The sequence below is a fragment of the Pseudonaja textilis genome, chromosome 2 (assembly GCF_049901715.1).
Source record: "Pseudonaja textilis isolate UNSWEBS1 chromosome 2, rPseTex1.2, whole genome shotgun sequence".
Lineage (NCBI taxonomy): Eukaryota > Metazoa > Chordata > Lepidosauria > Squamata > Elapidae > Pseudonaja > Pseudonaja textilis.
The window spans coordinates 186,722,002-186,866,180 of record NC_141991.1 but is presented as its reverse complement, the minus strand read 5'-3'; the positions used below and the strand labels follow the sequence as shown (position 1 = coordinate 186,866,180).

The 144,179-nt window shown below is 38.3% G+C and overlaps 2 long non-coding RNA genes across 2 annotated transcripts; both read left to right on the top strand.

The window, feature by feature from the left end:
* Positions 1 to 66,166: 66,166 nt before the first annotated feature.
* Positions 66,167 to 93,856, top strand: LOC148127284 (uncharacterized). Its single transcript, XR_015741487.1, has 4 exons — positions 66,167 to 66,256; positions 72,837 to 72,998; positions 76,602 to 76,750; positions 93,695 to 93,856. It is a non-coding gene; the product is annotated as an uncharacterized LOC148127284 (long non-coding RNA).
* An 8,030-nt stretch (positions 93,857 to 101,886) lies between these two features.
* Positions 101,887 to 130,057, top strand: LOC148127283 (uncharacterized). Its single transcript, XR_015741485.1, has 5 exons — positions 101,887 to 101,937; positions 119,447 to 119,542; positions 125,695 to 125,816; positions 127,026 to 127,137; positions 129,868 to 130,057. It is a non-coding gene; the product is annotated as an uncharacterized LOC148127283 (long non-coding RNA).
* Positions 130,058 to 144,179: the final 14,122 nt, after the last annotated feature.

Sequence of the window (144,179 nt, the reverse complement as noted above, 5' to 3'; positions counted from 1 at the left end):
TGTGCCACAGCCTGGGGATTGGGGACCCCTGCGATAGGAGATAGGGCCCCCTGCTCATTGGGAAGAGAGTTTGGGTTTCTTACATGGATCCTCCTCTTAAGACTTCCGTGTTCTTAACCAAGGTTCATGGATGTGGGATTCTTTGCAATCCTTAGATACGTAAGGTGAACTTATGGTATGCATGCTAGAGGTGGCATATAGCAGCGGTTGCCAACCGGTGGGCCGTGAGAAAATTTTGGTGGGCCGCAGAGAAATCTCATTTCCAGAGCACCCCCCCACCCAAAGCAATTAATCTAGGCTGCACAGAAACACAAGGCTGTGCTGTCCACATGGCCCGTGGGAATCCTCCCTGCCCACTCACTCCTTACCCGGTAAACTTGCCTGCTAAATTGCTATTTTTTCCTTTTACTGACCATCATCTGTTCTGCTGTGCTGGGAGATTTAGATTAGCTAGGAAGCAGGAAATGGTTGGATTTCTTGCTTTCTAGCTAGTCTTTAGATCTTCGGCTCAGCACAGCCGAACCTCCCTTAGGACTGAAGGTTTGCTTGCAAGCAAACTCACAGCAGACTCACAGCAAGCAAATTTGAGAGACTGAGCTAGCCAATGGCAGATAGATAGATCACTGAATGATTCTGTGAGCAACTCAATCTGCCTGCTTTGCCTGATTTTGGGTAAAAGTTGCTCTTTTTTTTATAAAAAATTCAATATTTAGATGCATGGTGTGTTGTGAGTTAATTTTGTGAGTTTGCTTGCAAGCAAATTTTATGTGACAGGCTGAGCTAACCAATGGCAGATAGATAGATCTCTGAATAAATCTGTGATTGTGTGAGCAACTCAATCTGCCTGCTTTGCCTGATTTGGGGTAAAAGTTGCTCTTTTTTAAATAAAATATTCAATATTTATAATATTTACATACAAGTCATGCCCAGCCAGTCACATGACCACCAAGCCACACCCACAAATGAGGCCACGCCCACAGAACCGATTAGTGGTCCCTGGGATCTAAAATTATGAGTTTCCTGGTCCCTGAGGCCCAAAAGGTTGGCAACCCCTGGCATATAGAGCCCTCTCTGTGGGCATGTGAGCCATCGCCCCAGCTCAGCTCTACCATGCATGTACACATGAGCCTCCTGCTGGCCAGCTGGTCTTTGGGTCTCTGCCGTGCATGTGCGGGGAGCAGGGGGGCATGTGCGGGGATGCAGGGCGCATGCATGGGGGTGGGATGCATGCATGGGGAATGCACGTGTATTGCATTTTGGGGATGCATGCATGCATGCACTTTGGGCACTTGGTGCTGAAAAGGTTAGCCATCAGTGTCTTAGATCTTTGGTAGTTGCTGGTCAGGGTTGGATTGATCTGTCATAAGTCCTCTCTTATAAGAGAGTGTTACTGGAATCTGGCAGGCACAATATTCATCTCTCATCTGAGTTTGTTTTAGTTTCAATCAAAGCCCTGAGTCTGGGGCATCTGTCTCTCTGAGTAGTAATAGTAGTAGTAGTTGCAGTAGTAGAAAGTGCTATTCAGACTGCTCTTACGGTACTCAGAGGACCGTGACTCATAACCATTGTGAGACATTTTATGAAGCTGGCCATTAAGGAAAATGTGGTGGTGTTGCTCCTGTGTTGTTGCAGCCTCCCTATTGTGCAGTGGTGTCCCTCCCTGAACTATCCTTGCAGGAGTAGTGATAGATGGCTCTGTGAGATTTAAACCTTTTCCTGGTGAGGGTTGGTTGCAGCTCAGGAATTAATGATACCCATGGACTTGTCCAAGGTTGTTGAAGACCCCACACATATGGTTGGAGCAGACAAACAGTAATCTGTAAGGGACAGGGGAGATTTTAATGTCTGTTGTTTGTCATGGTTGGATCATTCTCGATGTATTAATTCTATTGTGTAAGCCACCTAGAGTCACTTTATGATTGAGATGGTATACAAACTGATAGACCAACCAATAAATTTTCAGAAGCTACCCAAGGCCATCAAACAACTTGCCAAGTATTCGTTAACTTGGAAAAGCAGGAAGAAGTCTAATGTTTAAGCTCTGGAGCATAGATATATAAGGCCTCTCACTTTTTTTTTTTTTTACAAAGCAGTGGATAATCACTTGTTGTGATGTGAAGCTTCATTCTTGTCTTCCGTGAAGTTTCTAATCTAGCTGAGTTGTGTCTGGAGTCTTCTACCAAACTCCCCTGAGAGCTGAATTGATGTTTATGTGAGTGGAGACTTGTGATTTACTGCCAGGCCTGGGTGTGAAGCCTGACAGGAGGATATATTTCAAAGTTCAAGCAGATAGGTTGGGAATTTTTTCTCTCCTTTCAACATGGTTTCATAGAATCATAGAATGTATGAGTTGGAAGGTACCTATAAGACATCTGGTACAACCATCTGTTCTGTGAAGAAACCCACTAAGCTATTCCTTGCAGGTGGTCAAGTCAGCTCCAGTCTGATAATCTCCAACAAGATGATATGCAGCATAGACTCTTCCACTGCTTAAACAGATTTCACCCTCACGAAAGTCAGCCCGAATTTCCTTTTAATTGCAGCTTTTTGTTCTTTGTCCTGCTTTCAAGGGTTAATTAAAACATGTCCATCCCTTAAAATGTGACCACTTTTTAGGTATGGGAAGACCACTCTTATAACTCTCTTGGTCTTCTTGTCTGCAAGCCAAATATCTAGTTTATTTAATTCAGGGATGTCCAGCCTTGGCAACTATAAGACTTGTGGACTTTGAAACCCAGAATTCCTCAGGCAGCATGGCTGGCTGGGGAATTCTGGGAATTGAAGTCCACAGGTATTAAAGTTAGCAAGGTTGGACACTCCTGCTTTAACTATCCCTTCTAGTATTTGTAGTCTTCCAGTTCCCTTATTGTCCTAGAGTATTACAATATTTATACATACTCTTGCCCCCCCCTCCCGCCTTCCCCTCTATTTCTTCTGTTCTTTACTAGTCATAGAAAAACTGCTAAGGAGGGAGAGATGGATTAGCTGTACAATTGGGTTGGTTGCACTACAATCCATCTCAAATTATGCTGGAACTGTGACTTTTGAAACATTATTTTATTTGGAGTGGGATGATAGGTATGATTCTTCCTGCAATACTTTTAACATGTTTTAGCTCTATGTAGGTAGTAAATTGCATATGAAGATATGGTTTTTGTTTCTTCAATTTTTTCATAAATATTTGCATCTGGGCCAGAATGTGGTCTTAATTTTGCTGGCGAAGAAGCGCTTAAGGTTGCTTATTTATTTATTTCTGTATTTACAAGAAATTGCAGAGTCTTAATAGGGCTGCTGAGATAAGCAGTCTTTAGAAGCTCACTAGACTCTGTTGTAATTAAAATATAGTACAATCAAGTAAGCATTTTTACTTCTATGGCCATTAGAAAGTGAATAACTGGTCTCTTAACCATGTTAAAAAAAACTCCTGAGGGCAATTCACATGGCCAAACACTATTACCTTCAAATAAGTAGTGCTTTCCAGAAATTCTTGAAGAGAACAGTTCACAAATGCCTGGGAAATGGGCTTTTTAACGTGCCAATTGTTAATTTGCCACTAAACCTCATTATTATAAATTATGCCCCTAATATTCTATTATTCTTGAAGGCTGCAGGTAAGCATTTCAGCTGGTCAAAACCCACTTATCATTTTCTCCTAACTGCTACCTAACCATTGTACACCAAGCAAAATATCAGCTTGTACTAAGCATTTGATTTGAGTAGCATGCTGTTGCTTTCTATAAGAGCTGGCATGAAATTCCAGCTTTATGGGCTTAAGCTGGTTTGGTAGCCAGTTCAGAATGGCTGTTCATAATGTGACTTGGTGCTGAATCGTGTGAAGGAAAATTAACACTGTATGGTGAGATCAGTTTGCACCATAGCTGCTGGACGTTATCAGTCATCAGATCGCTCTGCTGTAGGCCACATTTGTGATGCACTCAGCCAAATGCCTCACATTTCAGCTTGCTGTCTGCTTATTAAGTCTGTGATTTCTTTTTTTTCCTCTTAAACAGGGAATAAGAGTAGGCTACGCTTGTGGATTATGGCTGGTAAGAGTCAAGGGTTTAAGCATATTTAACTTTGCCATTGCTCACAGCTACACTGCTATCTTACCATCAGAACTGCCAAATGTGAAAGAAGATAGTCAGATGGAAATGTGAAAAAGAAAAACCATTGTCTCCTGGAAAATCCATGAGATTCAATATGGAGGAACATTTTATTCCAGAAACTGGGGAAATGAGAGATGGGAACACATTGTATCCTCTCTTTTTGGCAAATTTAGGTAATCTGTAGCCATATGTTCCTAGGCTGGGACTGATGTTGCAGTACCCATCAGACTCATCCATTCAGCCTTTCAGATAGTTTTCTTACCCTAATTATCCTGATCCCATCTATAGAATTGAGAAGAAACTTAGACAATTAAAAAAATGTGGACTCCGAAGGGTTCATACAACATTTCCTCAGATAGCAGATACGTTTCAGCTGGATATGGGCAAAATTGTGTAAATGATGGAAGATGTGCCTAGTTTGGGGTGTGGGTAGATATGAACACCATTGCAATGGTATACCATCAATGCAGGTAATCCTAAATTTACCATTGGTCAATTACCAACTTTTAAAGGTCGCAATGGGCTCTACCTAAAGGTCAACAGCCTCCAGTCACAGGGCTGCATTATGGGCTTTTGACAACCAGTCCACATTTACACCTGTTTTCAGCATCTCATACTCTGAATAGAGCTGTAAGGGACCTTGGAGGTCTTCTAGTCCAACCCCCTGCTCAAGAAGGAGACCCAATTCCATTTCAGACAAGATGCTGTCCAGTCTCTTCTTAAAATCCTCCAGTGATGAAGCACCCACAACTTCTGAAGGCCAGCTGTTCCACTGGTTAATTGTCCTCACTGTTTGGAAGTTTTTTTTAGTTCTGGGTTGCTTCTCTCCTAGATTAGTTTCCATTCATTGTTTCTTGTCCTGCCCTGTGGTGCTTTGGAAAATAAGTTGACTCCCACTTCTCTTTGTGGCAAACTCTCAAATACTGGAATGACCACTGCAAAGAAAAGATCTAAAATCAGTCATATGATTCCTCTCTTTATGACCATGACAACTGTTATGGGCAGGCTCCATTATGGTCATAAGTCAAGGACTTATGTAGTTCTTTTCCACCAGTTAAAATGACCAATAAATGAGATTTTCTCCATGGTGCTACAGTTTCTTTGATAGTTCCGTAATTGTTTCCTATTATTGTGGATATCAAAATGAAAGCAATGCAACAACAATCTTCACAACATTTTTATACCACACTGAAAGCTTTGCTTCCTTTTTCTTTCTTTGATAAAACCATAGTTACCAAGATTGAAAGAGATAGAGATTATTTATACAGCTGTACCACAATGCTTCCTTCCCCTTTATTCATCATTTTATATTAGCTCACATTGGAAAAACACGAAGATTTGCCTGCTGAGTATCTAATGCAGGAATGGGGAATTATGACTTGTGGACTTCAACTCCCAGAATTCCTGAGCCAGCCATATTCCTGCTGGCTCAAGAATTCTGAGAGTTGAAGTCCACAAGTCATAAAGAAACCCCACCACCAATCTAATACCAACGGACAATCTTTTCTTTCCAGAGTAGGCACTGTCTTCAAATATGTCCGATTCATTACTTACCTGCTAGCCAGAGCAGCTACATTCTGGATATTCAGTTACTGGATAAAGAGAGTAGGAAAGGATTGCTTTCTTTACAACCTATTTTTGACTCTTCATAAATAGACAACTTTGTTGGTCACTGTGGAAAGAGGTAGCTTAGCTCCCTGATTATGGAAACCTTCAGCTTCCAGGGGGAAATTAGACAAAATATCTTTGTTCTGTGTGTGTAAGTGTTTGGGTATTCTTACTAATAAAAGGCTCCATAAGGAAGCTTATTATCTTAAAATCTTCAGCACTAAATATCAGAATTAATATTAACCAATGTGATGGCTTAAATCAGCTGGGATCAGGATCACCTACAAGTGTAAACTTCCAAATATTCAGCGACAAAGCACAAATAAAGGTGTTTGATTACTCGCATCTTGCTGTTGTTTGTCTGATAATGAGTTCCATAGATGTGTTAAATGTCCAGTAAACTTATACAGTTTTAAATATGGTTATATAAACATAAGCCTTCCTCTACAAAACAATAAACACTTGGGAGAAAAAAAGGAGGAGACCTTCTCCATCCTATAATATAAAAGTATCATTACCACACTTGCTTCTAATATAGTAATTTTTAAAAGTGTAACCTAGGAGGAGATTCTGCAGCGATGAGGTACTTTAAAAAAAAAGAAGAGTGTGAATTACAGGTATTTTTGACTTACAACCCTTCGTTTAATGAATGGTTCAAACTTCACAATGGTATAAGTGACATACAACAGATCCTCAGAGTTACAACGATAATGCCCAAGGTGGACTGCTGGGGTTCACAGGGGTTCGGGAGATCCCCTAGCTAAGATTCTGTGCATTTCGGAGAACCCCTAAATCCCATTCCTGGCTGGCCCTGCCCACCCTGCCTCTTCCAGGAGTCCCCACATGACCCATTTGAATGTAGGTAAGTACAGGGCATGCACGGGGGCTTGGGGAGGGCAAAAAACAGACCACCCAGAAGTTTGGGAAGGCCAGAAATGAGCCCATTTTTGGCTTCCAAAGAGCCCAGGGAGGAAATTTTTGCCCCTCCAGAGGGTTGAGGGAAGGCTTTGGAGCTCACAGCCCTCCTAAGCTGTTTTCACAGGCAGAAGCATCACAGTCCAGCCTGTTGTGGGCCAGATCTAAGCATCTCACAGACTGGGGCCCAATCCCTGGGCCTTGAGTTTGACACCTGTGCTAGTCTTCCTTAGTTACATGTACGTTTATTTTTGAGAAATGAAAAAAAGAACATAGGAAATTATTTTTGGCTAAGTAAGATTTGTTGCCTCCTTCGTGGTGTTTCTTAATTTATGGAACTACTGTATGTAAAGATACAGTTAATATTCTTGGATGTTTAAATGAAATAGGAAACATGTATTAACTTCAGTTCAGAGGTGGTATTCAGCAGGTTTGGACCAGTTCTGGAGAACCTGTAGTGGAAATTTTGAGTAGTTCAGAGAACCAGCAAATACCGCCTCTGACTGGAGAGTTTACACTATCCTTTCCCTGCTACGCCCACCAAGCCATGCCCACAGAACCGTTAATAAAAAAATTTGAATCCCACTACTGCTTCAGTTGTGTATGTTTTAATATATGCTTCTTAAGTATTTTAGGCAAGATGATAAGCTTCTTTCTTAGCACATATTCTCATCATTTATGCATTTTCATTTGTGGGGTAAATTCATTTTGTGCATATAGACATCCTCCCAAGCTTTTGAATGACCTATTTTCATTTGCAGTTTCTTATTGTAGCTGTAGGCTTGTGATTATTTGTATGTGTGTATGTATGTGTGTGTGTGTGTGTGTGTGTGTGTGTGTGTGTGTGTGTGTGTATTACATAACCACGCAATACACAGCTGTTATTCACACAGAGACAGACTCATATGTAATGTTTAAACATTGCAATTTGCCCAGAGCTAATAGGTTAAGTTTGACTCACAGTGTGAACTATTGAATTGAAGTGACCTCTCTCATATGCACAAAACCCCACAAGACAATATCTATTTCAGTACAACTCATTGTAAGATAATCAGACAAAGCAGAGATTTTCTTATTAATTTCAGGATTTATTCATTTAAATCCCATTGTCAAATGCTTACCAGAGCACTTTCTTTATGGCAATGTTAACAGGCACTTCTTGAGTCCTTGATTCAAGAGGAAACTAGGCCGACAAAAATGATCAGCTTTATTTTGCCTCAGGAACAAGCCTGGCCACCGATACTCTTCTTTCTGGTTTAATTTGGGAGAATTAAAGGACAGTGATTAGTGCATCCCCCTAGCTGCACTTCTCTTCACACACAGCATGAAATGGTGATGGGAAAATTACTAAATCATGGTCATTAAGATGTGGTAGGGCCTTCCTGGGCATCTGGGATGGAAGTGTTACAGGCTGTGCTTGATTTTGTTTAATGACTGTTCAAAGTTACAACAGTACTGAAAAAAACTGACTATTTTTTCCACATTCAGGACCATTGTAGCATCCCCATGGTCACCTGATTAAAGTACTTGGCAACTGGCATGTATTTATGGCAGTTGCGTGTCCTGGGGACATGTGATCAACTTTTGCAACCTTCTGACAAGCAAAGTCATTGGGGAAATCAGGTTCACTTAACAGCCATGTTACTAACTTGACAACTACAGTGATTCACTTAACAACTGTGGCAAGAAAGGTCGTAAAAATGGTGCAAAACTCACTTAATACCTGTCTTGCTTTGTGCTAGAAGGCCATGAATTAAGATTGGGATGGCATGGCTATTTATGGTATGATAAGGTTAAAGTAAATGTTGGTTTTAATAATCACTTTGTTAGACTTGCTATCTTAAGTTTAGTTTGGAATGAATACAAAACAAGGTTGTCTGTGAAGATGCTTTTTGGGTGTCTCACCAGAAAACTTTTTTTTAGAAAAGAAATTGTGATGAGATCAGACTGGTGGACTTATGGTGAAATAATATCTTTAAATTACAGTGACCCTATCCTCAAATCTAAAGAGGAGTTGATATCAGAAGGATGCGTTTGCCATTGGTCCAAAAATTTACAGTTCAAAGAAAGATTTAAACTAGACAAAAAGAATTATGGACTTGATTTTGTAAAAAATGAATTGGAAATCTTACTATATGATAGTGATGAACATATTATTGCTAAGATTTATAAATTGTTATTGACATTGAATTTGGAGAATGACTATGTAAAGCATTGTATGATTCAGTGGGCAAAAAACTTCGGATACAATGTAATGTTTGAACAATGGAAAAATATTTGGACAAAGAGTCCAAAATACAGGTTAAATTATAATTTAAAAGAAAACTTTTATAAGATGATACATGGTTGGTATCTAACACTGGATAAGTTGTCAAGAATGTATAAAGCTATCTCAAATGGACACAGGAAATATAAATGTAAAGAGGGAACTTTTTATGGTGAACATGTGACAAAGCAAAGAAATATTGGAGTAGGATTCACATTTTAATATAGATTATTTAAGTGAATATACAGATAAAACCAGAGACTTTTCTTTCAGGCATAATGGATAAAGAATTTGAAAAAAAAAAATTGGAACTTTGATGTTATATATGTTGACAGCAGCAAGATTATTTTATGCACAAAAATGGAAGGACACTTTGATTCCTACAATGGACGAATGGCTGCAAAATTTCAGGGAGTTAGTAGAGGTGGCTAAACTGACTGCTTTGATCAAAGAAAAGAACATAATTAATTTTGTTTCTACTTGGAAATCACTTTTGGACATTGTACTTGATGTGGAAAGCAAATGAAACTGCTAGTGTATACTATTCTATAAAAGTAAAAAATTGAGGTTTCACGTTACTGCCTTATTCTACTGCCCCAAAAGGAGTCAGAAGTTAATGATTTTCTTTCTCTTTTCCCCCTCTATCTTACAGAGCTGAAGAAGCTTCTTGGATGAAAAGTGAAATGTCTTCAAATAAAAACAAAGAAAGTCTAGTTGCATCTTGAAAAAGCACCTTTCGGACAACCATGACCTGGATGACTGAGAATCTCCACAGACCTCTATCCTATACTTGTTCTCTTCCCCCTTTCCTCCCTTATTTTCCCCTTATTTTTATTTTTTCCTTGTACTGCTGCATTTTATATTTCGATAAACTAATAATATAGTAAGATGAAAGAAAAGAAAACCCCAACTGTCTTGCTTAGCAATGAAAATTTTGAGTTGTCGTTGTAAGCCGAGGACTACCTGTATTATTTTTTATTTATTCATTTATTTGTTTACCATGGCTGCCCATTTCAACAAGAGACATCTTTACACATCTGTCCAATTATCTTGAGTGACAGATTGCTGATGTGAGCAACCTTTGTGCCACTGATCTATCCCTTGGATGACTCAAGGTGAGCCTAGCGCTCTTCTGGAAAAATGTTAAAATTCTTGCTTAAAAAGATTGACTGACCGGTCACATAAAAGGGAACTGGTTGAAACAAGAGAGGGTTCTTTTTTTTTGGTAAAGTTTTTTTAAAAAAAACATACATCAACATCACTTTATGGACAGTGTGGCGTCTGAGTGTCATTCATGTTGATACAAAAGTAATATTGTTACAATGAGAATTGCTACATTAATCAGACTTCCCTGGTCTAATGTTGTTATACACATCTGTATCAGCATATAATCCTTCATTTTTTCAATTATTCAGTATTTGCTACATCCTTCTAATAGTATACCTGTTGAAACAAGAGAGAGTTCTTCTGGGAGCTGTCTCTCTCTTCATCCTCTGCATGCAAGATGTCAGCTAGGCTATTTTTTAGGTGTAGATTTAGCCCTCTTCCAGGACCGCACTAGATGCGTAATTAGAAATAGTTTGACTCTCAGAGGGTAAGAGGGTAAGCAAGAAACTTTAGGAAAGTCCGCTTTGCTTCAGCTGGCATTCCCCCAATGTGTCTGTAGTCTGCCAGTCAGTTGAGAGGTGATGAGGGAGGGAAGATCCATACATCCTACAAGGAAATTATTAGCAATGAGTGGCTATAGCTGGAAATACTCGACATGCAAAATAGCACTGAGGTAGGAAAAATGAAGCTGCCTCTCTCCCCTTCTGTGTAATGAAACTGGCAGAAAGTTTGAACGCGAAAATCTTCTTGACAGAAAGAGCAGCAAACTTGTAAAGCAGACATTTGAGACAAAATCAGGCAGTTTTCCCATCCACCCTTTCCCTCTTCTTATCCAGATGCAGAGCTACCTCATTTGGGGGGAATCTTCTCTCTCTCCTGTGTGGAATTTGCTCCCTCCCAGATTTATCTTATCTGTAACATATAGATAAAGTTGTTGAAAAGCCTTCCGGTATTTGAGGGGTTGCGACAAAGTGGAGAGGGTCAACTTATTTCCCAAAGCACAGAAGGCAAGACGAAAAAAAATGGATGGAAATTAATCAAGGAAAGAAGGAATCTGGAATTAAGAAGAAATTTCCTAACAGTGAGGGCAATTAACTGGTGGAATGACTTTTCCTTTCAGAAGTTGTTGGTCTCCTGCTTGAGCAGAGGGCTGGACTAGAAGACCTCCAAGGTTCCTGCCCACTCTATGATTGAGGTCCAGGACATTCCAATGGTCATGTTTTGTAATGAAACAAAATAAAGTATACTTGACATTGATGGGATGAGTGGAGTTTAGGACTTTGTTAACTCTAGAATATAAAGAATTGAGCTGTGAGGCAAGATTTCACCTTTGGCACCAAAATGCAGTCTGTGAAATTACTATAGTTCCAGGAAGTGGTCTGGGCCTTGAGAGTTTCCCTTATAACTATTTTGTTACAAGGATTGTTAAATGTAAGATGGATTTCAAAGTTTGAATAATACCTGTTCTTGTTGATAGAATATCTTTCTAATTAGCCTTGACCTTACTAAAACCTACTTAAAACCCTTGTTGCCTAGCAGTTTAGTGCTGAATAAAGATAGTGGAAACAGAAGATATTTTAAGAAGAGAAGCGTGCCATTTATCCATTCTAAGTTGATAATAACTGTTTTAGCTAAAACAAGTGATTTGCTTTTCTTTTTTCAAAAGCCAGAAATCTATTTCTGGGAGCAAGGCAGGATTTGTTTACTCAGAATTACTGACAACGTTTTGGGCACTGCTAATTTTTCCATGCAAGTTTCCAAATCTTGTCTTAGAAAGTAACTGCACATAGACTGTATGGACAAAAATATAGTAGCATCTTGTAAAATGCATACTGTAAGTATAATGAACATACTTCAGCCACTAAGCAGCAATAATTCTGTTGCCTAAGATATAGCATAGATTCATCATATACATATTTCTGAATGCATTAAGATTTGCTTCAACATTGGATTGTAAAATCAATTTTTCATACAGGTTAATTAAGGTGCAATTTCTTTTGCAAAAGCTTAGTGCCAATCCTACTTCCCTGCTTCCTCCTCTCCTCTTCCTTCCCATCCCCACCCTCCTCCCTCCTCTTTCATACAAATTACCTGGGAGCTGGAACTAAAATATTTAGTATTGGTAAAGGGATATATGGAAACTTTTACGGTGCATGTTGGAAGGAAGCTATGTTTGTGCTTGGGTGTATTTGCATTTACATTCTTTAATCTGAGTAGACCGGTTCCTAGGAATTTCTCCAGATAAGGAGAGAATGGGAGATTGTCTAAATGCACTAGGTACAGCTGTTGGTCTCAAGGAGACCCCCGGACCATGGGTTGAATACTGGGAGACAAAGGTATTACTGTAGCATCTTGTTTGCCACTATGGTGTAAACACAAAGTTTACAAACCTTACTTTCTAATTATTTTTGGAAATGGTCTATTAACCATTTTAAAGCTTTGGAAACCTTTGAAAAGACAGGCTTGAAAAGTGTTTGAGTATGATTTATCTTCAACTCTGAGCCAAAGGAAAAAGATAATTTAATTCATTAATTCATTCATTAAAATTCATTTTAAGCTTAAGGGTTTAAATAATTTGAAATAAACAGTAAAAACCTAAGTATGATTTTGATTTAAGAAAGTTATAAATGGTTTAGTCTGGAAACCATTTAGTCAGATAAATGTGCAAACATTGACTTTTACAATAAAATGTAGTGTGCAAAATAAAAATTAAATAATTTCTGATGGGAAACAGACTTATTTTGACTATCCTGGCTATTGTAACCCAGATTAAGATAATTTACTTTATGACTTTACAACTGGACGCTTAGACGGTACTAGACTGATTTCTGGCAATCTACATGCATTGTTTTTAAATACTATGTATAATGCATTTGCCTTGCTCTCTTCTCACATTATACAGTATTAAGAAGAAATAGAGATCATTGTATTTTTGTATCAATTATAGTGAATTACAGACACTGTGCTCAGAATTGAGAGTACTAATAAATTCCTCCGTGCCATGTCCCTTTTGATTCCTATGTGGATAATGTTCAGCATTGTTTAAAATGACAGCTTTCTTAATATGAGTAATTGTTAATATTTTAATTTATGGAGTAGTTTCTTAAAATGTGAAGCACTCAGTTCTCTTCAGTAGTTTCTGAGTTATTCGTTTATTTATCTCCCACCTTTATTATTTTTTTATAAATAACTCATGGCAGTGAACCTATCCAATCCACGTTCCTCCTCCTATTTTTCCCACAACAGCAACCCTGTGAGGTGAGGTGGACTAAGACAGTGACCGCCAGGTGGATTTCATGCCAGGTGAAAGTCAGCCAGGTGGCTTTCAGGTCTCAAACAGTACTCGAACTCTGTCTCTTGCCTTTACTACCCCCTGTAGTAAAAAAACCTTCATCAACTTCCTCAGACTCTCTTTTTTTCAAGCACAGATAATCCACGAATTAAGGCCACAATGGGTGGGACCCAAATGTCTTTTGCTAAACAAATGCAATCATTAAGTGAGTGGTGACAAATTTTACGATCGTTTATTTTGCAGATCACATGGTCATTAAATAAATTTAGCTTCCCCAATTGACTTCATTGTCAAAAGCTCCCTGGGAAAGTCACAAATGACAATCATGTGATACTGGGACACTGCAACCATCATAAATATATGGCAGGTGCCAGGTGACTTAATTTTGATCACATAATTGTGGTGATTCTGCAACAGTCACAAGTGTGAGGACCAGTCATAAGTCACTTTTTTTTAGCACCATCATAACTTTGAATGGTTGTTAAATGAATGGCTATAAATCAAGGATTATCTGAATGATAGCAATATCCCTATTGTTCCCATGCATCCTTCCTGATATAGTTTTGTGCCATTGTTATATTTATTTATCATTTGACAAGCACAACAAAAACTGTTCATCCTGAGTCAACGCAGAAAGCTCAGATTGCCCAAGGATCTGCTGATATAGTTCTACAGAGAAATTATTGAGTCTCGCATTTGTACTTCAATAACTGTCTGGTTTGGCACAGCAACCAAACAGGGCAAGTACAGATTTCAATGGATAGTTAGAACTGCAGCACAATCGCAACCAGTCTGCCTTCCATTGAGGATTTGTATGCTGCACGAACCAGAAAGAGGGTTGCTGAGAAAATATCTAGGGATTCCACACACCCTGGACACAAACTGTTTCAACTTCTCCCCTGAGGACACTACTATAGGGCATTGAATGTCAAAACAACTAGACATAGATTTTCCTCCATGCCATCACTCTGTTGAACACTTAATTTCATAGCATTGTCTCATTTCTCATCTTTTCTCATATTCTCATCTTTCTTACTATCTTCTATTGGTTTCTTATGATTTATCAATTGTTTGTAACATATGATTAATGATTGTAACTAAAATGTATGACATTACCTACAGTTAATATGTACACTGTAAGCTTATACACGGGAAAGAAGTTCCTTCTGTGTCCAATCACACTTGGTCAGTAAATTATTGTATTGCATTGCATTGCATTGCATTGCATTGCATTGCATTGCATCTTTTCTATTCTATTCTTTTTTAAAATTTATTTATTCAACATTTCAACATTTAAAAAACAATTTCCACTTTTTACAACAATTCCATAACAGTGTTCACACTAGTTAATAAAGTCTATAACTATATGAATTATTTCATTCTATTCACTTATACTGTTATTTCTCAATCTAATTTATAACACTATTATATATATTATATATATATATTCTTAAATTTTCGCGGGTACTTATATGTATGGCATTCAGCTTTGTTCGGGTATTTTCCCACATCATTGTAGTTGTGCTTTTAAAGTTGTAGCAACGTTTCGGCAGAATCTCATCTGCCATCATCAGGCTACAGAAGCCTGATGATGGCAGATGAGATTCTGCCAAAACGTTGCTACAGCTTTAAAAGCACAACTACAATGACGTGGGAAAATACCCGAACAAAGCTGAATTATACACACACACACACACACACACACACACACACACAAACATTATTCTATTCTGTGACCATTTAGATTCAGATGAAATAAACACAAATAAAGCTGAATTAGTTTTATCGGGGTGGGCTTCAAAATTGTTAGCAATGGGTTGTCTGGGTGGGCATGGACATGGTGGGCCAACGGTTGCTGGGTGGGTATGGCCATGGTGGGTGTGGCCTAGTTGGCTCCTGTACCATGGCACTGGGTGTATGTTTTTGCCCTCCCTGTGCTCTGGAGGCTTTCCTCGAGTGTCTGGGAGGGCAAAAATAGCCTCCCCAGGCTCCGGAGGCTCTCTGTAAGCCAGAAATGGGCCCCTTTCCAGCCTTCTTGAACTTCTGGGAGACCTGTTTTTCTCCCTCCCTGTTCTTCCATGTGCGCCCTGCACTTACCTGCATCCCAAACGTGCTTGGGGTCTCCTGGGAGGGGAGAGGTGGGTGGGGTCAGCCAGGAGTGGGATTTGGGTTCTCCAAACTGTACAGGGGCTCTCCCCAACCCCTGCAAACCCCCAGTAGCCCACTTTGAGTGATATTCCAAGTAGAAGAACATTCCTGCAAGATTACTTAGGATTGTTATTTCTGCAGCAATGACTCATGTGAAGTTATGTTATGTCTCTTAACTGGTCACAGGTCTGTCTGTCTGTCTGTCTGTCTATCTGTCTATCTATCTATCTATCTATCTATCTATCTATCTATCTATCTATCTATCTATCATTTCTTGGTCTGTGAAGAAAGAGTTTAAAAACCTACAGCCACACAAAGAATTCAATCTAACCCTAGTGAATGGCTCCAGTCGAGAATCTGTCTGCAGCATTTATCTGCCTAGTTTAATAACACTAAGTGGTTTTTCTCCTTTCTTCTAGGTTTTGTCATTGGTAAGTTAACATATTTGCCCTTGAGATTTGTAAGTTTTAGTTCCCACTGATTGCCACACCCCAAATGCTGTTTTACATACAAAGCAAAATAAAAGAAAGAAATGGCCATTACTCCCACTCACTTCCAAATACAAAATACATTATAGGAAAACATGTTGATGTTCTCCCCACAACAATTCCAAATTTGTTTTCTCCACCTCCCTTTTGGCTTCCCTTCCCCCCGAGTTCAGTGTCTACACTCATTCTGCAATCATGTCATTTAATACCGAACTGCATTTTAAAAGATTTGCCTTGGGCAAATTAGCACTCAAGTGAAGACAGCAATGATCTGTACCATGTTTCACGTAGCATAGAGCTGACAAGAGATAAATCTGCGTGTGGCATTGAAATGATTTGCATTATGATGCGTAAAAACGGTGCCACTGCATCCTTTCCTTCCCTTTTTGCAATAGCTCTGATTTAAAAGCAAAAATAGAGCAGACTACCTTTTTACCGGGAAGTGGTCCTGGGGCTACATGAAAAAGAAAAGGTGGAAAGCACTACCGTGTTTACAAGCCGACAAAGATAATTTGCTCCAGAGTTTATGAGCTGAATAAACTGGTTTGTTGTACGCCCCAGGGCTGCAGTATGTGAATTCTATTTTTACCTGGCCTTGCTGTAGATCAGGGATGACAAACTTGACAACTTTAAGACTTGTGGACTTCAATTCCCAGAATTCCCTAGCCAGCATGGGAGTTGAAGTCCACCCATCATAAAGTTGCCAGGATTTGACACCCCTGCTATTGAAGCACCAAATGTCAATCAGACAAGGACAGATGTTTAAGAAATTGTAAGAAAAAAAGCATTGGATGTTTAAGAATGGAAGGGGTTTTTAAATAAGAAATCTTTGAAAATTTAGACCTGATTAAACTGAGAGATAAATAGATTTACTTTCCACCTTATCTCAGTGCCACTAATCATGGCAGGATCAGAAGGACCAACGCCAAGCCACGTGGCTTTGTTTCTGTGAAGATTGACAGCTCCCTCTGCTGTTTCTTGTTGTATTGTGCTAGGGAGAGATACACCCTGTGTCTAATTTGCTGCACACCATGGTGGACTTTTGCAGCCCCTCAATTAACAGCCATCAAACCGTCTGCCTGCAAATGCTGGCTATTATTTAGACGCTTGATGGCACCTTCAGGATGTCTGTATCAGAGACACAGACACTTCAAAACCGAATGTGACACTGTTACTAAAGTGAGGCATAAGGACTCACACTCTTTCTATTTTTGCTCTTTTCCATCCAGGCTGCTTACAACAGAGGCAAGCTTATGAAAGTGCCGCTGAACTTACAGCTTCAGCAAATAATTTCACAGAACTACTCAAGCATGAGAGGACTGAAAGAATTCTGCCAGTTGTTTATACATAAGACCTAGAGGAAGATGTGCAAAGGACGTGGTTTTCTCCTGCCTCGGTATATTATACTCCCAAAGTAAGGCAGAAACAAGGAATATCATTATGGAGCCTTTTATTCTATTGTTTTCTCTTCAAGGTCACGCTAACTTGCTGGTTGGCACTGAAACCTGAGCAGAACACCATTTTTTACCAAACGATAGGCTAGAATTAAGAAGGAGCGGAAGCACGAATTACTGTAGATTTATATACAGGTGGTCCTCGACTTACAGCAGTTCATTTGGTGACTGTTCAAAGTTACAACGGCACTGAAAAAAAAAGTGACTTACGGCTGCTTTATACACGTGCGACCACTGCAGCAAGCCAATGGTCACGTGATCTAAATTCAGACCCTTGGCAATCTTTATGACATTTGCAAGTGTCCCGGGGCTTATGCAATCACATTCTTGAAACCTTCTGACAAGCAAAGTCTCAGGGGAAGCCCGATTCACTTAATAAATGTGTTACTGACTTAACAACTGCAGCGATCCACTTAACATCTGTGGCAAGAAAGGAGGTACAAATCAGGCAAAATTCATTTAACAACTGTCTCATTTAGCAACAGAAATTTTGGGCCCAATTGTGGTCGTAAGTCGAGGACTACCTGTACTGAATTGCGTGATGGGAGACAGCTTGAAGGAATTACAAAATTAAAAAAAAAAATGATAGGAGCTATTTAGGTTAGTTCTCTTTCGAACTCCCTGCTCAGTGCAGAAATTGAAATTAAAATTATCCTAAACAGGAGGCTGTCTAGCCCTTGCTCGAACACTTCCTGTGAGACAAAGAGCTCTCTACCTATCTCTGTCATCACCCCGCTGTTATACTGGTCTCTCTGCTAGCAAACCTTGAACAGCAATCTGTTTCCTACAACTGAAATCATTGGTCTTCTGTGTCTTGTATTTTGGAATGACAGAGCACAGGTTGTGACTGTTGTAGAGCGATGGTAAGGAAGAGGCATGAGACCAGAGCGTACAACTAACAGGCTTTATTGCAAGGAATAAAGGGTTGTCGCGTCTGCTTGCTAACTTGCAGACCAGCGGGCGACAACGGCTGGCTCTGCTCGACAGCCGGCTTATATAGCCGACTGTCAAACGGAGCCAACCAATGGGAGCTGCTGGTGCTCCCGCTCAAACAGCGGACCTGGTTGGGGACCCCAACCAGTTCCACAGACATAACAGTGACTTTCTTGGGTGAGTCTTTACAGAATGCTTTTTTTCCCCTCCCCTCTCAGCTAAATGTACCCAGGTTCATCCCTCTTTCTTCAAGAGGACTTCATTTCTACTTTATTGGTTTTTTTTTATTTTGTTGGCTTGCTTCTTTGAACCAATGTCAGGAATTATCTGCATTGCCCAGTTGCCCCTATGCCACAGCGGGCAGGAAAAGTTTCTGGAAGGCAGAAACAGATTATGTTGCTCTCTATGGAATTCCCTTTCTCTTTCAAAGTTGCAACCTGCAACTTTGCTCTGCCCCCAGAGTACATGTCTCTCCTAATCTGTCTAGAGTGCTCCTGTCTATTTGGGTTAGAGTTCTCCATTTGAAACCAAAACAAAATGAAGAATATATTTATTTATTAAACTAATTTTTATAACCACCCAGAGTCACTTGTTTGTGAGATAGGCAGTGATATAAATTGGTTTAATAAATAAATATTTTCTTTGTTTTAGGGGTTTTTTTTAAAAAAATTTTTTTAATGTATTTATTAACTCTTTCTAGGTGTGCTATAGGCCACCTGGAGTTGTTTTTTTTATCAGATGGCAGCTAGATAAATTGGTTTCATAAATCATAAAAAGTAAATAAATTTGGTTTTAGACTGTCTTCAGATGTTCACTTGTTCTTTCTTTCTTTCTTTATTTGTAAAATGTGTCATTATCCCACCCACCACCTGCTTACAATATCAAAATATAAAACGATATAAACTTCAATGATTACAATATGATAAAAACCTTGCTAAAAATATGGGAAGGGAGGGAGGGAGTATGATGAGAAGAGGAAGGAAGGTGGGATCTGCTGTTAATCTATCAACCGCCTCCAATGTGAAACCCTTCCATTGGAGCCCCAAGCCAACTGGCAGAACCAGGTCTTTAAGCTCTTATAGAAAGTAAGGAGGATTTATCCTGATCTCACTCTGGGAAATGGTGGGGGGTGAAGCAAGGTGTTCCAAAGTATGGGTGCAACCGCAGGGAAGACTGTTCTCCTGACCCTGCCAGCCAAAATACCCTGACTGATGTTGCCCACAAGAATGGGTTGGGCCAATCCCAGTAGAATGAGATGGTCCTTCAAGTAGCCAGGAGTCATGCCATGAAGGGCTTTAAAGGTGATTACCAACATGCTGAATTGTACCCAGAAGCAAACCAGCAGCCAGTGCAATTCATGGAGCAATCATGTTAAATGGACCACCTTCCCCCGCTCCCGCAATGCCATGCTGATGAATTCTGTTGTGTTGTTCACTGCATGTTTACAGCAGAGAACCGCCCTTCAGCTGAGTCAGTGTTTATCGGGTTCTCCACCTTCTTCTATCAGCATTGCAGGCATGACTTAGCAGGTAAGAAGGTAATTCCCTTAACAGAAGGTCAAATTCTAAGTGGCTTTTGTGAGATCATAATTCTGTCGATTTCCCCGTATGCTTTTCAGATAAATGTTTGTGTTTTATGGTATGGTAATGGAGAAAATTAATAAAGTGGATACAGTAATTTTATTAATTAAAATTAATTAATAATGTGGATAAAGTAATATAGTAAATAAACTTTTTCTGGGATATTCAGGTATTTAAATTTAGGTGTTTAATGCTCAGTTGTCTTTTTTTATGCCCAGTGCACTGGATGGTTCTTTGATTTGGAAACTACTTTTATTGATGCAGATTAAAATGCATTTTTCCTTCCACATCTCGTTGCTTACTCATATTCAGTTTTTAGTCATTTTATGATTATAAATTATTTATTTGCAATTACTAAGATATATATTTGAGTATCCTTGGCTTTATTATTCCTTAAAATTAAAATCCCAGGAAAAGATGGCCATATTTTCATACTACTTAGACTATAGCCATGAACTAGAGTTAGAGCTTCCCTAATGGTTAATAAATCAAGGATGATTGATTTGATTATTTATGACAAAAGATTGAACAGATTGATGAAGACAGTGAATTTGGGAATAAAAAAATAGTTATAAAGAAAAAAGATATCAGGCATTCTTTTGGGTTGTGGGGAAGTGAAAATATCTGACATGTCAATGAGAAATCATTTATTGTGTAGAAGTTAAACACATTTCAGAAAAACAACAATAGCAATAGCACTTAGAATTATATAGCACCCTGTATTACAGCCCTCTCTAAGTGGTTTTACAGAGTCAGCATATTGCCCCCAACAATCTGGGTCCTCATTTTACTGACCTCGAAAGGATGGAAGGCTGAATCAACCTTGAGTCCATCAAGATCTAACTCCTGGCTGTGGGCAGAATCAGCCCTGCAATACTACAATCTAACCACTCTGCCACCATCAGGGCTCCTTTATTAAGGCCACTATGAAATCATACAAATAATTTGCATCATTTTGTACATGTAAAAACACCTGTATTTGAAATGAGAAATGGTAATATTCAGCATAAGACATTATTTGAGTCATTGAGCTCATGCAATGCACCATATTGTTTGAAATGTTTTAACACAGGTAATATAAATGTTATTTTGTTGTAGTATGAGACTATAAAATATATAAAAAACCCTAAAAGTAATATAGGAAGATGAGGCAATAAGATATCTTTAAGAAATAGATTTAGGTCAGTTGTCCCCTTCCTAAAAGCAGACATATTTCATTTTGCAAAAGTTGCTTTTTTCATAGATCCAAGTTATTATTTGATATGCTTATTTTTCCCATTTTAAAGTATGTTAGCGTTGTAGTTTTAAACACTATACTCTATTGAATTTGGTTTTTTTCTCACTTCATATATGATATTTTTTAATAGAGATGCAATTATATCAGTTGTTTATATCGGTTTTTTGTAATGCCTTTGATAGACAATTGGTCCCAAATGCATTGAGTTTCTATTCACAAATTGTCAGTGACATCAAATATACTCTCTCCCTTGCCTTATATGCTTTTACAAAAGAAAACAAAAGGAATGGAATTATTGGAGAAAGACAAATTATGAGTTTTGTATTAAAATGTAATAGCAGATAGACTGACCTCCCAGGAAAATGAACAGAAAGTGAACAGATGATGTGAAGGCAGCCAGAAACAGAATAAAAAGAATTTTGTAAACAGTGCAATAGAACTCTGAAATTATGTTAATGGGAGGCGTGAAAAGGGTTTTTTCATGGAATTGATGAAGTGAAAGAAGCTATGGATGAGAAAAACATGACTATAAGAAGGATGGCTGCAGAAAACAAGGACAGTAGAGACACATATTTCTAGAGAGAAAAGTTACAAATAATAGTCTATGATAATGATTCTCAAACTTCTTTTCACCACAAGCCCCCTTTAAATATTTTTGTGGTCATAGACCACGGTCACGGGCCACCAATAATTAACTCAAGATTTAAATCATAGCATTTCTTTGAGCCTTCATCAACTTCCTGTAATGGCACTGTGTCCCCCCTCCAGGAGGGGTTTATGAGAGTTAGGAATTAATAATAATAATTAATAAAAGAGGCAGAAAAACAATAGTGATCTTTTGAAATGAATGTTATCAGTGTTAGTGTAGTGTCATACATATACATATGTGCATGTGTGTGTGAGAGAGAGAGATAAAAGCTGTGAGACAATTGAAAAATGGTAAGGGTCTAAGTCAGTGGTGGTATTCTACCGGTTTGGCCCGGTTCAACTGAGCTGGTAGCAGTAATGAGCAGTGGAGACTGATCCGGTTCTCTCCACTTTTTTTTTTTTTTTTTTTTTTTTTTTTTTTTTTTTTTTTTTTTTTTTTTTTTTTTTTTTTTTTTTTTTTTTTTTTTTTTTTTTTTTTTTTTTTTTTTTTTTTTTTTTTTTTTTTTTTTTTTTTTTTTTTTTTTTTTTTTTTTTTTTTTTTTTTTTTTTTTTTTTTTTTTTTTTTTGTTTTTTTTTTTTTTTTTTTTTTTTTTTTTTTTTTTTTTTTTTTTTTTTTGGGGTTTTTTTTTTTTTTTTTTTTTTTTAATTAAGAGCATGTAATTATAGACATATAAGTATGTGGAAGGCAGTGGTAATAAGATAATAAAAGAAGAAATGACAAAGCCAAGTTTCAATGAGGAATGAATGAATATGGACTGAATAAAAAAGTGAATGAAACAAACAGAGAATGTCTGTTGGAGGGATTTCTTACTTTGAGTTGATAGGTAGCTGTCCTTTTTTAGCAGCTGAAATATGGTAAGTCACTGTTCCAATACTTTTATTAATGATGCTTTTGTCCTGCACTGCCGATAATCTCAAATCAGCCTAGCCAGGAAGTTCATCATCAGCCAGCATAGGAAGAAGGCTGAGAAGAATCTGTCAGATTGTTTTGTCAAGGTGAATTGAGGTGGCCTCTCTCTGTGGCGAAGCAAATTACCTCACCTTCATGGCCCAAATCATTTGAGTGAAGCAAACCTCAGTCACTTTACACAGTCAGACTATATTGGCTCTGAAGGCACTTTCACACGGGGTTAGTGTTTTGGCCTCAGGTAAATACAGTAGCAAGGATGATTAAAATCCTTTAATCCCAAGAGAGTGAAGTAACACATGAATGGAATTGTATAAATCAAGTAGCACAGTAGACTTGAAATCAGGGGAATGGGAATGTCTTCAGATTGCTTTAAAATATAATTCCCAGAAGCCCATAACAGCATGGCCAAAGGTGAGGGTTCCACTCTCAAGATCAGGGGTGAAGAACTATGGCCCTTTCATGACTTGGGACTTCAATTCCCAGAATGCCTCAGCCAGCATGTAGAAACAAAGACCAATGTTGTAATTCATGTTACTTGCCCATCCTCAAGCCTTTTAGATCAGTGAAGCTGGCTGAGGATCTCTGGGAGTTGAAGTCCACAAGTCTTAAAGTTGCCAAGGTTGGAGACCCCTGTTTTAGATTACCTACAGTTATACGACTGAGAGAAAGAGAAAATAAAGAAAAGAAGCATGGAAATCCAAAGGAATTGCTGCAGCATGCAGCTATTCTCACCCACACCTTACAAACTTAGATGAATGTGTTAAGTCTGCACTAATTAATCACACAATATTGTAGGCCAACAGACTAGTTCAGTATAATATTTGGTACCATAAATTTCCCCATATATTGATACTTCACCATTGAAGAATTCAGTCATGTTTAAAGGGGGGGCGGTGGGGGGGGAGAAAAGAAAAGAAAAACTAAAAAGTATTAATTCTCCCTTGCTGTAAATTCTGTAATAAATCCTCATTAGAGTAATAATATTAATGTTATAGATGAAGAACTTAATATTGAATAGATTTGCACGCTAGCTCTTTATTGGTGTGCTTTGTAAAGGCCTTAGAGTAATTATTTACACAAAGTAGATTTAGAAAGACCTACAGATTTGTAGAGTTTTGTAGTTTCAAGAGCATGTATCATTCTTAAAAGGGATTAATTCCCCTTTCCCCTTTATCTCTGCACTTCACTGGGCTCCCAGGGAATATGCAGGATAAAAGCAGAGATAGAATTTAAAGTAGGATTCTATGGCTAAATGTGTGTCTTTTTCAGAACCATATGAATATTTTTACCTGTTCCTTGAAAGTATGACTTCAAAAGTATCTCCTCTTCCTACACTATACTCCAAAGACTCTTAGTGGAGCAGCTGAATTGTTGCAGATCATTGCAACCTAGATCTTCTTTAGGGGTTTCTCCCCTTTTCTTGTAATACAGCCTCCATCATGGCTCCACGTTCAAGAGCTCTATTTCAGGAAAAAGACCCCTATATAAGCAATTAAATTGTAGCGCATGACAGAAATGAATTTGCCCGTTCCAGAGAGACTTGTGATGTTGTGCTGGCTCTCCAGTTGTGTAACCCACTTGAAAGAAGCCACAGTGTAATAACTAAGTGTGCAGAATGTCAAAGATTTATCTACTAATCCTAGTGATAATTGCTATGGTAGAATATTTATGGACCAGGTCTATAGCACAGCAGTTCACAAAGCCATTTATTTATTTGTGGAGCAGCTGTTTCCCTGAGTACAATGCTCAGCTCTTCCCTGCCCTCCCCCCCAAAAAAAAGTGCTTTGGAAAAGCCAGATTAAGTCTGGCCTTCTGTCCGATTTTGCCCCACTTATCCCCTCTAAAGGCTGGAGATGGTAAATAGACAGCATAAAAACATCACCGAATAGAAATCAACCCACAACTTCTACAAATAAATCTTTTAACATTAAGTGTCTGTGCCATAGATTGCTCCACATTACAAAACCTCATCATATTCTATCTCATAACCGTAACATAACCTTTTGGGGAGAATCGCCAATGGCAGCCTGATTTAGGTAGATCAAATTCAAGGCCCACGGGCCAGATCCAACCTGTGGAGTGCTTAAATCTGGCCCATGGGACCAGCCTGGAAATAGTAAAGGACCGGCCCACAGGGCTTCTGGCATACAAAGGACTGTTTTGGCTGGCAAAGAGCTGCAGGAGTCCATCCAGGCCAAAAATGGGGCACCGGGGGCCTTGTGCACATCCCATTTTGGCCAGCAAAGGGCTGCAGGAGGCCTCCATCCTCCCCCCGCCCCAAGCCGGCCCACGGAGAACTGCAATGCTGATCTGGCCCCCAAAGAAATCCTGTCTGACACCCCTGAGTTTGGCATCCAAGATCCATCTTGCAGCAAAAAAGGGGAAGGGTTGCATTTAATTTTTCTGTGGCCCAGAAGGAATCTCAAGGTCCAGGTTGTGCAGTAATGACAGGGATTTGAATAGAGCTACATCATGAATGCCAGCTGTAGCAGTAGCACTTAGACTTACATAACACTTCATACTGATCGGCAGCACTCTCTAAGCAGTTGTACAGAATCAGCATATTGCGCCCAACAATTTGGGTCCTCATTTTATTGACTTTAGAAGGAAGGATGGAAGATTGAGTGAACCTTGAACAAAATCGAACTCCTGGCAGTCAGCAGAATTAGCCTGCAATACTGCATTCTAACCACCGCATGCCACCACAGTTTATATAGGGCTTTCCAATACTAGTGAGTTTTAGTGACATGGTCAAAAAGCTTTAGGAGCTGCAAAAAAATGAGGTGTTGATGTGAAGATTGTTGCCTACTTGTACTCATCATTCTCAAAATTATGTCATGTTTTTTTTTTTTATGCAGGGAGCAATTTCCATCCGGGTGACGGTTGCATCAAGTTGCATAAAATATCAAACATTGTACTATAGGCAGACTCCTTAGTTAATGGTCACTTGGTCAGTGAACATTTGAAGTTACAATGCTGCTGAACAAGGAAGCTTATGGCCCGACCATGAAGTTTTAGCCATTGCTGCTTGTCAACCAGCACAGATTTCTATTCAGTCTCTATGCCGCCCCCCACATTGGTGCTCAGATGAAAGGCCAAGCTAAGATCTTGGGATGACCCAATAGACTGCAGGAACTCCCTTCAGAACTTAGCCATTAACTGGACCCCGTGGTCTGAGATAATTCTTCGTGGTACTCCATGCAGGCTTCAGGAACAGCTTGGCTAACTGGTGGGGTGAGGATAGTCCGCTGAAAGGTATGAAGTGCACCTGTTTGGAGAATAAGTCTATTACAGTCCAGATCACTGTGTTCCCCCCACTTTTCAATAACTCCACTATGAACGCCATTGCGATCTCATCCCATGACCTTGGCAGCTCTGCTACTGTTTTTAGCAGTCCGTGGTGGGGTGGGGTGGGGGTTTCCTGGTCATTTTTTTTCATTGTAGTGCAGATGGTGCAACTCTTCATATAACTGTCAATGCCAGCATTGAAGATCACCAATAGTGATCACATGATCAAATCTGAGAGATGCATAGAAATATTTTATGACAGTTGGTTTACAAATTGTTTTGTGCTTCCATTTCGTAGTCTTCCATTACAATTACATTACATATAATCTCATATTGTCAATCAAAAACTAAATACCTTAGTATCATTATTAATCAATCATTTGACTATACTTTTATTCATTCATGTTTTACAAGATAACCATAACCATAATTTACTTAATTTATTGTATAACAGTTCATATTATCATCCCAAATCTATCCTAAAATCATTTTGTAGTTATAATTAAAAAGTACATCTTTATATATTTATTATTTTTTAGAAATCTACATATTTCATTACTGTACTTTGTTATCTAACCATTGATAAAAAAGATCCCAAACCAACCGGCACACTGTATGTACACCTATGGAAGACAGCTTGATGTTTTTATGTTTTGTTTGTTTATGTTTGTTTTTAAAAACCAATAAAATTTAAAAAAAGAAAAAAGAAATGTTTTATGACAGCTGGCTTCCAACAAGCAAAACCAGAAGGAGGTGTAATTGTATGTGGGAATGACCTTGGGAGACCAGGCAAACGGATGCTACCTAGGGGATGGTCAAAGAAAAGAAACACTTACTATCCACAGCTACATTATAAGTGGAACAAGAGACTCAGGGGAGAACCTCTCTAAGTTATCGGATTGTAAAGTTGATGATGGGAGAACTGTACTTTCAGATCTGCAAAATTTCTGTTAATGTAACCTTCCAATAAAATAGAATTAGTTGATCTGGCCAGATTCCTGTCTGATCTACCTGGTAAAGCTGACAAGAGATGATAAATGGCTATCACTTGATGTTGTACATAACCATTATTTGAGCTTTGCTTAATGACTGCAACTGGAAATTCTTTAAATGCTGTCATCAGTTTGTGTGGTCACATGATATTGTTCCTTACAACTGTGTTTCTTAGCAGCACAGTTCCCCAGCTACAATTACTATCATTAAACATTTAAAACAGAAGTACTCAAGGTTTACAGGTGTCCCTTTTAAGCATTCAAAGTCAGTGAGGTCTTTGCTTTATTGGGAAGACATTGTTGGTTTAAAGCATGGGAGTCAAACTTGTGTTATCACAGCATCGTCAGGTGATGTATTGCGACCCCCCCCCTTTGCTAAACTGGGCATGGGCATAGCCAATGCATGATGCATCCAGGCCACTGGCCATGAGTTTGACACCACTCATTTAAAGGCTCTGCACGGCTTCAAGCATTTGCCATTTAGCCACTCTGCCAAATCCTCCCCCAATAAATGGGTGCCTTAAAAGGGTGCCTACTGTGGGTGCCTAAAAAGGGACACCAGTGAGTTGCAAGCGCTCCTGTTTTCAAAGAGGTAAAGGTGAGTTCTCATGCATGTTACAAGCAATGACTCTTTCCCCAACTCTTTTCATTTTTGCAAACCCATTTTAAAAACTCGTGAATTTATTCTTTTTTTTCTTGTTTTTTTCTTCTTCTGGGAACTAATCTATAAGGAATAGCTTTGTAGCACCACCTTGATTTTTTTTTTTTTAATGTGTGAATCATTGTCTCCTAGCAAAGGATAGCTTTTGTGGTAGTTCTCCAATAGAAAAATTATCTGCAGACATGCACATATATACCTGATGGTACATGGTTTTTTCTTTTTGACTTCCTACAGAGATGGCCCTTATCCAGCACTGCTGGAATGCAGCCTCATCCTGTGCATTGTCTCCTAATATAAGTGACTCCCAATCCAATTAAAATAACATGCTGTATTCTTTTTTTTTCAAGGGGGACAGAAAATGATTGCAAAGCCAGTGAATAGCTTTTCCTTGGAACATTTCCTCTGCATTTGGACTGATAATGAATTGGATGAGTCCTGTGATGACAGCTTCTAGTGCAGTTGCTGTGTATTGAGGATGACTGAAACATTCTGATCTGTCTGTATGTGTTAATGTAAAAGGAAGGCACAAAAAGATATTTCTTTTCCTTCCTTCCTTCCTTCCTTCCTTCCTTCCTTCCTTCCTTCCTTCCTTCCTTCCTTCCTTCCTTCCTTCCTTCCTTCCTTCTTTCTCTGCACACCAATTTTTGCATCACATGCCCCTGTTCTGCATAGCTCTACATCAATGGTTTAATTCTCCAGAAATCACAAGTAATGTATCCTATATTTGCATTACAGTAAAGATAAGAGAAAGAAATGCAGTTGCTTAGCTATTTGCATCCCTTGCTCTGAGTAAGTCTAAAACATGGGTGTCAAACTCGCTGCGTCACGTTGCCATCAAGTGACGTTTTGCAATGTTTTTCCCATTTGTGGAGCTGGGGTGGGCTGCATGTATCTGGCCCGCAGGCTGCCAGTTTGACACCCCTGGTCTAAAACATATGCTTTTCAATTTATTATATCAATTTATACAGCCACTCAGCATCTCTGGGCAGGGAGCAGATGATTAAAACCAATAGAATAAATAACAACTATGATTCAAGGATAGCTCAATCAAATCCAAACTACATAACCATCATCGTCAGAGAAATTCACAATAATGGGTTCATTCAAACTGAAGGAACGTCAAGTGTTCAAGCCTTTTCAAAATACCAACAGAGTCAGGACCAAAAGATGCTAGTGGTAAAGTATGATGTTCCAAGGGGTTAGCATTGCCCCAGCGAAGGTCCACATCCCACTAGACAGCACTGCTTAGAATAGGATAGGATAGAATAGGATAGAATAGAATAGAATAGAATAGAACAGAACAGAACAGAACAGAACAGAACAGAACAGAACAGAATAGAATTCTTTATTGGCCAAGTGTGATTGGACACACAAGGAATTTGCCTTGGTGCAAATGCTCTCAGTATACATAAAAGAAAAGATACATTCATCAAGAATCATAAGGTACAACACTTAATGATAGTCATAGGGTACAATAAGCAGTCAAATCATGCTAGGAAACAGTCAATATAGATCGTAAGGATACAAGCAATGAAGTTACAGTCATAGAATCACAAGTGGGAGGGGATGAATGATAAGGAGTGATGAGAAGGTTAATAATAATAGCAGTGCAGACTTTGTAAATAGTTGGACAATGTTGAGGGACATGGAGAATGTCAGATTTTCTTCCTCCTCATTTTATTCTACTTAAGTGTTTCTCTCCTTGTGACTTGATTTTGCTTACTACTGCTTACTTGCCATGTCAATAAGTCCATCTGTATCATAGTTACCCCTGTCCAAAATTACAATCTGTTACTAGACATTAAGGTCTACAATACCCAGGCTGTAAAAATCCAAATGTCTTCTGGGTAACAGGAAATCCTGAAATGTTCTACATCTCTTTGGTTTCATCTAGAGGTCGTTTAGAGTTTTACAACCTAGCTATGTTAATGCCCACTCCAGAAAATCTTGTTCCCTCCATTCTTACCTCATACACATATTTCTTTATTCCTTATCACGTTGTGCAGGCAAACCTGCTCAAATGATTCATTGATGTGTGGTAAGGCAACAATGAACTCCTTTTTTTCAAGCAGATGCTTTTCAGTCCTTTTCTCTTCATAGGCAGATGATAAAGTACCTGATTGGTACCTATTGTTTTGCACATCAATGGCTAGTTTATCATTATTGTACTGTCAGTATTACACATTAATCCTTTCTTCTTTTCTATATTCTAAGTCCCACCAAGTCTTAGGGTCATGATAAGCAAGCCATTAATCATTCATTCACCAGAATCTGACAAATCCTCTTTCATTTGGATCTACTTCTGTTGCATTTTTTTCTATTTAAAAGGGGAGAACAGGTTAAGATAAAAAGCAGAAAATCAGACGTGCATACAGAAACACCAAACCCACTGTCACCTAACAAATTTAGAGCTCCTCATTTTAATAATTGATTATATTTGAAATCCTGTTGATCCCTCTGCTTAGACATCATGTAGAGAATTAATGAATAGCAATGAATAATGGGATAGAATACATGCTCACATTCCCATTTAATTTTATTTATTTTTAGGGTATGCTAATCCATATGCTTCTTGCAAGATTTACCACAGATCTATGTCTGCTTGTGTGGGACATATATACATAGAACACTGCTACAAATCACAAAAGCACTTAGATAGATTGTTCTGTCAGTGCTCTCAAAGCAGTATCAACACAGAAAAATTAGAATATAAGAAGAGCTCTAATGAATCAGACCATGGGCTCGTGTTAGACATTTTTTTTAATTTGCTCCTGGCTTTCTTTTATTACCTCCAGAGTGACACAATCCTAAACATGTTCGTATTGTGCTGAAGCTCAAGAAAATAAATTAGAATATTTTTTTTGCCCTGTTAATGAGTATTTTCACCACTTGCACACCTCTGCCATAGGGCAAGCAAGGATCCAGGGTGGAACATCAAAATAGACCAAAGAGAGGAAATAGTGCATTGATGTGTAAAGGAGATATTATGGTTATATACTCTGTTGGTATCTCTGAATTTTGGAAGGCCAGAAGAATATAAGCTTTGTTGAGCCAGGTTTTAAGTCTTTCAGACCTAGCATTATGTGACAAATAGTGGCCCACTAGATATCTTTAGGAAGCTTACGAGATTGGACTGAGAAGTGGTAACTGCTTTCTACTGTTGCTTTCCAACAGTGAGAGAAGGTTCCGAATGGATCCAAGAAAATCCCAGTTTGTAGAGATTTGGGAGACCATCCAGATTGGCTACTATTGCTATAAATTCTGGCAGAGTTACACATTTTAATTGTGCATCATATAAAAAAAATAATTTATTTCTGTTGGTTCTCCATATCCCTGGATTTTGTTTACATGAATAACATCAAGTTTGAAAATTGTGAGAGAGTTAGAAAAATGCCTTGTTCTCCATGTTATTTAATATATACCCAACTTTATATCCCTCCATCATGTCTTCCTTTATTCTCCTTTGTCGATAGCATCTCCAGCAGTTCCTCAGAGAGAACCGGTTTGATCTCCGCCAATATTTGGCACAACCAGAACTGGGCCGAACCCGTAGAATACCACCACTGCTTTAAAACCTATGGACTTCAACTCCATGGCTGACTGGAGGATTCTGGGAGTTGAAGTCCACAAGTCTTAAAATTGCTGAGATTGGACGACCCTGATCTATATCATTTGAAGAATTAGTTTGTGATGACCTACACATTCTGCTTATTGGAAAACATGGTGAATCTAAACTACAACATCAACCTTTTATTCTAATAAACAGATTAACCACAGATGTCCATTTGACAGTAACTTGGAAAGGAAGTTTTCTAAGACCAACCCTCTTTTCAGGAAGTATCTGAGAAGGAAAGGGAAATCTTGTTGAAGAAACATAAATAAGCTAAAACTAGTTTCTACAAAGAAATGTTATGAAAAATCAAGAAAATGGTTCACATTGGTCAAGAAGAAAAAGGGAAAAGAAAAAGGAAGAAAAAGAAATTATGACAGCTTCACATGCACTTTTTGTTAATTATCTAGTTGCACAAAGTACTTTTCTGTAATCATTTAAATTATTGTGACTTAGACTGGTGCAGAAAAATTTAAAAAATCATTTTCATTTCTCATTTTACTGCTTTTAAGGAGGGTTGACTTTGCCTGTCTTTCTCCTTCTCTCTCTGAATCCTAGTCTACTGATCTACCAGAATAGCTTTAAAATAAGCAGAGAAAGATTGATCCACTGTGTTTCAGTGGTAATCAATTGTTTCTTGATGTCTCTTTCTTTCTGTTATTTCTCCCATTTGGAACTTGGCCCAGGACAAGAACTTCAAGGTGTGGTTTGATAGTTCATTTCTTTTTATCTGCTGCCCCATTCCTACTATTCTCAAGGGTTTGTTTTTTTTAAACTGTCATTTTGGATTAGGGCATAAAACATTCTGGTCCCTTATTTAAGTAGCAAAGAATAGCTACATTTTAAGCAAAGATTTGAATAAAGTTTAGGCAGTGACATCAAGTTCCTGTTGGAATCATGAAAGGATCTTTCTCGTTGGTCAAGGCCTCCTGAGAGGTGATATTGGTTTGATCCAATATTTTTTTTGTGGCAGAGGGTATTTCTGCCTGGTTTTAAACGGGCCCTGTCTGTCTTCTCCCCAAGAAGATATCATTGGATCACACAGAACTGAACATTTTTTGTCAAGTCTCCAACCTTCCTTTTTTAGGAAAGATAGTTGGCTTGTGGCTCCAGAGGGCAATGGGGGAAGAAAATTATCTGGACCTTTATCAGTTGGGTTTCAGACATGGTTATAGCTGAGACAGCATTGATGTTATGCTTGTTGACAATCTATGGTGGAACTGGGATAGGGTAGTGTATCTATCTTGAAGGTACTTGATCTCTCAGTGGATTCTGATACTATTGATCATATTATCCTTCTGGACTGTTTCAAATTAGAAATAGGAGGCATGATAATATGATGGTTCTTCTTTTTTAGGGGCTGATTTCAGGGAGATATTAAGCCTGTAACCCCTCATTTACACTGGATGTCCCCCAAGCAATGATGATGTCACCAACTAATCCTTTCAACCCAGAAGTGCCTCAGTTCTTCTGACATGAATGTCAAAAAATTATGATATCAGAATAATTCTGAAGGCTTCAAAAAAGTAGAAGAAAGTCTACTTAATATTGGTAGCGAGATTTGCCTAGTTGGTTACTAGCCTGAGTAACCTTACTTTTGATTTGTTCTCTAACATATCAATTAACATTTATTAATTACCAACATTCATTAAGTAACTGTCTACCTATCACGTTAACTAGCTATTGTAATTGATTACTGTACTATTGCCATTAACCATGCCAGCCAAAAACTCCAAACCAAAACAAAAGAAAAATATCTCTACCAATGACCTCCCAGACTCCTGCACATGTTTCAGATGTCTTGAAACTATCAATGAAAGCGAAATTTATATCAAACGCCACCTATGCAATAATCTAGCCCACCTTGCCTGCTTAAACACAAACAAAAGCCTATCTGATATGGTTAAAAATTCAGATATATTCTTTTATCTATGTCCATCATGTTCTCCTAAGCTAAACAAACTGAGTACCCTACCTGACAGAGTTGAAAGCATAGAATCACTCATTCACTCAATAGAAGAATGCTTAGCAACAGTTTTTGAAACAACTATACAAGTAAGCCTAATCTCTCTTGGAAAAAAAAATACAGCACAGATAAGTGAGTATCTATCAGCTCAAAATCAAATCCCACAACAACCACAACCGCTACCTCAACTACAATCACAACTACAACCAAAAATAACCACCAAACCACAGCCACAAACAATTACTATCCCTTCAAATAATTCCACAAATAATATCTCTTTACTCATCAGAGACACCATGGAATGTGAACAGAAACGTCCAAATGCCATCTTATTTGGTCTCGAAGACACCAACGAATCAGACGACATCACCAAAGTTCGTGATATCATAAGCAATTCAAATACAACAAACATCTCTCCTGAAGATATCATTGAAATAACCAGAGATGGCCCTGAGTGCAAATACAATGACGGCTCTGTGGCCCCAAGATTTTGTAGAGTTGTATGCAAAAATGAATCCAGAAAATGCATATTCATTCATATAATAAATGTCATTGTAAAAAATCCCAGCCACAAAAAACTTCACTCAAGACCAGACTTATCCATACTGCAAAGAATCCGCTCCAGTTAACTCCACGCAGAACTCAAAAACCATCTAGACAATATAGAAAAGGACCTATACATAGACTACAGAGCTGATTGCATCAAAAGAAAGTCACACAACCCACAACTCTGCAGCCAATTCCACCCCACCCAATCCAACATCACTCAAAACTAGGCAGGCACGCCCCTAACTACCTCTATTCCAACCACAACTGGCCTTAAATGCAAGCTACTCAATGCAAGATGCCTTGTAAATAAAATACCTGAATTTCTCCTCTTACTAAATACGGCTAAATTCAACATTATATTTGTCTGTGAAACATGGCTGAATGCATCTCTCCCTGACTCCATTACCACAGTATGAGACTATCATGTTTACCGATCAGATCATGAAATCCATAGAGGAGGTGGTGTTGCTATATTCTATAAAAAGTCCCTACATCTAAAAAACATCCAATTTACCCAGGAGCTTGCTATTCCTGACACCATCATCTGTGAATTGTCCTTAAATATCACATTTCAGTTCTTACTATGTTACAGAGCCCCTGATTATGACATTGAACATGCAAACAGGCTAAATACACTACTAACATGGGCAGCATCCTGCCCACATGCTTTTATCTTTCTTGGTGACTTCAATCTACCTCATATTAACTGGACCCTTAACAAATGTACAACTGAACCCACACATGCAACTTTCTACAATGCAGTAACAAATCTGGGACTAGAACAACCAGTAACCAACAACATTGGACTTAACAACTGCCTCGATCTCATCTTCTACAATAGTTTGAATTCAATTTAGGGAATACAAATTAAGGAACCCTTTTCCAACAGTGACCACAACATTGACTTTTGTCTCAACATATGTCCACACAAAAATAATCACAATGACGGAATCCCCAATTATAACTTCAAAAAAGACAACTATGATCTTATAAACAATGATCTCTCATCCCTTGATTGGTAATTTCTATTCTCTGGATGCAATACTGTAGAAGACCATTACAACATATTTTTACTTGAAGTCAAAAGAGTCATCAAACTATATGTTCCATTAACAAATCCCAAAACCAGAAAATATAAATTACCCATAACAATAAGGAAGCTTCAATCCAAAAAGAAATCACTTTGGCAGAAAAACAAATCTGGTCATGTTGCCAACTTCAAAAGTCGATACAAAATTTATGCCACCAGATAAAAACTGAATGCATCAATTATCACATTAAACAAGAAGAAAACCTTCTATGCACCAATTCCACCCACACTTTCTACAATTTTGTAAACAACAAACTAAAAGACTCAAGATCTATCCCACCCCTGAAAGGACCTAATAGTAAAGACTTCAATGACAACACTGTTAAAGCCAACCTCTTTAACACATTCTTTGACTCAGTATTTGTAAACAGCAATGGATTGTGCCCAGTGTTTCCTAGTCGAACCACAGACAACTACAATGATCTAATACATATCGATTTTACAGAAGACAATGTTGAAAAAGCACCATGCAATCTAAAACCATCTCTATCTATTGGACCAGACGGAATATGTGCCTACTTCTTAAAAAAGCTATCCACTGCCATAGCCGAACCTCTAACCATAATCTTTGAAAAATCTTTCAGGACCAGCTCCTTGCCAAAACTATGGTCACAAGCCACGGTCATCCCCATTTTCAAAAAGGGAGACCCCAGCCTAGTTGAAAATTACTGACCAATCTCCTTATGCTGCATCACCTGTAAAGTCATGGAATCAATTATTAACCAATCCATTATCCTCCACTTAGAGACAAACAACCTACTCTCTAATAAACAACTTGGTTTCAGGAAAAAAACTATCCTGTAATCTGCAACTCTTACACTGCAAAAACATATGGACTACACAACTTGATCAGGGTAAAGCAATAGATGCAATCTACATAGACTTCTGTGAAGCCTTTGATTCAGTGGTACACAACAAACTACTCCTAAAACTACAATCTTACGGTATCTCTGGACACCTGCATAACTGGATAGAAGCATTCCTGTCAAACAGACAACAGCGTCCTATCAAATTCTGTACCTATCAACAGTGGTGTCCCCCAAGGCAGTGTTCTAGGACCAATTCTTTTCATACTCTACATAAGTCACCTCTGTGATCATATCAAGAGCCACTGCGTTCTTTTCGCTGATGATGTAAAGCTATTCAATACCACAGACAATACTGCTACCCTCCAAAAAGACCTTGACTATGTATCAGAATGGTCAAACAAATGGCAACTTCAAATCTCAACAAATAAATGCTCTGTCCTACATATTGGCAAAAAAAATATATCAGAAAATAAAATACAGGCTGAATAGTCAAGACCTTGTTGATGATCCAAACTCTGTCAAGGATTTTGGAGTACTCATCTCTAATGACCTAAGTGCTAGAGCCCACTGTAACTACATAGCCAAAAAGGCATTAAGAGTTGTTAACCTAATCTTATGTAGCTTTTTCTCTGGTAATATCACACTACTAACTAGAGCATACAAAACATTTGCTAGACCAATACTCGAATACAGCTCTTCAATCTGGAACCCACATTACATATCTGATATTAACACAGTTGAGAAAGTCCAGAAATATTTCACAAGAAGAGTTCTCCACCCCTCTACTCATTGCAGAATACCTTATGCCACCAGACTCAAAATTCTAGACCTAGAAAAACTAGAACTACATCGCCTTTGGTCCGATCTAAGTATAGTATATAAAATCATATATTGTAATGTCCTACCTGTCAATGAATACTTCAGCTTCAGCCATAACAACACAAGAGCAAACAATAGATACAAACTCAAGGTTAATAGCACCAAACTTGATTGCAGGAAATACGACTTCAGCAACAGAGTGGTCAGTATCTGGAATACCCTACCTGACTCTGTGGTTTCTTCCCCAAACCCCCAAAACTTTAACCTTAGATTGTCTACTATTGACCTCACCCCTTTCCTAAGAGGTCTGTAGGGGGCGTGCATAAGCGCAGCAACGTGCCTACCATCCCTGTCCTATTGTTTCTTTTATTTTTCTTATATGTATCCATGTACTCATAACCATGTTTTACTTATACCTATTACCTTGTAAGCAATTGACAAAAATAAATTATATATATACTTTCTTTCCTGTAACTCTTTTTTCCCTTCTTATATTCTTTGTAGGAAAATCTCCAACTAATGCCTTCTTAAATTTTCTACTGGCTTCTAAATCTTACAAGTTTTGCTTCAGGCTATAGGCTTTGGATCTTGTTGTTATGTCTCAATAAGATACTTAACTGTGTCATTTATCATTAGTCTACATCATAGTTTTCTGTTATCCTCGAGATCTAGAGCACTCTAGTTTGTTATTTTGTGAGTGAGCAAAATATTTTTATTCAAAGTATTAATTTTGACTACCATTTTAAGAATAGAATTGTAGAATATTATTGTCTATTACCATGTTCCAAACAAATATTTCCAAACTGCAAACATTTTCAGGAAGGAATTTGTTGTCCTATTTAACCTACTGATTTTTTTTTTTAATTTCAGGGAACCACAATTGGGATCATATTGAGGAAAGTCAGATGAGACACCTATATTAAACTCTTCCTGCTTTTTTCTTGCAATCTAAAACACAAAATATGTTATTGCTGCCTACACTTCTATTAAATCATCCATGTTATCTATTAGTTATTTTTAAGAATTTACCTAAAGGATGCCTGGATCCATAAAAACCAACCAGGTTAATCAGTATACTTTACAGAAGTAGACTTTACTTTGTGAGAGAAGAACAAAGGAATGACTTGGATTGGTGGGATTCATATTTTTTTACTACCAGTTCTGTGGGCGTGGCTTGTGGGTGTGGCATGGCATGGCATGGTGGGGATGGCTTGGTAGGCGTGGCAGGAGAAGGATACTGTAAAATCTCTATTTTCACCCCACTCTTGGGGGAAGGTTACCACCAGTTCTCCTAATTACTCAAAATTTCTGCTACTGGTTCTTCGGAACAGGTCAGAACCTGCTGAATACCACCTCTGCTTTGATTCCTGTTGGTTGGTTGGCTGGCTGGCTGGGTGTGTGCTGATGGTTGATGGGGCTCTCTTCCTCATTGGAATGATGAGTAGGAGTATAGTTTTCCTCATGGTCCATAGTTCCTTCCCCACCCCATCCAAAACAAAGTAATGGGTAGTTCCGCAGGTCAGTCAAGGAGGAGGAAGAAGAGGAAGAGGCAGTGGCTGTTACCTCAGAGTTCTGGAAAGTTGTGAAGGGAGGGCAAAGTGTGCAAGCTTAAAACATATGTGGAAAGATGAAGGACATGTGAATAAATGGGATGCTTCTTGAAGAGGTAGGACTGACTGGAGGTCGCTGACGATGGGTGAGCCCACTTCCTCCCTATGGAAGGAATATAATGATCTCCATTATATGTGAGAAGAAGAATGATGCAACATGCCACAGTTTGTCTAGTTGAAACTTAAAAGTGAAGTTTGTTCTTAGACTCATCCATGTACTGAAAGCCCTATAGTTATGTGAACTTTGGATGTTATATGTTTCTGTAGACAAGCAGATTAAAAAAAGGGACACACAATAAGAATCTTAAGAGTTCTGTTGTACTGTTCTAGATTGCATTTTAGTGTATATGTACAAAAAAGAAATGAGCACTATGAAATATTGTATAAAAAGAAGATCCTAGAATCACACAACTACCTTAAGAAATACGATTCCAGGTGCTTAATATAGACAGTATGGCATATCCTAAGAATAGATTGTCAAGAAATCAGAGCAAACAGAAACTAACAGTTACAAACACAGATTTTTCAAAGCCACTTCTCAAATCCCATCTGCAATATGGAAGAACTGGGCATATAAAATGCCTGTGAACTGTCATTGCTAATTTTAAAAAATGTAAATTGAAATAAAAACTGGACAAAATTATTTAACATTGTTATGTCTCTTTTCTAAACTAGTTTGTATGTTTTAAAATATACAAAAATTTATACATATTTTATGAGCATTTTTCCTAACAGGTATCATTTATATGTAATGTATATTTTTATATATACTGTAGGAATATTTTACAGTCTGCAAAAATATTCCTGGTTTATATTGTTTTCCTTAATATAATGCATTTTTGCAATTTTCTCCTATTATATTAATTATTTGTACTCCATTATTTGCTAATGGACGCTTTCTGTGGGGGTGGCTAATTGCAGACTGCATAATTACATTTGAAAAAGTGCAGATACTAGCGCACTATTCCTCATATAGATTTGAAATGTCTAAATTGGATTTCTTTGCATTAAAATGCAAGTTTAATGGGTTTGTTTCCATTCCTAGATCTGATTTGTCAACAGCGTTAATGATTATACCTAGATAAAATCAGCAGTGATAAATAATAAAAAAAAATTAGGCAGCTTTTTTAAAGATTAATTTCAATATTATTCAATATTAAATCATGGCTAATTTTCTCTGGACTGAGAGAGGTGTTAGTAAAAGTGTTACATTCATTTGGAACAACAATGCTATAATGAAGCCGCAATGGAAGTACCCATTACTAAAACATAGTTATAATTTTCTATGAACTTAATTTACATCTATTTCACCTTCGCATACTTTCTGTTATTGTGTATGTAAGAAAATAAAAGCTTGCTAGGTAAAGTCTTTATCTGTGGAAAAGTGGCAATGTAACTCTAAGTTCTGATTGAGATGAATGCATTTTTGTGGTGATTGTGCCTCTTATGCACTAATTTGAGGACTTCTACACTGACAAATGGGAAAGCAACTGGATTGTACAATGATAGGGCTGGAATAGTTGTTTTCATTCAGGGTTGAATGAAAAACATATCCTATAGAAACATACAGGTGTATTAAAAAGTGCAAAACAAGGTATCAACTGGTACAGTGGTGCCCATGCAGCTGAGGAGCTAAAGTCAGCAGCAGAAGAAGGAACAAAGGTGTCACATCTGATAGAACTGTATCCTTATTTTAGAGCACCCAAAGAATAGTCAAGAAAATATTTATTACGTTTTAAATAGTATCCAAATAAACCTGGAAAAAATGCTTCAGAAGACCTGGAGCCTTGTATTATGTGCTGGGAAAAGAGATATGGGGTCAAAACACAGACACACAAGGAATATTTAACTCTCAGGCTGGATATCTAGAGTAACATTTTTCTATGGCAAGGTCAAAGTGATTGGAGACCATTTATTGATTATGACATCACTTGCACAATTTGAATCACTTATATATTTTTACCGAGGCAAGGAGTTTTAAGATCATGTGTGCAAAAGGAGGAACATAGCAGCAATCAAGCATTGAACCTACCCTTTTAATATCATGTATATGCATATGCATATGCATATGTATATGTGTCATTTTAGCCATTGTCCACCCACTGGAGGATGAAAGCCTCTTCCATATGTTTCCAACCAAGCTTTATTTTGCCAATTGGGCCTTTAACACTTGCTGATGTCGATCCATCTTGTTTTAGGTCTCTTTCATGGATGCTTTTTATTAAGTGGGATCCATTCTATGACTGCCTCGGTCTGCCTGCCATCGGTTCTTCTTGCTATGTGACCAGCCCATTTCCATTTCAATTCTTCAGCTCTCTTGATGGTATCGTATACTTTTGTTTGTTCTCTAATCCATGTGGAGGTCTTTCTATTTTTTCTTGTAATGCCGAGCATGTATCTTTCCATGGCTCTTTCAGTCACTCATAGCTTTTTTATTGATTGTGAGGTTAGTGTCCATGTTTCACTGGCATATGTTAGAGCAGGTTAGCACACACTGATCAAAAACTTTTCTCTTCAGGCATAGGGGGAGGCTGTTCTTGAAAATTAGGCTTAGCTTGTCAAATGCCTGCCATCCACAGTTAACATGCCATTCAATTTCCTTTATTGTATCACCTTCTACTGAGATCCGTTGGCCAAGATATATGTAGTGGTCTATTACATCTAGTTCTTCTCCAGATATATTTTTTTCTTTGATGAATTTGTTTTCTTTTTAAGCCTAAATGGTTCTCCTGCTTTGTGTAGCTCTTGTATGCTGACTCTGAAAACTGTTTAGAGAGGGTAGTAAAACCTGTGAAGAAGTATATGTCTAAGTGCTATGGTTATTGCTATATATACTGTATTAAAACTAAAGCTAGATGGGGCAAAAACAGGCTTCTCTTTGATTTATTTTTATTTTATTAAATTTCTATTCTTCCCATCTCATTTTCAGCGTGAAAGTCATGAGTTAACAGCTATTGTAGTATTGCCTCTGCCTGATAGCAACACACAAACACACAAACACATGCATAGACACATATTCCCTTTCTCATCCACTTTCTCCTATTCTGTCTGTTGCTCTCAGAAGCTACACTTTCTTTCTTATTCACACACACACACACACATACTGTACCCGCTCCTATTCATGTGTGTGCACTCACAAGCACACACCCACAAGCACATTTTTTTTCTGTGTCTCTTATTTTTTCTTCCTGTTTTACACACAGAGAGATACATACACAGTTGCCTCATCTTCTTTATTTGTAGCAGGCTCCAATACAACTCACCGACATTCAGCCAGAGCACATCTATCCATATTTCATTTGGCCAAGGTGGACAGATTTCTCCAGCCAGTCAAAATACCCAAGAAAAGAAGTTTTGCCTTCCACTTACTCCTTAGTCTTTTTGCTCTAATGCCAAACAATAACAACAAAAATAGTGGTGAAAAGAGGCACTTTGCTCGCTATGCAAACAGTGGTAAGCATACACACAATCACTTCCTCTCTCCTTCTCTCTCTGTACTATACATTATCTTTTTTCCTGCTCTCTCTTTCCCTCTTGGTCTTCTGAAAATAATAATTAAAAAAAGATGGCTCCCATCCCATTTCTCTTATTAAAAATACGTTTCCCTTCATTGAGCAAGAGACAGAAAAAATTAAAGGCTGCTGGTGGACTGTGCTGGAAGAGATATACTCCTTTAGGTGGTTGGGAGAGTTTGACTTTAATCATAGCTATGTGGGACGGGCAGTTGCTGTGTTTCAGAAAACCTTGTGCTGTTTTAGAGGGATGCAGCCAACAGGCAGAGTAGGAGGAGATTAAATAACAAATACTGGAATGCTTCAGGAAAATATAAGAGCTGATTAACTTCATTCAAAAGCAGCGGCACTATATGGCACACAATGTTCCCAAATTCTGCTTTAGGAAGACGGCATGAGAATCATGTAGACATGTTCTTAAATGTTATCATAGGAATTTACATGAGAAATCCACATGCCAGACTAAAATAAAAAAGGTGGCAATTTAACACACTGCCTGAAAAAATGGAAAAGAGTACTAGAGGAAGGCTGAATCAATGTTAATGAGATTCAAACAATACAGATTCAACTGACTCCAGATAAAAGACAAATGCTGGTGTTTCTGCATTTTAATCAGACAGATCACAGTTTCTGATCTATGTTGGGGAGGAGGAGATGAGGTAAGCCTGTACTGGAATATAGTTCCATGAAATTTATTGAGCAACTTTAATTACACGACACCTAACAGTGATGGGTGGAGATGTTGTACATGTGTTTAAGCTATTAAAAATAACTTTCTTTAAAATTACAAGGGCAATGTGCAGTTAAATTACCTTTCTGATTTCTTGCCATTATGATCTGTAAATTAGTTTACTAAAACATTCATTGGAGCAAAAATGCATCTTTACAATATAACATGAAAAGGGAAAGGAAGGAAAAGGAAGGGAAGATAACCAATTTTTTACCCTAAAATGCTTCAATTTTATTTAAACCTAAAACTTGCAACTTCAGATCAAACTTGCTATTAAGGTAGGAAAGGTGTTAATTACAAGCAAAAACAGGTGTTTCAGATCATTAGAGATGACTAGCAGTTCCTCTTTCGTCTCTTGGGATATACAAAAGAAAGGACCAAAATAATATATAATATTATATTATTTGTTTTGTAACTTTCTTGTCCCACCTTAGTTTAGTTTTCTATTTATTTTTTAACATAAATGCTTGATGGCTGAGGAATTCTGGGAGTTGAAGTCCACAAGTCTTAAAGTTGCCAAGGTTGGACACCCCTGGTTTAACCTATCCACAGTTTAGCCTTTCAAATATCATTTGAAACTAATGGAGTGAAAAGTTCCTGTCTCCATTATGCCCTATATTTCTGATTAATCCCAGATGTTTATTGATTTATGAAAAACGTCTGGATAATGAATGGGAGAATTACAGAGGGAAATATGCAGCAAAATGTATTACTTAAAAATGAAATATTTTCTGTTTAATCACATTATATTTTCAGGTGTTCTCCAAGCATAGTCTATTATGTCAGCATTCCAAGTAATGCACCCATTCAAAACAGAACTCCGAAGCAGGTTCCTCAAAGAACAATTTATGGGATACATCATATTGGCACAACTGGTGAAAAGAAGAGTCTGAAAGTTTCCATGGTTTTCATCTAATTAAAAAGTGAAAGTTTTCCCCTTCCCCCATGTCGTCAGTCACGTTGTCCAATAGAGGTGCTAGCTGGTTGCTTGGTTACTCTACTCCTCCTCTCCCAGCCACCTGTTGGAATGATCTTGGTTCCCACAGGAAAGCTTTGTTTTGGCAGCATAACCCCAGCTAACTATTCCCCCTTCCCTGTCCCATCTTCTGCCTTGTGGCAACCCTGAAGCCACAAAGATGGCCTTGGCTTCAGGGTTGCCAAAAAAATAAAAACTTGAAAAGATAAATAGATAGATGATCGATCAACAAATGGAGAGAGGGAGAGAGAGAGAGAGAGAGAGAGAGAGAGAGAGAGAAGATATGTCATTTTAATTACACAGATCAGAAACAAGTAGAAATATATACAGAATATATATCATCACATATTAAATTCCAGAACCATGTTGTTAAGGCTTCTTACACAATTTAGCAAGGGATCACATGAGAAACTGAGGCTGTTTTGGAGGGTTGAACCAAAAGGCCGAACTTAATTCTGCCATCATTGTCCACGTGTTGAGGGAGGAAGGAGCACGGAGCCTTACCTCAGCCTGGCCACCACTCTCCTGCTGCAGGCACAGAAAAGTGCTTTCTCTCACCAGCCGACTAAAGAAACACACTCAGCTTCTTCTCCTGCTCCCTGCAATTTTCAGTTGACCACTTGCGGGCCAGACAGGGATAGCCAAAGGGACGGATATGGCCCAAGGGTCATAAAAATGCCCAGGTTTGATTTAGGATGACGCTAACCTTCAGGATCGTTGCTTTGCAATATTATTGTCTTACTGCAGGGGTGGGATTCAAAAAATTTAACAACTGGTTCTGTGGGTGGGGCTTAGGTGGTGCGTGGGGCTTGGTGGTCATGTAACTGGGTGGACATGGCTTAGTGGTCATGTTATTGGCTGGGTGCCAACTCAATATCACATCGAGTCATGCATCTCCTCGCCTGGCCTCTCATGATTGTGGGGATGCTGCAGCAGTTGAAAGTGTGAAAAATGGTCATAAGTCACTTTTTTCAGTGCCGTTGTAACTTTAAATGTTCACTCCACACAAGCAAAGTACCAGCAAAGAAGGGAAGAAAACTCCAGAGATGTTCCTGAGACAGGAAGTCTAGTCCTGCCAAGAATGTAATAAGGGTTAACGGAGAGGCAGTTTCTGTAAGCAACACCAGAATGTTTCCTATCTGCCTTCCTTACAGGATTAGGCTAGTAATTTCTTCTAACAACCAGTTCTCCTAACTGCTTAGAATGTTAACAACCGGTTCTAGCAAATAGGTGCAAACTGGTAGAATCCCACCCGTGTCTTACTGCTATTTTACAATGTAGTATTGCATCAAGACAGTAATATTTGTCTGTCTGTCTTGGTGACGAAGAGACTGTAACCAAGCAAATATCAGTTTACAATTCCTAGGCAATGCCCTGCAAGTGATTATTCTAACTGGAGTTCCAGCTCATTTTTTTAGCATTCCATTGGGCCCTCTTGAAATGGAAAATCCAACTGGAAATCAATAATTTATATCAGCTCCAGTTGTGCCTCAGGTTAACTTCCAAAGCCTAGCAAATAACTGTTCCTTGTAAGGAGCCGTTCCTGGGTCAGCTATCCCCAAAAGCTTTCCAGAACAGTTTCCCTAATCAAATTTAATTTTCACAGCCGTAGTTAATCTTCAGTATCTTTGCATTTGCAAACCCGACTACCAACAGTTTGTATCTTTATAATGTTTCTAAATGTCGATAACGTTGACCTGGTCTTCTCTATTAAATGTACATTTTGGTTTATCTAAACCATAAATTCATCTGCTATCCCACCCAGGGTGAGATTTAATACTTCTAAGTGGATATTGAACAGTATCTACCACAGGGAACAGGCCAAGCAGTTTGAATCAATTTCCTTATTTTCAGCATACAATATGATAGTCTAGAGTCTATATTTAATATATTTTGTGTGTGATAAATAAACTTTAAAGTCCTTTAAAAAGCGGGGGGAGCACAGTTCTTGTTTTAACAGTTACTTTCTCACTATGGTTTTCTTTCCTTTCCCCCCCCCCCCAATCCTTCAAAAATAGTCTAGCTGGAACAGCATGTTTCCTCTGACTAACCACAGTTTTAGCCCTAACACCTCCAGAGACAAGTTGCAATAATTTCATTCTAGAGGAGGCTGGGACTGACTCCAAAAGCCTAGAGCATTCTGGGATGCATTGATTCCTTCCTGAAGCTCTCCATTGACTAAAGGTAAATAGGGCAAGGCATTCTGCCAACCATAACTGAAGCCACTTAATGGGGCTGGGAAGAAAAATAAAATAAAAAGCAACATCTATTCTAAATGCTTGCTTTGCAGAATGTTCCCTTTGATTCGGGAATGAAAAGTAGGCCTAGAGATTCTGTTATGCCCAGGCCCAAGTGCATAAAGTTTCAGTTCTGTACATAGCCACAAGTTAGAGGGAATTTAAGGACAGGAATGAATTTGAAAGTTCAGATTTAAAACTTGAGAATCGTCTTGATTCTGTGTTGTGCCCCAAATTTGAAATAACCATGGTAAAATTACATTTGGAACAACAGCAGTGTGGAATCATTCTGATCAGACAAGTGTTAGCCACACTTCTGTTAAATTACTTTATCAAGCCCAGAATTAAGAAACTTTAGAAGTGTAAGATCAGATCGCAGAAAAAAGGACAAAACATTTCTCCCTCACAATTATGTTCTCTAGGGTTTCTTTTTTAAATATTTTTTTTTAATCCTTGCTCCTCTTATTTTCCCAACAATCCTATTGTGAGGTGAGTTTGGCTGAGACCAAATGACTTACCCAAAGTCACCTAGCCAGATTTTGATATCTACGGTGGAACTAGAACTTAAACTCTCCTGGTTTCTACTTCCAGCAATCTCACTCTCTGCAAGATTCTAGGGAGGAGCCATAATAAAATTCACACTCCACAGAGCAGTTATTATTAGTATTAACATAAAGCTTGATACAGGTATTGAGAAGGTGATATTTCTAGAATACTGATCATCTTTAATCCAGGGTTTCAAACCATTTTGGGCAAAAGAATGTATCTATGATTTTGAAAGCGTGCCCATGGTCTTCCAATATAATGACTCCCATGGGGTACAACTATCAGAGCCACTGATTTATGGAACCTGAGATATTCTTCCCCATGTCTTTTGTAGCTTCTCCTTATTTACCCTGGGCTTCCCTTTCTCTTTTTTCAAGACGGGGTGAGGGAAAGCACTGAATCACTTCCTTTTTATTTTTAAAGACTGCTTATGAGAGCCACGAATCCCAAAGATACCCCTTGAAATAAAGAATCAGAACAATTTGGAAGAAACCTCGGAATTCTTCTAGTCCACCCCCCTGCTCAAGCAAGAGACCCTATATTATGTCTAACAAGTGGCTGTCCAGTCTCTTCTTGAAAACCTCCAGTGACGAAGCATCCACAATTTCTGAAGGCCAGCTGTTCCACTGGTTAATTGTCCTCACTGCTAGGAAGTTTTCCTTAATTCCAGGTTGCTTCTCTCTTTGATTAGTTTCCATCCGTTGTTTCTTCTCTTGCCTTTTGGTGCTTTGGAAAATATCCCAGAAGGAGCCAGTGGCAAACCACTTCCCTAATGTAGCTGTGTGCACATGTCCACAAAATCACCATGAGCTCAGCTCCATTCAAAGAAGGCTTTACCTTAAGAGCCAGAAAATTACTCAATAGACAGAAACCTGCTGTTTTCTCTGGCCACTGTAGAATTCCACTTGGTTAAAGAAAAAAAAAGTATATAATTTTTGGTATATAAGTATATAATTTGGAAAATAAATTGATCCCCTCTTCTTTGTGGTAGCCCCTCAAATATTAGAACACTGCTATCATGTCTTCTAGTCCTTATTTCTCTAAAGTAGCCAGACCCAATTCCTGCAACCGTTCTTCATATGTGGTGCTAGAGGCTGGTATTTTGTGTAGCGGCTTATTAACTTTCCCTTTCCAAGAGAAGAAAAAGGTAAAAGTTGGCAGAAAACCTGGGAATTATCAAAAGAGATCCACAAGCATTAGTTGTCTGGGGATACTGAAGAGTCCAGGAGCCAGCAAACTGTTGTGTCAGCCAAAGTGATGAATGTGGGCAGTCTGCCAATCTCACCCTTATGTACATGCATCCAGTGTTTAGCACAAGTATGTCACACAGGGGGTTTGTGTCACAGTGTCATGACATACGTTTTTCATTCTCTAGCATTCTCCAATGCTGGAACTATAAAACCTTGTCAAGAATGCCAGGCAAGAAGGGAGTAAATTGTGTCAAATGAAAGGTTGTTCTCCTTACTTTAATCTAAAATATAAAGCTTGTAAAGTTATCAGCATGTTGTTCCTGTTTGACGCACATTTGCTGCCTTCAGAGGCCCTAAATCATATCCTATCATCTGAGCCACTGTTGGCTGAGATGACGGATGCTTTAATGGAGCAGGAAAAATATCTAAGCTATCAAATGTGCCTTATGGAACATTTGGAAGCTTCAATTAATGCAAAAATCCACGTTAGGATAGCAAATAGTTTTGGGACAGTATTTCTCCAAAGTACGTTTGCAGTAGCTGCCAATTTGTCTGAGGTCTTGGTGTCTTGAACAATATCTTATAGCTTTACATTCAAAGTGCTGACCTTAAGCTTTGAAATATGGACTCTTTTTTCTGCATCTCAGAACAATAAAGATGTTAAATACGTAGGAGTGAGCATTCATTTTTGAAATAATTCATTTTAAAAATATTTTAAGCCCATTTTTTTCATATATGTCTCAAGATGGCAAACATTCCAGTTCTCCTTCCTCCTCCTCTTTTCTACACAACAACAAAATAAATTGTGTGAGATGCATGGGACTGTGAGAGAGAGAGTACCTGGTCCAAAATCACTCAGCCGTTTTTTTCATGGTTAAGGCAGGAGTAATGCTCACAGCCTTCTGCTTGCTGGACCAACACCTTAACCATCACGCCAAACTGTGTCTCAATTTTAATTAAATATGAATTAAAATACATTTCATGCTGGCCTCCATAACTTGTATCCTAACCCTACTTTTTAGCTTCCTTTTGATTGTGGCCTCTGGCACATCACTCAGGAATTAAGTGTGGCCTTCAATCCTACCCCAACCCAAAGTTTGACAGCCTTACTTTAAAGCTTTAAATAGCTTAGACCTGAATATCTGTGGGACTTTCTGTGAATACTAAATTGTCTGCTTCACTTATATACTGTAACTATTTACACAGGCAGCACTATCACTATCACTGTTTAGCTTCAGGGTGCTGCCAGAAGCTGCATAAAGAACACTTGTGTATTGAACAAAGAACCTGGGTTTCATGTAGGTATATAAAAAGCATGGGAAAGGGAAAAGAAATCAGAGAGAAGCAGAGAAACACCACTATAGCCCCAGATCCTACACTAGTCTTTAAAAAGCAGAACAAACCAAACAGACATATCACCAGTAACACTTTGGAAAGGCAAATTTTTGAAAGTACATTTATCACTTTTATCATCAAGAATATGAGAAAAAGAGAAAATTCTTTCACAGAATTGCTATAGTTAATAATGGTGAGGTTCAGAGATAATTTATTAGAGAGTGTATAATCACCTTGAAGGAACTATTAGTACGATACACAATACTACACATAGATTTTAAAAACTGATTGGCTGCCAGATGAGAAGATGTAATCCTGTAGCTGGAACCAGGGGTGGGATTCTACCAGTTCGCATCTATTCACTAGAACCGGTTGTTAACATTCTAAGCAGTTCAGAGAACTGGTTGTTAGAAGAAATTACTGGCCTAATCCTGTAAGTAAGGCTGGAAGGAAACATTCTGGTGTTGCTTACAGAAACTGCCTTTCCATTAACCCTTATTACATTCTTGGCAGGACTAGACTTCCTGTCGCAGGAACTTCTCTGGAGTTTTTTTCCCCTTCTTTGCTGGTACTTTGCTTGCGTGGAGTGACCATTCAAAGTTACAACGGCACTGAAAAAAGTGACTTAGGACCATTTTTCTCACTTTCGACTGTTGCAACTTCCCCACAGTCATGAGCAGGGGTGGGATTCAAATTTTTTAACAACTGGTTCTGTGGGTGTGGCTTAGGTGGTGGGTGTGGCTTGGTGGTCATGTGACTGGCTGAGCATGTTCAACTCAACACCACTCACATCGAGGCATGCATCTCCTCACCTGGCCTCTTATGACTGGGGGATGCTGCAACAGTCGTAAGTGTGAAAATGGTAAAAGCACTTTTCAGGCCTTGTAACTTGGATGGTCTTGTAAGGACACCAGAAACCTGGAAGTTCCAGAGACAGGAGTCTTGTCCTGCATTCCTTAAGCAGGATTAGGCCAGTAAATTTTCTCTCTTCAGGATTAGGCCAGGTTCTCCTAAACTGCTCAGAATGTTAACACCCAGTTCTAGAGAATAGGTGCAAGCCTGTAGAATCCCACCCCCGGTCATGAGAGGCCAGGCAAGGAGATGTGTGCCTCGATGTGAGTGATATTGAGTTGGCCACACCCAGCCAATAACATGACCACCAAGTCATGGCCACCCAGTCCTGTGACCACCAAGCCACACCTACCACCTAAGCCACGCCCACAGAACTGGTTGTTAAAAAATTTGAATCCCACCCCTGGATGGAACCTACTTTTTCCTTCCATCCCGATTGAGTTAGAGATTACACCAAGAACCCTGTTGGATAGAGCTAGGTAATAGTCCTTCCAACTTTGCTCACCAATGTATCAGAATCAAGTAGGCAAATATCTTCTTTCATCATTGGTGTTCAAGCATCATTTCCCATTGGCAATCTGGCATTCCCCCTGAAGCATATAGGGTGATATGATGGAAGTGTTCCATTTATCTAAGGAGTTGCCACAAAGAATAGGGAATCAATCTATTCTCCAAAGCACCTGAAGGAGAACAAAAATGGATGGAAAGCAATCAAGAACAGGATCAAACTGGATATAAGGAGAAATCTCTTGATAGTTAGAATGATCAGTGGAACAGCTTACAGTCCGATCTAAGTATAGTATATAAAATCATACAAGGTCCTACTTGTCCTAACTTGCAATATCCTACCTGTCAATGAATACTTCAGCTTCAACCATAACAATAGAAGAGGAAACAATAGATACAAACTGGTTAATTGCACCAAACTTGACTGCAGGTAATACGACTTCAGCAACAGAGTGGTCAGTGTCTGGAATACTCTACCTGACTCTGTGGTTTCTTCCCGAAACCCCAAAAACTTTAACCTTAGACTGTCTACTATTGACCTCACCCTTTTCCTAAGAGGTCTGTAGGGGGTGTGCATAAGCGCACCAATGTGCCTACCGTCCCTGTCCTATTGTTTCTTCTATTTTTATTTTTTATTTTTCTTATATATATCCATGTATTCATAACTATGTTTTTACTTATACCTATTATCTTGTAAGCAATTGGCAAACCAAATAAAATAAATAAAAAGTTCTCCATGCTCCATCACTGGAGGTTTTTAAGAAGAGCTTGAACAACTATTTGTCTGAAATGGTATAGGGTTTCTTGCTTGAGCAAGAAATCCAATGTCCCTTCCAACTCTTGTTATTCTGTTCTGAATAGTTGAACTGGGTATTCATCTTTATGGGCTTGGAAAATGTCTCTTAGAAGATTTGATTGTCTTCTCTTGTGCTTAGCATACGGATTTTTTCGGATAATGAAATACTTGAAGCTAAGTCCCAACTTTGAACCAAGGTAGAATGGATTCAGTCCTGATTGCCTATCCAGGTATTTTTAGCAATATATAAAATGTCCTAAAATAAAAAGGAGAGAAAAAAGAACTTTTTTTTTCCATTGGTGCTTCAATTTCTTATTGTTTTTCTTTTCACTTAATTCCTAGGAGGTAATAAAATACGGAACAATCTCTTTTCAGTTTTATACAGGTTGACACCATGTTCCTTTATATTCTCTTCAGTCTCATTATCTCCTGTAAATAGTGTGTATTCCAACTGCGGTGTTCATGAATTTCATCACTAGGTCTCACTGTAACAAAAACATCACTTGTGTAACAGATTGAAAAGTTTTTGTGTCGGTCTGATTTTGTTATTCAGCAATTTAAACTCACTTGAGCCAATTCTTTGTTCACCATTTTGCAGTAACTTTCAACGTTTCTTCATCAAATATCATTTTTTTAAAAAATTACAATATTTCATAAACTCTTTGGGCTGGTGTTCCTTTTTTGCCCACCAGTAGTAATAAAATCTCATACTCAATTTTTTTTTTTTTTTTTGCCCAAAGGCAAATTCACACAGGCAAGTTTGGCAAACATTTATTCACCACAGCAGCTCAGCTGCATGAATATTGCCCAGATATGTGATGTAGAAGGCATTCAAAGGTAACTTTTTTTTTTTTACTATGGAGTGCAATGGTGGACAAAAAAAGAGGAAAAACAGCCATCTTTTTATTCTAAGAAGCATTTTACATCTTCCTATTGCTCAGATCAAACCAAATCAAACCTTTATTATTAGGAGGGAAGAGTACAAACCATTCAAAATATTAATTAAGTCTAAACAAGAATGTTTAAAAAAGACAGGCATAAGTCTATAAAAAATTTATAAGGAGAGGTATGATAATGCAATATATACATTGGAGAAACCCATGCTCTGTTGTTAACAGGTATCCAGAATCACAGGGACTTGTCTCTTTGAGTGAGGAATCTTCCTGTACTGGACATCGAGGACAGCTCAGGGGAAGGTATGATGTTGTGCCAGAGTAAAGGCCCTCCAGTGTTCAGTTCAATATGAAATATGTCACAGGGGAAGTAATCTGTTAGATTCACGGGCCATAAAGCCTGGCTACTTGCCTAGATCCAGTTGGTGCTTGGAGCATGCTACATGCTATTTAATGAGTTCTTTGGACTGATTATATCCCAGGCTGAGTAGGAGACATGGAGAGAAGCGCAGATATGATACTTTAGTTGCCACTGCCTGTTTCCATGTGAATTGAAAATGATCATAATTAGTGGGGCATGGCCAAGAGGAAAAGGGGATGGCCTTCCCAATGCTAAAATTCTCCATGCCTGACCACAATTCACAGCCTGTTTAAATGGCAAAGCTAGTTAGATTAGCATTTTTTGATGTAGTGTGGAAGGAGAGCCTTGGAAGAGTCAGCACGAGCCCTTCCTTCCCTCTTTATTTCTCCCCTCCTTTAAGACATCATGATATAGTCATCATATATTCATGATTTATTACTTGCATGTACACTGAGAAATTATGCACTGGAGAAAAATCCCTTGTGTGTCCGATCACACTTGCTAATAAAACTAGTCTACTCTACTCTACCCTACTCTACTGATTTAGACTGGTGGGATACTGCTGGTTTAACAACTGGTTCGGTGAGCGTGCACTTTGCCTAAAGTGCTTGCATGCAGCGCTGAAAATGGAGCATTCAGAAGCTCAGTGCTTATCTTCCAAGTCAGCAATGGTAAGTAGAACAGCGAGGGAGGGAAATCAGCTGTGCCGCGTGATTGAGATGAGCTACAAAGCAGGAAATAAACGACAGGGTAGGTTGGGTGGGGTCAACTGATCATCGGAACTGTCGGTTCGCTCGAACTGGTCCGAGCCCGCAGCATCCCACCACTGTATTTTCCCACTGTTAAGAAGAAGATGCCCTGGAGATACCTGTATATGTTGAGAGGAGAGATTGCAGCTGTGAGGAAAGGCAGGAGAAGAGATGGTTGCAGGTGAGAAAGAGGAACTGCCACAGAAAGACAGCTTGAAGTAGAAATGAAATGAGAAAAACCAGTGCAGAATTCAGATGCATAAGCAGTCAAAAGTTGAGTGCTGGAGACTAGCAGCCATACCAGCTCCTCCAGAAAGTCCAAAACAAGCAACAACAGATTGCTAGAAATGCTCCCCCCATCCCAGCAAAAAAGCTGATGACTGTGAGATATTGAACTTCCTGCAGCAGGTCAGGATGGCAGCAGCTGGCACAATCCTGGAAATAACAAATGCTGGCAGCAAATCTAAAACAGCTAAAAAGCAGTCAGGTACAAGAGTGGTCAAGAATTTACACAGCTGTAAGGATTTCAAGCCTGCCTGTAAAGAAGGGAGAAAAAGAAGAACTGGATTTATGAAAACTGATAATAATTGCAAAGTCCTTAGAATTAAACAAACGGTGATAGGGATTAGAGATAAGCAGTTACTATAAACTTTATTTAAGTGAAGAGTTGTTTTTTGGTAGAATGAAACTTTCGTTGAAACAAAAGAAACACAAACTACGCTCTTGTATGTGCTTTACACCCTTCCCCGAAAGAGTGTATTTAGGAGAAGCAAAGGGTGTAAAAGCATTGTAGATAAATGAGTTTGAACTAGGTCCAAGTACATAACAGAATTCCACCAGAATTTCAACAAGAGTAAAGGGGTGCAGCACCATCATTCTCCTACTGAAAAGTTCACACGTGTAAAAGTTAAGTAAGGGGAGTCCCAAAATGTTCCCCAGTTTGGGAACCTTTATCCGAAGGCCCTTTCCCCGTTGCTGACTTTAAAGTGCTATCCTTGAATCTGCTGGAAACTATATTCACATTGCTGAATGGTGCAGCTACGGGTGTTCAGAACATGATGGCAAGCGACATCTAGTTGAATCTTTCATCTTTACTGATGGTTTCAGTTGATCGGTAAACAGCTGCTCATTATGGCACCGTAGCAGAAGTTGGACGAACATCTGTCTCTCATGTCCAAGTTCTTTTTTATGTCTCTCTTCCTACACCGAATTCTTTTACAGTACAAGCTGAACCATTTTCTTTAAAACACACACACACAACCATATCAAAGCCAAGAAGGGACTGGATTACAAGCAGAACCTTTTTCAAGACCTCTTTACATTGACAACAAAGGCCAACTTCCAGATTCCTCTGCTTTATCTTCTAGAGCAATACTAGAGCCATCGTTCTACAATCTTTTTGCTAAACTTACAGGACAGGTAGTCCTGACTTATAACCATCCATATAGCAACTGTTTGAAGTGCTGAAAAATTTGACTTACAATTGGTTCTTGTAGTTAAAACTGTCATAGCATCCCAACATGATCAAAATTTGTGTGCTTGGCAACTGGCATGTATTTACCATGGTTGCAGCATCCTGGGGTCATATGGTCACAATTTGCAACTTTCCCAGCCAGCATCTGACGAGCAAAATCAATGGGGGAAGCCAAATTCACTTAATAGCACTAGGACTTAGACTTATATACCACTTCGCATGCTTTTACAGCCCTCTCTAAGTGGTTTACAAAGTCAGCATATTTGCCCCCAACAGTCTGGGTTCTCATTTTACTGACCTCAGAAGGGTGGAAGGCTGAGTTAGACTCAAACTGCCACCCTGCTGGCAGCCGGCAGTCAGCAGAATTCTAACCACTGCACCACTGCAGCTCTTACTGGCTGCACGGGTCACTTAATAACTGAAAAAGGTATTTTTAAAAGGTCATAAAATTGGGCCCAACTCATTTAACCATCACCTTGCTCGTAATGAAAATTCTGAGTCCAATTTGGTCATACTTCAGGGACTACCTGTACCTCTGGATCAACAGTTCAAAGCTAATGTGCAATTATGATAGGCATTCTTTTAAATTTATTGGCTGCAGGTTGCTTCCACATACAGATGTTACCACTATTAGTAAATGTGTGTGGTTGTGTCAGGGAACAAGCTAGAAAAGTTTTGCCAGGGTGACACAATGGAAGACCCTATTGCTAAAAAAAAAAAAAAAAGTAATAATACAGTTTTGCAACTGTTCTGCAAATCCAAAGGCCCATTGGAACAGCCCTTCTGGGTCCAACTTTTTAGGAAGACAATACAGAAGGCTAACTACAAATTGAAAAGGAAAACCTATGTACTATTGCTTTTACATACTTGCAGTTTACACAAGTTACATTTTTTGATATTAAGAGATTTTATACACTTGCAATGTTTAGAATGGTCCAGGGTGGGTTGGGGTGGGAACCACCTCTTTAATATATGGGACCAGGTTTACCTGAAAGACAACATCATGTGGACTTAGCAAAGAGAGAAGCTGCCAGATCAGAGTAATGTTAGCCCACTGAAATGATTCATAACAATCAAATGTTGACCAAAACAAGAACACAATATTTCTATCACCTACTTAAGTCTTGAACTTTGGCAGAGGTCCAGTAAAGAGAGCAGCAACCAAAAATACAATCATTGATCATGACCTAGAAATGATGCTGTTGTGTCTTGGGATTTGTATAATACATTTGAAAAATAACACTGTGTGGTTGTTTTTAGATCAAATTACCGTTTTCTTTTATAAGCTGAGAGCAGTATAATGTTCTCCTCTTCTTTCCCTTGTTGCAATTACTGTTGTTGTTGCAACTATTAAATTTTCATCCCAAATTTTCATCCATCACAAAAGACAGATCTTATAAATAATATGTAGAAATTAGCACACTCTCTCTGTTTTTTTTTTCCCAGCCAGCCACTGATAAATCTTGGTTCTAGAGCATTTGGGGAGTTGAAATGGAATTTTGCCCAGACATAAAGTGCCTTGTTTTTATGTGGCTTTGGAGCGTGTGTGCCTGAAACATCAATTAATTCTCATTAAGCAAATGCAGCAATAGACATCCCATTTCTTCCAAGCCAGCATGTTGAATTCTCTGCTGACAGTAATCGTTCAAGTTTAGGTTATTTCTCTAAAATTCTTCTGTAACTGGCCCTTCATATCAAGAGGAAGTGGGTAGAAGCCGAACTAATAGGAAGTGAAGTGTTCTCTGTCAGGTATTGAAAAATCAGCAAGCAAACTTTGTATGAACCTCAGATCACACATAAACATATGCATGCACAAGTGTGTGTATGTGATCTGCATGTATGTGTAAATGTATATATGTATGTATATATACAAGTAGTCCTTGACTTACAATAGTTCGTTCTGTGACCATTTAAAGTTATAACAGCACTAAAAAATGTGACTTAGGACAGGTTTTTTTACAATTACAAATTACCGTTACAGTTACCATTTTTTTTTTTTTTTGCAGCATTCTCATGTTTATGTGATAGAAATTAAGATGTTTGACAACTGGTTCATATTTTTCCAGGTCAGCTTTTGTGACCTTCTGACAAGCAAAGTCAATGGAAAAGCCAGATTCACATAAAACAACTGGGTTGCTAATTTAACTGCAGTGATTCATTTAACAACTGAGCCAAGAAAGGTTCTAAAATGGAGCAAAACTCACTTAACAAATGTCTCACAACATTAATTTTGGGCACAATTGGGTCATAAGTCAAGGACTACCTGTATGAATATGTTTGGGTATATACTGCAAATAGAATTATTTTGGAAGTTTTGGAATTCTACCTCTATCTATCTATCTATCTATCTATCTATCTATCTATCTATCTATCTATCTATCTATCTATCTATCTATCTATCTATCTATCTACCTATCTTATATAGAGATATAAACAAACATACACATACATACATACACATATATACAGTGTATAGACACACACATACAGTGTATGTATGTGTATTTAGATATAGATACACACACACACACACACACACACACACACACACACACACACACACACACACATATATATATATATATATATATATATATATATATATATATATATATATATATGTGGGTGTGGGTGTGGGTGTGTTTGGGTCTTTTCCCATGTAAGATTAAGAGCATCTTGGCGACGTTTCGGCGAGGTCCCACTCGCCATCCTCAGGCTAGTGCTTTCGGCTTTGTGCCAGTGCAAGCAGTGTATTTTCGGAGCTGCCGTCTCTCTATAAATACTGGGGGGCTGGTGTGCTGGGCTGATTGGCTGCGCTGCTGCCTCTTGATTCGTTGATGGAGTTGATCTTGGTATAATGGGCTGTGTGATGGCCTTGTGAGTTTTGTTGTGGAGATATCCTGGATCTTGTGCTGTAATCTCCCGAGTCCTTTGTTTTGTAGTGATCTTTTTTCTATTACCCTCTCATCTTTTAATGGCTTGGGTTGTGTGATGGGCTTGCAAGTTCTTTTGTTGTAATCTCCTGGGTCATTAGTGTTTTGCTCTCTTTTCCATTAGCCTCCTGTGCGCAGCCAACCAGCCCAGCACACCAGCCCCCACCACCAGTATTTATAGAGAGACGGCAGCTCTGATCGCACATTGCTTGACTGGCACAAAGCCGAAAGCACCAGCCTAAGGATGGCGAGTGAGACCTCGCCGAAACGTCACCAAGATACTCTTAATCTTACACAGGAAAAGACCCGAACACACATAGACCTACATATCTGTACCTGTGAAAATCTACGAAAACATATATACATACATACATACATATATACATACATACATACATATATATGGATGGATCTTTGGTTGTTCGGGTTTTCTCCCGCGTAAGATTCGAAGTATCTAGGCAACATTTCGATGAAGTCTCATTCATCATCTTCAGGCTTCTGTCTTCGGCTCTTGCTTCTCAGAGTGATGTGAGATTGCAGCTGCTTCTTCCTTTTAACTGCTAGTGGGGGTGGGACTTGATTGGGTGGGGACTTGGCTGTGTTCTGATTGGGTGGGGGTGTGTTCTCATTGGTAGGGGGTTTGGCTGTGTTCTGATTGGTTGGGGGGTTGGCCGTGTTCTGATTGGTTGGAGGCATATTCTGTTCAGGTGGGGGCTTGGTTGTGCTCAGGTTAGTCTTAGTTGCTGGGGGATTTGAGTTGGTGAGCTGTGATCTTGCTGTTTGGCTTCGAGTTCGTGGTCGTGCTGCATCTTCATAGTGGGTGTCGGTTTGCTTCATGTATGGCTCGGAGGGGTTTGAAGTGGGTAGTGATGCAGCTGCAGTGCAGCTTCTGGTCCATGGTCGTGTCTCATCTTCTGAGACTCACAAACAGACTCACACCCACTCAGAAGATGAGACACGACCATGGACCAGAAGCTGCACTGCCAGGCAAACACCTGGGTACAAACAGATCCCCCCTGATACCTCCAGCTCAAACACACACCAACCAGGCACCCAGATGAAACCTAGCTTCCTAACAAATGATAGCCGTCCATTCACTCAGAGTCAAGCTGCACTAAAAGCCTTCAATACAGGAACACAATGTTGCCAGCCAATCAAGACACACACAAAAAAGCCACAAAACAGACAGAAGATATTAGAAACACCAATCAAGTAGAACACAGCAAAGTCCAAGACCAATAAACACAGACCAAGACTCCCAACCAATCAGGATGAAGAAAAAACCATTCTGGCACAGCAGTAGGCTAGCCCCAAATTTAAAACTGAAACAACTGTAAAAGTCTGACTCACAGACGAACACAATACAGAAGCATGATGATGGCAGATGAGATTCTGCCGAAACGTTGCTACAATTTTAAAAGCATAACTATAATGACATGGGAAAATAGCCGAACAAAGCTGAATAACATATATATATATATATATATATGCATGCTTAGATAGATAGATAGATAGATAGATAGATAGATAGATAGATAGATAGATAGATAGATAGACAGATAGATACACTTACATACATTTACACACACACACACACACACAGAGAGAGAGAGAGAGAGAGAGACAGAGAGACAGAGAGACAGAGAGAGTATATATCCTTTCTTAAAAAATCAAAATATTGTTAGCATTAGCAAACAATGCAGATATCTGGTTTCCTCTTATGTTTGCACAGCTGTACATCATCCCTTCAGTTGTCCCATTGTTCACTTTACTTGTTTTATTTCAGCAACCTTTTCATCAATCAGTGTTTCAGAATCACTGTCTGGAGACTTACACACTCTACTATTGAGCTCAAGGACCTACAAAAGTCATACTTGCTGGGTACTGAAGTAAGCAAACATTTCCTCAAGTTACTGACAGCATTATAGCCCCTGCCATGGATTCAGAGCTTCATTTGCACAGCCTCAGTACAATGCTCATATTAAAAACTAGAAAGGGTTCGGGTTCGGGTTAAACAAAGTCAGCAAGGTATTTTCTTAAGCCTGGCAACAGGTTCATGGGTGGAACTGGCTCAGTCACTACATTAGGTCCTGCAACAAACAGACACAGTTTGGGAAGGTGGTTCAGATATCTCCCTGCATGAAAAATGGCAGCTAAATTCCCTTTAGGTCAGGATGCCCTGACTTCACTGATGCTTCCTAGGGACTGTCATTTTTCTCTCTTCCAATTGATTGTCCTGTAACAAACTGGAACACACTCAAAACCTTAGAAATGTTGGTAGACTTTAGGAGAAACCCTCCCATACTACTACCTCTTACAATACTAGTCAACACAGTATCAACAGTAGAGACCTTCAAATTTCTGGGTTCTAGCATATCACAAGACCTAAAATGGACACCTAACATAAAAATGTCATCAAAAAAGCACAACAAAGAATGTTCTTTCTGCGCCAACTCAGAAAGCTCAAACTGCCCAAGGAGCTGCTGATACAGTTCAACAGAGGAAATATTGAGTCTGTCATCTGCACCTCTGTAACTGTCTGGTTTGGTTCTTCAACCGAACAAGACAGACACAGACTCCAGAGGGTAATTAGGACTGCAGAAAAAAACAATTACTACCCACCTGCCTCCAATCGAGGACCTATATATTGCACAAGTCAAAAAGAGGGCTGTAAAAATATTTACAGATCTCTCACATCCCAGACAAACTGTTTCAACTCCTTCCCTCAAAACGACGCTATAGAGCACTGCACATCAGAACAACGAGACACAATAATAGTTTTTCCCTGAAAGCCATCACTCTGCTTAACAAATAATTCCCTCAACACTGTCCAACTATTTACAAACTCTCCATTACTATTACTATTAATCTTCTCATCACTCCTTATCACCCATCCTCCTCCACTTGTGACTGTATGACTGTAACTTTGTCGCTTGTATCCTTATGATTTATATTGACTGTTTCCTAGTATGATTTGATTGTTTATTGTACCCTATTACTATTATTAAGTGTTGTACCTTATGATTCTTGACTCTTGATGAATGTATCTTTTCTTTTATGTATACTGAGAGCATTTGCACCAAGACAAATTCCTTGTGTGTCCAATCACACTTGGCCAATAAAGAATTCTATTCTATTCTATTCTATTCTATTCTATTCTATTCTATTCTATTCTATTCTATTCTATTCTATTCTATTCTATCTAATATGGGCAATTCCTACCAGCAAGTAATCCCACACGGTTCTTTATTGAGTATACATTCAATAAGAGCCAGTTTGGCATAGTGGATAATAGTGGACAACAACCAGTTCCTGTTATATATGATGTATGCCATGTAACAAGTTTCTTATTGTATTATTATTATGTTATATATGATGTGTGCCATGTAAAGAAAAGCAACTAAGATACTTAAATGCCTGGAAATTAAAACATATGAAGAAGGATTGGAAGGTTTGGGTAGTCTAGAGAAAAGAAGAACTAGGAGGATATGATAGCAGTATTCCAGTGTTTGAGATACTGCCATAAAGAAGAGAGGGTCAATTTATTTTCCAAAGCACCAGAGGGCAGGACAAGAAACAACGGATGGAAACTAATCAAGAAGAGAAGCAACTTTGCATTGAGGAAAAACTTCCTAACAGTGAGGACAATTAACCAGTAGAACAGCTTGCCTTCAGATGTTGTGGGTGCTTCATCACTGGAAGAGACTGGACAGTCACTTGTCTGAAATAGTATAGTAGTATCTCCTGCTTGAGCAGGGGGCTTGAGTAGAAGACCTCCAAGGTCTCTTCCAGCTCTATTCTGATTCTGAAAACAGAAATGTGAAAAGGAACACATAGGTGCCATGAATTTGTAGCTATAGTCAGATGGATGCACTACTTGTGGGCTGAGTGCAGCTGGAGCTGTGAGCTTGTTTTTTTTGAGGATAGACAGGCCATTCAATTTAATATGTGAATGGGCATGGCCAAAGTTCTGATCATTATGAAAAGCTAGAAACCAGGAGATTGTGAGTTCTAGTTCTGCCTTGGCCACAAAGCCAGAGAGAATTGACCCATTCATGCTCTCTCCATCGTAAGGAGAAGGCAGTGGCAAAACACTTCTGAAAAATGAAATAATAGAAAATACTTGTAGCTTAGATTCTGGCAGTGGTTTGCTCTCCAAGCTTGTTTCAATTTAGTTTCTGAATGTTTCGTTACCAGACTGGGTAACATCATCAGCAGGATTTTGGCAACAACAGAAATTTTGGGCTCAATTGTCGTAAATCGAGGACTACCCGTATAAGTGCAAAGACTGGTTGTAAGTCACTTTCTTCTGTGTCATTGTAACATTGACTGGTCACTGAACAAATGGTTGTAAGTCAAGCTCTGCAAGGACTATGGAAATCAATTGCTTGGAGAAGTCCAGAAGATATTGTTACCCTCCTTTCCTTAGAACAACCTCAGGAGAGAACCTTGTTGCTCTACTTCACAAGATAGTTGTGTTTCATGACCTTTATGAGAAATTAGTTCCTCTCTTAATGAGATCAAAGCTGTTCAAAACCCATTAGAAGGTTCCCAAGCCCAGGGAGAAAGAAAGTGATATAAAACACAATAGAATCCAGTGAAGATTGATGTCATCTAACTGGCTAGAAGACAGGAGATTAGACAGGTAAAAGTTTATATTTGATACAGAAATTAAGTCCCCATTTCTCCTCTTTTACAAGAGGCTTAGTGTGCAATGATTTCATAACCCACAAAAGTGTCTTTTTATCATGTCCTGGATATACTCTTACAGAGAAGGATTAGTCATGAGTAATCCATCAAGTGTCATTTTACTCATTTTTCTCCCTTCAGTTTTGACTGTTAGATTCCTGGCTGCCCTGTTTGAGTTTGTCATTTTGAAAAAGTTGACACAGATTTGGATTTCCAATCATGTGCATAATTTTGGTAGCAATTCCCCCCCAATGTACCTCATTCTCCCCCCCACCCTTATGATCATAAATGAATCCCCCTTTGTCTACATTCTTCCTAGTACACACATTTTAACATGTTTTGAGTGGACAACTTCATTTGGAAGCAGAGCTGTAAAATTGCAATAGCTAAGGAGAAAGTGGTTCGTTTTTTTGTGTGACTCCAAGAACTAAATTACGCAGGTTCACATTAAAATAAACAAATTTCTTTCGCTCCCTAGCAACAATAACCAAAGTAACCTATTATTACATTTTCTGTTTTTAGATTGCGTTCTCTTTTTTAAAAATAAATTTTATTAAGTTTCCAAATTTTAAAAACATAAAATAAAACTTTATGCATTGTTATTAACATCAAGACATCTTTTGCATCTCCTCACATTTTTCAGTATATGAATTTACTTATTCCTTTACCATTACATCTTACTCTTACTATAAATCAATATCTTTTATCCTTACCTATCAATCTTCTCCATGGTATATTTACATATTCCCTCATTCTTTTCCTAATTGCCATTTTATTTTCTTTTTATTTCTAAACCACTCATACTAGGCATCCCAGGCCCTATAATAAATTGAATCTTCTCTGTCTTTTATTTTCATTGTTAGCCTGTCCATCTCTATACAATTAATTGTTTTTTTTATAACCTTACCTTCCGGTGGAACCCTTTTTTCCTTCCAGGGTTGTGCGTACGAAATCCTTGCAGCTGTTAATATATGTTACATAATATATCTATCTGTTTAATTGCATTTTTGTATCATTATACCTAATAAAAAAAATTCCGGATTAAATTCAATTTTCTGATTTGTGATTTCTTCTATCCATTGTCTAATTGTATTCCAATATTTTTTTCCCTTCCTGGCATGTCCACCAGGTATGAAAATAAGTGCCTTTTTCTTTTCCACATTTCCAACAATTTGGGTCTGAGTTAAACATTTTTGCCAATCTAGCAGGAGGAAGGTGCCATCTGTAGAACATTTTGTATTGATTTTCCTTGTATGCTGTGGATGTAATTAGTTTGTAATTTGATCCCCATGTTCTCTCCCAATTTTCCAGGTCTATATTGCGGCCAACATTTTTCACCCATACCACCATCATCTCTTTGACCACCTCCTCTTCCATTTTATAATCTAGTAGAAACGTATATATTCTTGAAATCATTTTCTTTTCCATTTCTTGTAGAATTTTATCTAATTGATGTTTTTCCATGCAGAAACCAAATTGTTCTTTGTCCTTCTGATATCTCGCCTGAATTTGCATGTATGGCTACCAATCTATCTTTAGATTTTGTGGCTGTCTTTATATTCTTGTCTCGTTTTAATCTTCCTTGTATGTCTAATAGGTCTTTGTAATTCCTCTTTTTTCCCAGATCCATTGCATTTGTGTAGATTTGTGCTTCCATAGTTGACAGCTCGGTATTTTAGTATAATGATTCTTTTTAATCTTGTTCCATGTCTGAATTAATGAATCTCTAATTATGTGTCTCTGAAAATATGCATGCTGTTTACATTTCCCATCCCATAGGAAACTATGCCACCTTCTCTGCAAATCGTGACCCTCTATCGACAATACTCTTCTATTTTCCAGGTTGATCCAATCTTTAATCCATACCATAGCCGCAGCCTGATAATACATTTCCCAGTCAGGGAGTCCAAAGCCACCCCTTTCTCTTTTGTCCTGTAACAATTTCATTTTTGTCCTAGCTTTTTCCCCATCCCAAACAAATTTACTTATTATTCGATCTAATTCTCTAAAAAAGATTTTATCCAATCTTATTGGTACAGTTTGAAAAAGATACAGCATTTTTGGTAGGGTAGACAATTTTCCCCAATAGTGATAGCTGTAATTCCCCCCATATTTCCAGTTATTTTTTGATTTGTATTATTAATTTGTCATAGTTATCTCTTTTGATTGAAGAGCATCTTGCTGTTAACCAAATGCCTAAATATTTTACCTTTTTCACACTTTGCATTCCCAATTTTCCTTCTAATTCTTTTTTTTTTTGCTTATCTTTTAAATTTTTAGTCAATAATTTTGTTTTGTTTTTATTAATCTTAAGGCCTGCGACCTTGCCAAATTCCTCTATTTCCTTTATTAATTTTACTCCCGTATCCTCTGGATCTTCTCAATCCAAAGACCAATATAAGTGCTCTAACCAAGTGGGTGATTGCATGAGCCCAGCTTTAGATTAGTTTTGCAGGTCATCTTTGCGCAGAAATATAGTATTTATTCATTTATTTCCCACATTTATTATTTTTATAAATAATTCAAGGCAACAAACAGATCTAATAATTTTTCCTTTTCCTTGTGGCAACTCTGTGAGGTGTGTTGGATTGAGAGTGAGTGATTGGCCCAAAGTCACCCAGCTGGTGTGCAAGATGAGGGTGAAACTTGAGCTCACAATCTCCTGATTGCTAGCCTGATGCCTTAATCACTAGACTTATATATTGAATATTATTTATGAAGATGATTAGAAATTCTAATTCATTTGTGTAAATTATACATTTTTATGCTTGCAGGTAGCAGAAACGGATAGGTGTGGTGTGTGGTGGGTTGATGATCTATAGCAAGAATATCAAACTCAAGGCCTGAGGTCTGGATCCGGCCCATGGGGTGCTTACATCTGGCCCTGGAAATCACGAAGGACCACCCTGCGACACCTCTTCCAGCAAAAATGGAGCTCATGAGGATTGTATGTTGTCCTCCCGAGCTCCATTTTCACTGGCAGAGGGTTGCAGGAGGCCATTGCAGCCGAAAATGGAGCCTGTTTTTGCTGGCAGAGCACTAGGGTCACTACAGGTGCCCCTGACACAAGTGACATCATGCTGGCCATGCACCAGCCTAGCCATGCCCAACCCGCACCTCCCCCCGTGGTCAAACACAACCCTAATGCGGCCGTCAATGAAATCAAGTTTGACCCCCACATCTACAGCTAAAAATGCTTCTTCAATGCTGGCAAACTAAAATTAGTTTGAATTTACAACACCACATAGAGTTGCCATGAAGAATATGAAGAAGGGATCTTGGATGGAAAAGAATGGATATAGGAAAGAACTAGGCAGGGTTAAAAAAAAAAAAAGGAATAGGATTTGCAGCTGGCTGAGAGATCCAGCAATCATCACAAATTTAATTTGTCACCCTTCTTCCAGAACCAGATTTAATTTCTGCTGAAATATTGGAGGGTTCACCCACTCTGTCATTCTATTATTAGCAGCCATCAATTGGTAATTAATCTCATTTGTGGGCTGAGTTGTCTTTTGGATAAAGCTATACAGAAAAACACTTGTAGTGATTAGTGAGGTTAAAAAAAAAAATCACTTCATCACAAAACTGGCCAGGAGGTTTATGCATAGCAGTTCCAAGGTAAGTTGAAAACTATCAGTCCGGGTGGTATTCATATGTCTTTCTCTCTTTCAAAAAATGTGGTAGGTGGGAAGACTTTTAAGAATGTATGAGGTGTGTCTCGTTTCTTCCATAAGCAGAAATTCCTTGCATGCTCACAACATGGCGGGATCCCTACAAAGACTCTCCTTTACAAGATTTTTGGAACTAATCTTGTGACCATCCTGCTCATTTCAGGAACAAAATTAAGCAGCTTTAAGGTCCCAAGAATGCATGAAATATATTTGCTGTTAGAGAAAAGGCCAAGGAGAACCAACTACCATCATAATTTTTTTTTTCCAACAAGAGAACATTCCCACTATGCCTAAATAGTCCAGAAACTTGTTTCTCTGGATTTTTTTTAAATTAAAAAGCTGCGTTTCAAACTCCTAGCATGGAACTCTGCTTGTACACAGCGAGCCTTGAAAGTGATTAGGCTTTTTGGGGTTTGAACATCCCTAACATAACAAATAGAATTTTATTTTATGATTTCTTTCTCATGGTTGATCATATGGCTTGGTTAATATTTAACCTGACTTGGAGCTATCTTTTAAGTCAGATGTTACTGAGGGTGGGATTCTACCAGTTCAGACCAGTTCAGGAGATCCGGTAGTTTTAGTGAGCATTTGGCCCCGCCCACCTTCCCCTGGTCTTTCCAGTGCTTTATTTCCTGGTTTTTTCAGCACAACTGATTCGTGCAGCAAAGCAGTTTGCTGCACCTCAGCTGTTTTAGTCCCAAGGGCCGCAGTAGAAGGTAAGTAATTCAGTTGAAAATGGGCTTTTTAAAATGTAGAGCACCAAACTAGTTGTTACACAGGTTGAATCGCACCACTGGATGTTATGTTATATTGGCAGGAAGGCCTGTGTAAATGCAGGACCACACTACTAAACTAGTGATTCTGTGATAAGCCCTCAGATATAATTAATAGAGAATATTCTAGAATGTTTTGCTGAATGTATACTTCATTGTTTCAACAATGCACATTGCTGTTCATTTCCACCTGCTTTGCTCCTAATAAGATATATGAGAAGGGAAAACAGTAATATCTCTTAAACAATGCCAGGAGTTATCTATATATACAAAAATAAAACTTGAATGAGCAACCTTTAAATTGATGATTCCTTGGTGTATCATACAGTAAAAATGCTAAATGGTTTTTCAGAAACATAAAATACTTCTAGATCCGTAATGGCAATAATAAAGGAGAAAACAATCAGAACAATAAGAGCATTAATATGAAGAATGTCTCCTTTTTAATTTCTTGGCCCCATTTCAAATGATTTTCAAGGGCAGACTGTGTTTCTAATGTGATGGAAAAATATGTTTTCAAGTCTGTACTACAGAATTAGTCATTTCAGTGTTCTTTGTTAGTTATATTTGTTAACAGCTTGGGTTTTTCAATGTATAAATGGAAGGGAACATAGTGCTGTGCTGTGCTGTGCTATGAATTGATCTGTCTGTCTAGCGATCGATCAATCATTTTCACTCTCTTTGAAATATTGGTTCATTTGAAGGAATTTTGAACTTTTGCTGTTGCAATACAATTAATCCAACTTCTCACGGCTGTTGTTTTTCTACTAGAGTAGCATTTGGCAAACAGAACTACCAAGCAAAATTAATTAAGAAATATGTGTCTGGTCACATATTTATGTAATGATGCATATGATTACCATCTTTCCAATCTCCCTGTAGAGCAAAATGCTCATGGATGATAGATATACAGGTAGTTCGCAACTTACGACCATAATTGAGCCCAAAATTTATGTTGCAATCTGAGACATTTGTTAAGTGTAAGACATTTTACAGCCTTTCTTGCCACAGTGGTTAAGTGAATAATTGCAGCTGTTAAATTAATAACAGTGTTGTTAAGTCCCAAAGGTGCTTTTTTCAAGAGGTGACTGGACTTTCTGGTTTTTCTTTGAAAACATTTTGCTTCTCATCCAAGAAGCTTCTTCAGCTCTGATCGGAAGGTGGGAAATGGAAGGATTATACTTCTTGCAGACAGCTGGTCATTTGCATTCTTTTAACAGGTCATTAAGGTCATCTGGAGGTTTATCTGTGTCATGGGGTCACCTGAGTAGTACAAATGGATGTGGAGCAGAGGTGGTATTCAGCAGGTTCTCATCAGTTCTAGATAATCAGTAGCAGAAATTTTGAGTAGTTCGGAGAACCGGTAAATATCGCCTCTGATTGGAGATTTTACAGTATCCTTCCCCTGCCATGCCCACCAAGCCACGTCCACAGAACCGGTAGTAAAAAAAAATTGAATCCCACTACTGATGTGGAGCCTTCTTGGAACTGTTGAAAGGACTGTGTTATAAACTGGGAACAGATGATGTTGTATTCTTCTCCCTCTGTTGAGAGAGGGCTGTGCAATTTTACATAGATGGCCTCTTTAACCTCTCTTTCAAACCACCTCTCCTCTCTGTCCAAACTATGGACTTTGTTGCCTTCAAAAAGGTGTACTGTGCCTTTTAAATGCAGATGGACTGCTGGATCTACTCCTGATGGGTTTGTTCTCCTAAGTTGTGCCATGCGTTTATGAAGTGGTTGCTTTGTTTCCCCAGTGTACAGATCTGCACATGGCTCACTGCACTGGACTGCATATATCATGTTGCTCAATTTGTGTCTGGGTGTTTTACCCTTGGGGTGGACAAGCTTCTGCCTTAGTGTACTTTTTGGGTTTGAAGTGTGCACATATGTTGTGTTGGCTGAAGGTCCTCCTGAGCTTTTTCGATATGCCTGCAACGTACGGAATGACAACGTTGCTTCCTTGTGATTCTTGTCACCTCCTCAGTAGTTTGCCTATGACAAGACATAGCACAGTGTCAGGAAAGCGAGATTATAGTGTGTTTGACCTACATCACCAAATCATTGACCCGCTTCTCTGAAAGAAACAGATCCTGATAGGCAATGATTCTTAAATTTGGTTAATGCTATGAGAACATAGATTTAGAGGATATGTTTCTCTCCATTGCTACTTTAGATTTTGCAGTATCCATGGAGACATTTAACTATTCCAACAGGTTCTCTTGGAGGGTGTTGGATGATCCATCTTTATTATATGAAGCACAGTAAAGAGCTCTGCAAAAAAGCAGAGCCTGTGTATGTAAAACTACAGGAAGTCCTTGATTTACAGTGGTTTATTTAGTGACTGTTCAAACTTACAATAGCACTGGAAAAAGTGACTTATGACTGTTTTTCACAATTGCAACCATTGCAATATCCCCATGGTTACATGATCAAAATTCAGAGCCTTGGCAATTGATTCATATTTACGATGGACACAGCATTCTGGGAGCATGCGATCAGCTTTTGTGACCGTCTGAGAAGCAATGGGGAAGCCAGATTCACTTAACAACCTCATTACTAACTTAACAACTGCATTAATTCACTTAACAGCTGTGGCAAGAAAGTTTGAAAAATGGAGCAAAACAAATGTCTCAACAATAGAAAATTTGGGCTCAATGGTGGTCATGTCAAAGACTACCTGTACTAATATCTAATATTTAAAATAAAAATTGCTTAATTCTCAAAATGATTATTATTTCTTTAGAAATTTAAAAAAAACCTTTACCTGGGTGAAATATGGAATCACATCTTAAGAAAAGAAATGAATTTCCTATAAACCTTAGAAAAAGTGACTATGCGATCATTTTACAGGTAGCTATCGTGGATGGAGTGGGTTTAAATCCGCACACTCTGACCTAATTTCAACTGCCAGGAAAAATGTGCTCATTCCCCCTTTCCTCCCTCATATGGTAACTTGGATAGCTTCTCAGAATCAGCTGTTAAATCTTTCCCTTTTGACCATCTTACTATAATAATAATCTATGGTCATTCTGAGTGACCTGTTCTCCAAAATCATATTGAGATCTGTTCTCCCATCTTCTTCCAGGGCAATCCAAAATCCTAATGGTGTCCTCCAGGAACTGATCCTTAAAGACAAATGCAGACTTTACACATGATTTATCTATGATGACAATATAACACTAAACTACATGCGTGTTGCGGACAATTCATGCCTCAGATTCATATAATCTCTGAACATAACCATTTCTTATTGTTGCATCGTCTCCTAAAACTTATTACTCTCTCAGTGTCCCTTTTCTGACTATTCATAATACCGTGGCATTATAGCAGACTACGAAGAATGAGTAAAATAGTTCCTACCTATTGTTTTTGTAAGCCTGATAGGCAATTTTGAAGCAAAGGTTAAAACACAAATCGCTAGTACTCCAGAGTTGTTTTGTTGGAACCTATTTGTAGAAGCATAAATCTCTGACTAAAATGACTCAACTGGGACTATTTTACAGAAGGCTGTCTAGGTTTTGGATGCCATAGATGTTTGTGAATGTTGGTTACTGCTGGAAGCTGTTTCTTGCAAAGCTGAACAATAGGGCCTCCTGTGGATTACATTTTTTTTTTGTGGCAATGGCAAAAGCTTCAGTTACAGAATGTCTGAGAGCTGAACTATCAGTCCCCAAAAGCAAGAAAGACACCTTGTGATTCTTCCAAGCTGATTACTGGATTGTTCCATGCCTAGAGACAGAACCTTGCCAAATTGAAGCACTCTATTATCTATGTGAAGTGTATACTCTGAGAACCACTAGGGATGGCCTGTCTTCACCCTCTTTCTCTCACACAAACTACCTGAACTGAGCTGCCTCTTATTCCTCTGGAACACATTCTGGCAAAGCAGCCTAAACATTCCATCACATGAACTTCCAGTGAAACAATGTGATTCAGTGTGATCCATTTCCTAATCTGGAATTATATTGGATGAGTTGTGATGTACTTAGATCCCGCTAGTGGCTTTGCTTTCCTGACCTGCTCTTATGAAAACAAAGGCATAAGAAGATGGGATCTTTTCTGGATCCAGAATGGCACTGGATGAGGCTCAATAAAATGCAGAACATAGGAGAATTCTTCCTCTTGCAAACCAAAGTTATGATGCAGCATGATGCAGCACAATGAACAGTCTACAACTTTAATGATAAGCACTACATCATTGCATTTGGTAAAGCCATTCTCACGGCCTAGCCTCGTAAAGGGAGGTGGCAACTTTGTCTTTTACTGCCCTCTGCTGAATATACTAAAAGGCATTTTATATTACCTCTAAAGACAGCTACTTATATTCTACACACATTTTGTAGAAATGAGACCTGAAAAATAGACAGATTCAAGAAAGAAGGTAGAAAATTTATTGAAAGTTGATGCATTTTAATTTATTTGTTTATTTGTCAAACATGTACAAGATAACAAGTATAAGTATGAACATCAACAAGAACAAAGGAAATAAATATAGATAAATGGGGACAGTAAGGACCTCTTAAGAATGGGGTGAGGTCCACTGTAGACAGTTTGAGGTTGAAGCTGTGAGGGGTTAAGGCTGTAACAATGGAGTCTGGTAGGGTGTTTCAGGCATTGACCACTCTGTTGCTGAAGTTGTATTGCATCAACTTTATAAACTTTATAAAACTCGTATTGCATCAACTTAATAAACAATTTATATAGACAATTATACAAATTCAAAAAACTAAGGAAACAATAGTAATATATCAAACTCTTATATGACATGCATGCCCTATAAATTACTTATTTTGAACCGATATAGCCATCTACAGGTTATTGGAATTTGTTAAGCTTGTATAGAGACATTTCAGAACTATGATCCTCAGAAATCCCAATTATACAATTTGTAAATTTATTTTGCATTCATCTCCATATTTTCTTCCAATATTTTACTGTTATATAGTCACTCTTCTTATATATCCATTACTTAATGTTCCTTGGTTGTGAAAATTGGTGGAGCCAGTTTTACACTAACTATCCCAGCTTTCCACACATGATGCAATCAGCACATTATTGATTATTCTTCTTTTCTTCTTTTTTTGTAATTATCCTGCTGTTTAGATGTGTAGCATTAATATTTTCCTCTGAGGCTTTTGTTTCAAAAATTAAAAGTCATACTAGAGTGTAGTATATATTGAATATTGGATATTCTGAATATTGGATATCCTGAATATTGGAATATAACTTTGTGATATAAATTTAGCACATCATATGGAGTCCCAGTTGTTACTGTATAATATACAGTATTCTATATTTTATATAATATATTCCAATACAAATATGGAAACTACAGTAATTAAAAGATCTAAGTAAAAGTATTTCAGAGACAAACTCTTGGTGACTTCATGCACACATCTGCAAAATTTTCTTGATAGTGGTATAGAAATGGTTTGCTATCCTCTTCCAAATTATTGTTGTTGTTATTGTTGTTATTATTATTATTATTATTATAATAAACTTTTATTCATTACACATGAAACTCAGTCAACTGATCATTTAAAAATGCATCACAAATATTACTGACTGGCTCTGATAGTTGATAGGGGTTGCTGCCAGCATTCTAGGTGTCAACAAGTGTCTTCTTAAAATGTATTTTGTTCTGAGTAGTGCAGTCTTTTGCAGCTCCACCGGCACTACAGCAAATACATCAGGAAGCTGCAACTTCTTGATGTATTTTGCAAAATTCTTGGACATGATACCAATTGCCCCGATGTCAATGGGTATCACTATTACATGTTTCATCCATAATCACATAGTTTCGATGACCAGGTTGTGATATTTCGTGATTTTTTCCAGTTCTTTTTCTTCAACTCTGGCATGTCCTGGTACAGCGATATCAATAAATTGTACATTTCGGTTTTTGGCAGCCATGATATCTGGCATGTTGTGTTCCAAATGACAATCTGTCTGTATTCAAAAGTCCCACAAAATCTTCCCCTTCTTATTTTTGACAACTTTCTCCACTTTATGTTTCCATGACTTTTCGGATACAGGTAAGTCGTATTTTTTACATAATAACCAGTGGATTAATTTAACAACTCGGTCGTGTCTAGCTTTGTAATGAGTATGTGCAATTTTGCTGCACTCACATATTAAATGTGAAACAGTTTCAACTTTCTCATTGCAAAGTCAGCAGTTTGGATTGTCAGTGGATTTTTTATATCTTCGCTTTCATGACATTAGTTTGTAATGCTTGTTCTTGAGCAGCAAGTGTTAAACCTTCTGTTTCTTTCTTGATGGTTCCCATCTTAAGACATGCCCATGTCAAGTTGTTATCACATTTTCTTTCAATGTTTTTCAAGTGCTGTTCATGCAAAGCTCTGGTTTTCCAACCATTTAATCTGTCATCCACCTGTTTTTCCTTATGAATATGCCTTTGTTTCTGTTGTTTTTATAATGTTCTCTGTTTTCACAGCCTATAGCAATTTTTATGTACTTTGGTTCACATAGTCATTCAAACTTTGTTTTTCTTCTACAGTTTGATGGATTTCCAATAGCCCTCTGCCTCCTATTCTTCTCAGCAGGTACAACCTGTCAATGTCACTTTATGGATGTAAAGCATGGTACACATTCAGAAGTTGGCACGTTTTCCTGTCCAATTTTCCTGTCCAGCCATAGACCAGTTGATGATTCCAGCTAGGTAGAGTATCACTGGAACTGCCCATGTGTTAATGGCTTGAATTATGTTTCCAGCATTCAGTTTTGATTTTAATATTTTGTGGACCCTCCTTTTGCATTGACTCTTTGACTTCTCCATTCAATATGTTATCTGCTTCCAATATGCCTAAGTATTTGTAACCTTCATCCTTTGCTAATGCTTTCACGAGGCTTCCATTTCCCAGTTCTATTCCTTCTATTTTCTCCATTTTTCCTCGCTTCATGGATTATATAGCACATTTTTCAGTCCAAAGTTCATTCTGATGCCGTTGCTGAACAATTGAACTGTGTGGAATATTGATTCAAGTTCATTGGGGCTTTTTGCATACATTTTAAAGTCATCCATGGACAGTAGACGGGTTTATCTTGCCATGCTGGCTTGAGATTTGGTATCCCAGTTTTGTGTTTTGTAGGATTATAGTCAGTGGAATTAATGCGATGTTGAACAGTATATTATTATTATCATTATTATTATCTCTTTTCTTCATTCAACATGAAACTCAGTCAACTGAACATTTTAAAATATATCACAAATACCAGTGGCTGGTGCTAATGGTCGATACAAGTTGCTGCCAGCGTCCTAGGTATCAACAAGTATCTTCTTAAAATATACAATGTTCCGAGTAGCACAATTTTTTGCAGTTCCGCTGGTGTTATTGCAGGACGCTGCAATTCCTTATTGTGTTTTGTAAAATTCTTGGACATGGTACCAAGTGCCCTGATGACAATGGGTATCACTGTTACATTTTCATCCATAATTGTGTAGTTTCGATGGCCAGGTCATGATAGTTCGTGATTTTTTCAAGTTCTTTTTCTTCTACTCTGGTGTCTCAATAAATAAATAAATAAATTATATGCTTTAGCCCTCGACAATCTGGCATGTTGTGTTCCAAATGATGATCCGTCTGTTTTCAATCCGTCTGTACTCAAAAGTCCCACAAAATCTTTACCTTATTTCCAACAACTTTTTCCCCTTTATGTGCCCATGACTTTTCGGATACAGGTAGGGCATTTTTTTTTTACATAATGATCAGTGGATTAATTGTTATTGTTGTTGTTGTCGTCATCTAATCTGCAGGCCTGCTATTTCTTGCTGATCTCCCATTTCACAAAGCTCAACTTAGATTCTGAGCCCAGAAAAACCGAATTAGCTTTACCAGTTTAAATACTACATATACATTATTAAGCAATTATATCACTTAATTACTAATTAAATAATTCAATCTTTATATTTTAAATACCTAAATAAATAATATCATATAACCATCTAATAGACTCCACTGTATCATGGCTTCCCTGGCCAGTTGACAAAGTCATATTTAAGGACCTTCTGGAAGATCCATAGAGTTGGGCCAACCTCACCTCAGGGAAAGTATGTTTCACTTGATGATTCATAACATAAAAGAATCTCCTCCTAGGTCCCTCCCAATGAAATTCCATGCCTCTCCTGCTAGACCTGACGGGATGGGTAGATGTACCTAAGAGAGGCAGTCCTGCAAATAAATTGATTCCATACTATGTAGGGCTTTAAAGATCATAACCAGCTATTGAACTGGATCCAGAAGGCAGCAAGAAGTTGTTTTAATCCAAAGCTTTTAACAATAGGGAAGGTCATCTCAGCTGCTCAATACCTTCTGCTGTTAACTTTGAGGTGCCTGGTTTATAGAACCACAGAGATGACCTTGGAGAAAGAATGTACAGCTAGCAAAACATTATCTAATCCCGGGGGAAAAATAAATATCAGAAAGAAATTTAAAGTGACTCTACCTTAACTCTCTTTGGTATAAAAAGGAAGGAAAGGGAAATTCTGCTGGGCTTTCAAGATAGATGTCAGCATTTCTAGGTAGGCAAGGTCAGGAAACTGATTCCACCAAAATACTGGAGTTAGACTTGATATTTTGCTGATATAGGCTACAGTAGTATAAACCTGAAAGTCTGTCAGTGTTTTTTTTTTTCCTTATTCCAAAATTTTTCAAGGCAGAGTCAGTATCAATTTCCTTCTAATGTTATTTGCTTTTTCTGGGATTAAACTGTGTTTTATGATAGCAGTGTTCCAATATCTAAGGGGCTGCCACAAGAAGAGGGAGTCCATTTGTTCTCCAAAGCATCTGAGGGCAGGACAAGAAGCAACAGATGGAAATTGATCAAGGAGAGATCCAACCTAGAACTAAGGAGAAATTTCCTGACGATAACAATCGATCAGTAGAAAAGCTTGCCTTCAGAAGTTGTGGGTGCTCCAACACTGGAAGTTTTTAGGAAGAGATTGGAAAACCATTTGTCTGAAATAGTATAGGATTTCCTGCCTGAGCAGGGGGGTGGACTAGAAGACCTCTAAGGCCTCTTTTAGTCCTATCATTCTGTTAGGGTTGGTTCCAACTGTTGTGTAACATCTCCAAGGTCATCAGTGGGGTTTTCTACATCAAGATTGAACAGGGAACTTCAGCCTGTAAATCACACACTCTGTCACTGACTCACACAGAGTTTCAAACTGAAATGATTTATTTATTTTTATTTAATTATGATTTGTCAATGGCTTACAAGATAATAGGTATAAGAATAAACATAGATATAAATACATGAAATGGATACATATAAGAAAAATAAAAAGAAACAATAGGACAGGGACGGTAGGCACGTTGGTGCGCTTATGCACGCCGCCTACAGACCTCTTAGGAAAGGGGTGAGGTTAATAGTAGACAGTCTAAGGTTAAAGTTTTTGGGGTTTGGGAAGAAACCACAGAGTCAGGTAGAGTATTCCAGACATTGACCACTCTGTTGCTAAAGTCGTATTTCCTGCAATCAAGTTTGGTGCGATTAACCTTGAGTTTGTATCTATTGTTTGCTCTTGTATTGTTATGGTTGAAGCTGAAGTATTCATTGACTGGTAGGACATTGCAATGTATGATTTTATATACTATACTTAGATCAGACCGAAGATGGCGTAGTTCTAGGTTTTCTAGGTCTAGAATTTCAAGTCTGGTGGCATAAGGTATTCTGCAACAAGTAGAGGAATGGAGAACTCTTCTTGTGAAATATTTCTGGACTTTCTCAACTGTGTTAATTTCAGATACATAATGCGGGTTCCAGACTGATGAGCTGTATTCAAGTATGTGTCTAGCAAATGTTTTGTATGCTCTAGTTAGTAGTGTGATATTACCAGAGGAAAAAGCCACATTTCATCATCTCCTTGTTCTACCAGACTACTAGTTCAGTTTCCAGACTGATTTGGAAGGCTGATTGAACTCTTGGCAACTAGCTTGTTAAAACATGCTTCATTATATGTATGTTACAGTGTCTTTTCTTCTACAAGGTAATAAAATTAGAGCACAAGCATGCTGTCTATGGGGCAGCTCATATCCCTTTCTTTGTTATGGAACAACACAAATAACCTCATGTTGCATCACTGGAACATACTTGGTTACTTGGATTATTATGCAATACTTGGCAGTAGCCACCAGCATCAATCTTTATCTGAACAAATAAATTAGTAATTTCTTTTATTACTTTAGCCATGGGAAACGCTTCTATGTAATGTATATGGTTCTCATTTGAATAGAGCTAATTTATTTTACTTCTCTCAGTCCAGCAATAAAGGGTTTAATGAAGAGCATCAAATTCACTTTCCTCTGAAGTTCACCATCAAAGAGTTGTTATAATTCAACTATGGGATTAGTTGTTGAACCAGGAAAATGTCTGTAATGTGGAGTGTTCCATTGTACCCAACAAAATACACAGGTGAGTAATTTTGAAAAACTGTTAACATATAATTGCAAAAGTAGAATATTAGCCTCTGAAAAGGTAGGAGGGAAGGCGGAAGGGAGAGAAGGAGGTGATAGAGATAGTTAGATGAGAGAGTGGGGGGGAGGGAAGGAGGGAGGGAGAGAGAGAGAGAACTCTACAACAACTGTACTGTCGACAAAATGCAAGACAATAATTCTGTGAAAACACACACCTAGGAATAATGAATTTTTCTATACTGTTACTTATCTAAAAGTGGCTGCATATTAATCCTGCCCCTAAAAAATTCCGAAAAAATACTATAGTCCCCTGATACAGATCTGGAGAATTGTACAAAGACTATGAAGTTGTAAGTGAGTGGGATTGAACACAGAGGATGACAGCAGAAACTCAGTGATGGAAGTGAAACGTGATCGATAAATAATCATGACATAGTATAGATTTTCATATATATCGTTGGTTAGCAATCACAATCCAAGTATGTCGGTGGTTTTGCTTTTAAGCTGCATACTTCCTAAATTAGCCAAATATTTTTAATGGTTTTTTTTTCCTATGTTTAGGTCTACATTTGAGAAAATGGCATGCTTCTTGTCAAATGGCTCAGGGAACAGCTTTATTTGATTCTTATGCATATTTATCAGAGGATTACATTATAATAATTCTAGAAACACATGAGCTAAATGATTTAGGAAGATTAAAATTTAAAGTCATTTTAGAGTTGAGTTTGACTGCTTTAACATTACCTGGATGTTTCTCACATTTCTCACTCCTGGATTTTTCTCAAACCCCCAGTTTTACTTATACCATGGGACTTCTTAGAACTGACCAGGCTATGACCAGGCTGAGTCATACAACATAGAATTACAGAGTTGGAAGGGAACTTGGAGGTCATCTAGTCCAACCCCCTGCTTAAACAGGAGGCTCTATACCATTTCAGACAAGTGGCTGTCCTGTCTCTTCTTAAAAGCCTTTAGTAATGGAGAACCCACAACTTCTGAAGGCAAACCATGGTTTATTGCTCTCACTTTCAGATAATTTTTCCACAGTTCTAGGTTGCTTCTCTCCTTGATTAGTTTCCATTTATTGATTCTTGTCTTGCTTTCTAGTACTTTGGAAAGTAGGTTGACCCCTCCTCGTCTTTGTGGTAGCCCCACAAATATTGGAACACTGCTACAGTATCTAGTCACCCCAGTCCTTCTTTTCACTAGACTAGACATACACAATTCCTGCAACCATTCTTCATAAGTTTTAGCCTCTAGCTCTCTAATCATCCAGACTCTGCTTAACTTTCTAGACCATGGGCTTGATCAACTTTGCTATACTTTGCAAGATATCTCTGCTTCTGAAATCAAAATAATATATTGAGGGTTGAGAAATTTTCAGATTCATTTTTTCAGGAAATTAACTTAAAGACAAAAAGACTTCTCCAGAACAGGGATATCACAGGCAAGGACCCTTCAGTGCATACACATACACACACACACGCGCGCGCGCGCGCATTTCAGGCATGCCTTGAATCAGGTAGATTCTATTTGGTCGCACACCTTAGATACCATGTTGGACTTTCAAGGTGATAATAGCACTTCCAGTTCATCCTTGAACAGAGCATGAAGACTCTTGTCAACACTTCTAAATAAGATATTTCCAACAGATGAAATGAAATTTGAGGCAAACAAAAATGTGCAAAACAATTACAAACATGTATAGTAGCTGAAATTCATGCAAGAGTGTTTGAGTTACTTAACATCTGATTTATTATCAATATTATTTTAAATGCATGTAAAATTAGTTTAAAAAGTGGTAAAATGTTACATGTTAGCAGACTCTGAGATGGGGAAATCACAACTAAATTTCAGACAAGAAGGTTGGGGGATTTGAGGATAATTGTGTGTGCATTTATAAAGCATGATTTAACCTCTCCTTGAATTTTGTGGACCTGATTTATCGAGGTTGTGTAGTTGTAGAAGGAATAAATTCAGTTATTTTTTTTCCATGAGATCAATCAATCAATAAGCCAAGTCAACCAGTGAATGCAGCCAAAGGAAAAAAAAAAACAAGATAAGAGATTAAATGATCAATGCCATGAAGTGATATTGTGCAGCAAGTCTATTTATCATCCACCTGTTCCCTCCAAATAAGACCAGTTCTTATATTCTTTGGGGTCCAAAAATAAGCACTAGGGCTTATTTTTAAGGGCTGTGTTATTCTCCCCCCTCCCAATGTAAGGGAGGCCCACTTCCTCTGCTTGCTTGTGGCAGGGCAGGAGGCCATGCAGCATGCCAGTGCTACTGCCGCAAGGTGGTGGGTGGTGGAGCTGCCCCCGTGTCCTGCACTGGCTTACCTCAGGGCCCCTGCAGCCAGTCCACCCATGCCACAATACCAACCTTGCCTCGCGGTGACACCTCCAGCAGCCTCATCGAGTATGGCCACCTCTGCTTGCTCGCGGTCGCAATGGAGCAGGAGGCCAAGCAATGTATCGGTGAGGGGAGGTGGAGCCGCGCCATGCATCCCGCACCGGCTTACCTCAGGACCCCTGCAGCCAGGACATCCACACCCCAATAGCTGCCTCCCCTTGTGGCTATGGCACCAACACTCCACTTGGTCTTCTGTTCTGCTGCGGCTACAAGCAAGCAGAAGAAGTGGGTTGGCAGCCACGTAGGATCCTGTTGCACTTGGCTGCCACCACAAGATTGGTGTCAGGGCATGGATGGCCTGGCTTTGGGGGTCCTGAGTTAAGCCGGTGTGGGGCATATGGGGAAGCTCTACCACCTCGCCTTGGCTCATCGCTGCAGCACTGCTTGCAACCAGATGGAATGGGAGAACCATGTTTTATATATCTTATTTCTTATTCTCATTTTTCTCTTTGCACTTTTCTTTCAAAATATGTTTGAATATTAATAACTCGGATTGGTAGTTAGGCTGTTGGTTTGATCTCCGAGCTTGGCCATTTGCTTGCGAACATTTTATCACCATTCAAGGAGGCATCATCAGTGTGCTTTGAATTGACGATTCAGACTGACGATGTCTCACTTGAATGGTGATGAAACGTTTGCAACCAAATGGCCAAGCTCGGAGATCAAACTAGCAGTCTAACATCTCATTTTCTTTTCTTTTTATATTTTTCTTAGTTTGTGCTAGTCTTTTATCTTTGTGTTTGTAAGCTCTAATAAAACTATTGCAATAAAAGAGGATGGATTGGCAGATTAATAGTTCTTCCTCAAGGTTATGGGAGGTGGAATATGATCATTCTTAGCTGATGGTGCAAATTGTTAAGGAATGATCTTTCGGCATGTTACCAGTTATACAACCTCAGGCTTTAAAGGATTGCAGATGGGATTTTTTTTAAAAAAAAAAAATCCTCAGAATGGAGAAACGTATAAAACCATCTTACTAAACATTAGCGAGTCAAAGTCCACTGAAGGACTCACAATCCCTGACATTTTCATTCTGCGCCGACTTCCCAATCTGGGGAATCTTGTCACATCTGAATCTCAGTTCTTAAATCTGATTTTGATCGTTGCTTATTTGCATACCCTTAGTCTATGTAGCTGAATCTTACATATCTTAAGGTAGAAAGAGCTCAAGAGAATATTTGCATTGCTCAAGGAGAATAAGGAGATATTAATCAGAAGGAACAAAGGTTTTGCCACCAGTACAGTTAACACTGTTCTCTTCACCTGCTGTCCCTTAAAAGCTAAAGGTACATAAAGACATGGTTAAAGAGCAATATCCATAAATTACCATGACAGTTGAGGTGATTAAAGCACATGCTTTGATTGCAGCCATTAATCTCTAAAAGTCTCCCCACATTTAATTTAATTATACCCAGGTGTATATTTCTTTTTAATTTATTAGTTTTGTCAGTCACCACTTTCATTGTTGTTATAGAGTTTGTAAAGAGGGTAACACAGCTATACAGATTGACATACCGGAAATTAAAATATAAACACTGATTCTCAATGTCAAGCAGGGTTTTGTTTTTAAAAGAGACATTTCATGCGCCAGACTGCCAGACACCAACGTTTGTCACTGTAACCACAGTTTAGTTTCAAATTAAGTGTATTTATCTTACATGGATTGTTTTTTTAAAGTATGCTAATATGTTTCCGTCTTCATTTGTTCATTCTCTGGGCTAATGTTTTTCAGTGTTATTCAGCTTTTAAGGTTGTTTGATTCTTTTAGCAACAACAACAAAAATCTTTACACTTTTGAAAGTGGCATATTTTTTTCCTAGTCCGTAAGGTTCAGAATCTCAGAGCCATAAAACCAATGATTAAACTTAAAACAAAATGGGGCGGCAAGGTGTAATAACTGCACACAGTGCAAATTATTATATCAAAATATTATTGGGAGACTATAAAAGGAAAATGGGCTTACTCAGCGGTCTAAGCACTGAATTTGCTTGAACGAAAATCATCACCCTGCCTCCTGGGATTTTAAGGCAAGTACTGTGACACTTCATATATTTCTCAAAAAAAAAACGTATCATTGGTATATATAGACTTTTCATTTCCAGCATTCTTTGTCCTTAGTATTTTCTCATATTGTGCAGATACAGACTGATAGAAATAATAGTTCTGTGTATAAATAGTGAAATCATTATTGGAATGACAAAATAATAACTAGGCAAAAATAGTGTCTCTAGGACTGCTACAGAACCATGCATAGATAGATAAAAATAGTTGGGAGAAATTGCAAAACTTCACACTGTTTAAAGTGGAATGAGCATATTAAGCGGTTATAGAATTCTGTTGAATGGGGATAGAATTTAGACTGAGGAGAACATAATGGTGTCTCTTGAAAAAGCACACTACTTCTTTAACTATGTTTGGGCATGCTCATTCACTTATAAATAACCTCATAAGGCGGGGCCTGGATGATGAGATTAAAAGTTTGTGGCTTGATCAAGATTCATCAGCAAGTTTGCGGCAGAGCCTTAAAGAGAAGGTATCTGGTTTGGAGTTTAGCTACATCCATGATGCAAAGCTGTGTCTCTTCATCATAGCTACATCTAGCTCTTCAACAAAGGTGACTCTGTAATCTCAAAATTAGACTGAATATACAGGTAGCCAACTACTCAACAAGTGACTATAGTTGTAGGATGCTGGTAAAATGAGAATTGTGAGTCAAGCATAGGTGCTGTGTGCAATGAGTTGGATGAGGTCCCAGAAACCTTTCGATAATTAATTCATGTATCAGTTTTAGCTCAGCGAGGTATCTGGATTCACAATTACAGAATTACTGAGGTATCTTCTTTATTGGTGCTCTAAATAATTATTCTTGGACTGCCCAAGATAATTTAAATTACCAAAATTTGGTAATTTAAATGACCAAGATAATTTAAATTACCAAAATTTGGTAATTTAAATGACCAAATACCATGTTTGGTGATTTAAATTCCTCTATTTTGTTCCAATTTTTCTTTTCATTATTACTATCCTATGTTTTTTTGGCAAACATAAAACATTTTCTTGCGTAATTATTGCAACTTGCCTTATTCAAGTCAGCTCATTGATCATCACATTTTATAGTGCCTTCTTTAGGGTTGTGGCTTAATCTGGAAGAACTGCAGATCGAACCTGGGAGAGTTCTAGCTTGGCCTACTGTTAGATCAGCTCTCTTGCAAAGATGTGAGCAACTCTTCCTACTCAGAGAGCTAGATTATCCCTCATCGTCCAAGTGATCCGCCTGTTGCTTGGTGGAATGGATTGGTGGCTTTTTTCCCCCACCTCTTATGTCAACTAGAAGCTATATAGTGAGCAGGACTGGAGGAGTCTGATGGAGGAGTAAGATCTCTATGCTATGTGTATTCAAAAGCAGAGGTGTGTGGCTTTGATTGCTCTGTTTTAAAGCACCGTTGTTTTCATAGCGGTCAAAGGCCAATGTCCCAGAACCAAAGAAAGACAACGATCTTAAATGGATAGAAGGAGAGCAAAAGGGAAATGAGAACACCTTGTTCTTCTCTGACTTCTCTTTTTAACATTTCCTCCTCTCCGCTCTCATTCCCTGGTATGGACAGGGAAGGGATAGATAACTACCCCTTTTGGGGATAGATTGGGTGGGGTTTTTGGATAGAATTTTTCAACCTAGCCAGGACTAGGTTAAAAAAAAAATAGAGACCTTCTGACAACTGATCACAGACTCTTAGCTGAATGCATGTTATGTTCCCAATGGCCATTACCAAATCAATTCTCCATAGATTTGTCTATTCAGGTTGTTAATCAAAGTTTACAATCAGTTCAAAGCTTGCTTTTCACTGAATAAACATTCTTAAAACATTGTTCATGTTCTCAGGAGTGCTGTTTTATTTTTTCAAAGTGATAGATTTGACAACCTCTCTTTAGACCACTATACATGGTGTTTAAAACTCCAGTACACAAAACTCCTGCTATTATTATTTCCACATTGGCACTCATAAAGCACATAGAATGAACACTATTATATGCTGGTGTGGTGTTTGTCCATTAGTTCTAATTTCTCATCAACACTTGATAAAGAAATCTATATAATAAAGTAACTACACCAAAGGAATATTCTTAAGATCTTAAGTTCTAAAAATTGTCCCCAGGCAAACATTAATTTTTGGCAGCAGTCCTATTAGAGAATGAGAAGTACTTATTATCCTATATGCATAGTATGAGCGTGCAATTTGCAAAACATATGTTGTGATACCAATGAGCACATGACAGAGTTCTTATTTTAAGAAAATGCTAAAATAACAAAACCTAAAATAACAAAACATGAATGAATCCATAGCTGGTCATATCATACCATCTTTCAGAGATGGGAAGAGAGACAGAGATTAAATAGGACTGGAAAAACTTTCATTTTGCATTCTGCCCTCCCGCCTTTTTTTAAGGTAGGATACCATCTCTTTCCTATTGCTCATGCAAGTTTCTTTCATTTTTAATCACTTTATAATGACTGGAGATTGTTTGAGATATTTTGAGACTGTAGTTGCAGCTTTAATTACTCAATCCAGAGACTTTTGATAAGTAATGGAACTGAACAGATGCTGAAACTTGGGTGGTGGGTGGTTGGCAATGCATGTACCGCCTTAGTATTTGATTATGTTGAGAAAAAGAAGAAGGAGCTTTCATAGATTAACATGAATGAGTTGATTTGGAAATGAATGATGTCAGGGTGTCTATAAAGTAAGACAAATTATGTCCATCAATGAGGCAGGTTTCTTTTTATATTTGGAGATTCCCTTTCCTCCCTTGCCCTCCCCTGCCCTGCCTTCCCTTCCCCTGCCCCACTCCCTACCCTTGCCCCTCCTCTCCTCTCCCTTTCCTTGATGGGATAGTAGTGAATACTCAAAGGATATTTATTTACAAATGAAGGCAAATATACATGTCAAAGGATAATGTTGCAGGATCCAATCTGGGTCAGTCACTAGGACCAGAGATTTTGCATTCCAAGATTCCGAGAAGTTCCCTGAAGAGGGGCTCCAACACCAGTCCAAAAGCTCAGAAGACATAACCTCTGGTCCCAGTAACTGACCCAGATTGGATCCTGCAATGTTTATTTAATTGTAGGAAATTATTAAAAAAAATACATTATAAAGATGGGATGAATATCATTACTTTTCAGTATTTTTTGAAAATATATATATAAATATATTTGGGTTCTGGGGATGTGATACACAACGTAACTGTAATACATAATATTCGTGTTCCATCATTTAATTATGAAAATATTCATTTTTAATATAAAAGTATGTTACTCAATTATCTGAACAATATCAGAAATGTATAAGACAGCCATTTCCATGCATTTACCTGGGAATATGTGTTATCGATATCACTTGGATTTACATCTGAGTAAATATGTAAAATTGGAGCAGTTAAGATCACAACTATGCAGCTCCAGAACCACAGGCAACAGAAAAGGTTTTGGTTGCAGTCCAAAAATTGCAGCCAAATGGAAATTTTAATGTAACAGGTGGAAGAAATTATTAAATATATGGGACAACCATATTCACTGTATGAAAACAAATGTGATTTTATTTTAATTATATTTAAAAAGAAGTTCAGTGAAATAAAATGTTGTTGTTGCAATCTCCTTACGCTCATTTATCCTACAAAGGTTCATTTATCCTTCATAATATGGTCTTTGACAGTTCCTTCATCTGAAGAAGATTGCTGATTCAGGGACACTTCCCAGAGGGCTGCGCTTTTCAGCAAGCAGCAGATTCATTAAAGTAGCTATGGCCTTGCAATGGCCATTATTTTTTGAAGGAAGGCCTGGGGAAGTGAGTGCAATTTTTCCTGTGCTTTTAAAACTTTTCCTTGGACTAGTATAACCTCTGCTGAATCCTCAGGCTTCTTGGAGATTGTCACAGTACCTTTTCTTTTCCAATCACTTTTTGGTCAAGCTGGCTGCACGTGAAGGAAAAAGTCACACACTAGAAAACAACTTCCTTTGGAGAAGTCAAAGGCAGATTTCATCACTTAAAGAATTCAAAAGAAGCTGTCATTATTTCCATGCATCTAGGAATAGTGTCAGCGTTCCAACTAACCAACTCCAAAGCAAAAAAGTCCGAGACAAGCATTTTCTCAAAGTTCCATTTTATTAGAGTTGTCATATTGGCACATCTGGGAAAACCCGAATCTGAGAGTTCCGGGTTTTCCCTTCCCAAAAGAAATTCAAAGATCCATCCCCTGCATCATCAGTCCATCATATGGCCCAATCAAATCTTCGTCCCAACTGAAGACATTCCTCCAGACACTCCTCGCTAGGGGCAGGGCAACATGTCCTTGACTTTCTGAAAAAGAATGTTGTTGTGTCTAATCTTCTACCCCACTATGAAATCCTCCCTCCCAAATTCCCAGGCACTGAATGTGGCAGTCTTGAAGCTTCCAAGTAAAAAAAAAATGGCTTCCAAGGCTGACACAATCATATTCTGGAGCTAAAGATGGCAAACCAACATTTAAAGCTGCCATTTAGGAGCTTGTTTGGGATGCTGACATAGCTATGGAATCATTTCAGACTTCTGTCTGGGTAGAAAAGAGATTTTTAGCGGTATGTTTCCATTAAAGAAACCTTCCTTTGAATCACCCTGTGACAATGGATGGTCAGATTGTACAGCCAAAGTGACTCAAGGCATGGAACCCAGTTGCGTGCCTTCAAAACACATCAAAGATCATGATAATAAAGAGATTTTTCTGAGTTAGTCAGATTTCGGTAAGTGGCAACATCTCTTGCATACCTTGTTAAAGTTAAAGGGGAGCTTTGAGTGATATGATGGGGCTCTAAGACACTGACTTAAATAGCCTGCCAAAGAGATTCATCCCCTCCAGATAGTGGTGGGATCCAAATTGTTTTACCACTGGTTCGGTGGATGTGGCTTGGTGGGTGTATTTTGCCTAACACTTGTGCACAGCTTTCCCTACCCCAACTGAGACCTGCAGTGCCAATCAGCTGAGTGGATAAACGAGAGAAAAGCGCAGGGGCAGGTAGGTGGGAGGGCCAATCCTGTGGTTTTCTCTTCTTTCTCCTGTTAGCTGATTGTCCCAGGATTTTTTTCCTCCTCTCAGCTGATCGTTGGAGGCTTTTTTTAAACTACCAGTTTGGTCGAACTGGTCCAAACCGGGAGCATACCACCACTGCCCTCCAGGAATCTTGCATATCAACCTGCTGGAGAGGTTCTCTGCAGCCATTCCTAAAAGGGATAACTTTCCTAGATTATTGACTTTGAAAAGACAATAGCATTGTTTCAATGCCAGTGTCTTTCCTTCACACAGTGCCATTCCCTCACAGGAAGCTTTGGTGATCTGACTAATAAGACATATAAATTAGGCCTGCATTTTAAATACAAAAGTACTTTTACTCTTCACCCGGTATTTCAGTATTGTCTTTTCTACCCATTCTTCTTATATCAGTTTATTAAAAAGTGGCTTGTGAGAAAGGAAATAACAATGGCATTACAATTATTATTTGGCAGGTGTTCAGAACCCTAGAGGTGCAGTGGTTAAAATGCAGTATTGTATATGCTGTTGGTGCAGAAATAGAAATGTGGTATTTGATAAGGGAAAATGTACAATAAAAAATAATATATATTAAAAAATGTAGTATTGCAGGCAAACTCTGCCCACTGCCTGGAGTTCAGTCCTGATGGGGCTCAAGTTGACTCATCCTTCTATTCTTCTGAGGTCATTAAAATGACAGCCCAGATTGCTGGGGATGATATGCAAATAATGCTTATATTGGAAACAGCCCAGAAAGTGCTGTAAAGCGCTATGGGAGGAGAGTGGTTTACGTAAGTTTAGATGCTATTTTCCATAGCAGCCCTTTCCCTATGGAAGATCCTTCCCTCTGAAATTCAGCAGGCCTCTTTCTTTTTAACCTTCCAAAAAGCACTGAAGACCTAGCTTTTCCCCCAAGTGATCAAACAGGGCAGGGCTGTCAAATTCTAGGTCTGTGGGCCGGATGCATCACGTGCTGGCCATGCCCACATTTGGTTTAGCGAAGGAGGAATAAGTCCTGATACGTCACATGATGCTGCCACGGTGATGTGAGTTTGACACCCCTGAAATAGGGTGAGGTGGGTGAAAGGATTTAATAACTGTATGTTAGAATTTAAACTTTGGTGCCAGGTTTTTAACGTGGATGGTTTTAATAGATTTAATATAACATTTTATTATTGATATTGTTATAATTGTTGATTGGGAGCAGTGGTAGTTATGCTACTGGTTCGGACCGGTTCACTTGAACCGGTAGTAAAAAATAGCCAACGATCAGCTGAGAGGAGGAAAAAAAAATCCTCAGATAATCTGCTGAGAGGAAAAAGAAAAGGGCAGGATCGGCTCTCCCACCTGCCCCTGTGCTTTTCTCTCCTTTATCCTCTCATCTGATTGGCACTGCAGATCTCAGCTGGTGTGGGGAAAGCTGGCGTTAGGCAAAGCCTGCCCACCAAGCCATACTCACTGAACCGGTGGTAAAACAATATGAATCCCACCACTGATAAGGGGCCACCCTGGTTTCAATATAAGATGGGCAACTGTATAAATTAAATATTTCAGGTTTGTATGAAGAGATCTGGATTATCAATGACTTGTGTATTTTAAGAAATAGAGATTCCACTTGTTACTTTAACCTCAACAAAATTAAGCCATAATTTTAAGTGGATAATTTATTCAGTCTGCAATCTTGGACTTTTTAAAGCCTAATATAAAGTGCAGAATTTATAACAAGAAATCTGGGTCATTTTGAGGGTTTTCAACTTGTTCTTTCTTTTTTCTCCCCCTTACTCTTAATTCTTTTTCATCCCATCTGGCTGATCAGAACACTAAAGCCTATATATATTTCCCTGGCAATATGGTTAGTCTTAATAAAGGAATCTGATTTTTCTCATGGAACAGTAGCACCATCTTCACTTTATGTGAATCAAAGGGCAGTAACCACTGGGGATTCCTATATTGGCAGCTTGAGTAAAATAAGATAGCATAGATTCTCATTCCTGTGATTACCTTTGGGCAATGCTATTAGAACCGGCACTCAAAATACTGGCAACTATTAATCAAAGCATGTGTCAACCAACTTCTATCATTCTTTTTCAAGAGATGGGGTTTCGTATTTTGGTGTCATATCAGTTAAAGAATTATATGATAAAGAATTAGCAGAAATAGAATGGGGAAAAAGAGACCTACGAGATTCAGAAGACGTCCATAATGTTACTCTTGTATCCTGAGATCTATTTTGATTGTCACTCTTCTCTTTCACTTATTCTACTCTTAATATTATGTCACTAATTATGTGGAATCCAAGGGGAAATAAATGACTTCCACTACAATTTCAGGCACCAATCAGAAAGAAACTTCCATATTAATAACTGAACATCATATGTCATAGGTGATAGATCTAATTTTGGCAAAATGACAGGCTGGACTATATGATTTTTTTTTTAATTTCTTCCTGGCTGTTAACATGAAGAAAGCAACAACCAGGTTACGGTCATCTGAGACTATAAAAGAATAATATGGAAAAGTCTGGCTCAGGACTGTTTATTACTTTTTGGATAAATGAAAAATGTATGGTGTGAAATTTCTTCTTTCTTCTTTTGCTGTTAAATACTCTATGCGTGAAAGGAAGGGCAGATCATGATGCAAAGAATTATTCTGAGCTGAATTCATTTTTTCTCATTAGTTCTGCATAATACTTAAGTAACATATTTCTGGGATTTCCTTGCTGAATTGAGGCTGCCTTTCAGGGGATTTAAATTCAAGGGCTCTGATGGGGAAGGCCTGATTCTTGCGATTTGAGAATCTTGATAGCTCCCTTTGGAAGGAAACTATTTTGCATTAAAAAAGGACAAGCCCTCTGCAGTGATTCATACAAATTAGAGATGCACCTAATATTATTTGGTTAAAAGGTCAGTTCAACATTTTCTGGACAGCATGGAAGTTTTGGAAGAGAGATACTTCTGATAGAAAAGCATATTTGTACCACAGGGGTTGAATTGTTGAGTTTTTGGTTGTTTGCTGGCAGAGTTTCATTACCCAACTAAGGAACATAGATACATAGATGATAGATAGATGACAGATAGATAGATAGATAGATAGATAGATAGATAGATAGATAGATAGATAGATAGATAGATAGATAGATAGATAGATAGATAGGAAAGAAAGAAAGAAAGAAAGAAAGAAAGAAAGAAAGAAAGAAAGAAAGAAAGAAAGAAAGAAAGAAAGAAAGAAAGAAAGAAAGAAAGAAATAGACAGGCAGTCAGGCAGCAGCCTGGACAGAGAGTTTTGATTTTGTTCCTGGGATCTGTGGGAGCCACTCTCCAAGCTTAGGAGTGTCGGCCCCAAATGGTAACTACCACCACTGTGCCCACTTCAGCTTTCCCTTTCCATATTCTCTATACATCCTCTCCTCTCAGGCCTTATTACCTCTCCAGCTTCTCATTCTCTTTATTCCTGGTGTTGCTGTCATTTGATACCGCTACATCTGTTACCACCACTGTCTTCTGGTCCTTATTATTCCTGTCCAAGTCTTGGCAAAAAGTCCATAAAGGATTTCCAGAATTTTATAAAAACATATTTTTTTTAACCCCGATGACAACTTGTATATTTCTTTCTTCTGCTTTTGACAATATTTTTATTTAATCGAGCTGTCATAGGATTAAATCTCTATTTAAGCTTCCTTTCTCCATTTCATGATTTCTGCCATCTGTGTTTTATAATTCACATTTTCTTTATTTTTCAATATTTGTACATCAGCTAGGATTTGTAGTCACTTTGTCCATAAATTTTCCCATATTGTTATTCATCTTATCTTTCACTTCTTCTTTATAATCTTCTGTGAAAAAAAAATACATTTACAGATAGAGAAATTATTGTTATCAGTTTAAGTTATAGATTTCCTTCCCAACTCTTCAAAAATATTTTGAAATGCCTCAAGTATCATACCTTTGTCTGTTATTTTATAAATTTTACTTTTCTTTTTCTTTCCTGGAATATTAGTAAACTCTAATGTCCCATTTCTATTTTTCACAAAGACTCATGCGTCTTTGTTGTTTTATTTTCAACTTTCAGCCACTGATCTCTTTCCTAATTTATTATTTTATTTATTAAATTTATACACTGCCCATCTCACCATCAAGTGACTCTCAGTGACTTACAACTCCATGCATAACAGTATAAAACAATTATATGATTAAGAACATTTAAAACTTTAGATACTGAAATTAAAATATTAAAATTAACAAGTAGATAAAAGAACCAATGCTTAGATGGGGTAGAGATGGGACATTTTTGTAACACAAATAGACTGAACAAGTTGTGTTCCCACCAACATATTGTTTGGTTTACTCAATTTTTCAAAAGTCTTAGCAAAAGTCCTGGTATTCTAAACTTGTCTGGTTCAATAATCCATTTAAAACTTTCTTAAATTAAATTTAGTTTTTTGGCATTTGTTTTACATTCTCTAAACTGTTAGTTAGCCTTTCTTCTACTTTAGGATGAAATTTTATTCACCAAGTAGTTTTTCAAATTTGTTCTTTGGAAGATCTTTTTTAACTGAAAAATAAACATAAAATAAAAAGCTATTAGAAAGTGAGGTGGACAAGCCCAGTGTCCTTAAAAGTTCCACCATGGTTTCCTTAACTCCTGGGCCCCACATTTCAACTGCTGTCCTATGGTCTTCTTGTGAGGAGTTGCCATTTAGACCACAAGTGGGCAATCTCTCTTCTCCTTGTCCAGAGAGGTTCTGTTGAAGGCAGCTTACTTGTTGGTCCATCAGTCATTGCTGCAGCATCTTCTCCACTCTTTTGGAGACATCTAGTTCACCATTTCCCTTACCCAGAAGTCCAAGACTTGGCATATGGTTCTTAACATGATTTTACTTTTTTTTAGATGTAATAAAATGTATGACATTCAGACTGTGTCATGTATATGTTGATTAAAATATTATATTTGTGGAGTGAGAATAATGCAATAAATTTATTTGTTTTTTTTTTAATCAGAATGCTTATCAAAAAAATTTAAAGCAAAATACCAGAACAGTATTTGCTGCAACTAAATAAAAGCATCTATTTTCCTGTTCTGTCTTTTGATGCTACTTCTAAGCACTTTTAATGTTCCAAAACAGAAACGTGCTTCTGATGGATTTCAGAAGGTTATTTTCAACTCCTATTTTTAATGTTTATTTTCATTAGAAATGCAAAAGTTTCAGTTCCCTGGATGATAGAATAAGGCATATATTTAAAAAATCACACAATGCAACAATATTGTCTGTTATTCCGAAGTTTAAATAGAAATTAATTAGAGGATATCGGTATAATACTTTCCTCTTTCAAATAAACACAAGTTTTCCTTTCTTCTTTTTGGCACTAAAAGAGAGGCTTTTGAATATTGTTGTCAAACAATTCCATGGAAATATGAAATCTTTTAAAAACCATTTCTACCTGCTTGGTTACGGTCTCTTCTATACTTAAACAGAGAACTTTTATAAATGGTGAGCTTGTGCTGCAGTTGTTATGGCCAAGCCTTACACTGTTATTCCCTTGAAAGAAGGACACAGATGTTCACCTAAGAAATAAAAGAAAGAAAGAAAGAAAAAGAAAACAGGGTTAGTTTCTTCCAAAATGCAACTCATTCTACTCTCTCCCATTTCTCATTCAAAAACATTGACCCAGTTTTCTTGCTTAGAGTCTCCTATTTAAAGAAAAGATACAGAACTGGCTATAAAACAAATACCACGTCTCCAGTCAAAATCCCCCTTTATATGCAAAGCCTCCAGGTTTAATGCAGAGCTTCCTGGTTACTTAAATGACACAGTATCCAAAATATTTACAGTGATATACTTGTGTATAATTGCAAGTTATAAATAATATGTTCATTGAATTATTTTTGTGTACCTTCTCAGGTGGCTTATGTGGTATTAATCCATAATACTGAAACTGTTGTTTTCCCCCCTTTTTATTCAAAGTGGTAGCAGAAAATTAAATAAGAGAAGAAACTCGAAGTAGTGATTTTTAGGGCATTTTTACCAGTTTTAGGATGGGGCAAGAGTAGAAGGAGTAGTTGTTTGTCATTCAGGGACCCTTTACTTGAAAGACAAGACAAGACAAGACAAGACAAGACAAGAGAAGACAACATATACAACACAAAGTAAGATGCAGTTTGGCTAGGCTCCAGCTGGTGATGTCAGCATTTCATTCAAAATATTATTTTGGTTACATTGTAAGCAACACAATACCATTGTATTAATTTTTTTACTGCCCAGAACAATGAGACTTCTCACAGAAGCCAAATATAAGTGTTGCTTGGAAAGAGTGTGACTTTATTCCAAAACAATTGATTTTCATCTGTTCCTGATTTGTTCTAGGATTAACAAAAGAAAATGTAGGCAGGAGGAAGAAAATAATAATAAAAAAATAATTTTATTTCTCAATTTTTCTTTTTAATTTAAGGAGGCATTTTTTTGAAAGACACCCAAGGCACTGTATTCCATTCTCTAGCATAGTAAGACAAATAAAACAAACTTTTGAATGTTTCCCCTCAGTAGAAAGAAGAACTTGAAGGCCTTTGAAAGTTCTCAAAAATCCTACATTTTTAATATTAATAAATCTGTTGCAGATTTCTACAGAAATAGAAAATAATGTCTGTCATTCTATCCTTGCCAGATAGGTTCTGCCAATTTTTTGCATGGGCAGGTAGCTGTAGTTGGAGGGTGGCTTTTATCTAGATCAGGGGTATCAAACTGTGGGCCACATTTGGCCCACGGGGTGCTTCTATCTGGCCTGTGGGGCCATCCTGGAAATAGTGAAGGACCAGCCCACGGTGCCTCTGCGAGCGTGCGGCCCTCTCAGACTCCATTTTCACTTGCAGAGGGCTGCAGGAGGATCCCCCCAGCCCTGTCCAGGCCACCACAAGTGCCCCTTGACATGAGTGGTGTCAAGATGGCCATGCCCATCCTGGCCACTCCCATCCTGGTCATGCCCATCCATCCGCAAGGTCAAACGCAACCCTGATGTGGCCCTCAATGAAATTGAGTTTGACACCCCTGATTTTACTCTGTTCCTATGCAGGAAGTTGCATAGGTCACTGGTACAATCAAATGCATTACACTTTAGAAAAGTGCTATGTTCACATTAGTTTGAATTAGTCAGCTTGAATGCAGTTGGCATTAATTTTGCTAGTGAAATGTTATCTGTCCTTTGTGGCTTTACTATTTACATTGCTTTTGATTTATTTTGGTATTTTTTATTATTTTAGTCTTACTCATCTATGCTTCAGGTTGAACTGGTAAGACCTAAGGGTAAGAATTGTTCTAATTAAAATAAAATATCACAATTATGAAAGAGAAAGATTCAGAAACCCACATTTCCAAACTATGGTCTGATGTCCAGCTTTCCTATTGTAAAATTCTGTATTGAATGTAGACCCCCATTAATTTATTTTTAAAAATGGTGTAATTTTGTTTTGCAACATACAGGAGACTACAATGTGCTTTACTTTGCATGAGGACAGCAAGAATAATTAGTGTAATTGATGATGAGACAGAAATGCTTTGATTTCTCTAGAGCCTTATTCTGTTCCAAGATACAAAATTACTTTCTTGAAGACGGCAGATTCTTCTTAGGCATGTATACACTGTGGTACGGTAAGTTGATTTGATCGAAAATAGATTGTACTTTGCATCCAGGTTAGAGACCAGGAGTAACACCCTGAAGGAGTATGCCCAATGTGCTGACTTTCCAACCAGCTTAAGAAAAAGAATTATTTTTCCTTCTTTTTCTCCTTGTCTTTAATTTAGAAATGAAAATAAAGCACAGCTGTCTAAAGAAAAAGTTAACATAACAAAGCACTGATTAATTTTAGCAATTATCTAAGATGAGAGAGGGTTGAAAAACACTGGAATTGTCTCTCTGAGTTTGCTTGTGTGTATGTTTGTGTGTTATCAAATCAACGTTGAGTCCTGGCGACTGCATGGATAAATTCCTGCAATTCATATTTTGGCAAGATTTCAGAAGTGGCTCGCCCTTGCCTGATTCCCAGGGCTGAGACAGAATGACTCCTGATGCTTTGGAAAATAAATCGATCACCTTTTGTTTGTGGCAGCCCCTCAGTTTTTGGGGGGTGAGTGTATATGTCTGTTAACATAAAACAATTGTATACTAAAAATATAAGCACAAATTATTTCCTTTATTTGTGTTATAACAATAAAATATCACAATGGGACTTGGAATGGGAGTTCCCTGACTTTTATATTATATTTGGATAAAGTTGGTATAAAATGTTTTATCATTGATATAATGATATGTATTGTTAATATGTATGCTTTATTCATCAAGTGTCTATGGAGATTCTCAGTCATCCAAATCATGGTTGTTCCAAAAATGCTTTTTCAAGAGGCAACTGGGCTTATTGGGTTTTCTTTGAAGACATTTTGTTTCTCACCCAAGAAGCTTCTTCAGCTCTGGCTGGATGGTGGGGAATGGAAGGATTTATACTCCTTGAAGACAGCTGGTCATTTGCATTCTTTTAGAGAGCCATTGAGGCCACCTGGAGGTTTATCTGTGTCATCAGGGTCACTTGAGTAGTGCAAATGGGTGTGGAGTCTTCTTGGAACACAGTCTACAACTGTGTTGTAGCCTGGAGATAGAGGATGGCATATCCCCCCACCTCTGTTGAGAGAGGGCTGTTCAATTTTGACATAGATGGCCTCTTTCACCCTTCTTTCAAACCAGCGCTTCTCTCTGTCCAAAATGTGGACTTTGCTGTCTTCAAAAAGTGGCTTTTAAATGAAGATGGACTACTGAATCTACTCCTGACGAGTTTGTTCTCCTATGCTGTGCCAGGCGTTTATGAAGTGATTGGATTTTTTCCCAATGTATAGATCTGCTCATGGCTCACTGCACTGTACTGCATATACCATGTTGCTCAGTTTGTGCCTGGGTGTTTTATCTTTGGGGTGGACAAGCTTCTTCCTTAGTATATTTTTGGGTTTGAAGTGTGCACATATGTTGTGTTGGCTGAAGATCCTCCTAAGCACTTCCGATATTCCTGCAATGTATGGAATTCCTGTATGAAATGCCAGCATTGGTCTGTTTATTGTTCTCTGTGTTGTCTGTTACAGAGAAGTTCCTGTAAGGTATTTTTTGAGATTTCATGAAGGCCCACTTGGAAAAGCCACATGTTCTGAAGGGTTTCCTTGATGTATTTTAGTTCTTTTTCTTTCCCATCTTTGTTGGTAGGCAAGCCTTCAGCTCGGTGTGTAGAGTTCTAATGACTCCCATTTTGTGCTCAAGATTCAGGCAGTTGGCAACTGACCCACATTTATGACGGTTGCAGTGTTCCAGGATCATGGGATCACCCTTTTCAATCGTCTGATAAGCAAAGTCAATGGGTAAAGCAGAAAATGTGTTACTTACTTAGGAACTCAATGATTCACTTAACAATTGTGGCAAGAAAGGGCGTAAAATGGACCAAAACTCTCTTAACAACTTTCTCGCTTAGAAACATAAATTTTGGGCTCAATTGTGGACATGAGTTGAGGACTGCCTGTAGTCGTCCATTTTTTGTTAGGAATGTAAGTCACCTAATAGTTGGGTTGGAAAATATATAAACCAGGGTAGACATTTTAATACTGTCTCTTTAAGAGAATGCTAAAACTGTAATTGGGTGTGGTTCCTCAAATGGCCATAAGATGGAGCCAGAAACCTGGATTGTTTCGTCCATTCCTGTCCTGTTCTATTGTTCTGGAGAGTGTTGCCATTCCCATTGAGTGTTACTGATCATAGTTCGTCTTGGATTTGATGTAAGTCTGTTACTGAACTGTTTTTGATACTGGACTTCGTTATTTGGATTATCCCTGGACTGAACACTGACTGCTTTAACTGTGAATGACTTGGACTGTGTTTAAACTTTGCTTAACCATTTACTGGAAGTAAAAACCTACATTTTACTATACAGTGTATCTGTGTGCTGTTTGTGTATTATTCTTCACCACTCTCACTACGTCTCCCTGTGTGCGCTCATTCTCCTAACGGAGAATTACCTCCCAGGATCATGGGATCACCCTTTTCAATCTTCTGACAAGCAAAGTGAAATGGGTAAAGCAGAAACTGTGTTACTTACTTAAGAACTCAATGATTCATTTAACAATTGTGGCAAGAAAGGGCGTAAAATGGACCAAAACTTACTTAACAACTTTCTCGCTTAGAAACATAAATTTTGGGCTCAATTGTGGACATCAGTCGAGGACTGCCTGTAGTCGTCCATTTTCCATCTTCTTTGAATCTGAACTCAGCTTCTTCATATTCAGAGCATTGCAGTCTCAAGGCAAAGCTACCTTCCCTTTTTATTTAAAGACTTTATACTAATCAAATCAGCATCCAAGATTAACTGAAATTCTGACACTTAACAATTAATTTCCCTCTACGACTCTCATTTCAGAAGCTTTATGAATGACCTTTTGTTGATTTCTTCCATTTCTCCAGAAAGATACGCAGTATCACAAAAGTACTGTATTATTGCCTTTCTAAACAGCGAAACCAGGACACTTTTGCAAATGAGCAGCAATTCTGGCTCATCATACTTACAGTGATGTGTCAGGACCCAGCATATTGTATTTTCCCCAATGTGAATTTTGTTTTTAGTGTTGGCTTAAACAACTGGTGTTTTTCACATACATAAAAATGCCAGAGAATCTAATTGGTTCATAGGAAGGAGAGTTGCTGCTTTTATTTGTAGTAAGAAGAGAGAGTTTAACTTCAAATCACAGCCTGCAATCTTCCTTGCTAATTGCCAGATCAGTTTTTCCCCAATGTAAGGTTCAGGTTTCAAAGGTATGTTTGCTAAATTAGCTTTTTTTTGTTTTGCCCTTGCTTATCTTACATTGCAGAACTATTGAACAATTTCGCCCTTTTCCTGCACAGTTTTTTCCTTGCTTAGCTCAGTATTCTCCAATAGTCATTACTGAATACCACGAATGACTGATTCAGTGTACAGAAAAATGTGACAAATAAGGTCAAAAGATGCCTTTATATCAGCACCTTTTCTAGCTTACCTTTTCAAAAACAGGAGAAATGTTCAGGAGTGGGTAACACAAAGATGCATTGTAGGACATGTTAAAATGAACGTGTTCAAAGCACAACTGTATGACTTATTTTTTATCCCTGAATTCTCTACTATTTTGGCATTCTTTCTTCTACGGTCTTCATTTGTATTGCCTTCAAATGCCAATGAGAAATGATCTGGAAGAAAAATAGTTAATTGTGCTTTGTCTTTTAAGAACTAAAATATGGATATATATCAGGTGATAATTAAAAAGTTGGTGTAAATTTGAAAACAATTAACAGTGTTCTCAGAACTCACTGAACAGCTTCACCCTCTTTTTTACATGCAAAAATAAATTTGAATTCTTTGATAATCAGATGCCTTCTTGATTCTGGAATCTAAGTAAGGTTTTCACAAAGATTTCAAGACAATAAGATGCAAGAGAGTTTCCTGCTTTCAGTCCTTTTCTGTGCATTATGGGAAGTATGATTAATTTTAAGCTAAATGGAGGTGAGAAAAAGTCATTGTCAACAATATGAGCTTAAAGGAATGACAAAAGCAGAAAAATCAAAACAAAAAAAGGCCTGAACTGCTGTGTTAGAGTGTGCAACTAAGACATATTAAATACTGTAGTTTTATGTTTCAAAGGATCACAATGAAATGGAGAAAAATCTATTAAAAAGAATCAGAGAATAAAATATAGGGCCTGATTAGTGCAAGCTACTATTTTTACTGTAGATATATGAATTTTGAGATAATCTGCAATAAAAGTGTTTTAAGTGTTACAAGTGCTATTATGTTACGGATGCTATTTCCTAGTACAAACTCAACTTTCCAAAAGCCCAACTATCAGTGAAATAAAATGACTCTCCAAAGTCTTGATAAAACTCCAATTTTTCTTTTTTTAGTAAGAAAGGATAAATTGGTTGCTAAATAGCTGGTGGGAAGCTATAGTATATATTGCTTAATAGTTCACAGAATTATTATGACTAGACTCTGCATGGTTTTATTCATAGTTGAATGTCAAAAACCCAAAATTTTGGAACAGTGCTTGATAGAATGATATTAGCATCTCTAGTATCTAATGTCAGGCACAAAGAATCAGGACCATCTGTTAGGCTGCAGCATAGAAGATTTACTAAAGCCTATTCACAAAAGTCTAGACAACTAAAGTTCCACACTAAATTGACAGTAGGGAAGGATCAACAAAATTCAGGAGGGATTGAATTTGGACCTTTTGTGAGAACATAAACAACTCCACACACCCAGTTCTGCCTGCTGTCCTTATACATCAGCACATGTACAGTATATCTGCTATGGCTAAGACAAACATTATTTCAGAAACGCTTGGCAAACTCTATATATGGGTACTGGAGATACCAACAATGATCTCCCAAGCCAACTTGGGAAAAGAAATTTGCTAAAGAAAATAAACTATTCCCCTTGCATTAAAACTAGAGCGGCAGCAGAATTTTCTGGTTCATTTTTGTTCCCCGGTGAGTATAAAGGACAAATCTACTTTCAAATGAGTTAAAATTGAATTGAAAAGCCATAGCTACTTAATGTCATTCAATCACATAACAAATGTTGAAGGACACTTTCCAGCTGCAGGCATAGAGCACTCCAGGCCTCCTCATTCTAATATTTAAACAAGTAAAGACTCCATTTAAAGAAGCAGACCGGTTCTATTTTCCTATTCTTGCATATATAAGTTGAAAACCAACAGCAGTGTCAACAGTTTATATCAGTACCAGGTCCTCCATGATTGAATGGCATGGGTAGATCTGATGGGACAGATAGGAACCACTGGAGAAAAGTGATCCCACCAGTAACTTGGTTCCATGCCATGTACCAAGGTGTTGCATGTCTGGACATGTTGCTGCCTTCTGGACCAGCTGACACTTCCAAATGCTCCTTAAATGCAGCTTCATGTAGCATACAATGCAATAGTCCTATCAAGAGGCAACTAAGGTACAAGTGATTATGCTGGCACACAAAATACATTTGTGAAAGGCATAATGCACACCACTTTTTGGCCTTGGGAAAACCAGCCTTTCTCTCTCTAGCTTCCTTTTATTTATTTGCATTGAACAGACCTTCCTAAATTATGAGAAGACTAATTATTACATCGGGATGCAGAAATGATCCAATCCTTTTTAGGAGGGTAATTCAAAGCTGTAAAATGGTTCATTCAATTCAGTGTTATCATCAAATCAGCCTATCCCAAGTCTTCGAAAAGGACTAGATAAACAAAAATGTCAGATCCAGTCTAAACGTCTGGCTGATTGTACAACCAATCATAATACTCCAGATTTATAATTTGGAGGGAGAACCTGGTGTTCTTTCTTGAACATAGTAAAACTGATTGTTTGAAATTGAGTGGAGATATAAAGAATTAGCCATTTGTTTTGGGTTTTTCCACACAGTATATATTATCAGTCACTATGCCTAATCAACTACTTAATGCAGCTCACAAAATATCACTGTATTCAGGAAGAGATTATAGAGACAGTTGAAATTAAGTAAATTTTCTCATTTTCCAAGATCTCTGTTCTACAAAAACAATTTGATGAAGTGATCAATGATGGTTTAATCACAACAGTCAGTCCAAATTGAACAGATCTCTCAATTCACTTTTTCCCCCATCTCCTTTTTTTTTACCATGAAATTTTTACTTACATTATTGCATGGTTTTTTATTTGTCAGCTATCCCACTATTGTTTGCAACATAATGAACTCCTTCCCTTCCAACACACAATTTTTTTAAAGGAATATAAATGTCAGAATTAAAATGAAGTTCGGATATGTGTGTTTTACCCAGATAAATGAAAATCTGTTCTGAATTATCCTCTCCCTGTTATTAAGAGTTCAGTCTAAACCGATGTATGCCATGCAAGATGGATGATAGATTGATTTCCATCTCAGTTTTTTTGAATATATTGCAAGGATTAAGTGTACACAAGAATTAAAACATATGCATTTTGAATACTATTCAACATTTTTTAAAAAATTATGCACAAAATACATTGAACAATGTTCATGTATAAATGTATATATGAAAGCAAGGCATGCTAGAATTCTACCATATAAGAGATAATTGTTTAAAATGTATGTAAGTATAGACCAAAATATTTATATCAATATCATTTTTCAGGAAGATGGGGTTTTTTTGGCCAAATTCACAAATAGATGAGTTATGAGAAATTAATGAAGCTAAATTTAATGAAGTTGAAAGAAGTTGAAACCAACTGCTTTTTGTTCTTAATATATCCCATCTTGTTCTTATACTCTATTTAATATAGCATGTTTTTCGTCTCCATGATCTGCCAGACAGGGTAGTTTCTGACCATGGTGTACAATTTACAGCCCAATTTTGGAAAAGCCTGATGACCGCATTACAGGTGCAGGTGTGCTTGTCGTTGGTGCACCATCCAGAGACTGATGGGGGGACGAAGAAGATCATTGGCATTCTTGAGCAATACTTGCGTTGTTTTGTAAACCAACAGCAGAACAACTGGGCTGATTATCTCCCTCTGGCGGAGTTTGCATTCAATGACTCCCAGCACACTTCCACCCAAATGACACCGTTTTATGCTAATGTGGGGTACCATCTGCGATTCTTCCCTTTGACACTATTAGATTCCCCTGTTACCGAGACCCAGGAATTCCTTTCGGAACTTCACTCAGTTCAGCGGTTAGTTTGGCAGCAACTTGATACAGGCCAAGGAAGATTATAAGCGGTTTGCAGATCACTCTTGATGGGCAATGCCTCCACTGGCTGTAGGAGACCATGTGTGGTTACCCACAAAACATCTTCAAGTCGACCGCCCGATGAAGAAGCTGGATCATTGGTTCATTGGCCCATTTCCCATCGAGGCCGTCATCAACCCCGTAGCCTATTGACTGACTCTACCACGCTCCATGCAAATTTATCCAGTCTTCCACCATTCCCTTTTGGCCCCTGACACCCCCTTTGTGTTATTTCCAATGTCCCACAGCTGTTGATCCACCACCTGTGCCCAGTTAAGATGGCGCAGTAGAAGGCTAGGTGGCCAGCATTAGGGATTCCTGCTGGCTGAAAGGACGGTTCCAGTATTTGATCGAGAGGCAGGGGGATGGGCTGGAGGCCCTCTCCTGGGTGGATGCTTCCACAATCCACGCCCCGGACCTTTTATGGATTTTCCATGACCATTTCCCCTTGCGACCACATCCTGACCATCAGGGGGAAGGGCCCTGCAGTGTTGTGGCCCCGATTCCTGAGCCTATGCTGTCAGAGGAAGAGGACCTGGAAGATGAGGAGGAGGAACTGGGAATGCCTTCCTCCCCAAGACCTTTCTCTCTGGCAATGCCTTCCTCCCCAGGACCTTCCTTCCTGATAATGCCTCAGGTTCCATCAGATAACAGAGAGGAACAGCCTGAGATTAATCAGGAGGAAGGCATACCGGAGCAGCCCCTGACAGGGAGTAAAGAGGACGAGTGTTGGCTTGATCCTAAGCAGCATCATAGGGAGAAACGTGACCAGCAAGGTAGGAGGCATGGGAGGGTCAGAGAGTGAGCTGAGTCATTGAGACACACCCCACAGGGGGTAAAAGTGGGTGTGTTTTCTCCTGAAACTTTGTACGGGACAAAGTTTAACCTTACTTCAGATTTTCTTTGTGGACTGCCTTGTGATTTTCTGTGAGTAAAATTTTATTTACTATCAGTTCGGACTTGGAAGGCAGGACGTGTTGGAATGCCAAGAATATTATCAGTTCCAAAGAATTAACACTGTGAAGTCCAAGACAGTTTGCCTCCCTGTGTTTGTGTGAATTTGTACTTTTTCATCTTTTGGGAAAGAGGAAAGGTGGGACAGAACAAGAATCTAGTCAGCTAATAGTCAAATCTAAATTGTTGCTAGATAAGGATCAACAGAATTCAAGGGGAACTGGACTTGAGTCTCTTGTGTCAATGCAATGACTCCAAATTTATGACAAGTTTAACTCTGCCTTCAAGGCCTGTTCTTCTCCTACAAATGATCAGGGACCATAGTCATTTATATTAGCTGCTGTAATGGCTAATAATTGGGCTCTATCCCTTATGATGGGAGAAACCAACTACTTACTATATATATAATTCATACAGCTTGAAAATTGTTACTATGATCAAAATAGCATGCCAATTAGCAATTTCCTATGCTAAAACCATTTACGTAAGCACTAAATAACCCATTTGACTGCTCAAATCTAATTCCATTTTACCATTCTAAAAAGAATGGTAAAGACCAATCCTTACTGTATTGGCATGATTCTTCTTTTTCTTTGAGGACAGAATAGGTAAACAATTTTGATTTAAATGCCTGTCAACTGGTGCGCAATCTTTGAGTAAACAGGCAATCTGTTCTATTCATATGCAACTGAACAGGCAAAATTTCACTTCCTCCTTTAAACAAAGGTGGACATTGTGGGAATCAGGTGATTCTTGAATATAAATATGCATTTTTTTGCTACGGAAGCAGTAATGTGTTCTACAATTGATAAATAGCCACGCTGAGTTAAGGAAAATGAGAAAAGTGTAAAGACTTAAAACTAGAATTCTGTATTTGCTGTATTTTCTTAAGATTCCTTTTGCACATTGTCAGAAATGAGTATATGGTCCAGGTCCTCTGGTGATCGATCCCACCTATTCATCAGCCCTCCACAGATTTCTCCTTCGTTTTATCACTTGAGGCAACATCTGCAAATAGAAGTCAAAAACTGGTCTAGCTAGAAAGAGCTGCTGCCACCTGCCATTTTAATTTGCTTATACTGTCTTTGCACTTCATAAAAACAGAAGGAGGAAAACAATAAATAGGGTATCAAAATGGTAAGTCTCCAGATTAAAGAGTTCAATACCATGGGGGAAACAAATTACATAAAAAATATGAAATGCCACTTATTTCTTTAGACAATTTCATTTTATGACAATATGGACATCAAATGATGCTTTAAATAAACACATTTTGCATAATGGAGGGACAACAAATATAAAATAAACACATTTTAAATAAATAGGTAGCAATAAAAAGAAGGAAAAATGGGGTCAGGACACATACACACAACACACACACAATACACACACACACGCACGCAACACACACACACACACACACACACACACACACACACACACACACACATATATATATATATATATATATATATATATATATATATATATATATATATATATATATATATATATATATATATAGTCTGTCTGTTTTGAAAGCAGTATTGATGTGATGCCTGTGTAGTATCTTGAGAAATCCTAAGAAACCCCAAAGATAAAATTGACCTGGAAAACCAAGGCATATATGAAGTCCCCTGTGCATCATGCCCTGCCACATACATTGGACAGACCAATAGAAGAATAAGTACTTGCCTGGATGAACACAAAAATGCAGTAAAAAAGCTGGAACAGACTTCCTCACTAGTCCAACGCATGAAAGCAACAGGTCATTGCATTGACTTCAATGGCACCAAAACCTTAGCCGCTGTAGAAAACCCCAGCCACAGAATTATCAGAGAAGCCATAGAGATTGAAAAAAGACCTAAAGCATGAATAGAAGAGATGATTCCACCAGACTGTCAATTATTTGGAAGCCTGCATTCAAAAACAAAAAAATCTCCACATTACAAGCCAGGCAAACACCTGGGCACAAACAGATCCCCCCTGATACCTCCAGCTCAAACACACCCCAACCAGGCACTCAGATGAAACCTAGCTTCCTAATAAATGATAGCCATGCATTTATTCGGAGCCAAGCTGCACTAAAAGCCTCCAATACAGGAACACAATGTTGCCAGCCAATCAAGTCAAAAAAAGCCACAAAACAGACAGAAGATATTAGAAACACCAATCAAGCAGAACACAGCAAACTCCAAGACCAATAAACACAGACCAAGACTCCCAACCAATCAGGATGAAGAAAAAAACCATTCTGGCACAGCAGTAGGCTAGCCCCAAATTTAAAACTGAAACAGCTGTGAAAGTCTGACTCACAGACGAACACAATACAGAAGCCTGATGATGGCAGATGAGATTCTGCCGAAACGTTGCTACAGCTTTTCTTGGTGTGTTCAGGTCTTTTCCTGTGTAAGATTGAGAGTATCTTGGCAATGTTTCGACAAGATCCCACTCACCATCTTCAGGCTGGTGCTTTTAGCTTCATGCTTGTGCAAGCAAACTGTGATCGGAGCTGCCGTCTCTCTTTCAATACTGGTGGGGATGTGTGGTGTGCTGGCTCCGTTGTTGTTATTTCTTGATTGGTTGATGGAATTGGTGTTTGCAGATTGGTTGGCTTTTTCATAAGAACCTGTGTGGCTGAGGTACTGGCTATGTGTCTATCAGCCTCTTGTGTTGTCACGACCTGGATAATGGGCTATATGATGACCTTCTGAGTTCTATTGTTGTGACATCCTGGGTCTTGTAGTGTAATCTCCTGGGTCGTTGGCTGTGTTGTAACATCCTAAGGTTTTGTGGTGTAACCTTTTGAGTTCCGTGATGTGATGTCCTAAGTGGATGGTTGTGATGTAACGTTCTGGGTTTTGGTTTGGCTCCAAGTTTGAGGTCTGGCTTGTGTTCATGGCATGTGTCAGTTTGCTTAGTTTGGGGGTTGGGGTGTGTGGAAGCTGGTGATGCAGCCATGGTCTGGTTTCTGGGTGGTGGTTGCCTTTCGTCTATGGGATGGGTTTGGGTTTGAGTCTGGTGAGGGAGATTGGTGGTGGCATCATGTGTTGTTTTGGGTCTGGTGTTGGTTTTCGTGGCTGGGACTCGTTTGTTGATAAGGGCTAGTTTCTAGATGTCTGGGAGGTGGGAGGTATCATCCTGTTTATTCATGTTATGGGGGAGTTTCTCTATTTTAACGGCTTCCCTGATTATTCTCTTGTTGAAGTGTTCAGTATTGGAGATTAATTTGGTTCCCTCAAAATTTTATGAAAGTTTATGAAATACCATGCAACAATTGCCCAGCCACCTACATTCGACAAACCAACAGGAGAATAAATGCATCGCAGAACACAAGAACACAGTCAGAAAAGAATAAAATACTTCCTCCCTTTTCCAGCACCTTAAAGCCACAGGACATGAAATTAATTTTGAGGGAACCAAATTTGAGGGAACCAAAGGGAACTTGTCAATCCTGGTGTAGCAACAGGACTGTTATCGCTATCTTGCTCGATCTCTATATCTCGATCATCTTAATCTCTATCATCTCTCCCTCTCCCTCCCTCTCTTTCTCTCTCATGTAACTATCTATCACCTCTCTCCCTCTCCCTCCATCCATCCATCCATCCATCCATCTAGTTTACATACATACATAGATAACATACATACATATATTCATAAGTTTACATACCCTGGCAGAATTTATGATTTCTTGGCCATTTTTCAGAGAATATGAATGATAACCCAAAAACTTTTCTTTCACCCATGGATGGTGGTTGGCTGAAGCTATTTATTATCAATCAACTGTGTTTACTCTTTTTAAATCATAATGACAACAGAAATTACCCAAACCCCATTCCCCTTTCGCTATGGGAGGGGCCATTCACCGTCCACCTGTAGCTTTACTCCCAAGTTTACCCTTGTTCCTTAGCTGTTCCCTTCTCCTGGCAGCTCTGTGTATGTGCATACTGGGAACAGGCTCCAGCTGTTCCTCTGCCCCACCGATCTCTGACTCTGAAAGCAGCTGATAATTGTCAGACGGCCCTGGTCCCATCTCTGCCTCCGATGCAAAGCACTTATCAGAGCCTTCCCCAGACTCCAGGACTGGCCCATGTTCCTCCCCAACCTCCTCACTGTCCGAATCTGGCAGGCCACAACAGCATCTTTGTCCCTTCCTTGCCATCTTGGTTGATCTTTAAGTCAATTTTAGTATTAATATTTATTGTTTTAATATTTTATATTCTTGTTTTTATGGCTTGTAAGCAACCTATTGTCACATCTAAGTGAGTTGGGTAACTTATAGGTTAAATCAATCAATAAATAAATCTGGTGCCATCCAGATGCTTTAAACTACAACTCCCAGAATCCTTTCTCATTTATCAAACCAGCAAGATGCAAGCTGAAGTCTACCTAGAACAGGCTATCTATCTTTGCCAATCACTCTCTGGTGGAACAGTAATGTTCTTTCATTGTTTGGAAACTAATCTGACAGCTATCCCAGGTCATTCCGAGCTATCCTGAGCTATTTAATAATCAGAGATATCACTTTTATGTTTTCAGGAAAATCAACAGGATCACAATAATGATCTTATAAAGAAGAGAATGAATCGGAACAGCCAAAATATTTTTAAGTTCACCATGCTAGTTTGAGGAGGGGCGAGATAATTATTTTTGTCCAGGAAATATGTCTAGAACTGTGAAGTCATACATTTTGTTTTTCTCTCGGGTTTTTCCAGTTTAAAATTACTTCCTCCTTTTCCTCCAGCTGCTCGAGAAGTTTTTGTTTCTTATATTTGTCTTAATATTCTGTCTCATTTCTGCAGCGCATTACTCTCACAAACATGTAGTGCTCCTCTTGTGTAACCCAAGTTGGCCAGTTGAGCTGAAGGCTTCTTGTCGTGCAAAGAAAAGAGAAGGAGATGTGCAGAAATAAAGAACTGGGAAGTCAAGTGCTGAAACAGCGAAAGAGAAAAGATCCGTGTCAAAGCAGGAAGTATAAAAAGCTGGAGTGATGAAGGTGGGTGGGCAAGGGGTGAAGGATCAACAAGCTGTCTTGAAAAAGATGAAGGGATTGCCAAGCCAGAAGAAGATTTTCTTCTTATCATACAGAACATGGCTTTTGTCGTCTTTTGACAAGCTCACTCACCATGCACTGCCAACACAATTTCCTTCCTTTATAATTGATGTCATTTCAAGGAAAGAACTTTGGCTGGTTCTCTCATTTAGCTTTGTAAATTCTCCCTCTCTGCTCTTACCCTCTGGCTAAAGAACTCTGTAGCCCAACTATTCGATCCTATTGTTGAGAGAAATCTGCTCCTCTATTCTAAAGGAAGAGAATTTAGCAGATCAACCAAAACATTGCTTTTCTGTGACTTCTCCCTGAAAGTTATTTCTTTAATCATTTTAATTGATGTGTGTTGTTAGAATATTTACAGCATGACTACTATTGTGAGACAACCCAGGAGCAAAACATAGGACACAAAGGCTTTGTCTTTTAACAGTAGTTTATATACAAGACTACTATATGTATACATACATGTGTTAGGCAAATACCCAGGCAATCAATCAATCTTCAACTCTACATGGAGAACTACAGTGGAGATAGAACACAAGGCGAGAGAGAGAGACGCCTTCACATGGCCTCCCTTATGCAGAGAGTTTCTTAAAGCGGCAGTACCCTGCTGATTCATCCTCAGTTCATCATCTTGGCTTACAGCCTTACAGCAGCTGGTCAGCTATTAAATCTTCATTACCTTAACCTGTGAATTTTAAATGACATTTTAAATTATTTCTAAATGATACCTCTAATAGCTGCCTGAGCAATGTGCAACAAATCAAAGTGGGAAGGACCAAAAAAAGTGAATTATTGTAGGCATATTAAAAACTGAATAAGATAGAAAGAGTATTGTTGCATACAGAGGGGTCTTTTCCTCATTATGGATTAAGATCCTTGTCAGCTGATGCTCCATTCAAAATCCAAGAAAGAAATACTTAGACTCCATTAATCAGAGAAAAGATATCTTTTACTGGAAATCAAGTGGTAGCAACAAAAGAATTCTGAATCTGAGAAAATGGGCGCGTAAATCACATATACAAAGTAATGGCAACATTCCCACCCCCAATAGTTCAACTGGCTCATCCAATTAAAAGTTGTGTATATCATCATGTGGGCATCTCCAGGTGGTGATGAGGCCGCTGTCCGACCTTGACATATTTTGATAAAGGGTTGCAGCTGTGCATAGCATAGGATAGAAGCCTAAGCAAGAATCTATCCCCCCCCGTCAGCTTATACAGTTCTGGTTTGTAACACCTCCAGATCACTTCCCATAACCATTCTCCCCTCCTCCCCCCGTTATTTATGACAGCCAAAAGATGCAAAGCAAAGGGAGAAAATCTTGAAGGCTGACAATCCTACACAAACTTTGTACATGGCTGTCCACAGGATTTTGCCATTTTCATCAAGATGATTCTGCAAGTGTATACACACACACACACACACACACACACACACACACACACACACACACACTACAACACTGTTTTATAATTCTGCCCCAACTTGCTCCCCATCTCATAGGCAACAATGATTTTATAGTATGGCATTTATACATACAATTCGCTAAAGCTGAGCCCCAAACCCTCCATATATATGTTCAATGCCCTAAGTTACTTATAAAAAAAAACAATGTAGGAGGGATTTAAAAATCAAGCAAACAAATCTGTAATTAGAAAAAAATATGGGCTATTTCTCTTAAGTTTCTGCCTTCAGTGGAAGGGGTAAACTTCACTGACAATTTCTCAAAGGCAAGACCTTCTCTTCAATGATATACAGGTAGTCCTTGACTTATGACCATAACGGAGCCCAAAATTTCTGTTTCTAAGCCAGACATTGCTTAAGTGAATTTTACCCCATTTTACAACCTTTCTTGCCACGATTATTAAGTGAATCCCTGCAATTGTTAAGTTACTCACACGCTGTTATTAAGTGACTCTGGCTTCCCCATTGACTTTGCTTGTCAGAAGGTCATAGAAGATGATCACATGACCTCGGAACACAGCAATGGTCATGAATATATGATGGTTGGGAAATGTCCAAATTTTGATCATGCGACCATGGGGATGCTGCAACTGTCCTAAACATGGTCCTAAGTCACTTTTTTCAATGCCGTTGTAACTTCGAATGGCTACTAAATGAAGTGTTGCAATTTCAAAACAGCTAGTTCCCTTTAACAATTTAAACAGTGCAGTTAAAAAACCAACAGCGGAAGATGGAAGCATTTCATATTGACTCGTCAGTACCAAACTTACAATAACTTGGTTAAAATCGACTTGCAACATAAGGTCTGGAGCAGAGGTGGTATTCAGCTGGTTTGGACCGGTTCTGGTGTATCAGTAGTGGACATTTTGGCCAGTTCAGAGAACTGGCAGATACCAGCTCTCTTTGGTCCCGCTAACCTGCCCCCCCCATTACCCTTGCCATTACCCTACCTATATTCCCTTGTTTTTTTACCTCACCTGATTCGCGCACCAGATCAGATTGCCATGCCTCAGCTGAGCTAAAAGACAGCTCAGCTCACCAGCATTGACAGAGGTCAGTGTTTGAGCTCTGCATGCGCATGTGAAGCGATAGGAAACAAGTTGGAAACCCACCACTCATCTAGTGAGAGCGTTAGTTAGATGTGTAACTGTTAAAAGCAAGTAGAAGGAGGAGCTACTTGGGGTTGCTTTGTGATTTTATAGAAGCTTCATATACCATGGAAGTTACAGGCAGCAGGAAAGACTGTAATACAATGATGAGACCCTTGAGGACTCTCCGGACTAAATATAAATGCAAGGCCATCATGTCTCACCCCTGAGAATTTCTCTGAATTTTTCATGTCCTTGGAAAGAATTTTGAGAGCAAGTTTAATCAAATTGAATGGGAACTGAGAGCAAAAGGCAGGATAATTCATCTACCCAGTCCTTTACCCCATTTAAATCTATTTTACACTCAACATCAAATGTCCCCTTGAGGCTGCCTCCCACTAGGGGCTGTTTTGAGGTTCAGATGTGATATTTGGCACATCCCATAGAGATTTAGTGCTTAACTGAGGTCAGGTTCCTTCGTATTTGGGAAAGGTGTGTATTTTTATACGTTTCAAATGACAGCTTGTTAGGTATCTAAGATCTGTCAGGAAAACTCAAATAATGAAATATTCTTGAAAGGCCTAAGAGATATACGAAGAGATAGTTACTGAGCTGATAACAGATATGGTCTATATGACAAATGAAAAATTGAATTGAAATGCAGCCAGCATGGTTCCTTTTTGAGTAGTGAAACAATGGAAGCTAAGGGAAACAAATGGATATGAGATTGGATCATTTCAATATCTTCTTAGTGATGAAAGCAATACTGATTTTAACGGTGTGCCCAGCAGTTGCCATTTTAATTTCTTAGACAATCCTGCATGTCACAGGAATGACTATACTTTCTCTCTTTCGTGAATGCTACTGAAATATCTCTCATGGATGATTCTATCAAAATGAACTATCAACTGACTGTGTGCCTTGCTGTCCTCCCACAGTCTAGATAAAATATAAGCATGTAAAACAAATGAAATATCTAGCTACTTAATCAAGGATTTATATTTAAATTTGGTTCTGGAGATGAACAGTAAGGAAAAGACCCTGCTTTTAATCTTAGTGGAGCCCAGGATCTAGTGCAATATTTCTCAGCCTTAACAACTTTAAGATGAGGACCTCAACTCCCAAATTCCCCCTGCTGGCTGGAGAATTCTGGGAGTTGAAATCCGTTCAGCTTAAATTTGCCAAGATCAAGAAACTCTGCTTAATAGGAACATTAGAAAAAATTCTGAACTGATTAGAAAAAAAAGTCAATACTAGTAAATGTTATAATACCTAAAACAATATAATGCCAGCCAAATCACATGTATCTTTAATGGGGGAAGTATATCTCAAAGAAATTAAATAAAAAGGAATGACTTTAAGGCAAAGCCACAATGGTATTGTTATTATTATTAGTGTATGGCATTGTTACATTAGCCAGGAGACTGCAATGCTATTGCAAAGTAGTAATTTGACTGCTAAGATATCAGTTCTATTGTAAGAAATGCTTGGCACTTCCCACTTGGTATGCCACAGAGGGGGAGCTGGCTTCACACTGGAAAGAAAGATAAGTGGCACTTCCTGCAACATCATCCAAGGCCTTTTCCCTCCCTGGAGCCACCTCCCAAATGGACACAACTGGGAAAGTTCAGAGGGCAGGAATCTGACTGCCTGCATAGAGCACCAGCTCATCCTGCCCCTCCCCCTGAAGTTTTTATCTCTTATTAATTAAACAGAAACGGTGATGAGTGACAGAAACTCACCCTGACATGCAGTGCTAGGATACGAACCACTGAACTATCTCCAGCATCATTAAGCCCCTTACCACCACACCTCTAGCCATATTTGGTTAAATTTCTCCAAGTGGCTTGGACTATCAAAACAACAGCATTAACCATTTAACCAAAACAAATCAGGAAAGATATCAACATTAACCACATTAATTAAGCTATTAAAGAGAACATGCCAAAACATCGATGAAACGGGCAAATTGTATATTGCGACTTAGTAGGAAAGGAATGGGGAATTTTTTTCCCCATTTTGCCAATCTACCAAGGGATTAAAAAAGGATTAAAAAAGAACTTTTAACTGTGGAAACAGTGATGCTCAAAAGGCCCTGTACCTTTAAATCCTTCCTAGTTCTGGACAATCCCAACATATGCAGTCTCGATACCTCAAATCAAAGTTGAAATGGGTCAACTCAACTTGGCAGCTAACTTTGCTCTCCTAAAAGGGAGCTTACAGTAAAGGCATGAGTGACATAACTACCGACCGTCCTTTTAGCTCTAGATCAAAGCAACATAGCAACTTGGTTCTGGCATTTCAAATACTTGATTTGTCATGCTGCTTTGAAGAGACAGTGATTGAAGCTTTGACAAACTGAAACACCCCTTTGAAGCTGCATACCATCCTTGCAAACAGTAGTGGGTGCTGAAAACAGGGAGGGAGGGTGACAGAGGTGTGAGAAGCAAGGGTGTTTCATCCCAGGGCTTCACTTTACATTAAAAAGTGATCTCTGACTAGCTTTTGCACATTTGCTACTTCAAGGTTTCATATCCTCTAGAAGACTGTTGGATGCTGAAATGAGAAAACAGAAGCTAACATTACTGGAGAAGAAGTAGAGGGATTACTAGGATGAAGAAGAGTTGGGAGTTGTTTCCCATACCATCTAATAAGGAGCTGGGAACCCTAGATTGAGGGGCATTAGAGAAACCAGGACTGAACCCAATCTTAGTCTTTGATTTAGGAATGATGATGAAGGAAATTCAGGATGAGTTAAAACTAAGACTGTGTTTACTAGTTAGGGTGATTTCATGCTATCTCCATTATATGGCAAATACTTTCAATACTAGTTTCTGGAACCTGTATAACATGTCCTCAAGCATTCATGTGACTGTGTGAAGACTTGAATATGATTAGACAAAGAAAGTTTACTTCTTATCCTTTTCAATCATAACTTATTCAACTGGAAGAAATTAAGCTGTCATTCATATAAACACCTGTTCTCTAAATGGCCAAAGACCTTGCTTTATTAGGATAACACAGATGCAACTTATTTTCAGACATTTTACTTGAATACATGGAGCTTGGACAGAATCAATGGTAGAATTTTCTCTTTAATCATCTTTCAAGACTTCACGTGTTCAAATGAATACTGGAAAGGACTAATGGAATATCACAAATCTGAATTTTTGTCCCTGGATGTCTTCCATGAGAAATTGTGATTTCCTTTAGAACATTCGGGATCACTTCAAAATAAGTCTTTCATTGTGACAGCTTCCTACAGATTGTTGTTGGCTATTCTGAGAACAACGTTGAACTAGATTGTGCTTTGGTCTAATTTAGAACATTGTTCTTTTGCTCATAAGATATTTGCCAAAATAAGTTCTATCATCATTACAAATGCAGACCAAAGAGGATGAGAACTGGTGTTTTAAATTACATTTAAAGAACTAAATAGAGGTAATTTTTTGAAAACCAACATGCATTAATAATTAAATGAATAATGAACGAAACCAAAATCTCTTCCACATGATAATATGTTCCTGACACAGCTATAGTTTAAAATAATAGTGGCACTTTGGTACTCAATTGTTCTGAAACCCATTGAATTTGGTACTCAACACATTTTGATGTGAACATTTTATCCTGGTACTCATCATTTATTTGGTACTTGACGCACAAGTTAGATTTTGTTGGTGTCAGCTGCCTTGCAACTCACTACATTATTCCTTATAGGGGAAAAATGTTTTGTACTCATCATTTGTATGTACTTATTGCACCTCCCTGAACCAATTAACGATAAATACTGAGGTACCACTATAGTGCAGACTTAAGCATAATGATCTTCATATGTTTTGGATTACAGATATTTTTCCATGTTAGTTCGGTTTGATAAACATGTAGTTCAAATATCTGGCTGGCTGATTGGCTCTGCTGGCTGGCTGACTGGCTGTATGGAAGGAAGGAAGAAAGGAAGGAAGGAAGGAAGGAAGGAAGGAAGGAAGGAAGGAAGGAAAGTGGATAGTAATCTACAGTATCAATTATTATGCAGCATATTTTGAAACATATAGTAATATTAATAATCAAGATTGATTATATCTCCGATTAGAATTTCATAGAATTTTAGGATTATTATTATTTTTTAATCTCAAGAAAATCTCTGAACAAGTTTAGAATTAGTTTGGTCTGTTCTTTCCTGCATTTCATGGTGCTGTTTTATTTTAATTTTCTTTTCTCTTATCTACCTATTTTATATTTTTTCAGGAGTGTGAGGGAATAAAGGTTTCATTAAAGCTAGACAACATTTTTTTAAAAAAAATCTTTGATGTGGAAATAAATCTAATTAGAGTTTATTGTCCAGGAGTTTTAGATTACAGCAATCTTTCTTTTTTGTGTACTTAAGATAGGCTAGTGATGATTGTGGGAACAAATGTTTATCTGTCCTTTAATTTACTTTTGAGTATTTCTGTTATCATAAATTGCTAAGCAATTTCTTTAGAGTTATAAAAAAGGAAGAAAAGAAGATTTAAAAAATTGGACTCGGTCTCCGTGTAAATCCCTGCAGCTTGCTGCAGTTTCTGCTTAACAGGCAATGAAAAAAAAATAGCAGCAATAGCTTTCTTTCTTTCCTTTTATGTAATACCCAATCTTTTATTCATTTCATTTTTATTATTTCACTTTTATTTTAAGAATATATAATAGTACATCCATGGAGAATACAAAGACAGAAAGAATTAAAAGTTTACCTACTATTTAAAATAATAACAACACAATCAAATTTACATTATGTCAGCACCATGTATAAAGTTATCTAAACTTATTGGCGTTAAATTAAAGTCAACATTTAACAGAAGAAGCCAATGCAGTAAGAATTAAAAGCCAGAAATCTCTCTCTCTCTCTGTCATATTTAGGGCATTCCTCTTTATGATGACAAAATACATAAAATCTAATACTCTAAAACTTTAAGTTTAGTAAACCCAAAATGTAGATGTGGTACATTTTATTTATTTTAAATGATCCTATTGGCTTTTTAAGCCTACAGTATATGTGAGATATATTGTACTATTTCAATTTTGTCTCCTCCCCAGAAGCAAAAGTGTTTTTTTAAGATTTGAGGGAAATCCTTGTTCAAATCCTTGTTGACCAACCAATTCCCAAATGCTGAAGAAAATCAATTTGCCTTTTGTCTTTGCTTGAGGCCCCAAAACACTTAGCCTCAGTGTTCATGTGTATACACATAGGTGTTGACCTAATGCTTCCTGTTACAGTATTTCAGAGAAGCAAACATATGTCTTTTGCGGGAAGCCATATTTTATTAACCTTTTGAAGGATGTGGTGGGTTATAAAAAAAGACAATAGCCTTGGACAACATCGATTGTACGTGAAAGTGAATAAAAATCCCACTTTTTGATTGTCCTGTCAATGTGTTTAAAAATAAAAATTAAATATTGCACTAAAATTTGGAAATGAAAAATGTGACTCTAAAAGCACGTGAAGCTTAAGTTAGCATCGTGGAGACAGGGTTTAGTTTGAGTTAGAAAGTCTTGACCTAGGAATGAAACACATTGTTTGGCCACAGCTGGCATAACCCTGGCAGAGAATTGGGACACGTTTGTTGTAGTTTCATGCCATTTCTATCTTTTCTTGTTAAGCCAGATGTCAGTGGGAAGAACTGTGTGACCTTTTGAACATACATTGTCATCTGTTTCTTTTTGTTGTGGCCTGACTAGCCAGCAGAGCTGGCAGCAGATTTGGACAATGAGGAGGTTGGGGAGGAACATGGGCCAGTCCTGGAATCTGGGGAGGGCTTTGACGAATGCTCTGAGTCGGAGGCAGAGATGGGACCAGGGCCGCCTGACAATTATCAGCTGCTTTCAGAGTCAGACATCAGTGAGGCAGAACAGCCTGAGCCTGTTCCCAGTGTGCACATGTGCAGAGTTGCCAGACGAAGGGAACAGCTGAGGAACAAGGGCCGACTTGGAAGTAAAGCCACAGGTGGACAGCGAAAGAGGAGTGAGGCTTTGCAGGAGACAATTAGTTCCTTCCGGCATGCTTGCCAAGTATTGCGGCATCTGAAAAATATCAGCCTGGCCCCTCTCCAAGCTTGATAAAGGTTTGTAATTGGAACCTATCTTGAAAGACTGTTGTCTGGGACATTGTTGGATAGGAAATTTGTTGTAAATCAAATAAAGGAGCTTTATCAGGATGAGGATGAGGCTTTGTGCTGTTGGGGAAGCCTAGGTCAGAACACTTTCCCAGATTTTGTCTGAGGAAGGGTACTTCCTGGGAGAGCTGGTTTGCCTTGATATTGGGCAATCCCAACAAAATTGGATTTCAAGCACAGAGTGACCACGTTTTCTCCTCTGCTCTAATGCATATGATAGACACCAGTGTTCTTTACATTCAGGAACATTAAGATATGTGGACTTCAACAAAGCTGCAGTTGCACATCTTAATGTTGCTAAGGCTGAGAATCACCTGTATTGGGCTTATTCTGCCTTGTCCCATCATTAGAATGAACAGATAACTGTTTCCTGAGGACAGAACTGACAATGCCACCTTTATTAACCCTTCACTCACTTCAAAGTCAGCCTCAATCCACGTTTCTCTGCTCCATCCATTTCTGAAGGAGCACTTTTCCATGGCAGGCCTTCCTCAGTGTTCCTGTCCATTCGCTAGAGCAGTGGCTTCCAACCTTTTGGGCACCAGGGACCAGTACCGTGGAGAAGGTTTTTCCATGGACTGGAGTGGGTGTGGTTTTTTGTGCTGCTTGCATTCCGTGGATGGGGCTTCACTTGTTTATGGTGCGTGGTTGCCAGTGTGGCCTGGACCAGTGCTGACCCACGGATGGAGGATTGGGGACCCCTGGGATAGAGTGCTTCATTATACCTCAAGCTACTTCAGCAATTCACTGGCTACCTAGCAGAGGGAGGACTACTTCTTCAACTGAGCCACATTTGATTTTGTACTTTAATAGTATCTATGCCTCCCTTTACCAGCATTGCTGAAATAGCATAGTAATTTAAGATCTTCGCTTAGTATACAGAAAACAACCAATTTGAAATCCAGCAGATTATTATTTTTAAAAAATATCTTTTTAAAATATCACTTCCTACTTCTCCTTCAACCTTTTAAAAAGTTTTTAATTTATTCTTCTTCCATTCACCTTAAATGGAAAGATTTTATCCTTAGGTCCCAGATAGGCCATATATTATTAAGCCGGCAAAACTTTATATACTAAGTGAAGATATTAACCATTATACTATTTCAACAGTGCTAGTAAAGGCAAGTATAGAAACAATGAGAGTTCGTGCGGTAAAGAATTGATTTGGTTAGCTTGTTTTGTCTGCATGTATTTTGCATTTTTGTAATTTAGCTCCCTATATAAAGAAAAGTGATATGCCAATGCTTTCCTGAGACAGAATGATGGGGAAAACACAGTAATAGGAGTGAAACTGGTCAAAAGGAGGACAGGCTTGCCTGCAATCAGGACTAAAACCTTCACAGAGTGTTGTGAAAGTGTCTCAGGCCAAACAGGATTTTCCTTAATCCCTGGAGTCCTAGAGGAAGCAGCCATGACCATAACATAGGAGTAGCTTAAATGTTAAAGTCAGACATGTCAGTGCTTAGAGACAGGCCACAGAAGAAGCTCCAATGATGAATACTAACACTACCTTTAAAGATTTCCCCTGACCAGTTGTTTCCGACTGTTGGGGGAAGTGCTTATCTTTATTTCTTAGCTGAAGAAGCCAGTGCTGTCCGAAAACATTTATGTGGTCATGTGGCCAGCAGGATTATACACCAAGGCACATGAAACACTGTTACCTTCCCACCAAAGTGGTATCTATTTATCTATTTGCATGCTTTCAAACTGCTAGGTTGGCAGGAGCTGGGACAAGGATGGAAGCTCATCCCGTCGCATGGCGCTTGGGTCTCGAATTGCCAACCTTCTTGTCCACAAGTGCAGCATCTTAACTGGTATTTTATTTATAATTCTGCATGCTTGCTGGTTGTCTCCTTTTTCTCATGTTATCTTATACCCCAAGTAAATTTCAGTTTATACCTAAAAAGTTTGCTGTGTGATTTAGGATTTTGAATTACAGCCTTCCTCGTGTACATGAGTACACAAGTTATTAAAAAGCATCTGTTCATGTTCTCAGATTTGTGTAAGTTATTATTACATTCTGGATTCATGTAGTTATTACATGCTATTTATTTTTAATAGGGAATTCTGGAGTTTGCTAGAAGGAAAAAGTTGGTTAATATCCTCACCCTGTGATCCCTACCAGTGATCCCCCCGCCCCAATATTATGTACTTACATGTCCCCAGGTGAAAAAAAGTTTTATATATTATTATATATTTTAAAAGCCTAGCAAAGGTGAAACTAAGGGCACTAAGGGAATAAGCCTTTCAGCTTCTCCCTCCTTGGGGAAAAAAAAGGAAATAATTAAAAGGAGAAGTCTTACATGTAATACTTCTATCAAGAGCCTTCTCATTCGCCACCATATTATGGTAATTTTTCTCATGGTATATGATGCCGAAGAACATTTTAAATGATTGTGACAGTAGAGAATGGTAGAGGTTTATCCCCTCATTCACTAATACTTGCCTTTACTAGCACTGCTGAAATACTAACTGACTTACAGTAATACTAACAGAGACTGAAAACCCCTCTAGTACCTACAATTATGACCACAATTAAGCCCAAAATTTCCATTGCTAAGCGAGACATGCCCCATTTTGCAACCTTTCTTGCTACAGTCATTAAGTGAATCATTGCCCTTGTTAAATTGGTAACATGGTTGTTAAGCGAATCTGGAGTCCCCATTGACTTTGCTTGTCAGAAGGTTGCCAAAGGTGATCACATGATTCCTGGGACATTGCGACCGGCATATAAATTGATCACCTGATATGTATGAATCAGTTGCTAAGCATCTGAATTGATCACCTGATCACAGGGATGCTGTAATGGTTGTAAGTGTGAAAAATGGTCACAAGTCACTTTTTTCAGTGATGTAACTTCGAATGGTCATTAAATGAACTGTTGTAACTTGAGGATTACCAGTATTCGTATCAACAGTTTATACAAAATACCATAAAATCATTCTTTAAAGCCAGAACTGGGATTGAACTGAAATGCTATTCCATAACTACTTGCCTTATACTGTATATTCTAGCTGATACCTGAACCAACAACCTCTTAAAAAAGATTTTATTATAATCGACGAAAGAAAAACATAGAACTATACAGTCGCTTGTTGGAATGTTATTGTCTTTCAATTGTTATTGTATTATGAAAAGCATTCAGCTAAATCTAAAAGCCAGTCTTTTTATGGTTAAGAATAAGGTGAAAAGAATGGAACTTGATTTTTAGACAAAGCGTTAGTTGGCAATCTTAGTAAAAATGATCCTCTCTTGAACTTAGGAGAAAAAAAAAATCAGTTCTTATGCTATGGAAATCAATCCCAAAAAGCCAGCTATTGCTTTTTTTCCTTTCAAAGCACATTGAAGAGGTGTGAAGATTCAATAGCAGCTATTTCCTTAAGTGTTGGAGACTGGAAAATGATTCTTCTATTGTCCCCTTTTTCAAGAAATGCTTAAAAATGCTTATAAGTTGCTCGGTTCCTTTGTCTTCTTTCTTAATAGACATTTTCTCCCATAGTGGTTACACTTTCCATTCCAATGTCAAATTGGGTCAGTGGAAGTGTTCAATGGAACAATAAAGTTGGAGGACTAGAACAAGACTGCACCCCAAGTTTTTAAGAGACCCGGAAAAGTTATTCTTCTGTACATTGATGAAGGAAATAGTTATGTTAGATAATTTTGCAGAGCAAACTCAACATTACTATGGGGAGGGTTCATTTCCTTGATCATGTGTATTATTTCACTTGTAGTACCAAGATTAACAGAGACAAACAATCAAGCAGTGAACAACAGCCTGATCAAGAAACTATCAAGGAGAAAACAACAGCCCTACCAACAATAACAGGGTAAGCTACTGCATATAAACAGAGAGCAAATCCCATTCCCTTCAAGCATTGAAGATGTTACACAGACTGGTAATAAAATGTCTGTAAGAAAACAACAAAGCTCAGAGAGCACCAAGAATTGCACAGTATTTTCACTTTCTTCAAAATATGGTAACCCATCCTGGTGGGTCCTCTTACTATTCTAGAACTGAGTTCTGGACGTCTGCTTGGAAGACCTTCCCTGGTAGTTCTTTAGACACCAACAGCAATTCCAGGCTCATGAACCTAGAATAATTGCATAGCAATTGTGTTTAATGTTGACTAAAAGCTCATTTTCAACCTCTAGATTTGTCCCTCTCATTATGACATAATCCTACTCTTCTTCCTGGAAACACCACATGGAATTAAATGACCAAAACTGGGATTTTCAACTAAAAAACTAAAAGACTTCAGCTGAAGTCTTTGAGAAAAGCACAGGCAATGGTAGTTCTTAGGCAATGGATTCTTCATATAAAATCATAAATAGTGCAGTGAAAGGTCACCCTAATCATAACTGGGTCATAGAAAATATTGCTTTAAACCAGCATTTTTGTATGTGTATAATCAGCTTATAAACAACACATTTCACAGAGCTTTTGTATTATACTTGTTCGATATGTGGTCATCAGCAGTGTTGAAAGGTCAGTTCCAGGAATCCATCATGCTAAAAAAATAGGAGCACTGATGTATGGACTTATGTTTTGCTTTATTGAAATTTGACTGAAATATTTTTAATGAGACACTAGCACCTCTTTTTAGCCCATTGCATGGACAGGCAGAAGAACTCTCTGTATAACTTCTTTTCTTCTTCTTCTTTTTCTTCAGCGTTTGTCTCGCGCTCGGGCGAGGTCCGCTAATGTCCTTGAGTACTGCTTCCACACCTCTCTGTCTGCCACGTGTGTCGGGTCTGCCTTCGCGATCTCTAGATCGGCCTTGATCGTGTCCATCCAGCGTTGTTTAGGTCTACCACGCGGTCTCGCTCCTCCGACAGTCACCTTCATTACAGATTTGATGATGGATTCTTCCTTGGCGCGGCTCACGTGGCCGAACCATCGTAGCCGGGACTGCCTCATGACCGTGGGGATGGGCACGACGTTGAACCGTCTACGCACTTCTTCATTCCTGGCGCGATCGAGTAGGGTGAGGCCTACCGACCATCGGAGCATTCGCATCTCCATTATCTGGAGTCTGCTTTCGCTTCTTTGGTCGTCGGCCAGCACTCTGCGCCGTATATGGCCACGGGCGCACCACAGAGTTATAGATTTTCGCCTTCAGGCGCATCGGCATCTTCTTGTCACAGAGGACGCCCGTGACGGACTTCCATTTGCCCCACGCTGCATTGATCCTGGCTGCCACCTCAGTTTGTAGTAGGCCTTCTTCCCCAAGTAGTTCCCAGGTACTTGAAGGTGGAGGCGCGGTAGCTCCTGCCCGTTCACGTGGATGGAGCCTGTCATTTCATTATCAGTGGTCAGGTATTCGGACTTCTTTAGGTTCAGCCGGAGCCCGAACTGCTCGGCGGTCGTGCCACTGTTGGACTCGGTGCTCGAGTTCAGCCTTGCACAGGTTGGCCAGGAACACATCATCGGCGTAGAGCAGCGTCCATGGGGCGGGCGTGTACAGGTCGTGTGTAATTGTGTCCATCACCAGAATGAACAGCAGTGGTGAGAGAGCAGAGCCCTGGTGTACGCCGACGGTAATATTAAACTCCTCTGATATCCCAGCTGCCGCTTTTACACGGCTTTTGTGACATCTGTATAGGAGTTGGACCCATTGTCACGAGCAGCTCAGGCACGCCGTGATCTCGCAGTGCGTACCAGATGAGATCGTGCGGGACTCGGTCGAAGGCCTTTTCCAAGTCTAGGAAGGCGGTGTGGGCGGGATTTTCTTCTCTCTGTGAGCCTCCATCAGCATCCGCACACCGAAGATGGCGTCGGTGGTGCCGCAGTTCTTGATGAATCCAGCCTGGTTGACGCTGATGTCGACGATGTCCCGAATGCGCTTATCAGGGACGCGTTCAAAGATCTTCATAGTGTGTGACAGTAACCTGACCGGTCTGTAGTTGGAGCAGTCCGCTGGGCTGCCCTTTCCTTCCAGATCGGAACAGTGGTGCTGCGGTACCAGTCGTGTGGCACTTTTCCCGTGGAGACGATGTTGTTGAACAGCTCGCACAGCCACAATGCCGAGCCCGGTAGTGCCTTTTCCAGAAGTCGGCAGGGATGTCGTCTGGTCCTGTTGCCTTACCGTTTTTCATGGCCTTGATGGCGTGGCGACCTCGCTGGCATAAATGCCTGAGACTGGGCCTTCAACTGGGTCACCTCGCGGGGTTCGTGGGTGTGGGAACTCCTCGGTGGAGATCTTCTCGAAGTATTGCCGCCACCTCTCCGCAGCGTCTCTGGGGTTGACGATCAAATTTCCCCTTCGTCGTTGATCCCATGAAACTGGTCAATGTCCAGGGTCTTCCTGTGTCTGTGTTTGGCTAGGCGGTAGATCTCATTCTCGCCTTCTCGCGTGTTCAGCTTCTCGTAGATGTCATCGTAGTGGGAGCTTCTGGCTGTCGCTACTGCTTTCTTGGCTGCCTTTTTGGCCGCCTTGTATTCGCATGAGCTTCGCTGGTCTTGTCCTGAAGAAAGGCCTTGTAGAGCCGTTTCTTCAGGTGTACGGCATCTTGTACTTCCGGTGTCCAGAGCCATGTATCTCGTTCGATCGTCTCCGTCCTGGCTTGGTGTAACCAAGCTGTTGGCAGCCGGCAGTGTGAACAGTGCTCTTCAGCATGGACCACGCTTCCTGTGGCCCGTCGACCATCTGCGGAACTGCTCCGGTTTGATGAGGGGTCCCGCCATCTTCTTCTGGTTCCACCACTTGATTCGTGGCTGGTCTGCATTCCTTTTGTCAATCCTGGTCTTGGGCTTGCTGATCCTGATCTTCGCCATCAGCGGCCTGTGCTGACTGCTCGATTCGTGCACGGGTACACCTTGGCGTTGAGCACGTTTTAGCGGCTCTTCGTGTACGATGATGTAGTCGATCTGTGTGTGGTGGCTCCCGTTTCTGCTATGGTAGGTGAGGAGTTGAGATTCTCGCCTAATGAAGCAGGTATTCGTGATGGTCATATCATGGGAGTCGGCAAAGTCCAGGATCCTCTGGCCATTCTCATTCGTATCGCCTGTGCCGTGCCCACCGTGGCACTGGTGTCCGTTTTTGTCCCGCCCTACATGACCATTCAGGTCGCCCGAGATGATGATGTATAACTTCTTTTGACAGATAAAAATCCTAAAATAACTATTGCATTTGGGAAGTTTGCAATTCTAGACTGCAGCATGAGTACTTTAATATCAAAATAAACTAACTGCAATCATGAATCTTTTTATATGCATGTCACATTGTATTTTTGTGTTGTCAGGGTCTGTGAGCTGTAATAAAAAATGCTCATATGGTCTGAATTCCGGGTCAGGTTAAATTAAAAATATACCCAGCCCAATAAAGCTAAGTACAGGCAGTCCCTGGGTTAAGAATGAGTTTCATTGTTCCCAATTCTGTATTTAACTTGAACTTGTTTGTAAGTTGGAACCCAACTTACAAACAGCCTGTCTATTACTAAAAATAACACATTGACAAAAATTTCCATCTGTCAATTACAAAAGGCCATACGGCTTAAATGGAACATATACCCAAACTCAGCAGAGGAAATAATCATCAAGGCAATTAACATGTGGCAATTCCAGTCATTGGATACACAGCTGGAATAGTGGACTGGGTTCAAGCAGTCTGGATAGGCAAACCAGAGAAATCATTGACATTGAATCATAACCTTCATCCAGGCAGCAGTGCTGACAGGCTGTACTTATTAAGGAGCATAGGTGCACGTGGAATGTTGCAAATACACCAGACAAGGGGGGAAAAAAGGCATTGGAAGAATATCTGAAGGACAGTGAAGAAGATGCACCAAAGCTACTATACTGTGAAGGCTTATTGCAGTGGCCCCCAACCTTTTGGGCACCAGGGACCCATTCAGTGGAGAAAGATTTTTCCATGGACCAGAGGGGCTGTGGTTTTGCATGCTGCCTACATCCTACGAATGGAGTTTGGCTTATTTGTGTGGACTGGTTGCTGGCATACCGCAGATCGGTGCTAGTCCATGGACTGGGGGTCTGGATAGTGGATGTGCCAGTTCCTGGAGGCAGTAAAAAAGAAGAGAAAGAACTGGAGAAAAACCATAAAATATAAAGATCTGCAAATAGAAGTTGAATGACTGTAGCCAAAGAAAGCAAAGATGGTACCAATAGTAATAGGTGCCTTGAGTGTAGTCCCAGACAACCGGAGCACAATTTGAACACTTGTCAGCACTGACGAAATCATTGGGCAATTGCAGAAATTTACTCGGAATAGTTTAGACCATGTTTCCCCCAAAATTAGACCTAACCAGAAAATAAGTCCTAATGCATCTTTTGAAGCAAAAATTAATATAAGAGCTGGTCTTATTTTGGGGGAAACATGCCACAATAACTTAAACCTCATCAAACGACAAGTCTGCCTATCCTATCCTATCCTATCCTATCCTATCCTATCCTATCCTATCCTATCCTATCCTATCCTATCCTATCTGTTTGAGAAAGACTTGATAGGTGGATAGAAATGCCAAATCCAGTCTAAACATCAGGCTGATTTTGCAACCAATCATTGTTAAAAAGGGGTGTCATACCAAACATTCTTGGATAGCACCTAGAAAATCTGCCCATTGAGAAATTTTCTCCCTGTCAACTCCAAAAGGCCAACCTGATGATATACTATGCCAATACATTTCAGCTTCCATTTCTATGCTTGGCAAGAACTGAATTTGTCTGAAGGCCAATATCCATTAAAGAACTGGCAGCTGTGGTTTCACATTATTCTGTAGATAAAAATAGGAGGAGAGAAAGCTTTTGGTAAGGATTTGAACAGAGGAATCATAGATCCACTTCTCCCCCCACCCCCCCACACAAAATAAGATACTTATATTTATGATTAATAAAACTGGCTCATTTCAAGGATAAATAAGTGCAAAATCAGGTAGTCATCAACTTATCAGTGGTGGGATTCATAAATAATCATAAACATTATGATTTAAATAATCATCATCATAAATATGAGCTAGTTGCCCAGCACCCAATTTTGATCACGTGACCACAGGAATGCTCCAATGGTCATAAGTGTGAAAAACGGTCACAAGTCATTTTTTTCAGTGTTGTTGTAACTTGGAATAGTCACTGAATGAACTGTTGTAGGGTTGAGGACTACCTGTATAATTAAAGTGAATGGACTTAAATATATGTGGTATATTCAGTATCGAATGCAGTGGTGGGATTCAAAAAAAATTATTACTGGTTCTGTGGGCATGGCTTGATGGGCATGGCTTGGCTTTATGGGTGTACTTGGTGGGGATGCCAGGGGAAGGATACAGTATAATCTCCATTCCTACCCCACTCCTACAAAATCCCATTCCCTCCCCACCCCGCTAACATGCTTTCCAGATTGGTTCTCCTATGCGAGCAACAAAAGACCCAGCCAATGAGCTGGGAGTCGGGGGGCAGAGAATAGATGTGGGCGGAGCCAGTCAGAGGTGGCATTTGCCAGTTCTCTGAACTACTCAAAATTCCAGAACTGGTCAGAAGCTACTGAATACCACCTCTGATCAAATGTTGTAAAAATTCCCTGCCTAGGTCATATTTGTATTTCTATCAGGTCAAAATATAATGTAATCACACTGTGAAATTATCATCTCACCAGCGGCAGCTGATAAAGTGACAAGAGAGCCAGGAAACTCACAAAACCACAAAGTAGGAAATTTAGCGAATCATAAACTGATGCTTAGTAGTAGCTATTTATATTGTTAAATTATCTGTGTTACGCTTAGAGAAATCTGAGCATTTGCTCCACTCTCCCCTAGAAATTAATTAGTCTCAGCCCTTTGCATATGTACTGATATTAGTAAAACTTGATTTTCAGTTATTTGAAGACAGCAGTACAATTTTCTTGTGGTTAAGTGAATAAAGGAACAGATTTACATAAGCCCAGTCTTGCTTTTGTTTTATAAAATCCATTTGTAAAATCCTGTTTGTGGGTTACCTTTCATTTTTATTACTGCATCTATTTCCTGACAGAACAATTAATCAGTGGAACAACTTGGTTCCAGAAGTTATGAATCCTCAACACTGGAAGTTTTTAAAAAGATGTTGGATAACCATTTGTCTGAAGTGGTGTACGGTTTCCTGCCTAGGCAGGGGTAGGTCCCTTCCAATTCTGTTATTCTATTCTATTCTATTCTATTCTATTCTATTCTATTCTATTCTATTCTATTCTATTCTACGCTACTCTACGCTACTCTACCCTACTCTGTGTAAGAATATTATATATTGCATACATGCAGAATCATGTTCCATACTGAAATTAACTTGTAGTGTACATTATGAAGCTGAATGCATATCCTTTGACTCTTATTTCAACCATGAATTTGGCTGCACCTATACCGTTAAATGTTAGTCTGTAGGCACCTAAGAAAATGGATTTGTATTGTTTCTTTGGATAGGAAGAGGTAGGAAAAAAAATTCCAAAAGTGGGGATCACAGCTATAAAGTCTCTATCCTTGTATGTATTCACTAGAAATGTTAACACTTTCCTTAAGTACAAAAGGCCTTAATATCCCAGTATCTCAATAGCCTGAATCCAAGTTAGGGATGATAAATCTGTAAATTTTTGTTCTATGTAAACTCCAACCTGTGTTTTATTTTGCTGCCTGTCCATCACTTTTTTCATGAAAATGTTTATACATTTTTCACAATTCTGTAGAATTTTTTAAAAATATTGATGTTTGTTAATATAAGGTTATGTATACTTATTTTAATTTGGGGGCATTTATTGTTGCATTCCTGTTTTTCCAGGTATAGTTTTTTTGATTTTTTTTTTTTTGGACTATTCTTGTTTACTTTATTGATATCATTTGCCTTTGTCTGAGTTTTTAAGATGAGAATTATATGTCATTCGGAATGATACCATTCGAAGGGAATACAGGTAGCCCTCATGTTATGACCACAAGTAAGCCCAAAATTTATGTTTGCTAAGTGAAACGTTTGTTACGTGAGTTTTGCCCCATTTTTTACAACTTTTCTTAATACATTTCTTAAAGGAATCACTGCAGTTGTTAAACTAATAACCTGAATCTGATCTCCCACTTGACTTTGATTGTCAGAAGGTCGCAAAAGTTGATCACATGGCCCCAGGACACTGTAACCACCAGAAATGTGAGTCAGTGTCAAGCATCCAACTGTAAATCATATGACCATGGGGATGGTCCATTTTCATAAGTGTGAAAAAGGTCATAAATCACTTTTTTCAGTGCTGTTGTAACTTCAAACAGTCACTAAGCAAACTATTGTAAGTTGAGGACTATTTGTATATGTATATGTAGTTGGTTGAGTTGGTTATTTGCTTGCAGATGTTTCATTACCAGATGTTTCTGTTCATGGACACTATCATCTTAGACAAGCAAACAGCAGCCTAGGAACTACAGAGGAAAACTATATTCCTACCAACACTGACAAGTCAAGGTACTGAATATAAACAGACAAGAAACCCCACTCCTTTCTAGCAATAAGATGTTACTTAGAGTGGTAATAAAATCTCTACAAGCAAACATCCAAGCTCAGAGAACACTAAGGACTCTAGCACTCAGAGTGAGGTTCAACTCCTTGGCATGCATGTCATATAACCTAGAAATATGTTCACGTTTTTAGGTGCAATCTTCCAGAATATGTGCATATTGAACATATATTTTACTTGATTAGCTCCATCATAACATCTAAAAAAGGACATGGTGACTCAGTGGCTAAGACGCTGAGCTTGTTGACCAGAAAGGTCAGCAGTTTGGCAGTTTGAATCCCTAGCGCTGCGTAACGGAGTGAGCTCCCATTACTTGTCCCAGCATCTGCCAACCTAGCAGTTCGAAAGCATGTAAAAATGCAAGTAGAAAAATAGGGACCACTTTGGTGGGAAGGTAACAGCGTTCTGTGCGCCTTCAGTGTTTAGTCATGCCGGCCACATGACCACGGAGACATCTTCGGACAGCCCTGGCTCTTTGGCTTTGTAAAGGAGATGAGCACCGCCCCCTAGAGCCAGAAACGACTAGCATGTATGTGTGAGGGGAACCTTTACCTTTACCTTAACGTTTGAAAAGTCTGTATTGTACTTTATTATCTTGGTAAAGGAACCAAATGTAATACGTGATGCTATGGCAGTACAATGAGTTTTAAGTTACCTGAATTATTTGAAAACAGTTTAATAGGAGCCACGGTGGCGCAGCGGTTAGAGTGCAGAACTGCAGGCTGCTCCTGCTGATCAATTTGGCAGTTTGAATCTCACCAGGCTCAAGGTTGACTCAGTCTTCCATCCTTCCGAGGTTGGTAAAATGAGGACCCAGATTGTTGGGGGCAATAGGCTGACTCTGTAAACCACTTAGAGAGGGCTGTAAAGCACTGTGAAGTGGTACATATGTCTAAGTGCTATTGCTATTATAAGTAGAAGATTTAAGGTATATTTCAGACAATACTCAGATAAGATACTATTATTTAAGTCCAGGCAGGAAGATGTTACCCTGCTGAATATATTAGGTTACACTTTAAATATTTCTTGGTTATAGCAATAGCACTTAGCGTTGTAAACCACTCCATAGTGCTTTACATCCCTCTCTAAACAGTTTACAAAGCCAGCCTGTTGCCCCCAACAATCTGGATCCTTATTTTACTGAAGGATGGAAGGCTGAGACAACCTTGAGCCAGTGAGAATCAAACTCCAGGCAGTCAGCAGAATTAGCCTGCAATACTGCACTTAACAACTGCGCCACCATGGCTCATCTACATATTATAGTTAACCAACTATATAGGAACTGATCTGAAGAATTGATCTCTCTTTTTTACAAATAGAATCAGCTGCAGATTATCTCTCTCAGGAAATGATATTTTCCTTAAGAAGAAATGTTATCTTTTAAGTGCCTTTTAAGTGGGATACAGAAAGTTGAATCCTTGTTATGATAATAATTATTATTATAAGAATTATGTTTCATTGAGCAGCCAGATATTTAGAATTTTTGTCATCCTATTGAGTCCTTCCCAAGGATCAGGGATGTGATGTGGATGTTTGATGTTGTTAAAGGTATTGTTGCGGGATGTAGACTGCCCCAAATAAATCTGCCTTTGCAATTGACTGATGGCGACTTTGTCAATTCCAGTGGTTTTTAAATGGTTCTCCAATTGTTTTGGCATTGCATTCAAGGTTCCTATTTCTATTGGAAATACTTTCGCTTTCTTTTGCCACAGTTGTTCTATTTCTTATTATTATCGTCAAATTTATTTGCTGCCCATCTCTCGGTTCAAGGCAACTCTGAGCAGATGTGAAACAAAGAAACTGAGTTTCTTTTTCCAGCATGAATAACTAATGCATAAAATTGGTTTGTTTTCATGGTATTCTCCCCTGCCATTGCCTGCCAAGCATTTGGAACCTATTTTCGATAACAGATTTAACATATAAATTGGACCAAACTTGGCAAAAATCAGAAATATTTAACAGGGCACAGATGGTAAAGCAGAAAAGCAATATTCCAGAGATTTGGGTGACTTGAGTTTGCTCTAACCTCTCATCACCTGCTGTGGCCCAAATATGAATAAAAATATTTAAAGAATCACCATACAAGTGCTGTAAATCATGTAAATTTATAAGTACCACTATATTATTCCCTGAAACCATGCACTAAAAAGATCATGAGTGGAAAGTAGAACATTGCCACTTTGTATGTTAAATGTGGTAACAGAAATAATCTGTTACCATTTTTTTACTTGCTTTCTTTTTTTTAACCTTACGAGAAAAAGGCAACCATTAGCTGGGAACCTCATGTGCCTCTCAGTTTGAATAGTTCCAGAAAAATAATAAAGATATTAAGTGCTGGTGGCTATAGAGGATTGCGAATAGGAAGACACGCAATTTCTTTCCTTATGAACTATAATAAAATCACAATCAATGGACTTTACTTATTGGAATCATAAAACACCCTTAGCCTCTGCTAACAGTTTGTTCCTTTGGGACTGTGAGAATGCCACAGTTTCTTTGGTCTGGATGAATGCTAACTAATTATTGAATTCACAGTACATTGGAAAAGGACATTGTTTTCCTGCTGCTATCACAGCAGATTCAAAAATGTTTTTTTTTTAAAAAAAAACAGTACACACCTCAAGCAGCATTTTGTGTTTTTGGCAGGCTGATATTGAACATTGATCTTCTTATTTCAGGTTATGGAAGAAAACGCAAGCAACCCAGTTGGACCTCTGATGGACAACAGAGAATTATTTGAACATCAATGCCCTTATGATTCTTGCAATTTCTCTCTTATTTCTCTGCTATTTCAATTAGATTCCATTTAAGTGAATATTCAAGTTGATGCAATTAAGATTTGAAAATGCAAATACATTTAGAATTATTCTTCAGAAGTCTGTAACTTTGAACCCATCCAAGTCATCCATCTTCCTGTTTCCCAAATCTTTGCAGTGCTTGTTAAATCCAAGTTGGATTTTTTTTTCCTGCATAAACTTTTCTCTTGAATATTAAAATGATCAGATTCTGCTGCTTCTAAACTGGCCAATCACTGAGTTCCTGATCTAATTAGTAATTAACAAAATCTTCCCCATCCCTCCCTTATATAAAGAAGAGAAGGAGATGTCTTTCCTTCTTTGTCTATACATTTTGTGCTTTGTCTGGTATTAAGCAATTAAAATAAGGAGAAAGAGCCTGCTGCATCCAGTAGAAGGGAAAAGCAATAATGAAAATGCAAACAAATGGTGTTAGATGCAGCAGCTCTATCAGCACAGTAACACAGCAGAAAACCTAGATGCAGATGTCTTGAGAACATACAGTACTCTTAGTTATGGACAACATGATTACACTTAACCCTTCCCAAGTAGGTCACAGCAGCTATTTCTATCTATTGATATGTAAACATTTGGACATTTAGAAGCTGAATGAGATTATTTTATAAGTCTTGGTTAACCACAAAAAGGTTCCTATGAGTACAGAAGGCTGAGAGCGTGATGAACATTCTGCAGCGGAGAACTGGAGAAATTCCAGAAATTTGGTTTGGAGCAGAAATATACTTTTAATTTCCAAATGTAAATAACAATCTATGTAATGTAGCTACTTTCAAAATTAACAACTACACATGATTCAAAAAGTAAAAAAGACAACCCATTGAAACTATTTTGTTGTGAACTTTGCTCTCAATGTCATTTCCAAACCAAGTCCTTCCATGTTCTATAAAGCCAAACCAAAAAGTTCTTACTAATTTTCAGTTTGGACAACAATACTTTGTATAACTGAGGAGTCCTTGGTGCTCTCTGAGCTTGCTTGTTTTCTTGCAAACGTTTCATTACCCAACTAGGTAACATCATCAGTACAAATAAAGAGTGCAGTTTGCTGTCAGTTTATATTCTAGTGGTTGCCTGTCACTGTTGATGTGTGTGTGGGAGGGAACTTAGAGATTCTTTGGCTGGGCTGTTTGCTGTTGGCTTCTTTTGTAGTTTCTTTACTGTTTCTTTACTGTTTCAGACCAGGTTTTCCAAAGAGCACAGGACAATCACTTGAAGCAGAGGTGAAGTTTATTTAAGGACATGACTGACAATCTCAGTAAGACTGACAATCAGAGCAAGACATACAACAATCACAAGAATCTATGGTAGCTACGACATTAACAGCTTTAGAGTGATTATTTTGATAGGGAATTCTTTCTATTGGCCCTAAAAATCATACAAACTATGCTTTAATGTACTAGCATCAGACCCGTGTTTGGGGTGTGAAAAATAAGCAATCGTTTTTAGGTAGAAAGCTGTTGTTTGATAATTTGATGAGGGAAAGAATTCAGTTCCTATGTCTTATCACTTATATGCCTGAGCATATTAAAGCAGTTATAGAGATTCTGCACAATGGTTTTTACAGATTTCATCCGGGTCAATGGTTTCTAAAGTTATGCTTTCTCCAAACTTGTTCCTAGGTCTGTCGAGATATTTTAAAGTCTGCATGAGCCCCCATTTCTGATAGGACCTGGGAAGTTAAAAACCAGAGGTGTATTTTGACAGTGGTAACTGCTTTAGGTATCTCTTCCTTCTGCATGTTATAAAGAGATCACCTTTTGTCCCTTAAAAAAAAAAGTTACCTTTTTTTCATTGCCAGTGTTTGCTTCTACTATTACATCAATGTTTTGACTGATTTATCTGTTTACACTGTTGTAAAGTTTTATATTAATTATTTCAAATTTATACATGGCTGGTTGAGTTGTGTCAATCGTTGTGATGGATACTGGGTCATTTCCAATGCTATCCTCACAGAACGGGTTACTGGAAGCTAAATTAAGTGTCCTCTATTTATCATGGAAGTGCTTAGAATATTTCAAAAATATTATATGAAAGGTCCAAAGATCTTAAGCTGTTACAGAGGCTTAAAGAAAATCTCCAAAAGCTGGGCCAAGGGAACTTTTATAATTATAGGATTTTATTCATTTGCACCTAGCCAAAGTACAGAATTTTTTGTATTTTGTGCAAAAATGTACATGGTATATTTTTTGCTATGTACCATGACACTGGCATTATCTTATTCCCTGTCTGTGTGCTTAAGTTGTGCTTACCTATAGTAACATTAATGTTTTCCTCCTTATTCTGACATTATCCAAGACTAACATCACAGCATATGAAACCTTTTAGGTTTCAGCCCCCGTTACTATGAAATGAAGCTGTATGATTGACGGTGAATGGCAACAGAGTCAACAGAGTCAGGATAGGGATGGCAAGGGGAAAGAAAACATATCGCTGTAGAAATCTGTTGATTTAGGAATAGAATACTTTGGGGGTCTACTGAAGGGAATACTTTAACTTAGTAATGGAGAAAGGCTGTTATCTCTATCTCTATTTTGACTCCTAGTGTCCACAAGGGAGGAAAATAGAGAGGACAGAAGAGGAAATGATTGCATATATGTGTGTTTTATTTTATTTTGTTTATTTATTTGATTTACATAGCTGCCCATCTCAACTGGTGACTCTGGGCAGTATATATCATAAGAAGAATGAAAAGAATGCAAATAAATATGTTTGGTCTAGTGGTTAAGGCACCGGGCTAGAAAACAGGAGACCGAGAGTTCTAATCCCACCTTAGCCATGAAAGCCAGCTGGCCCAGGGTCAGCCTTTCTCATCCCAACCCCACCTCACTGGGTTATTGTTGCTGGGAAAATAGGAGGAGGGAGGCATATTGGATATGTTCACCACTTTGAGTTATTTGAAAAATAATAAAGGCGATAAATAAACAAACAAACATACAAATAAATAAATAAAAGCTGTGGTGGTGCAATGGTTAGATGCAGTATTGCAGGCTGACTGCTGATTGCCAGCAGTTCTGTAGTTCGATCCTGACAAGCTCAAGGTTGATTCACCCTTCCATCCTTCCAAGGTCGGTAAAATGAGGCCCCAGATTTTGGGGGGCAATAGGCTTACTCTGTAAACCACTTAGAGAGAGGTTGTAAAGTATCGTGAAGCGGGATATAAGTCCAAGTATTATTGCTACAAAATAGTCTTCTTTTTTCTTTCTCTTTCACCACTCTGGATTTAAGGGTAAATAAGTTGTTGCTGAGCAAAATTATTGTCATGGATGTTAATACAGCCAAGAAACTGGGCCCTTAACACAGTCAGTGTCCTAGGCTCAGCTACATAACCAAATTTTCACTACAATAGAAGGACCAAGAGGGTCAAAGTCATCCTATCTCTGAAGGGACAATGTTCCAAAGGGTAGGAGTGACAGCAGAGTAGGCTTAATAATATTAAAATAGAATATATTAACAGAGTTGAAAGGGACCTTTGAGGTCTTCTAAGCCAACCCCTTGCTTAGGCAGGAAACCCTATACCACTTCAGACAAATGGTTATCCAATCTCTTCTTAAAAACTTCCGGTGTTGGAGCATTTACAACTTCTGAAGGCAAGTTGTTCCACTGATTAATTATTCTGTCAGGAAATTTTTCCTTAGTTCTAAGTTCCTTCTCTTCTTGATTAGTTTCCACCCATTACTTCTTTTCCTACCCTTGGGTGCTTGACTCCCTCTTCTTTGTGGCAGCTCCTGAGATATTGGAATACTGCTCTCATGTCACCCCTAGTCCTTCTTTTCATCTTCTGGTTCCTGCCAGCCAACATTCCTTAGATGACAGGACTCATAACATGCCCAACCTGTTAGACTGAATTCGATGGGTGAAAATGACTAGGAGAAAACAGTCCCTTAAGTAACCTGAACCCAAGCCAAGAAGGGCTTTAAAAGTGATACTTAGCATTTCAAATTGCACCTGGAAGCACACTTGCAACCAATGCAGCTCACGTAGTTTCAAATATTCAACACCTTTTATTATCAATGCAGCTGCATTCTGAACCTAAGCATGCCATAGCTGATATACTTGCATCAGATATCCTGTGTATCATGAAAACCTTATGCGCATGTAGTCATTTTAGTGTCAGTGATGTTCATTACAAATGCTGTCTCCATCTTTCTCTCTTTCCTTAGCTCCCAACACTCAGCCTATCGGTATGCAACGTACAAACACCCACACCTGAACATCCACCTGGGACTTACAATAGCAATTCACTGTATTACTTTTATTTGATATTAATTAATAAGTGAAACAATCAGTTCCTATCATCACTTGGCTTGTTCTTGTTCTTTTTTTTCCTAATGGCTATTTAGAGAATGGTTATTCTCAGCAAAATTCTTCTCATTTCAATTACAGCCCAGAATTCAATCAAACAATTCTTCTGGGAAAGCAGACATGAGCAAATAATTAAAAGAGAAATTCATTTTATATAAGTGTGTTGAAATTAAAGGACCACTTGCACATTTTGGGCTCCACTGCCAAATCCATGCAGCCCATATGTGTTTCAATGTCTTTTGAAAACCTAATTGTATTTTAAGGACAATCTTGATAGAAATCTTACAAAAAAAAAACATTAAGGGAACTGACGGTAATGGAGGTAAACAGGTTAGTAACATTATTAACCTGTTGATATATTGTGGAGAATCTTGTTCAATAACAGCGTCTCTAATGAAAAAATATAATCCATCATGATATGCTCTTAAAGGAAACTTGAAGTTCTTCTATGTCCAACTACAATATATACTTTTTAAATGGGTATTTTTCTTATTTCTTCTTTAAAAAATAAGTTTTATGAGAAGGTGCTTATCTCAAACTCTTTTAGTTTTTAATCAAAATATCATTTTATACAACGCTTTATCTTTCTTCTACACCCCTCTTGTTTTTCCATACTTTCAATTATATGTCCAATATGAAAATAAGATGCAAAGAAGCAGCATATTATAATATGTTGTGTTCAATCAACATCTTATTGCATGGTTAACTGAACCACAGTTTATTCAATTAACCCAATTTTGGGGTTAATGTGGTATAATGTGACTGAGTCTCTAAGAGAGAGATATATATATATATGGCTAAAGTGGAATTGGCCCATATGTGTTTCAATGTCTTTTGCAAACCTAATTGTGTTTTAAGGGCAATCTTGATAGAAATCTTACAAAAAAAAAACATTAAGGGAACTGATGGCAAGGCAATGGGAAAAAAATGCAACTAAATATTTATGACAAAATGGTATTGATTGAAGAAACAACTATCAGAACGATTAAAGACTGAGGAATTCAGGTCATCCAAATCCTATTTGATAAGATCAGACCAACATAAGGTAGGGTTCATAGTAACGTGCTTAGGTTTTACTACAAATGATTAATAAAAAGTAGCTAGCCATCAAGGGCAGAGTGGTAAAACAGCAGCCACTGCATATACATACATAATATGTGTGTACTTTCCATATACATACATAATATATGCATAGTATGTATGCATATATATGGAAAGAACACAACAATGCAATGGGTGTGTGTGTGTGTGTGTGTGTGTGTGTATTCCCAGCATGTTGAAAATTCCACTTGGAAGAACTGTGTCAAGAGTTAACAACCTTCCCTTCCCCTTTCTTTGATTCTTTCTTTCTTTCTTTCTTTCTTTCTTTCTTTCTTTCTTTCTTTCTTTCTTTCTTTCTTTCTTTCTTTCTTTCTTTCTTCTTTCTTTCTTTCTTTCTTTCTTTCTTTCTTTCTTTCTTTCTTTCTTTCTTTCTTTCTTTTCCTTCCTTCCTTTTTTCTTTCATTGTAACATTTTGGACCTCTGAATGTAAGAACTAGATAAAGATTATTTTGATTTTTCACCACCAATGTTAGCAGAAAGAAAGAGGAATGCATGAAAGTAGCATTGGTCAAATATAGCCACAGTTTTTTTTTCTTCTTCTTTGAATATTTAGCCTGGAAGCATGGGATACGTTTCTCATTTGCACTTCATATTGTGAAAGAGATTTATACCTTTATGCAATGGAGAATAAATAGTCTCCAGATACCCTTGTGTCAGTGCTTGTATTAGTAAGAATCGCTTTTGGATAGGCATCTCTGTTTAATGACCATGTCAGTTCCCACCACAGAGCACTGCTTTGAAAAAGTAACATACAAACAGACCAAAAGATAAACCATGTTCAAAGAAAGTGATTGACACTAAACCGTGACCAGTTTATTGAAGTTATGAAAACTTGATTTGCCTCATCGGTAATAGAAAAACTCCAAGATGTTTGACAATTTTTTATTCTACAGAAAATTCTATTTCCAGTTTATAGTTGCTCAGGACTATTTTTTTTTCTGCAGAAGTTCTATTTCTAACTTTAAAAAAAGCATGCAGCATTCTGCCTCTACTATCTGATTGCAAGGTCAAAAAAGTGAGAGATCTTGGATTATTTTGTTACTACTGAATTTGTACCATAAAACTGCCTGTCTCGTGCTTTCTTATTTTTTTCCTCTTCTCTCTCTCCCTTCTTTCCTTCTTAGTATATCTCTATGCCTCAATAGTATTTGGGAGGAATAATATAGCCCATCGTCCCATTTTCTGACATCTGTCAACATCTTTTCTATTATTATTATTTTAATTTTAAAAAATGAATGGAAGGCTAGCATGCTGCAAAGCGCCAGCCTCAAACACAAGTTATGATTCCAGCAGTGTCCATGCATGTCATACATAGGACACAGAGGGATTTTTAGAAAATAAAGTGATGGTTATCATTGTTTAGTGCTTTGTTTGCCAGCTAGCGTTAGTATTGTAATCATTTTGTGAGAGTGTCTATAACATGCTTCCAAAATGCCAGATGTGAAGCGGCAAGGAGGATTCCTGCTATGCCCAACTCCATTGAGGAGAAGACCAGTTTTGGAGAAAATGAATAGAATAGAGTGGAGTGGAATGGGAGTAGAGTAGAGTAGAGTAGAGTAGAGTAGGGTAGAGTAGAGTAGAGTAGAGTAGAGTAGAGTAGAGTAGAGTAGAGTAGAGTAGAGTAGAGTAGAGTAGAACAGAATTCTTTATTGCCCAACTTGTGAAAGTTCATATTTTTCCTATTGACAATATGACCTTTAATCATTAATATTGCGGAATCTACTCTGATCCTTAAAATTTAGGATACAACAATTTTCTGGCAGTTCCTCTAGGAGATGTATAATAGGTCAAAAGTTACTCCTGGTCCTTCTTTCCTTCCTATCATCCATCCATCATCTATCTATCTATCTATCTATCTATCTATCTATCTATCTATCTATCTATCTATCTATCTATCATCTATCTATCATCTATGATTGCCTACCTGCCTGCCTGCCTGCGTATCATCTATCTATCTATCTATCTATCTATCTATCTATCTATCTATCTATCTATCTATCTATCTATCTATCTATCTATCTATCTAATCTAGCTAGTTAGTTATAGGAGAGAGAACTGCCAGGATAACTTGGGAATGAAGAATTTACATCTGTTTAAGTAACTAAATCTCACAATGATTTGTTTTCTGGACAGAAAAATAGCAACACAACCAAGTCCTTGAAACCAACGTTGTCTTGTCAAGTAGCATGTCACATGTATTTCATTTCACTCAAAACAGATTGCATTTCCTTGATAGAAAAGAAAAGAAAAGAAAACTATGGTATATGTCACACAGATGCTCCACAGCACATAATGTACTGGAGTGCAGTAAAATTAAGGCACCATCAATACATACAAAAGAAAGCTTGAGGGCGGTTAAAAAATCTGACTGCAATGCAAATGTCTCTTCTGCTATTAGCCTTATGTGTTTACCCTTTACTTGTCTATTTTTGTCACCTGTTCCTTTAAGTGAGACAAACAAGGACAATGGGTAGACCACCTGAGAGAGACACATCTGGAGCTATTTCATAGCAGAAATCCCTTCTGTAGATGAACAATAAAGCTCACCACTGAGCTGTAACATCTAATTATCTGAGGGGGCACCAAACGTAAGGAATTGGTCAGTCTTAGTATAATGCCACTTTCTGCATCGCCTTCATTCAGGTCTCCCCTTGTCATTTATTTAGAAGCTGATGGATGCATCCATTCATCTGTCATCCAAAGGAATATGCCTCTGGAAGAAAGGGATTTGTTAAGTTATTTTGAAAATGTAGCCATCAAAAAGGCAAGGACACAATTGTGTTTCTCATCCAGGGGATAAAATTTGCACATAATCAGATTCACAAAGGGAAAAAAGTTACCTGATTTCAGATGAGATATCTCTACCCACCCCAGGAGCAAAAAAAAAATAGTATTACTCTGCTGCATCTATTCAAGCTATCTTAATCATTGATAAACTAATTAGCTTATTAATAACCTCTGATTCTTGTTCCTTCCCTATGACTCTTTAAGGGCTAATAAATATGTAGTGAACAGGGGAGCATAACCACTATACATTACTGCCTATAGATGATCAAAGAAAGTTAAGGTGTCAACTCACACTACATCATTTCTTCAGTCTGCATTTTTTTACACACACACACATATTAGTGATTTCATTCATTGTTGAGCGGAGGAATAAAATACTGGAAACTGTGCAAACTGTATTGGAACAATATTGAAACTTTCATAACCTTCACTATCCATCTATCCTGTCGGGTGTTAATAGAATAGAATATAAGCTTATGTTATCATAAATGCATCAATCTTTAAAAACTCTGTTTTAATTCTTAATTTATTAGAGATGATTTTATATGAATTTAGTTGTATATTTAGTTGTCTATTTAGTTGTATATTTTGATTTGGATTAATCATATGCCCTTAACTTTGTGTTGACTCCTAGTGACCAGATAGATTGTTTTTTCTTTAGAAATATTTTGACATATTTCGATTATTAAGAACAACAAGAGTTGGAGAAAAAATGTCCTAAAGCACATATTGCGCTAATGTTGAAAATAAGTAAAGGAATTCTAAATATTTGTTTCTTCAGTAATCTCTACAAATTAATAGATTATATCAGCTTCATATTTTTAGATTCAAGCATTCAAATTCATATAACTAACAAGACACAATGAGAAATGGGGGTGGACATATTACATAAAATATCTCTCTATTTGTTGAAAGATACAGATTTTTTTCATTTCAAGTCTGTAAGATGAAATAAAATCACCTTCAACAGAACTTTTGCAAGAAAACTGAAATAATCCTATAATAAATATAGTAAAATACAGGAAAAAATGCATGCAACATACTGTAAGTGCCTATTTTTTATTCTTCACTTAAAATATAGTGTTTCGATAGACTAAGGTAGCAGAAACATCTGCAACAGAATAAAAAAAAAAAGGCAAGATAGTGACTGCAACATATGATCTTTATGTGCCTTATACCTGTGGGTGGGATTCTATGGGTTTGGACCAGTTCGGCTCACCAAACTGATTGTTATACCAGTTGAACCCTGCCACTAGCCTTATATATGCCACTTATGTAAAAAAAAAAAGAGAAATAAGGCTTTAAGAATGTGGTTTCAGCCTTCTACTTATCTTCCTTAAAAAATAAATAAGAATGTCTACTCAATAGACATTGTTATATGTAACAGAAGCTCTTTTTCAACTTATTTTGTTGCTCTGACTTTAAAAAAAAAACAATTTAAGAATAACATTTTCAATGAGTTTGGCTAGAATTCATTTTCCTCTATGGCCAGCATACCTATATGGCATAGTATTTCACTCTGTATTTCAATGTCTCTGCTAAATATACTAAGAAACCGAATACTTAGCAGCATGCCCCAGCTCTGATATAACTGTATCTTAACATTGTGGAGGGGGGGATCTTTCTTGGGGATAAGCCAATTTTGCCACTAGCCCCCCTCCCCTCCATGTCTTGGCACCTCAGAAAGCACATTGATCCGAGGCACCAAAGCACAAGGCTGTGATATTCCAGAAAAGCGAGTGAAACTGTAAGAGTTGTCTTACAAAATAGCTTTTTTTTTTTCCAGAAAGGTCACTGCATTGGTTCCATCAGACTCTTTGCTAGATATTAGACACTTCAGAGGCTATTGTATTGTTCTTAAGTTTGCTGTCTTCCTTGTAAGAGGCATTGTGGAAATCTTTAAAAAAAATTATTTCAGCGAAACCTCCAAATGCCTCCAGCTGAACTTTGACAAGACTAATGTCTCCTGAAGGATCTACAATCCCTGCTATTTTCATCCTATTCTGCCAAATAATGATTCGGCTTCAGGCATTCTGAAGTTTCCCCATTATAGGTCTATGGACAAATCTTTTATCTAATCAAATATTGAAGCACCTTGAATAGAAATTGGGTTGCTCTCAATTCCTGAATATCTAACTCCAATCCAATCACGGCCGATTGGCTTAGGCCAAATTGCAATAATGAAAAAGCTGCCCTTGAGTCATTACATGTAGGCCTTTGAAATTAATTGCTTGAATATCCTACCTTATTTTGGCCTTACAAGGAAGTATACAACTTAGCATTACAAGCAGCAATGAGCTGTAATGAGAGCTATCTACAGGGAAGTTGGTGGAGGCAAATGATAGAAGCAGCTTTGCCTTATCATGATTCAAGCTCCACCCTTTTGTACATGCACTTTAAGCGTGGGTTGCAAAAATGCAACATTACTGTAATCATTTTGGGAAAAGCATTAGATCCTGTGGATGCCTCTGTTAATCTTCTGCAAGGAACCTTAATGGCTTGAGCTGATAGTGCATAGTTTAGGAATCACAACAGTGTGGGATTAGGGGCTGTAGTACAAAACTATTAACAAATTTTCCATGTTGCAAACAGTTATGCTAGACTTTAGAAAAGACTGATTCTTCACTGATATGAGAACGCAAACCTTTACAGAGGTCAGGTAATGCTGACCATTACCAATGCTCATAATGCCTGTACAGTGTTCATGTAATCATAACAATAAGTCATGAGTAAGTCATGAGTACTATCTTCCCCATTGTTGCCACTTCAGTGAGAATACATGGTGAACTAAACATCTCCAAAATAATGCATTGCAGCAAGAACAGCAGTCAAGAGGGAATTTCTGGACAGCCAAATCTCTCTGGATAAAGGAGATAACCATGAGATCATCAGCTTACACTCTGGACAGCTGCTTCTCATGAGTAAACTGCAGGAACTGAGATTTCTGCATGAGTTGAGTGATTAGTAGCTGAAAGATTTCCACAACTCACAGCCACAAAGTAACCTTATGGATACCAAGTTCTGCCAAGTCTAAATTCTTAATCACTTTTGGAAATTGCTTCTTAACTCCTTCTCAACTACTAAGAACTCTAAAAACTATTCAGAACCTATCAAACTTAATAACATGCACAGATGAGATTCCTTTAGTTCTTAGCAAAAAATAAATAAATAAACTAAAAGTATTTTTTTTTAAAAAAAAACCTCTTTTTTAAAATAAACAACTAAGGGCAATTGAAATGTTGATTTTGGAAAGTTATAAATGGATTATAGTTCCAGATGGATTTGAAGTAAGATTTTGAAATGAATCATAAAAAGCTTTCCCATGGGAAAATACTAACGTTTTGAATTTTTGAAAGAAAACATGATAGCATGGGAATTTGAACAGTAGGTCTTTAGAGAGAACCAGAAGAAACTAAAGATTACAATTAAAGCAGATGTATGCTTAAATTTGGCTTACTAACATAAAATAGGATAAGATATTTTAACACTAGATGTGCTGGAAGATATTTGTGAGCAATGAGGATATTTGTGAGCAAAAGCAGATCCGGAAGTTAATCTTATTTCTGCCATTACAAATAGACTTTGTTCAGATGCTAATGAATATTTTTGTATTAGTTTTTATATGTTTAACTGTAATGTTTAATAAAATTATTATAAAAAGAGAAAGTATTGTTGAAGGCTCATTGAGAAGGAAGAATCAAAGAAAAAATATTTATTTCCTTACTGCTGCCATTCCCTTCTCCATCCAGAAACAGAAAAAATCTTATTGGGTATAAGTCTGGATCCAACCTCTAGAGGAATATAACTTTCTATTAAAATTTATAAATGGCTCAGCTTTTTCCCCATTAGACTGTGTAAATGATTATTATCTTATTTATGAGTCGATGGAATAATGTATGGTTTCAAATTTACTGCAACTAATTAATCTTCTGAATTTTGTGCAAGCCTTGTTTAATCTCTACTTTGCACTTGCAGTTATTGCAAACCTTTGGATGCATATTCAAGAGGATCTAGGGATATTTAGTGATTGTATTTCAAGTAAGTCTTCCTCTTAAATTTAGGCTGCCAACAACTTTGTGAGTCAGGTTGGGCTTTAAGTTGATGAATCATTTGACGTCATTATGTAAAATTCTTGGCTAAGCTGAGAACTCCTCCATCCTTGATCAGCACTACAAATACTGCCTTCCCTACCCTGGTACCTTCTACAACAGATGTGTCACAATTGGCCACGTCCATCCCCGGTTTAGCGAGAAAAAGTCACGAATACATTATGTGATGCCGCCATAATGCTGTGAGTTTGACACCCCTGGTCTAGAAAGTGCTGCATTCTCAGATATTAATGGCTTTGGTAGCAAAGGATTCTGGGGCTTGAAATGCTCAGCTCCATCCGATCGCTCTGACCCTACCCCAAATTAAGAAATTTCTGGGTTGTAAAAAGGGAGAAGACTGCACCATCAGCCTTCCTTGAGTTTATGGAGAAACATGGATTATAAATTTAAGAAATAAATAAACTGCACTGGATCTGCCCCTTTCCATTCCCTGTCAACTTCTGCATATCACAGCTCTGAGCTCACTTTATATGGCTTGCTTCCCACTAATTTGATGGGATAGGGAAAGAATAAGCAAGGACTGATGTGATACATAAATAGATCTAATATTTTTACCTTTTCCTTTCTCTTGGTTATTAATTAGCAGCTAACAACACTATAAGTGAATATGCATGATTCACAGTTAGATTAGTTGGATCTAGTGATGGCTTCAATGAAAGTTTAAAGTTTTGGAGCAATTACTAATTAATTACATTTATTTATTTGATTGATTGATTGATTTTGTATGTATGTGCACTGTTGAGTCAGTGTTGAATCCTGGCAACTGCCAAGACAAGTTCCTGTGGTGTTCTTGGCAAGAGTTTCTATGTGATATTCTAATTTACTAGCTAAGGTTTTCAAATGGACTTATTTTTTCCTCCCATTTGGAGGTGACATGGAACTTGTAATGGGTGTCCATTTTGTCTTTCTTTTTTGAAAATTTAACCTGATTTTGGAACCATTGGCTTGTTTTATTAAGCCACTCAGTGACATATTAAGGTAGAACAAAATATCTATTACTACTATATATCAATAATATTCTAGGCTTTATTGATAATATTTACTTAATAAAAGCAGTTTGGTTTAATGGTTAAGACATCAGGCTAGAAATTAGGAGATTATGAATTCTACTCCCACTTTAGGCATGAAAGACACTGGGCATCTGTGAACCAAGCACTCTCTCAACAACACCAGGCTTGGGAGCAATGGTATGATTCAACTGGTATGATTCAACTGGTATAACAACCGGTTCGGTGATTGTGCACTTCACATGTGCACGCACACTTTGCACACACGTGTGTGCACACCATTTTAAAAAGCCCATTTTCCGCTATAATACCTTCTACTGCAGCCCTGGTTAGCAAAACAGCTGAGGCACGGAAAAACTTCTCTGCCGTGCTGTTCTCCAAAACAAGGAAATAAAGCACAGAAAAGAGCAGGGGTGGGTGGGTGGGTCCAAATGATCACCAGAACTATTGGTTCACCCGAACTGGTCCGAACCAATAGAATCCCATCCCTGCTTGTGAGACAAGCTGGTTGATCAATTCCTGTGGCATCCAATTGATTAATAAAAAAAGCAGACCTTGCACTTGTAGGATAATATTAGAAAGGAAAAAAAAAGTTAATTCTCACTTCTCTTTACCAAAATATATGGATGTTGTATGACACATTTCCACTGACAGAATATTTATAGCTCAGGGTTGAATTGTGACGTCCTTAGGGCTTTGTGAGCCTGGCTGTTGGCTTGCAGATGTTTTCATTATCCAACTGCATAGCATCATCAGTACTAGAAGGGAATGGAGTTTGCTATATAAACAGACAATAAAGGCCACTCCCTTCTGGCACTGATGATGTTACCTAGTTGATAATGAAATGTCTGCAAGAATACAATGAACCTCAAAG